This window comes from Nelumbo lutea, chromosome 1 (genome assembly GCF_056320005.1).
Source record: "Nelumbo lutea isolate HS-2025 chromosome 1, American lotus-T2T, whole genome shotgun sequence".
NCBI lineage: Eukaryota > Viridiplantae > Streptophyta > Magnoliopsida > Proteales > Nelumbonaceae > Nelumbo > Nelumbo lutea.
This window is the reverse complement of record NC_142684.1, coordinates 185,884,310-186,005,183: the sequence shown is the minus strand read 5'-3', so window position 1 is coordinate 186,005,183 and position 120,874 is coordinate 185,884,310. Positions and strand designations below refer to the sequence as shown.

Below are 120,874 nucleotides of genomic sequence, written 5' to 3'. Positions count from 1 at the left end.
TAAATCTTGCACTCTTCCACCCATTGTATTTTTCAAAAAGCAACGGTCACTTTCACGATTTTATACTGATCCCAAATGGAGCACTGTGTTTTGGGATTTGCCAATACAAATTTGTAAGACATGTTTTTTATATCAAAATGTCTTAGGTGGATGAATACAACTTGTTGCTTTCACCATAAATGTCAAATTAGACATTTCAACTCTAAACGTCAATGATTAATCTTGTACATTAATTTTTTTTTTTAAATGACTCCCTTATACGAAGTGATAATTTAAAATTTTCATCAATTTATATTGATCGATCCAATGTTTCAGGAATAAACAAAAATGGTACCAAACACAATCTTTAACTTAAGTCTAACATATAACGCCTCGTTGTCGTGGGGTGGGGGACATGCACACAAAACTTAATGTTTGCCTATGCTACAAATTTCATTTGCATGGGTGAAAATGTATGGCTTCGTGAGGTAAGTTGCTCCTATTTTGTCCCCACTCCTAGCGTCCCAACTCCAACATTCATTTTAAAGAAATCAAAAGAAGAAATGTGAGATAGATTGCTTGAAAATTAATTCTAGGGATAGTGGTGATAGTGGAAGTCTTGTGAGGGATGGTAATGGACTTCTTCGTTTTGCTTTCTTTAATTACCAATGTTTTAAAAATCGATACAACTGGATCCGCTTTGGCCACTGATTTTGGGCTAATGGTTTAACCATTCAATTCAAACAAATGGCCAATTGCAAAATTTAGAAAATAAATAAATAAAAAATGGTCAGAAACAGTTGTTCAAATCAAATAGGTCTTTTTTTTTCAAAAAAACTGGTTAAGAGTCAAAGGGAACTGATTGCCGAGACGGTGGCAACCTTTTACACGTACAGAAAAGTTATGCAAATCCATAGTATTATGAATTTCACTGTTCTTCACTCTCTACGCCAAGGTACCCGTTGTTCTGACACTTCAGCCAATGATGGTATTGATAAGTGATAATAGAAGTCAGGGAATCTAAGCACCAGCGGAGGGGTTCTTGCTAAGGAGGGGTTGGAATTGCAATATTGATATTTGTTATATTGAAAAAGATAATGGATTTTTAATAAGAAACTTGCAATTATAAGTATTAAAGTCTTGAAAATCATATAAAAATTTAAAAGAAATCAGCATATGTTCATTTTTTAAATATTGTTCAGCAAAACATCTTATATAGAAGAATTAATATGATCATACAATGATAGTTCTGAGTTCTACTTCATAGATGTCCTTTGTTTCACATCAAGAACTCCTAGTTGACCTAGACAGTAGGACCTTTCGGCTTGAGAACCATCTAGGCAACTAGTTCCGTTTTATCCCAAACCCGGTCCCTGGCCAAAAATCGTTAAATCAATCAACGATCCATTGACCCGGATGGTCGACCCATTAAACGGTTTTTGGCCATTTTTATTTTTTAAATTTTTGTTATCAAAATGGGCCATCCATTCGAACCAGATGGTCGAACCGTCAACTGGAAACCGATGGCCAGAACAGTTCCACTTTTGGGCCATTTTTTCTAGATGTCAATAATTATACGAAATAACTTTGTAGTCATAGGCATGGGAAGGGTGGACATTGCAAGGGATTCTAAAACCTTGAAAGATAAATACAAAGTGACCTTAAACACAGAAAAAATTGGCGATAAATCTACCAAATTAGAAAACTCAAAGAAAAAATATTAGAAAAATCGGGTTCAAAGTTCCGCTTTGAAATGGATTTAAACATACATGCAATCAAAGAAAGAGACAAAGCAGATCATCTTGTAAGAAATAAAAAATAAAAAAAAAATTGCACAAGAAAACCCAAAGAAAAAACAAAAGGGAAGAAATAAGATGGTGGTAAACCCTAGACCATTTTGGAGGATCTTGATGAAGAAGAAGACCAAACACAAAAAAAAAGCAGAAAATGAAAAAAAAAAACAACATACCACACATGCTCGAATAAAGCCAACAGTAGAAGAAACCTTTGAATAGTGAAAATCCAATCCTAGTCCCTAGCCAAAAACCGTTGAATCAGTCAACGATCCATTGACTCGACTGGTAGAACTGTTGACCTGTTCAATGGTTTTTTATCATTTTTTATTTTTAAAATTTTTGTTGTCATAACGGGCCATCCGTTCGAACTGGATGGTCGAACTGTCAACCTAAAAACTAGTGGCCAGAATGGTTCTGTTTTCGGGTCGTATGAGTCACACGCTTGAATGACATAACACATACGATACTACTTAATGGACCCCACACACTCAATTTTTTTCCTGTAATTTTTGTTGTCAGAATGAGTTGTCTGTTGAATTGGACAGTCGAACCGTCATTTTTTTTTTTAATTGGGAACTGTCCAAGAAACCGGCTTTGTTTTACCCAATCCTGGTCCCTGGCCAAAAATCGTTGAATCAGTTAACAACCCATTGACCCGAGTGGTCGAACCATCGACCCGTTCAATGGTTTTTGGCCGTTTATTATTTTTTTAATTTTTTTTTGTCAAAACAGGCCATCCCATTCGAATCGGACGGTTGAACCATGGACCCAAAAATCGATGGCTAGAATGGTTCCATTTTAGGGTCCTATGAATCATGTACTCGAATGACATAACACGTGTGATACTACTTAATAGACCTCACACACTCAATTTTTTTTCCTATAAATTCTGTCGTCAAAATGGGTCATTCGTTCAAACTGGATGGTTGAACCATCGACCCAAAAATCAGTGGCCTGAAGGGTTCTGTATTTTTTGCTTGTAATTTTTGTTGTCAAAACGGGCCATTCATTTGAATCGGACGATCAAATCGTCAACCCAAAACCGGTGGAATATATATTAAATTCTTCATTGAGAATTTTCAATGTAGAATTATATATATATAGGGCTGCCATTTGGCGAAAGGGGAGACCACCCCTATTCCTTTAATAGATATACTAGCGGAGAGGGCCCTACATTGTAGGGGCTCACTCATAAACTATCAGGCTCGAGCTCGAGCTTGACTCAAGTCAAAAGCTCGGAAGTTCGAGCTCGGCTACCTTTGATTGCAAGTCTCCCAAGCAGCTAAGGTGTCGAGCCGAGGTCTCCCTCAATTGCCAAGGTGCCAAACCAAGGTCTCCCTCAATTGTTGAAGTGTCGAGTTGAGGTTTCCCTAGCAGGCAAGGTGTCGAGCTAAGGTCTCCCTTAGTTGACAAGGTGTCAAGCTGAGGTCTCCCTCAATTGTCGAGGTGCTAAGATGAGATCTCCCTCAGAGACAGAGGTGTCGAGCCAAGGTCTCCCTCAGTGGTCGAAGTGTCGTCTAGCTCGAGCTCGATTTGAATAAGAAACTTGAGCTTGAGCTCAAAAGTTCGAGCTTGGCTTGGCTCGAACTCGACCACCTTTGATTACAGGTCCCCTAGTAGCCAAGATGTCGAGCTGAGGTCTCCCTCAGTTGGAGAGAGAGTGGCATTCTTGTAATTAGGGGTGGATTCGAGCTTAGCCGAGCAGAATAATACCAGGCTCGAGCTCGACTCGAGACTAGTCTACAAGGCTCAAGCTCGGTTCGAGCCAGAACCATGAGCTCGAGTTCGGCTTGAGTCAAGAGTTCATAATCTCCAGCTTGGCTCGGCTCGACTCGGCTCATTTTATATTTTATAAAAATATTTTATAAAAATAAAAATTATATATACTTTTTTATTTTATAATTAACAAATTAAGAATTATAATATTTTTATTATATATATTATTTTCTATAATTTTATTATATATACTAAATATCAAATATATATATATATAAAAGCTCGGCTCATTTAATAATTGAGCCACTGAATTGAGCTCGAGCTTGGCTGAAACCAAGCCGAGCCGAGCTTTTCACGAACCAAGCTCGAGCAGCTCGTGAAAAGTTTGGCTCGTTGCCACCCCTACTTGTAATTTATAAGGAGAGAGAGAGAGAGAGAGAGAGAGAGAGAGAGAGAGAGAGTTTGTGGCAAATTTGAAAGAAAAAAAGCAAGAGAGAGAGAGATAGTTGGTAGGAGACAGTGGCATTCTTGTAATTTGAAAGAAAATAAAAGCAAAAGAGAGAGATTTGATAGAGAGTGACATTCTTGTAATTTCTATGAAAAAAGGCAAAAAATACTGTTAGATTCCATTTCCCTCATCCACAGGCCTTCTTACGTACACATTTCAGCTTAATATATTTATATTGATATAAGATTTTGCGTGAATTTCTCTATTTTCATTTATTCCCCTTTTGACAATGGTTAATATGCCACCCCTTAAGTTTGAGGTTGAGGATGAATAAATAATGTAAGTACAAATGAGTTGAGGGTAAATTATGCTTCGGATTTTGACTACCGTTGTTCCCCTTGTGGGAATCACAATAAGAAGTAAAATGTTGTGATCCAAAAAATGGTTGCTCACTTTGGGTGGGGATTCCAAGAAAACATCACTTGGTGATGAGTTCATATCTACACCCCACAAGGGGGCGCCCCACAATGTCCCACAGCACATCCCCGCCGTGTATTGGGAACATCTCCCGATGATAGTACCAAAAATGATGATGTTATCATTGGGAGATGTTCCCAATACATGGTGGGGATGTGCTGTGGAACGTTGTGGGGCGCCCCCTGTAGGGCACAGATCAACTCACTTGCGACCATAGAAAAATTCAGTGACTCTAGTGAAATGTAAAATGTCATTGTTTAAAATAAAAAATTAATAACTGATGTGATGCATTCAATTTATTAAAGTAAAGTTTGTTTGCATTTCACTAGGGGCATCGGGCACGGGTTTTTATGTGTCCACAATGTGAAATTCAAGGTTTTTAAAATTGATCCAAACAACGAATTGGTCAAGGGTCCAGTTACTAGGTCGAATGGTCCGACCATTTGAACCGAACAGATGGCCCATTCTGACAAAAAATAAAAAAATAAAAAAAAACCGGTTAAAACCATTGAACGGTGCAAATGTTCAACCACCCAGGTCAGCGTTTTGCTGACCAAATCAATGTTTTTTGGCAAAAATTGGTTTTGGGGCTTGACCGATTCCCAGTTTTCCAGTCAGACCATCCAGTCTAGTCCATTTTTGAAAACCATGGTGAAATTCTAGAATCCTGTGATTTGTTCCTCACAAAATACACCTCACACCAACCTCACAATGTTTTCATCCATGTATTGAGAAAGTCTTCCATACTTAATTTTATCATTCATAGAAGATGTTCCCAATGCACGTGAGGAGTGAATTCAATTTCAAAATTCCTACCCATTTTTCATTCTCATACAACATGTAACCTAACACACCACCTTTATCAATGGTCCAAGTCTATTAACTTTTTTCTTTTTTCTTTTTTTTATAAATAGGGAGGAGCTACAAAATGAGGGGGGTGTAAGGGTGTTAATGGATCGGTTTTGGATTGGACCCCATCCGATCCAAAATCAATTTGGATGGATTGGATAGACCAACAAGACATATTGGATTGGACCAATCCGGTCCAAAATATTTATTAGATTGGATTAGACCTGGTCCGTCCATAACAAATTTATATTGGATTGGGTTGGATTAAGCCAATATATGGTCCATTAATATAAGATAAGAATATATGTGTCAATGGACTGGGTTTGGATTGAAACCAATCTAAATCAAAATAAATTTGAACAGATTGGACAGTCCAGACATTGAATTGGATCGGTCCAAATTGGTCCAAAACATTTATTGGATTGGATTGGACCTGATCCATTTATAATAGACTCACATTGGACTGGATCGGATTGGACCAAATCTAGTCCAATTGACACCCCTAGGGGGTAGCACGTCCCCATAAATCACTAGTACATATATAAGCCAGCAACCTGAGAAAATCTTGATGGTTGAGATTTAGAAAACGTAGACTACATGAATGAGTTCCATAAGTAACCAATCAACAACTTGATTGGCCTTGTAGTACATGTCTATAAGTAATACCCTTCTCAAAATGGTTCCTTAGCTCCCAACAACCTTCAATGATGTTCTTTAGTCTCCATAGAGGATCCATAACTTTCTACAAACAATAGATGATGAGCTATAAATCACTTATAATGATAATGGAGTGGTCCCTGAAATTTAACTCCAAGTTGTGGGCTTCCCAAGCAGCCCAAGCTTCAGTCATGTTTGTTGTTGATTGCCCAAGATAGAAAGCTTTAACATCAATAACCTTTCCAAGGTCGCTCCTAGCAATTGCAACCACCAAACAATTACCATCAATAATGCAAGAAGCATCAACATTTATTTTAACAGCATCAATGTTATGACTTTTCTAGACAATTGATCTTCAAGAGTTTGGCTTCTCTAAGCTTTTAAAAATTGAACCGGATAACGAACCGGTAAGGGGTCTGATTCTCAGGTCGAACGGTCTGACCGTTCAAACCGAACGGATGGCCTGTTCTAACAAAAAAATTAAAAAAAAATTAAAAAAAATCCAAACCATTGGATGGTTCAAACGGTTTGACCACTCGGGTCAGCGGTTTGCTAACCAAATCAATGGTTTTTGGCAAACTAACGGTTCTAGGGTAAAACAGAACCGGTCACCTAACCGATTCCTGAATTTTTTGTTCTGACCATCCGGTCTGATCTAGTTTTGAAAACCATGGTCTTCTCTTCCATGGAGTCCTTGTTCAAAAATTTCCAAATAATCATTCTTAGCTTGCTCAAGGATTAAGGGGGAGGGATATCAGTATCCATGATAACTTTTTGGTTTCCACTATTCCATAGAAACCACAAAAAATACACAATGTCTTCTCCATTATATTATCACACCCGAAGACCTTATTTGTAGAAATTCTTTCCCACCACTCCTTTATCGATGGTCACGCTCATTAGGCTCCTCTATATCAGGCTTAATAGTCATCGGAATTTGTTTTGCATAGTTGCAATACTTAAAAATATGGATAGAATCTTATTCTTCACCATATCAATTGCAAGTTCACCAATATTTACTCCTCTATTCCTTAAAAATGTTTTTCATGGAAGTTTATTATTCAGTAGAAGAAAAATGAAGACTTTAAGCTTCAAAGGGCAAATAAGATTCCAAACTTTGGAATTCCACTTAAAATTCTCCATTGATCTTTGGATCAAACTTGCCTTAGCATAATACACCAATTTCATGGTGAATTGGATCAAACTTACCTTAGCATAATTCACATTAAGTCTCCATATCAACTTATCTTTTTTCTCCTTGGAGGGGATGAAGATGACCTTGATTGTATGTCGGGCATGGCTTGGAACCAAATTACAGATTTTATCATCTCTCCAAAATTTCCTTTCTTGATCAACAACTTCACTAATAAGAAGATCATTGTTCTCAATAGACTCAATTCTTTTTTGTTATTAACTTTATTTGCAAGAGGCACAACCCCAACCCATTTATCATGCCAAAAATTAATAGATTTTCCATCCTTCACCATCCAACCAGAACCAAACTTTAGCATCTCTCTAGTTAGTAAAATTCCCCTTGGCTACATGGGGCTACAAAACAGGGGTATCATCTCTTGACATGCATCCTAAAACCTAGAACAATTCAATAGCATCTATCTGAAGGTGACAATGTCCTTGTAGTTGCAATCCAAAATCAACTCCCTCAGTTTTTCGTATTCGGTCGGGGAGCTTTGGTTTTTCCATTGGCCACTGGTTACAGTAGTTAGAATGGAGAAATCATCATTTAGACTAAATTGAAAATAATAGATAAACATATTTACTTGTAAATGGTCGGTTTCAAACCAAATGATGAAAAGACATCACAATCAGGGAAATCATCAAGCACTCTACAAGTGAAACTCTTCATTGTGACATTATATTGCTTCCTACTTGTGATCAATATAGGGTTGCCTATGTCATTTAACGGTTGGTTAACAGTTGGTTAATGGTAGATACTGGATTGATACATTTTGAAAGTTTGGGTGCTTAATTGTCGCATTTTAAAGTTCGACCGGGGACCAAAGTGGCAGTAGGCCCAAAATACAGGGCACTAATTAGGAATTTTCCCTAAATAATATCAACCGTGTATTTGTGGGAATAGTGATATTGAGAAAATTAGAATTGGTGGATGAAAACATTTTGGATCAAATTATTGGAAATCTTTAGAAAATTGAAGTAAGGATTGATCTTAGCTATAATGCAATGGATTGAAACATAAAGATCCTTAAATAGTTTCTCATTTCGAGCAATCCAAATATAATAAAGAGATAAATCAATCTAGGATAAGACTTGAGAAATCAGTTCCTTTTTGGGTAAGGATTAAATAAGGTTGCAAATACATTGAAGCCAATTATCCTAAAACAAATATAGGAAATTTAAATTTTAGGGAGGAAACAAAGAGAATAATTGAAAAGAGAAAAGATGATTTAGTCTCATAATCTTGATTACAAAGGAAGGTAGTGTTGATCATTATCATTCATGTTTAACTTGTCTTTAGTTTGAATCAAGTCCTTGAGAACATTCCAAAAGAAAAGTTGAAACCTAGGGGGAAGTGGGAATTTTTAAATCCACCTAAAGCAACACTTTTGGTAATTAGATAAAACCCTGAAGAAAGGGTGTCAATAGTCAAGGTAGGCTTCCTTTGAAGAAAAGTGGTCGCTCCTTTTTTTTTGGAGAATGATTGATCAGTGCAAGTCAGAATTTTTTTTAGCCCCACCGTACACGGGGATGAATCCTGACCATGAATTGATGCCAAATTCATGGGCAGTATGTAGTTTATAGGGGGGCTACTAGTAGACTATGGGGTTTGTCATTCAGAATTCTGCATTGGGTTGCAGTACTTAACCCTTTTTTTTTCCAGGCAGATCCAAGAAGTGGAAGAATCTTTTGGAAAAAAAGTAGAGTTTGGATAATCATATTCATAAAGTTAGTTATCTTGGTTTGTTGAAGAGATCTTGGTAAGGCCCTGTTCACTTTTCGATAAGTTACTTACCCGGGTAAATGCAGTTATCTGGGTAATCTGGGTAAACCCGTGTAAGTGCATTTACCCATGTTTTTTTATTTCTCATGTAAATAAAGTAATGACCATTTTATCCATAACAATTCATTATTAAAATTGGCATTTTTTCTCATTCAAGGGTTGGCAACTTTCCCCTTAGGTGGGAAAGTTATTTACCCACCTAGGAGATGGGTACAACTTATTCGGGTAAATGGTACCCAGGAAAATAAACTTTCCTTGGTCCCCACATAAATCTGAAAAAAGAACATGGGATTATTGCTCAATGAGAATTAAAATCCCATTGACCAACTTTCCCCCTTCTCAAAATCCGAAAAAAAAGCGCCCCCTAAGAGTCAAGGGATCATAAAGAATTGGATATTAGAATGATTCCAAGGAACAAATAGAGATATTCTCAATGGTGGCGAGATTGGACTAAAAACCCAACTTCATGATGGAAGTCTCTAAGAATAAGAGCAATAGATTTCCAGAAAGAGAACATGATTGATGTTTTTATTCCAAGGGAAGTCTTTGCAGTGTAAATATTTTGATCTCCAAATTTTATGATATTAAGAAACCGCTAAGCTAATTTCTTGATAAGGGATTTGTTCTCAGTCTTGATAAGATGAAGGTCAAGGCCTCCATACCCAAGCACACCATCAGTATTTATGTCTATTGGTCAAGAATTCCATTGGAAACACCTAGGGGTGTTCTTTTTTTGAATTTTGAGAGGGGGGGAAGTTGGTCAATGGGATTTTGGTTCCCATTGACCAAGAATTCAATGTTCTTTTTTCATATTTATGTGGGGATCAAGGAAGTTTATTTTCCTGGGTATCACTTACCCGAGTAAGTGATACTCATCTCCTTGGTGGGTAAATAACTTTTCCACCTTAGGGGAAGTTGTCAACACTTGAATGGGACAAAAATGTCCTTTTCAATAATGAATTTTTATGGCTAAAATGGTCATTGCCTTATTAAATGAGAAATAAAAGCAGGTGGGTAAGTAATTTACCGAAAAGCGAGCGTGGCCCTAATGATTTTATCAATTTCATTAACAGTTTTTTTGTGGAACTGGATCAAATTCATACAATGAATAGGAGCTACCTGCCACACTGATTGAATGAGGGTCGGCTTACCAACTTGAATGGGACATGGGTAAATGCACTAACCCGGGTAAGTGTTTCCCAGGAAAAACTTACCTAGGCAATTGCATTTACTCGGGTAAGTAACTTACCAAAAAGCGAATGTAGCCCTAACGATTTTATCAATTTCATTAACAGTTTTTTGTGAAACTGAATCAAATTCATACAATGAATAGGAGCTACCTGCCACACTGATTAAATGAGGGCCGGCTTACCAACTTGACTAAGAGAAGATGCTTTCCATTGGGTTTAGCTTAGTTTATAGGTTGTTTATGATAAACTTTGAGGCAAGTTTATTTGTACCAAGAGAAAGGAATACCAATATATTTAGCATTTGGATCAAATTTCTATATCATTAACACCTTTTTCTAACTGTCGGTACCAATGGGCTCACTTGGTAAGCTCTATGGCTGGTTATACCGGAGATTTGGGATTAAATCCTATTATTACTAGGGTTGGGTTGAGAGTCAATCTAGGCCCAATTCAAGGGTGCAAATCCTGTATTTGGGCTTAGATCCAAATCAACCAAGGCCTAAGTTGAGCTTAATTTAATACAGTTGAGATCAAACTTGGGCTCGGGTTGGGTTGGGTTGGATTGGACCTGGTTGGTATGGTCAGGTTGGTGAAATTTAAAAGAATTTATTAATACATTTTTGTATAATGATCGATTAAAAATATATACAAGTGTGCATATTAGATATACATATATTTGTTTTGAGTTGGGTTGGACCTGAGTACTTCGATGGATTTGGAGTACTCAATGCATCAATCCAAGCCCAACCAAGCTTAGGTCAAACCTGATAATTTTAGCGCAAATTATTGATCCACTTAATAAAATTGTCACTATAATAGTGACGTGGGGGAATATGACACAATACAAGGTGAAGCATGTGTTTTATAAGTGAGGGTTTTGCAAAATGAATAAAATAAATAAATAAAAAATTATGTGATGGGTAAACTATAATTTTCACTTTATTTATTTTTGTGCCAAACCCAAACCCATGCAAAAAGAAAAGATAAAAAAAAAAAAAAAAACTCAGATTGATCGAGGCTTTGTGCAAATTGCATTGTGGCTCCATGCAAAGCAAGCATTGTGGCTCCATGTTCAACAACATATGCTGCCTATTGGGCTTTTCTAACGTGGCAGTCGTTATGCAAAATTCAGATGGTGTTTGGTTCCATTATTGTTTATCTGAAAAAACGAAGCTAATTAGTTAAATTGTTTATCAAATTCGTGTTTGGTTGCAGTGCAATTTTATTTGCACTAATACAAATGCATGGGAGTGCAAACAAAAAAAATCAAAATTTCTTTTAATTTTGTTTTGGGTTTTACTTTATTCTGATTCATGTCTTAGTTTAGTTCATTTGTAATGCAATCAAACAAAATAAGCTAAAATTTGAAATAAAAATAGGTTAGAATTTACACTGAAATTATTTGCACTGCCACAGTTTTGCACTAGTGCAAATTTATTTGCATCGTAACCAAACACAGCCTAAGTTTATGCGGTGCCTAGCTTGGAAAAAATATATAAAAAAAGTTTTTCAACCACTTTTTTTGATTTTCAAAATAAAATCCATATAAATGTTTATTAAATAAACACCAAACGAAACTAAACAATCCCTCAATGCGGTGCTGAAGGCATGGTTTATGGATTAACGTGTTAAAATAGAGAGCCTCGTCGTAGGCTGTGAACATAAGACAGGCATGGTTTTTGGCACGTTAGCCCCTGTGCAAGTGCAAGATTCAGTAACAGTGCAGCGTAGGGTGTCCATCAACCGGTATTGGTTTGTATCCAATCCGATCCAAATCATATCAAATCGGATTTAAACAGTACATTATAATTATTGAATTGGGCCAATTCAAAATAAATTGGTCTATATTCTTATCGGTTTAAATTAGACTTGGCCTCGTTTGATAACACTTTTTAGAGGTCTGGTGTCTAAAAAGCTTGCTTTTCAGACACCAGACTCGTTTGGTGTTGTGTCTGAAAATCGATCTGAAATTTTAAGTCAATAGCCTGGCACTTATGTGTTCAGACGTAATTGAGAGGTGCGTAAAAGGCATAAATACCCTAAAAAAATTTAATATTACATATTTTTGTCCTTCATGTAAATCAAATTGAACCCTCACTATGAACTAACGAAGCTCCACCGCCGCCATCGCCGCTCTCTCTCTCTCTCTCTCTCTCTTCTATATTCCCATCACTGTGGTTCTTCTCTCTCGCTCTCGCTTTCTCTCTCCGCAACGGCGATTCTCTCTCTTTCTCGATCTCTCGATCTCTCTCCCTGTCTTCTCTCTCTCACTCTCTCTCTATCTCCTCCCTCCCTCCCTCTCCATGCTTTCCACCACAAATTTTTACTAATTATTAATTATTTATTATTAAATTTATTTATGTTATTTATTATTTATTAATTATTTTTATTAACTAGTAATTTTTAATTATTTCATTAATTTTTAAAAATTATTTTAAATTTTATTTGTGTAAATTATTAACTAGTAATTATTAATTATTTTAATATTTTTATAGTCATTAATTTTTTTTAATTTTAATAATTTAATTTATTAATTAATAATTAATGATATATTATTTTTTATTTATATTATTTCAATATTATTTTGAGGTTGAAAATTATTTTTTATGAGATAATGTAAATTGAATTCAACATTTCCAAATAGTATGTTTTAGGGGTAAAATAATAAAATCAATAAATTTCAGATGGTAAAGGGTCCATCCAACACAAACAAACTTATGGATTCAAATCCTCTAAAAAGTAGAAAAGCAACTATGTCTTTTTTCAGATTTCAGACACTTTTAATATCTTTTTAACTTTTCAAATTTGAATTTTCAGGTTTATCGAATGCCACCTTAAACCAAATTTCCAATAATCCAGTCATGAGGCCAAACCCTTGTCCAATTTGAAATCAATCAAAACTGAAAACAACACAAAATCACTTTTATGAAAGTACTTTTACGAAAACATTTTTATAAAAATACCTTTATGAAAAGTATTTTTACGAAAGCACTTTTGTAAAAATGCTTTTACAAAAGTACTTTTATGAAAGCACTTTTACAGAAGTAGTTTTATAAAATCATTTTTACAAAATCACTTTAACAAAAGCACTTTTACAAAAGTATTTTTACACGAAATCACTTTTACAAAAAACTTTTATGGAATTTATTTCATGAAAGTACTTTTATAGAATCACTTTTACGGAAGCACTTTTAGAAAATCACTTTTATGAAAGCACTTTTACGAAAAGTATTTTGTGAAAGTACTTTTATACAAAAATACTTTTATAAAAGTACTTTTTAGAAAAGCACTTCTATAAAAATACTTTTATAAGTCTATGAAGTACTTTTCAAAAAGTGCTTTTACAAAAGTACTTTTATAAAAGCACTTTTTTGAAGTACCTTTATAAAAACGCTTCTACAAAAGTGCTTTGATGAAAACACTTCTACGAAAGTACTTTTATAAAAGTACTTTTACGAAAGCACTTTTTTGGAAGTACTTTTACAAAAGCATTTCTACAAAAGTACTTTTATAAAAGTCTATGGAAGTACTTTTTGAAAAGTGTTTTTACAAAAGCACTTTTGTGAAAATATTTTTATCAAAATACTTTTACAAAAGTGCTTTTTCAATGCTAAAAGTATTTTTATATAATCATTGATATTTCATTCGGTTTGGATTGGATTCAATCCAATCCATTTACATTTTTAATGGATTAGGTTGGATTTGGATTGGATTGGGTCCAATGCATTTATAAGTAGACTCACATTGGACCGGGTCGGGTTAGACCAAATTCGTCTAATTGACACCTCTAGTGCGGTGCTAAAGGTAGGGGTGCAAGAGCGGGTCCAACCCTTACATGGGTTGGGCTTAAATTTTTGTTCCTCGAATTGGACCTAAGACCAAAACTTTGGACTTTTAAAAATTTTAAGTTTGACATAGGTCTACTTAGTATCTCGGCCTGATTATACAAGCGTATATGTGCATATATGAACATATATATATGGGTTCGACTATGATATGGAAAAGATATGATATCTAAAAAACTTCTAACCAATCAACTGAAATCATAAATGGGATAGCCAATTAGATGTTATTTATCAAAATTCATAGATGGGTTTTGATTGGTTAAAACTCTTTCCATACCATATGTTTTCCGCATCATGCATATTTTTTAAATCAACCCGAACTTGAATTGAATTGACTTCGAGTCCAACCCGAATGCATCAAATTTTATTATGAACTAGGCTGACTAAATAGTTTGGGCTCGATCCAATTATTAGGGTTGGATAGCTTTATGTAAAATCCGGCCCAGCCCGCCCGACTTAAATCACTGTTATTATGGATTAACGTGTTAAACAATAAACATTAAACAGAGAGCCTCGTCGACAGCATAAGCTGTCGAACGTAAGACAGCCAAAGTTCGTCGTCGGGAAAAAGTTTCACGTTTCACTATTTAAACTCAAGCTGCTGGCTCTTCGATCGCCCAAAGGGCTAACTCGAAGGTCCAACAAAAAAAAATAATCAAAGAAACGCGATCAAGGTCAGGAAAACTGCGCATTTCGATGCCTTCAGGTTCAGGTCCTACTTCATTCACAAACATCCACTATATATGTATAACCAGAGTTTCAGACGATAGCATCAACAGAGCTTCAACCATCTTCGTTTTCTTTTCCATTCTTTAAATCCTAATTTATCGTTTCGCACTTACAGTTCGAAGATCAATTGCAACCATGGCGAATTCTTTGAGCTTGAAGCACGGCCTCTCTCTTTGGTGTCCTCAACCTGCTTCACTGAATCGAATTCCTCAACCGTCTTCAATCGCCTTCAGTAGCTCTCCTAGGACCTACGTCGTTGCATCATCGACTTTCGCTAACCAGAACCGAGAGTAGGCCTCTGAGTTTATATCACCATTGTCATTATGCTCGAATATTCACTTAATTGCGAGTGTTTGTAATGTGGACCCGGATTTTGCAGGTTTGTTATTGTCGGGGGTGGAAATTCAGCCGGTTACGCAGCTCGGACATTTGTCGAACATGGAATGGCCAATGGACGGCTTTGCATTGTGTCTAAGGAGGTACGATGATCGGTCTTCTAGTCAGTGTAAAAATTTGATGTTTGATAGTGAAAGTTCGTATGCAACCTTGAAGTTATAATTTGAGATTTCATTTTGGTGCTTTATACAGGCATTTGCGCCTTATGAGCGCCCCGCTTTGACTAAAGGTTATTTGTTCCCTCTGGATAAAAAGCCGGCACGACTACCTGTAAGATGAGCACGATCTCAATTTTGATTAGTAACCGAGGAGACACCGGTGTTAGTATTTCATGCTTAACAATAAACAGAGGGCTGGAATTTGAAACCAATATTTGCCTGGCGTTGGAACACGGATGTTAATATCATGAAGTTCTACCTTGCACGTATTTGCTATAATAAAACATGGGTTTAGGAGATCATATTTTGCAATCTATCTAATATGGGCATTTCTCGTCTTTATAAGAATTTTAGGACAGAGCTTTGATTGGCTTTACAATGGTTTCTTTCTTCCCTTTTCTTTCTCAATAGAGGTCAATTATGAATATTGTCGACACTTTTTTTTTTTTTAGTTCAAAGAAATAAAAAGTTATAAAACTGTGAATCATAAGAAATTTTCAAAAAGCAAGGCTCGCTAGTTGTTCCGTTTGTTTTTGATAACTTTGTCCAACCATGATATGCCAGGGATTTCACACCTGCGTTGGATCTGGTGGCGAAAGGCAAACTCCTGAATGGTATAAAGAGAAGGGCATAGAGGTAGACTTAGTTATTTTGTGATTCTTCTGTTTTATGTTTCTAATACGTTGCTTCCAGTTTTACATGATAATATTGCATATTTTGTCAAATACTGTCTATAACATAGCTTCTCGTTTTTGTGAAGATGTTGTATGAAGATCCAGTAACAGGTCTTGATATAGAAAAACAGACCCTTACTACATCCTCGGGCAAACTTCTCAAGTATGGATCCCTTATAATTGCCACTGGATGCACAGCCGTGAGGTACCATAACTACTTTGACCAATTGTTGTGGAAATGCCTACCTATCTTAAAGAGCAGTCTTATAATGTACAAATCCTCTCAACTTCAAGTGATGTCTACCTTTATGCTACTCTTAACCAAAACGATTTCTTTTAGAATACAGCACTACCATATACAATAACCTAGATGCTATTTCAACCCACTTGCTTTCTTTATTTAGATTTGCATTTATGAGAACTAGAATTGTTTAGAATACTCAATATTGAATAATCTGCATTATCTAATTGATAGCCCATCTATTGGTTGGTCAAAGGCCTAAATATCATAAGCCTAAAAAGTCAAAACATTTGGATTGTCTTGTCACACAATTTGTATATTTTCATTCCTGGAAATTGCCCTATCTTTAGTAGCTAGACAAGTTTAATCTCTGAATGGCGTTGCATTGGATGATTAAATTTTATTTGTAGGCTCTTGGTTCTGAAAGCGAACCATCAAAATGGTGTTTTAGCTAGGTATGCATTTATATGCCATTTGTGTATGGTAAAAGTTGTTTTGCATGTAAACCCAAGCCACCAGAGCATAGAGTGGAACAAGTGCAGGTGTAGGTTCTGGAGCATCAATTTTGATATGCTTCATATGTTTTGCAGTAAAGCTTAAAGGTTCCCACTTTAGTTGTCATCCCCAATGTGTTAAGGCATATATTCTTCTAGATGTGCCTATTGGATGAGACTTATTCATGGGCTAAAGCATTGAGTGAAAGTGAAGTTGCTAGAAAGAATACCAATTTGATTCATTGTAAACCTAAGATGACCATGGAGTATTTGACTATTTTTAATTTTTAATTAATCCATACCTGTAGAGGCTCCAAGATCAGCTTCCAAATCTGAATTCTTTGATTGAAAAATCAATAAACCATGCCAATACAACTGGTCAAATCAATTTCACCAATGGAAGTCATGCCCGCAGCTTTTTACCACTTAGTTCTAGATTAACTGGGCACCAGATTAGGGCAAATCAAACTCTCCTTTAGGGCTGGTTGAATTCTACTATCTAAATTCTCAAAATATCTTATATTACGAGAAGCAAGGTTCCAGGGGGATGTAAGATCCTATTAGGGTCAAGGATTAAAGTATCGGTATTGGGTATTGTATCAAACTACTTGGATAAGGATGCACTTTGGAAATGCATGGATACAAACGAAAAATATGGAAACACTTGGATACGTTGAGAAATGCATATAACTTCCATAAATATATCAATAACATTATATTTAATGTCAAAATAACCATAATTATTAATGTATAAATGCATAAAAAAAAGTATACAGAGTATTGTTCTTTCCTTTTGATCCTTTGAAATTTATTGGAAATTAGATGATTGACAAATAAAGTTGTGGCATCCTCATTTTTTTTTTTTCAGATTTCCAGATAAAATTGGAGGAAACTTGCCTGGTGTTCACTATATCCGTGATGTTGCTGATGCTGATTCTCTAATATCATCATTGGTAAATTCCATTCTGATTATTACTTTTACTTTGATTAGCTACAATTGCCGTATCCTGTTGCAACTGATCTTTTGACCTATATTGAATGAATCTATAATATAGAAATGGTATAAGACATTTGATGGAACTTCGGGAGTGCTTTCTTGTATCTGCAAAGCTGTTGAGAATTCAATTTGATTCCAAATGTTATTGTCTCCTAACACCTTCCATTAATATATGGATCTGCACCCATTTGCAAATTATGAAAAAGATATCATTATATACATTGAACCAGAATTTAACCTGAATCTCTGCAATTAGTATTGTGGTTCTGAAACTCATATGGGATCTATGAGTTTTCTATTTCCATGTCTGTGTCCATATCCATATCCATATCTGGGCATCATAAGTATTTAGCTCTTTTATCATTCTCAGCAACCTGTAGTGGTAACTATAGAATCTTCATGATGTTTCACTATTTGAGCCTCCTATAGCATTTTCTTTTTGGTAGTAATGGTTGAACTTCCTAGAGAGATTCAGATAGTCTGCATAAACCTTGAAATGAATCCCCCCCTCACAAACAAAAAAAAAGGGCAAAAGAAGGCTTTAAGAAGTATAAAATGGAAACTCAACCTTTAATATTGATAAATAAACTGTTAAATAAGTGCTCCTTTCCTAGTATATGGTTGAAAGTCTAGAGGCCATAATTTATGGGATGTTTCTATCCAGTGAGGATGGCTTCTTACTTTCCATTACTTGCTTTGAGTACTGTCTTATTTATTTCTTGTTATAAAAAAATGTTTATTTTCTTTTAGGAGAAAGCACAGAAAGTGGTCATTGTTGGTGGTGGCTATATTGGAATGGAGGTTGCTGCTGCTGCTGCTGGTTGGAAGCTTGATACAACGGTATGATTACAATTGAATTTGTACCTCGGGAATATGATTTTGATTGACAGAGTAATAATTACTTTCTGAAATTGGTAATGCAATTTATTGCACATGCACCAAGCTGCTATGGATTTCCATCATTGCATATTAAATCAAGCATCATTACATTGGCATCATTCTGACATTGTAACATACACTTTATCACAGCTAAATCCATGATATGAAGTGTAAATCATTTTGAATGTGCAATACTTATTGAGTCATTACCTTCAATTTCTATATCTTTCTCCCTTTTTTATGCTTTTCCTAACATTTCCATGCCTCAATTGTAAATGATTTGTACAGTTTTTCCTAGAATCTTGAGATTCCAGAATGTAGACCAAATTACATCTCCTAGCTTGGTGGTAATAGCTCTGTAATGAGCTCTCTACTCATTCTGAATTTGTGATAGTGACATCATTGTTGAATAAATTATCTCTTCCCACAGTATGAATTTCTAGATAGCCTTTCTATGATAACCTTAATGGAGTTGGGTGAATCATGTTTGCTCAATTGTTTATCTGAGAGGACTCTTTTTCCACATGGCTCTAACATCCCTTGTTATCTTTCTTTCTTTTCTTTTCTTTAACTGGACAAAATAATGTTTCTCTTGCTAGAAAGTTGGATATATGTCCCCACATCCCATAAGGTAGTTACAGATTTACTTAAATCTTCTAACTTATGGACTTTCTTATAGGTTATTTTTCCAGAGAACCATCTAATGCAAAGACTATTTACTCCTTCACTTGCTCAGAGATATGAAGATCTCTATCAACAAAATGAGGTCAAGTTCTTGAAGGTAATTTTCTAATTTGTATTTTAGTTTGATGAATATAATTGGTGTACTTATTTTAATATTAAAAGGGGTGCATTTATAATGCTTTCTGAATCTGCTCAATCTTTTGATTAGGGTGCCCGTATAAAAAACTTGGAGGCTGGTTCTGATGGACGTGTGGCTGCTATTAACCTTGAAGACGGATTTACCATAGAAGCAGACGTGGTACTTGATTCTCATTGGCATATTGGTCTCAAATAAAATGCCATATGTATATTGTATTATTTGTTCCTGTTTTGTTTTTTCCCCTAAAAGCTTAAGTATGATGCACTTGCAGGGTTTTAGAATAAGATCACTATACCATTAGATGCATCCTATTTCATTCGAAAGAATCCATATTAAACAGGATATACATCTTTTATGGAACTACATACAAATAAGATCACTTTTACCTGCAACCTGGAAAATGGAGAAATGGTGAAAATGGCTTTGAGCAATGGTTCTTCAAATGCAGGTTATTGTTGGTATTGGAGCAAAGCCCACTGTCAGCCCCTTTGAAGCAGTGGGCTTGAATAGCAACGTTGGTGGAATACAGGTCAGTAGAACTGATTTACATGCAATCTGTTGTTCCTCTTAGATAGTCTCCCGATATTATACATTTATACTTTGATTTCTATTTTAAGTATTTTTGGTTCTCAGACTTCATGCTTGAATATGATCAAGTTATTTTAATCCTCTTTTGTATATAACTATTAGTACAGTTGAACTTACTGTGTGTAAATTTCGGTAACAGACTCCCACTCATTTCTCTTAATACAAATAGAATTAACCTTATCCAAAAAAAAATACAGGGCTGACAATGAATCCCTTTTCTCAGGTTGATGGTCAGTTCCGAACAAAAGTACCTGGTATTTTCGCAATTGGAGATGTTGCAGCATTCCCTTTGAAAGTATGCCTTTTTGAAATTCTCCATTTCCATCTTTACTGAAAAATCAAATTAAAAATCAACTTGATAGTCCATCTAATCCTCTCCAATCAGATATATGACCGGACTGCTCGATTTGAACATGTTGATCATGCTCGTCGCTCAGCACAACACTGTGTCAGAGCATTACAAAGTGCACAGACCAGCCTGTATGTAGAATCAGCCTCAACTGTTACTTTGTTTGTTCTTGTATGTGCTGCACTTGAAGATTTTACCTAACCATTTTCCAAATTAATGATGTACCTTGCATCCAGATATGACTATCTCCCATACTTCTACTCTAGAGTTTTTGAGTATGAAGGGAGCAGAAGGAAAGTGTGGTGGCAGTTCTATGGAGATAATGGTAATAATTTGTAAATATGCACTGCAGTTACATACCCTACAAACCAATCATGTTATCTGGCTTGTGCTTCCATTCACTTGTATTTAGTACTCATTAATCTTTTCTTTTTTTTTTTTTCCCTCTGTCTCTTCTTTTTGGTCCTAACTGAGCAGTTGGTGAGACAATTGAAATTGGAAACTTCAATCCTAAAATTGCTACTTTTTGGCTAGATTCTGGTAAATAATATATATTTTTTCTGATTCTTCCTTTTTACTCAAATCTTTATTCATTTGTAAGAAAATTGTTATTCTTTTCTGTTGTGACAGGTAAATTGAAAGGAGTTCTCCTAGAAAGTGGAAGCCCTGAGGTATTGCTTTTTAATCTTAATCAAGTTTCAGCTCATTCTTGCATTAGGGTTGCTTGCTTGGACTAGGAACATTGACTCCAATAATTAAGAATGAGTACCCAGTGGTTGAAGTTGCATGTCTTCAGTTGAACTTGTCTCAAATAGGATTCTAAGCAGCACTTGTCTCCAAAATTAATAAGAACCGATGAGTAATCAGCCACAACCTAATGAAAAATATACAAAAGATTGAAGGAAAAAGAAAAAAGGTTCAGTAGTTGGCTCAAGTAGTGACTTTCCAGACAACCTGTCATTATTTCTGCCACTTGGAGGGATTATGTGGCCAATCAGAACCATCCACTAAGGGATCCTCTGGTTTGACCACCTGTTCAACCCTCCCATCCACATCAGCCATGTTTCTCATATTCTTCCCGTGTGTTTGACAAGTAATATCGACCATTGAAAGTTTCAATATTTTATTATTAAACTTGCTTAAAAAAAAAAACAGAATTTATCCAGACCACATGGCAAGGGTTTGGGAGCTAAATTTGCCATATTGATAGAACCTGTCTAGCCTTTTTGTGATTCAAACCAGTTTGCCACATGGAAGATTCCTTGATTGTTCAGCCTTATTCATTGAACCACTTCTAAGATCACGTGTGACATGTCTACTTACGAATAGGAACAACATTGTGTATTTCACGCTTAGAACACCGTATAATCTTAGGGTATCGTAGACATGAATTATGAGTAATGTTAAAAACTTCCATTACCTTTAAACAGTTTTGACCATCGAGCATGCAATAAGAGATATACTTCTACATGATGGGATTTCAGTTTGTGCATATTGCTTACCAAACTGGAAAATTGACGTTGATCTGAATATTATTTCAGGAATTTGAACTCCTTCCTAAACTTGCAAGGAACCGGCCACTCGTTGATAAACAAAAGCTTCAGAGTGCATCTTCTGTTGAAGAGGCTCTAGAAATTGCTCGAAGCTCCATGCAAGTAGAAACAGCAGCCTAGGGCACAGTAGTCAGATTTTGATAAGCCAAGTTTCTAACTTTTCCTTGTCATCCGCAATATTTTCCAACTTGAGAATCATCACTGTTATTGGAGTGCAACCTCATGGAAATTTTGTGTAGAATAACAATTTTGAATAAACAATCATCGAGTATATTATCTTCCTATTATCCATCTTAGTATTCCAAATATGCGTTTGAAAAACCACTTCAATGTAATTTTATTCATATGTTGGGATTAAACTACTACTGATGGAGGGTGATTTAGTCCGATCTCATAATAAGGGGACACATGGACATGACTCGACATAGGTAACAACTCGGCATAGCTAGTTCGCTACAAAGTGATACTCCACTACCCCGAACTAAGGGTTCTTTGAGCTGAAATCATCCCGAGCTAAGGGCATCTCGGTACCAGGTCGTGGCACTAGTACATAATTCAGTTCGAGGTGTACGAGCCTTAGCTCGAGAATATCAGTTTGAGGTAGAAACCAGCTCGGGTATACCGATCTACCCTCAATATAACCTCGAATGTCACTCCAACGGTTCCCAAATTTTGTGAGATCGTGCCTCGTAACAACTAAGTATTATTTTCCCGTCCGATTCAGGCGGAAGTGATTAACCTTATCAACTGATAATGTTATCTCCAATTAACGCAAAAACAGATTCTATCATAGCAATGATCTTGGAATTACTCCGCGAAGCCCACGAGGACTCCATTATATAAAGGCTTCCCTCCAGGGGCCCAAGGTATACACAATTACTACTCACTAGCTTTCTTATTTCCTAAATCACTCTCAGCTTGCAAGTTAAGGCTCGGTTTGGAAAGAGTATAAATACAAATATGTACAATATAAATAATATAAAATGCAAGATTTTACATTGTACATTGTACAATGTAAATACATACAAAATATAAGGTTTTGAACTCTACATATTTGTATTTATACTCCTTCCAAACTGAACCTAAGGATCTTAACCCCAAACAAACTACGAAACCTCACAAGTTTAAAGTGAATTCCATCACAAATACACCCATTCATTCATCAATAGCAGAAAATCTAGGCAAAGACAATGACGACATAACCCTTATTGTAAGTCGGTTTTTTTTTTTTCTTTTAAGAAAATGCCTTTGGGCAAATTCATTCATCACCTGAAAACTGGAAAGTACAAGATTTGAATAGATTTCCTTAACCTTTTCTTCCTTTTTTCTACCTTTAACACACTTTCGCTCGTAACGAGCAGCCTGGATTCGTTCTAACGTGGATGATTCGACAAGACGAAAACATCTGTGGTCAATTGGCAGGGAGGTTAAAGCAAGACATCCACAGTCCACGGAGCAAAATTCGGATGGTTTTACAATAACAACGATGTCACTATTATATTCAGTGGTCGACCGCGTTGAGATCATGCTGTAATAATTCAAAGACTGGATTACGACATCGATGAATATCGTCTTACACATGATCTTAGAATCTGCAAGATTTATTCCTTCAAGCGACTACTCTTTAGCCAATAAAATGAAAAGCAGTGTTGTAGCAACAAGAAAAGAAAATATCAAAATATGAAAAACACGTCAAATTTCAGAGCTTATCACAATTTACCTAGAATCGTTTCCGTTCAATCTCGTTGTTGTTGGCATAACTAACACCATACAAATTAAAAATAAAAAAAATAAAAAACAGTGAAGAGATCGGCAGTGACAGAAGAAAAAGTACAAGGCAAACGTATCTACCCAGAGATCATCAACTATCTTCGTCCCTTAGATTTCGAGTCAAAGTGATGTGCCTTCAACTTCTTCTTGCGCATCACCGTCGTCGGACCTCCTCCCTCTCTAAATGGCATTCCCATCAGAGAGAGTAGCCTCTGAGCTTCCTTGTCTGTTTTAGCTGTGGTGGTTATGCAGACATCCATTCCCTTTGGCTTACCAAGGCCATCAAACCTGATTTCCGGGAACACACTCTGATCACGAATCCCAATGCTATAATTTCCATGCCCATCAAAGCTGTTGGGATTTACTCCTTGAAAATCCCTTGTCCTAGGAAGCCCCAAGTTTATAAGCCGATCCAGAAACGAATACATAATCTGTCATGTTCAAGTAAACATGAGCAGACTGCTAGAGATCTGATTGATCTATGTTTTGTGCATGGAAAACATATATCATGAATGCAAAGATGAGGAAATGAAATGCCCTCGAGCAGGTTCAGACCCATCATTCAAGGGATTCCAATGTTGTAATTTTCAGTCACAATGAAAATTAACAAAAACCCAATAATAAATTTGTAATCATTCCACTCCCATCCATTGACTACCCTTTAAAAGGAACAGGGTTGTTTTTTGTAATCGTTCCTATTTTCACCCAACAAGCTCCATTAAGATGATGAATGCAGGGCCGAATCCCGGGTAACTGTCCCCTGTACTCAGATCTCCAGATTTACAAGAACAACACAAAACAGTGGAGAATAATAACTAACTTGACAGTTCACTGACATAGGGATCAATCCAATGCATTAACATAAGTACATAACAAAAGAAGGCGCATAATAAGAAATGGCAATATGAATCTTTGAAATGTAAGTTTCAACACTACCAGTATCCAACATTTTGTATCTGGCGTTGTGAATGTCAATCATTTCAAGTTCAAGCGTTATCGCTGTCCAACATCTTTTGATTCTCAGTTCAATCATTAAGGCTATGTTTGTAAAGGTTTCCTTACCTTTCCCTTCCTTTCCCTACTTTTTCCTTCAAACCAAACACAACCTAATAGCAAAGAATGCAATGAAATTATGAATCTTCTAATTTCAGGTTCTAGCAAAGAATGCAATGAAATTATGAATCTTCTAATTTCAGGTTCTAGCATTAGAAAATATTGAACTCCAAGCTGTAGGAAGTGCAAGATTGAATGTAAAAGCAAGCTTAGAGAAACTGAAGTTAATTAAACAAACTCACATTTCCTCTCAGTGTGACGGCAATACCAATTGGTTGGCCTTCCCTGAGTTTGAAGGTCGCAATAGAATTCCTTGCTCGTGTCTTTACAGGTCTCTGACCGGTAATGACCGCCAAATCCTTCAATGCTGCTTCCAAACCCTTCGAATTTTGTGCAGCATCTCCAATACCGCAATTCACCACAACCTTCTCAATCTTGGGAATCTACCAAAATTCAACATTTCAAGATTAAAAAGTGAAATCCAAGGGGATAATTAAGAATATATAACCCTAAAATGGCAAGTCCAAATGGTTCCTTGCCGTGCACGTTGAAACACGAAATGGAGAGAAAATATGCAAAATAAACTGAAATTGGAGTTGTCTAGCCCTAGAATTAGAACAAAAGGGACAACACCTCGTGGATGTTCTTGTAAGAGAACTCGTCCTTCAGCAAAGGAGCGATTTTCTCCAAATAATTCGTCTTCAGACGATGAACCGTCTCTGCTTCAGATTTATCCACCAAAACGATACCTGTACTAGCTTTCACTGTCAACCGACATCCATTTGCAGATCTTCCCGACAGAATTCTAGTAGCATTAGAGACAGAAACGACTGGAAATCGGCCATGAAACGAAGAAGATGAAGATTGTAGAAACGCAGTGGACGCCATGAGGATAGCTTTGTTCTTCCTCCCCTATCTATCCAGTCTCGAACTACGATGATACAATCCCGTGACAAGGCTTTGAGGCATTCAACCGAGAAACAAAAATACCCCTGTCCTTTGATATAAGCACCAAAATACCACGGCTGTGCCTAGAGGTCTGGAAGTGGGTTCAGCTGCCGTGTACTGTTATAGATAATGGAACCAGAAGGAGCAGTCTGGTCTGGTGCACTAGGCCGGTGTTGTAAATAGTGGAACTATTAGGGGCAGCTTAGTCTTCAAGGCTGGTGCTGTTTGAGTTCGGATATGCTCCTCAATGAGCGCATCTCACACCGTACTTACACCATGTACTGCCCGCACACCGAGAACATCTCTCATACTTATATTTATAATTCATGGGTAGATATTCCAAATAGAGGGTGGCATGTGGCTTTAAGATTGTTTACTGCTCTGTTGCTCGTGTTGTGTGGTGGATAAGGAGTATAGGTTCTCCTTTGCGATATTAGAACGGACCGGGCGAATTGACCCGAGGAATACACCAGGCCCAGCCCGAATTAACTGAAAGCTTTACTTGTGTAAGCAATGATAATGCCTCAGTGCACCAGTGACTCCATGCCCACACCGTTCCAATTGCGTTTTGACAATCTTGTATTGGGAATATCTCTCCATTTCTCCGTGAAATAAAGTACGCAAGTATTGTAAGTATTGAGTTATTGTTAATGTAAGATTATAAGGCTCGTTTGGTTTGTGGAGAAATTTGGGTGAGATGGAAAAAGATGAGATGGGATGGAAAATATATAAGTTTAACTTTTTATTATTTGGTTTTATATGAGAAAATAGTAGGAAAATTATTATCACAAAACAGAGTTCTACTTTCTTCTCTGTTTTGGTGTGATCATAAATGAAAAGATGGTGGAGAGTGAAGGGAACTATCGTAACCATAACTATCCTTGTTCTTCTGTTTCTTCTTCTTCTTCCTTTGATGGTATAGCGAGGCCAATGTAGTTGCTATGTCTTTCGCTCCACTGCTCCCCCTCTTTTTTCTTTTGCTACTTTTCTGTTCGGATTGTTTCGATTCCCATTGCGGTGGGGTGGAGGAGGAGGAGGCGACGACGGCAGTTAGAGCATGTGGTTGTGGTGAATGGATTTTCGTGACTTCTGGTACACTATCATTGATCTCTATCATCGCTCTCGGAAACCCATGAGGATTCTAGCCTAAGATCCGGGTAGGAGATGCTATTCCTCCTCAAGTGTCCGACCCTAGTGAAATCGGTGGAGAATGTCATGGGATTGTAGAAGCTGTGGTCGTGATACTCGAACCAGGGATGTGGGGTTGAGGATGGATGTGATTTGTCGGCCACCTGGGAGGTGCTGCTGCTGGCAACATTGGTATACTCATCATCAGTGCTGTTGGAGGACTCGTAGTTCCTCCTACTGAGAATCCCATAGAAGGGATGGAATGACAGAGCAAGAGAAAGAAAGCGGCGAAAGGCAATACGACGATTAGAACGACAGAGTTAAGAAATAAAGGAGAAGAAGAATGACGATGGCTACAACTGATGGTGGAACTAGTTTGTAGCCAAAAGGGTGGTGTGTTTGCATCTCCTTCCATGATTTGGGGTTGTTTTTTTCTCTTTTTTTCTTGCTTTTGGTTTTGCTTTGGATGAGAGAGAGAGAAGAGAGACAGACAGATAGAAGCAGAGACGTACAGAGAGACAGAATAGAGAAGAAATGAGAGATAGAAAGAGGAGTCGGGGTTGCAGCAACAACGACAAAGCAGAGGATGAAGATGAAGAAACTCGAGTTTTCTCAAGTTTTTCCACTGAGGTCGCATTGTTTTGGTGAGATCCCAATTGCACAATTTTGGAATCTCACATCCCACGTTTTTCTCATCCCGTCCCCTTATTTCTCTTGAAACAAATGAGAGAAAAAAGAATATTAATGAAATATTTCCTTTTTCTCATCTCCATCCCACAAACCAAACGGAGGCTAAAGGTTGCTTAAATGGACTTTGCACTGATTGAAGTCAAACTCCAAAATATATAGGTCCCATACGAGAAGTTAAATGTATTTTATGCTTGGTGAGGTGTGTGGTGTGTAGTATTATTATTGGTTCATAGCCTTATGAACAACTATTGGTTCAGTTAACCATATCTCGTGTTGTTTTGTCTGGGTTTATATTGCATTGCAAAATGCAAATATGAATAAGATACAAATTTTGCATTTATTTATTTGTAATTATGATTTACACTTTGCATTTAAAAAATTAATGCAAAATTTGCATCACTTCATCAAACCATAATTTTCTCATGAAAACTATATCGATTTTCATCTTACCTTACTACCCCCAAATAACTTTTCTCCCACCTCATTTATCTTTCGTATAATTTGTAAACAACGTCAATTAAATTCTTATAAACAAACAAAACTAAGAACAACGTCAATTAAATTCTTATTAACTTGCCCATCCATGATAGCATTGTGTATCAGCCAATCAGCAGCTTGATTCACCTCTCTAAAGGTATGATGAAAAGCCAAATGCGAGCTAACATGTCTACGGTCTTCCATGATGTTCAATAACAATAGCAACAAATCTCTTCAGATAATTGATGACCAACATTAAATCCCCTTCAATTATGATCGAGGGCTCTCTAATATTGAAAGTCATATTGTAAGTTTCCTAGGCTATCCAAGCTTCAGCAATGTTGATAGTAGTAAGCCAATCCTGTGTGCTTTAAGATTATGAATGGCTCCAAGGTGATCCTCAGCAATACATATAATAGCACACCAATCATCAGCATTACGAGACACATAATGAACCCCAAAATTTCCCTTCATCTTGATACAATTCACAACCTCTATGAAGCAATTCAAAGCTCTCAATCAAGATAGGAGGGATGGTTTTATTATTAAATGTATCTCTTTTTTATTTTTCCATATGAACCATAATATAATAACCCAACAATATTAAGCTCAACCACCATCCAAATCTGCTTCTCATATGAGCATTTCTTAAAGATATGATTAATATCTTCAAACTCTCCACAAAAGCCACAAGCTCCTTCAATATTACAACCTTTGTGAATAATCAGACTTTTAGGCAATTTGTAACTTATGATAAGGAAAAGAAAAATCTTCGATTTAGGAGGGCCCCAAATTTTTCAATCAAAACCAATCCAATTATTAACTGGACAAAACTATGGAACCAAAATCGTTATAATCGGCTCAGTCTATTCAGATCCGTTAAGTAAACCTGATCCATTGACAATTCTCGATTATTGGTACGTGGGATACATTAGTCCAATTTGCAATTGATGCATTTATTTATTGAGAAGGAAATTACATCTACTGTGCAAGCATAGTAGCTCGACTCCCTTGCGATCCCAATGAAAAAAAAATATACCAACAATTGAAATAATTTGGAACATAATAGAAATTGATTTCTTATTCCAATTGCTAGTCCATAAGAGATGTGCTTAACACAAAAATTGAAGAAAAGTGTTGGTTTGGATATCAATTAAAGTTTTCATGGCAGTTTTCCGATCAACATATATGGCCGTGGTTTTGTAGACTTAGGTCGGCACTTAGGCTATGTTTGGTGATTAAGTGATGGACAAGTGCTTATTCTAAGTACTTATTTTAACCACTACTTAATTTTGTTTGGTGACCCATTTTTCAAATCACTTATTGAGCTTTTTAAGCACTTATTGGGGTTGGGATATTTGATGAACTGCATTCCCTACAAGTGCTTATTTTAGCATAAATGACATATTTAACCCCCATTTCATCCACACATATAAACAATATTTTTCACATAATAATAATAATAATAATAGTAACAACAACAACAACAACATCATCATCATCATCATCATCATCATCATCAACAACAACAACAACACAATAATATGCAATAAGAATCACCAAAATGAAATTTCAGGATATCATTATTCATATAAAAAATCAATAAAACATATTTTAGCATATTATTATTCAAATATTTTAGTGTAATATTATTTACATATTTCAACATATTATGGTTCATATATTTCAGCATATACAATGTGCAATAATTTTTTTTTAATTATAGTATCACAAAAAATCATATTAATAAAAAAACAATCAACATTCGGATTAAGGAAAAATTAAATTTGGAAAACATCACCAATTATTCATAACTTGGAATAAAAACACAAAAGTGCAATAATATTTAACATAAGAGAATTAACACAATGGAACTAATTAACACAAATTCCCATCACCCATTATTCGGATTATGCAAAATAATCAACATAAAATAATTAACACAACCACATACACTTCAAAAAATCACAACATTATCGTTTTTATCTCTAAAAATTAAAAAAAAAAAAACAGTTTTGAGCAAAATGTTACACTAAAAATAATTATAAAGCAAAGGAGGAGGATGACCAACCTGATGTCGACAACAATTGTATGGTGATAATGGAGTGAAATCCCTCCAAAAAAACCAGATCTGGCAATGAACAATGCCAAAAGGGTTCCAAATATTAAATACCTCAAAAAACCAAAAATGTTCATGAAAACATGGACAAAATCACTCCAAAAATGATCTGATCCTTGGTGAGTTTTTAGGTTGTTTGATGGTCATCGAATGCTCCCATTACAGGTGCCGTCGTTGGTATACTCGAGTTTGTTTGAATGAGGAAGAAGAGGGTTTCTCTAACACATGGGGGTATTTTGGGGATTTTAAAAAATTAACCAAGGATTGAGCCGTCCCAAAAATTTTGAACATGCACTTATTTAATAAGTGCTTAAAAAAACCACTCTCAAGTTGTTTTTTCAATAAGCACTTTTTCCTTATTTTTTTACTAAAGAGGCACAAGTGCTTATTTTCTACTTAATCTGTGGTCCCAACACTTATGTAAAGTACTTATAAAAAGTACTTAATAAAAGTGAAATCAAATATGGCCTTATGTCCATTGACATAGAGTTTCCTTAAATAATAGAAATTAGCAAGATCGGGTATGATTATTTTTCATGTTGCATGTTACCTCAATTTCTATGCTAGAGGCTAATTTTTCACATAAAAAGAATGAGGCCTATGGCAAGAATTTTGCAACCAAACGCTATAATGTTATTCACTCTTATCCATTCTTGCCTAGAAGGGAACCTATTTATTTATTGACTGTGACTGTCGGAGGACCAATTTGAAATGGTGCAATGAACATTTGTTTGTTTGTAGTGAGAATTTCATTTCAAATTCATGGGAGTAGGGGAGACAAATTTTCACCCAATCCGCTGAACCCACCTAGCATCTAATCCACCCAACCGCCCATCTAATTGGCATGTTGGAAATGGGTTTGATCAACCATTGGGTCAATTTAAATGGGTTGGGTTGGGTTATGAATAACCATTGGGTTAACCATTAAAGATATAAGTATTAATTTGTTAGCCATTTTTTTAATTTTCTTCATTTAAATGAAATAATTTATAATTAATGCATTAATTTTATATTAATTATTGACTAAAATTAGTTTTTCTCAAATCAACACACTTCACCCAAATCGACACAAATCCAAATCAACTTGGCTCGAGTTCGAACTAGCTCAACTTGGTCTAAATATGAACAGACGCGATCGCCTCGATTCAATTCGTTTGGGCCGGTCAGCCCAGGCAGAACCCGGCCCGACCAAGAGCATGTTGATCTTGGTTTGCCCAAACCCAAAACGGGGTGGGTGGGATGGTGTCTGGACCCTAAATCTTCCCCACTTGTTTTTCCTGATTTGGATCGTCTGGCCCGAGTCGTATTTGTACAACCTGACCTGAATCCTGACATGTTCGATATACTTCTCCTGACCCGCTTTGGGCCAATCAGTTCAGTCCCAAACCCATGCACAAACCTGATATGGGCTGGTCCAAGTTAATCCATCATTGATTGAACCGACCCAGTTCAGTCCAACCGTACTGATCCGGATCTAAACGGTTCAACCACTCTTGATGTGATTAGCTCAAAGACAATCTAATTAGATAGCTCAAGTTGGTCTAACTAGTTTTAATCTAAGTAGTTTAGTCAAATCCGAAACCCGAACATAGTCAAATGGCTTCGCCGCTTGTGTGAAAATAAAATGCATGTAATGTGATTTAAACCTGCACCACTTGTGCAAATAGCAACTACTATTACCACCAAGCTATTACCAACTTATTTGTCAAGAGAGAGTTAGTTTTTTGTTTTAAGTACATAAATATAAGATTAATGGGTTTGGGCGGGTTGGATTGGGTTGAACCCAACCCATTTAATTTTATATAATTGGGTCATTAATGAGTTGGCAAGTTAAATGGGTTGGGTTGAAGCTCAACCCAAACCCAACCCAACCCACCCAATTGCCACCACTACATGGGAGTGCAAGTAGACTAAAAGCGTAAAATTTTGATTCAAATTTACTTTATACTTGATTTTGTCTTGTAGGAAGTAAATTAATGGGAATGCATATATTCTGAGCTGGTTGCGTTTGAGAGTGCTTCTCAAATGGGTATTCACTATTTTTGTACCATTTGCTTTGGAAAATCCAAAGGTGGGTCAAAACCATTTGGGTGAAAAGTAGGGGTGATCATGGGCCAGGCTGGGCCAGGCTTTGCACTTATGATAAGGGCTATAGCTTAGGGCCAAGGGTTCCAGGCCTAAAACATAAGCCCTAGCCTAGGTCTATACGGGCCCGGGTTAGGCCTGATTCTAGGCCAATGTCACTCATATATAAAGCATTATATATCTATATATTAAATGACATAACATGCATATAAACTTACTTTATACATTATATAATATAAAATATTACATATAATATAAATTATACATGTCATGTTATAATATTTATATATAAAATATATAATATAATATGAAATAACGTGTATACATATGTATACATTACACACAAAATGTGTAAGTTTAAATATATGAGGGCTGAGTTGGGCTTGAAGTATTAAGCCCAAGCCCGGCCCTAAAATTTATAGGCCTGATGTGGGCCTGGCTGAAATGATCACCCCTAGTGAAAAAGGGTTAAAATACAAAAACCTCCCCCCCAACAATCATAAAAACCTCCCTTATAGTTTTATTCTATCAAAAACCTCTCCTGCATTTTTAAAGAAATTGACAAAAACATCCCTTCTCTCAATGACCAAGACGGAAAACATTAAATTCATGAATCACATTTTTAAAATACTTATTTTACCCATTTGCAAATTAATTTACATCTATTTTTAACGATACTGCCACATTGCTCGCCCTACACCTGTACAACTTCCCACCCCTACCACACAAGTCCCTGGACACAAACTGATGTCTAGGACTCCTCCACTTGGCCCCACTGCCACGTGGCAACATCAAAAGCCTTTGCACTCCTCTTGAGCCATTCTTGCATCTTCATGGAATACCCACCTATGACAAGGAACCTGCCAGCATGGAAGATCCCCTTGCACTCATCCTGTTGCTTGTCCATGTCACATAGTAGGGTCTACTCATCCTTCACCATGCCATACAACATTGTGGACTTAAGTGCTGATGCACAAGCAAAGAACGATTGCGAGGTTCTCGATATGTCTAGCCCATGATGTTATCCATTGAACGTGCACTGTGTGGGTGCTTTTCACACGTGCACTGCGTCGAGATGGGCCGGGGCATGAGTGTGGGCGTGGGTGCGTGTATGTGTACGCACGCGCTACATCGGACGTTTTTTTACCGATTTAACCATTTGACTTTAAAATTCAAATTTATTTTTTTGAACAGTTTTCTTTTCCTATTCGTGTTTCTTCCTTTCTGTGTCTCTTCAATAGGTGCATTGTTCTAAAGAGGCACTTGTCTAAATGGACACCTCTAGTCCATTTGGGTCTGAGAACACTCTATAAAAGGAGTGTTGGTCAACCCAATCTACACACCGACATTTTCAATAGTCTTCTCTTCTTTGTCTTCTCCGTCAATCTGAACATCACTTCATTGTGGTTCGTAGAGGTCTGGTAAGCGAGTGCACCCCTACCAGTGGCTTGTGGGTTGTTTTATCTTGGCGACCAATTTGCGATCACCTGGCTGCATCATAGGGGGCAAATGTGGTTTTAAGGAGAGTGAATAAGTGGCATGACTTTGCCCTACTTCTCTCGGCAATTTCTTAGTTTTTGCAATTTTGCAACATCACACTCTTGCAAGTTCCAGTTTGGAAAGCGATTACCGATAAGTTCCATTCTGCCATTATTTTCCAACAATTTTAAAACCACATTTATCGAACCTATCTCTGTTAACCCTTTCATGAGAAACCAGATACTGTCAACAGTTCCTGATTTCTCTAAGATTGAACCTTTCAATGGAACCAATTACAAGCGTTGGAGACAACATTGTTTGCCTTAGAGCAGTTAGGGATAGCCTTTGCTTTGACTGAACCAAACCCATTAAACATGGAGGAACCAACACCGTTCTATTGTTGTAGAACACTTGACTATGACCGAGCACCTCTACACCAACCATATCCTCAACCGTCTATCCAATGAACTGTACAATGTCTACTCTTCCTATAACTTTTCCTATGAAATTTGTAATACATTGGACAATAAGTATGCTTTGGAAAATGTTGGAAATAAAAAATATGTAATTGTCAACTTCTTACATTTCACCATGAAAGAAGACATGAACATGTCTGCCCAAATAGATGAGTCTTAGGTGCTTGTGGGGGAACTAGAAAAAGAAGGCATGGCACTACTAGATGAATTCATTGCTAGTTCTCTCATAGAGAAATTGCCATATATATGGAATGATTTCAAGACTAGTATGAACTGTCAAAGGAAGGACACTACATTGGACCAAGTAGCGGTTTGAATTAAAATATAAGAAAAGAATAGAAAGACAAATGATGACTAGTTTTCTGAAACCAATTTGATTGAGGAAAAGACTACAAAATTCAAAAGGAATTTGAATGTGAAAAATGATCCGAAATTTAAGAAGCAACAAAAGAAATGAAATTGCTATGTATGTGGCAAACCTAGACATTACAAGAAGGATTGTCGGTACCGAAAGGACTAAGAAACCAAAAGTCAATTTGATTGGGGGTGTTATTGCAACAATGGTAATTGAGGCAAACTTAGTGGATAAGTTGAAGGAGTGAGTACTAGACATTGGTGCTACCAAGCACATATGTGGGGACCACAACTTCTTCTTTGAGTATACAACTCAATCTGAGGGAGAGCAAGTCTTCATGGAAAACTTACAAACTTCGAAGGTCATTGGCAAAGGAAAAGTGCTCCTAAAACTAACTTCAGAAAAAATTCTAATACTGAACGATGTGCTGCATGTGACAGAGATATGACGAAACTTGGTATTGGGAGCGCTCCTTAACAAAGTATGGCAAAAGCTCACATTTAAAGCAGATAAGTCTGTTTTAACTAAAAATAATGTTTTTATTGGAAAATGGTATAGTGCTAGTGAACTGTTTGTACTGAATATTTCTTATATTGTTATGAATAAAAATGCTTATTCTTCTGCTTATATTGTTAAATTTTTTGATATTTGGCATGCTAGACTAGGGCAGCATAGTGCTCATTGTTTAAAACGGTTATGTAAATTAAGAATTTGAATGTTTCTATTAATTTTACAAATGAAAAATGACAAGTATGTGTAGAAGCAAAATTCACTAAAAAACCTCATAAAAGTATACAACGAGAAACTAAATTATTACAACTTATACATAGTGATATAGGATACTTTAAATAACATTTACAAATGACTTGTCTAGATATGCAAAAGTAGTTCTACTTAAATAAAAAGATGAGGTTGATTAAGCTTTTATAAACTATAAAACTAAAGTAGAAAATCGGTTAGGAAAGAAAATAAAAAGACTTAGAAAATTCTTTGAAGAAAATGAAATCATACATGAAACCATACCCCCTTATCAACCTGAATCTAATGGAGTTGCAGAAAGACTTAACAGAACACTAAAATAAATAATGAATGCAATGCTAATTAGTTCAGGTGCACTTTTAAACTTGTGGGGGAAAACAATTGTAACGACTTATCACTTATATAATAAAATACCACCCAAGAAGAAATGACAAATTCCTTTTGAATTGTGACATAACAGAAAACCTAGTTTGAACTACCTAAAAGTTTAGGGTTGCCTAGCAAAATGTTAGAATACCTGAATCTAAAAGAAATAAATTAGGACCGAAAACATGTGACTATGTGTTCATTGGATATGCATAAAACAATGCAACTTATTGATTCCTTGTAATTAAAATAATTAATAATGTTGTAGAAAGCAACTCAATAATAGTCCTGAGATGCAGAATTCTTTGAGCACATTTTTCTATGGAGAAAAGAAACAATAAATAGGAAACCCTCCCAAATCCAAAATAGAAACCAAGAACAATTGACTGTCCAAGGAATTAGTACTTCTCTTAGTCAAGACAACACCGATTCTAGGAATCAAGAACCAGACTTAAGGAAAAGTAAAAAACAAAGGAAAGAAACAAACTCGGGTGACGAAATGTTCACATTTCTGGTGGACAAGGACCCAGTAACCTATCAAGAAGCTATTACCTCACCTGATGCAGTATTTTGGAAAGAAGCCATAAAAAGTGAAATAGACTCCTTATTCACTAATCACACTTAGAAACTTGTAGATCTTCCTCCTGGAACTAAGGCTTTGGATTGTATGTGGATTTTTAATAAAAAATTAAATCCATATGGTGCAATAGATAAATTCAATGCCAAATTAGTTGCTAAAGAGTTCAAACAAAAGAAAGATGTAGAGTTCTTTGACACCTACTCCCTAGTTGCAAAGTTAACTACAATTAGAGTCTTATTTGCCATAGTATCCAATTATAAAATAGTAGTTCATCAAATTGATGTAAAAATAACTTTCTTAATTGGGGAATTAGGGGAAGAAATATATATATTAAGCATCTTGAAAGTTTCATAATTCCAAGACAAGAAAATTAAGTATATAAATTAATTAAGTCTCTGTATACCTTAAAATAAGCTCCCAAACAATGGCATGAAAATTTTGATAATGTGTTAGTAACTAATGGATATAATATAAATAGTTCTAATAGATGCATATATAGAAAATTTGTAGATGATAAAAGAGTCATTATTTGTTTATATGTTGATGATATGCTAATAATGGGAACAAGTCTAGAGGTAGTAAAAGAAACAAAACAATTTCTAATGTCCAAATTGTATACCAAGGACTTGGGTGGGGCTAATGTAATCTTGGGAATTAAAATTTATAAATAATAAGGAAACTTTATTTTCTCCCAACCTCACTATGTAGAGAGTATTCTTAGAAAATTTGGACACTGACCGTAAAACTGTTAAAACACCTATTGACTATGGTATTCACTTAAGGAGACATATAGGAGAATGTGTTTCACAAAAGGACTATGCAAGTATAATTGGATCAGTATTTTAATGAACTGCATAAGACTAGACATAGCTATAACTATGGGAAAATTAAGTCAGCATACTCATAATCTTGGAAATGAACATTGGGAAGCTCTAAGAAGATTATTAAAATATTTAAAAGGAACTATGATTTTTGGTTTATTTTACTCAAGTTTTCTCTTGTGTTAGAAGATTTATTGATGCGAATTGGACTGTAGATTCAAATGATAATACTTTCACCAATGGATATGTGTTTATCCTAGGTGGAGGAGCAATATTGTGGAAATTGGTAAAGTAGTCATGTAATATAAATTCAATAATGGAGGCTGAATTTATTGCACTAGAATTGGCGGGGTCTAAGGCAGAGTGGCTAAGAAACTTATTATCAGATATACCACTTTGGCCACGACTGGTTCCGTCAATATCTCTCCATTGTAATAGCTAAACAACAATAACCAAAGCCAATAACCAAACTTACAATGGTAAAAGAAGGCACATCTACTTAAGGCATAATCTAGTAAGACAACACCTTAGTGAAGGTACGATCCCTTTGGATTTTGCAAGGTTTGAAAAGAAACTTACAGATTCGTTAACCAAACCACATATTTTTAAGGTGGTTTATGAGACATCGGTAGGAATGGGGTTGAAGCTTATTACATAAGTCATTAGTGATAGACACCCAACCTATGAAAGGAGATCTCTAGAATTAGCTTGAATGCGTAAAAACAAGTCACTAGATGATTTGGAAAAGCACTATCATTTTGTGTCCTATTTCAGATGCCGATGTAAAATACTGAAGTGTGGTCGCTTATAAATGAATAGGTGCATTGTTCTGAATGGTTTGATCGTTTGACTTTAAAATTCAAATTTATATTTTTGAACGGTTTTCTTTTTCTGTTCGTGTCTCTTCCTTTTTGTGTCTCTTAGAATAGGTGTAGTGTTCTGAAGAGGCACTTGTTTGAACGGACACCTCTATGTCCATTCGATTCTGAGAACACTCTATAAAAGGAGTGTTGGTCGACCTAGTCTACAAACCAACATTTTCAACAGTCTTCTCTTCTTTGTCTTCTCCGTCAATTTGAGCATCACTTATATGTGGTTCATGGAGGTCTGGTAAGTGAGTGCACGCCTACCAATGGCCTATGGGTTTTTTATCTTGGTGACCGATTTGCGATCACCCGACTGCACCATAGGGGGCAAATGCGGTTTTAAGGAGAGTGACCAAGTGGCACGACTCAACCCTCCTTTTTGCAATTTCTCAGTTTCGCAATTCTGCAATGTCATACTCCTGCAAGTTCTGCTTTAGAAAGTGATTACTGATAAGTTCCATTCTACCTTATTCATTATTTTCCAACACCATCAAAATCAACGTCCCCTTCACCGGCCACCCACCCTCTTGCACCTTCAAAACCACCCCAAAGGAACTCATTTTTTTTTTCAAAGACATGGTCGTCATGCGTCGTATTGAGATTGCTACGGACTTGCTCTACAAGGCTAAGCTAATCCGCGATTTCTGTCATTTCTACAGTGGCCAAGAAACCATCTCCGTGGGCATGGAATTGTTGGTGCACAGGTGCCACTCGGCTGTGGTCTTGCATTCGTGCAGAAGTACTTCAAAGGTAATATTGTCACATTCGCTATGTATGGTAAAATAGGTATTTTGTTAAAGGGTAAAATAGGTATTTTGAAACTTTGATTTATCAGTTTAACATTTTCCGTCTTTGTTATTGACGAAAGGGAGGTTTTTGTTGAATTTTTTAAAAATCTAGGAGAGGTTTTTGCTAAAGTGAAACTTTAGGAGAGATTTTTATGATTGCCAAAAACTTCAAGGGAGGTTTTTGTGCAAATTAGGCTTTCAGAAAACCCATTTGAAAAAGCATTAAAAAAACTCCATTTCAGTGTTTTCGAACCTTTGTTGACTCGGATAGCCAGATCACTCAGACCAAGAACCATCCAAAAAACCGATTCCATTTTACTCTAAGCTCGTTCCTTGGCCAAAACTGTTGAATTGGTTAGTGACCCGCTAACCCGAGTATATAATCTGTTCAACCCGTTCAATGGTTTTGGCCATTTTTATTTTAACAATTTTTTTTTTAAATTGGAACGGCCATCCATTTGAACTGGATGGTCAAACCATTAACTTGGAAACCGATGGCCAGAATGATTCCGGTTCCGAGTCGGTTTTAAAACCTTGCTCCATTTAGCATTTTGCATTTACAATAAGTTATTTTCAACAAAAAAATGGTAATTAGGTAGACAAACACTGAAAAAGTTTTTTTTTTCTCTAAAAAAAACCCATTTCAAAAGTAGCTTTTTCAAAAGCCCATTTAGAACAAAAAACACTCCCCAAAATGGTGTTATTTACACTTTTTTACTCCACATTTGACTTTGGCGATAGGATACTCTACAAACAAAAACTCTGCACACATCATGGAAGCATTGGAGTCCTCCGGTACACTAGGAACATCTCTCCATGAATTAAACGCAAATGTATTAGAATTTAGAAATACTTTCAATATGTGGCTTGGATGGTATGTGAGCAGAATTATGACTTGTCCTCTCTTTCTTATCGGGAATAGTCGAACTTGTTTAGCATTGCTCTAATTTCAAATACCACCTACAAGCTACAAGGCTACAACCTACATACCTTTGCCTCTAGATTACGGTGAACACCCCTACGTTATTTGAAGTTCCAATTTGACTAACCTGTGCCATTTTGTTATGGTGCAAATTTCATTTTATAAGAATGCAAGTCCTAATTTTACATTTGTTTCGGGTTTTAATTTTTTATGTATATTTGGGAGGAGTAAATTTTGAAATAAAATGACATAGTACAAAAAACTAAAGTATAAAGACGGTTATCTATTTGAGTGTAATATGGGAAGTGATGTGATTTCCACTTAACTTTGGAGGAAGGTGTTTTAAGTACAAATGAGACAAAGCATTAATTGGATTCAATGCAAACCAAAACACATATACAAATCTAAAATGAAAAGTTGTATTTGATTTGTATTGCAATGCAAAAAGATGAGCCTTTTGGGAATCTGTTAGGAAGAGGTCACATGGTCCTTTGATGTTTTTTCACATGCCTCGTGATACTTTGTTATCAGTTCTGCTAATAATTAAACTTTTGTATGTCTTTATTTGGTTTGATTAAAATACAATTAAGTTCGATTCAGTTTGGTTTAAAATCATGAAAATGAATGTATTTTTATATTTATTATGTATGTATATATTAATCTAGCTATGTTTGTGAACTTTGACTCTAATCGATCTCGAGTTTGAATAATTAATCAAGCTTACATCGATTTGAGCTCGAACCAAGCCTAATCAAATTTTAGCTAGAAGTATTATTCCATTAGAACTCGATTTGATTGCAGCCTTACCAGTAGATTTGGAGCTTCTCAAAGGGATTTTTATGTATTGGTCTTGGTGGCCTCTATTCACAAGACAAATATAAGCCCCAAAGAACTTGTCAAATGCACGTACCCATAATAAACCTTTCGGGCGACATTTATATATAAACTAAAAGCTTAAAATAAGACGAACTGAAATCAACAATACTAGGTTTGTTTTAAAGTAGTTGTTTTCAGTTAGTACATGATTGGATCAGGTCAATCAAGAGGGTTCCACATGTGGTATTGTTTGGATCTGCCATATCATAATACCAAATGATTGAAAATAAAGTTGGTCATATAAGGAAGCTATTTACTTGACCCCGATTATGTTTTTCTATCTTCTTTAATATAATTCAAATCAATCTACATTATGGGTATTTATGGTCTGCTTTGGTCTGGTTTGAAGTAAATACCATACTAGACCATTTTGGCACAAATATCAAACAAGATTATGTATGTGTTTGGTGGAGCTTCCATTTATTAATTAAAGATTTGTATTTGATTTGTTTTCAAAACTGAAAAAAGTAATAATGTCAACTGTTTATGACAAGTAGGTGCCACTAGGTGTCGTTAGGTGTTACATCAGCATAATAGTGAATAAACGTATAACCGTTGAGGGAAGCGTTAAAATGAAGTTTCTCCCAACAGTAGGTGTACACATAAATCAATGTCAGCTTTTGTGAGTATCTATGCGTAATGATCACCATGATGTGCTAAAATACTGATTTGGCGATGACATGGCGCCATTTTGATAAACACATATCACGAAACGCCCATGAAACAAAACACATGTTAAACCATTTTATCTTAGTTTGGTCCAGTTTCTAATATATTTTGGGTATCAAACCAAAGTGGAAGTTTACAATTTGATCAGTTTTTTTAGAAACCAAACCATAAATTGAATTTTAATTTTTTTCCCAAACTGAATCAAGTTGTTGTCAAGTCCATACCAGGACAAACCACCAATTTCAACTTGGTTTAATCTAGTTTAGGAAGCTAAACCATATAGCATCTGTTTGGCATCATTGTTGTTGCTCCAGAAAACGGTGCCACATCAGCACCATGCTGGAAAAAATGGTGCTCTAGGAAATAGGCATTTGTTTGGAACTATTTTTTTTTTCATAAAAAAATGGTGCTCCAAGCCACGCCTTGGAAATCGGGAAGGCATGGCTTGGAGCAACGTCGAATTTGGCATTTCCTGGAGCTGCGGCTCGTTGCTATCAACATGGATGTGAGGTAATAGTGATGTGGCACTAGATAATGGGTACCAATGTTGAAAACATTTCCTTGAGCATTGGTACCAAATAGAAAACATTGTTGTTGCTCCAGGAAACATCCTACCTGGAAGCAACATTAGCAAAAAGAAAAGGCTCTTTCTCATTATATCACCTATTAGAGTTATTTTTAATGTCATATCACTTATTGGAGTTACTCTTAAGGCCTTTTCGTTTTTTGAATTTTGAGAGAAGGAAAACTTGGTCAATGGGATTGTGGTTATCATTGACCAAAATACCAATGCTCTTTTTTAAGATTACGTATACTTCACAAAAAAATTATTTTAACATTTGGATGGAACAAAAGTGTCTCTTTTAATAATGAATTTTAATGACTAAAACGATCATTATTTTATTTACATGAAAATAAAAGAACACGAATAAATGAACTTATCCAGGTATGTGCTTCATAGAAAATATTTACCTTTCCTAAAAGAAGAACGGCCCCTTGCTTTCCTATGAATAACTTCATACCTAATACTACTTACTTTTTCTACTAGCCCATTTTTATCACCTATAATGAACACCCTATCTATAAACACCCTTTAATAACAAATCAAACATAATTTAATTGATCACCATAATTATCATTAGCTTTTGTCTCAAGTATATATGGATTGAATAGAAGAAAATGTTTCATCATTTCTTTCAAACCAGATGAAGGAAGATTTGGCCCGACCTCGTGATCACGCAACACGTGGCAAAGGCAACAGCTTTGCACAACAGCATGCCTAAGGCGCGAGCACTAAAGGGAGGAACCAGCGGTCCGAACTCCCTATCAGCAGCCCGAACTCACTACTGAGAGCCCGAACTCTCCCTTGGGCCCCAAGTCAAACCCAAACTGGCCTGCCCTATGACAGTTCGGAACACACCTCACCGAACTAGCTTGCCTTATAGCAGTTCGGGACACCTCACCGAACTAGCCCGCCTTAGAATAGTTCGGGACACCTCACCGAACTGGCCTGCCTTGTAGCAGTTCGGGGCTCACCTCACCGAACTGGCCCGCCTTAGAACAGTTCGGGACACCTCACCGAACTGGCCTGCCTTATAGCAGTTCAGGACACACCTCACCGAACTAGCCTGCCTTATAGCAGTTCAAGACTCACCTCACCGAACTGGCCTACACTATGGCAATACAAAACATACCTCCGAACTCAAGACTTCACCTCGCTCACCACTCCAGCACTTCGCCTCTAGGACGCCAAACTGAACAAATCGTACCATGCCTAACACCGAGGAAGCTCATACCTAGGGGTGGCGCACCTAACTGACTCGGGATCTGACGCTTGACGGCCGCACTTCAAACGGCCACCTGCCACCGCCACCTGACACCACCATCTCCAGTTACAGAGATGGCTCCAACAAAGAGCAGTGGCAGTTCTGTCCCAGTAGAAATGATGACACCCGAACTGGCAGAAATAGAGATAATCATACCCGACCTGACAGAGGCCTCGGAATGAGTGCGCGAAGTGGTTATAAAAGGCCCCTTACCCCCAACAATAAAGTATGTGAACTTTGCGTCATCTGGTCTTTACTTTGCCTTTGAGAGAATACTAACTTGAGCTTTGGAGTTATTTCACCGAGTTCCCCCAGAGTTCCCTCATCTTCTCCGCTTCAAGCTCTCCGTTGCTCCAGTCAGAGGCAAAATCGTTGACAGCTAAGGCCGGTCGGATTGCGCTCCATCAATTGGCACCGTCTGTGGGAAAGCTTCCAAAAGCCTCCCTCTAAATCTCTCTTACCTCTCTTACCTATTCTTCTTCCAAAAAACTCCAACACCCATGGCTTCTTCCAACAATGCCAGACGTGGCACAGAAATGAACACCACCGGGGAACAACCCCAAGTTCCCGTGGTGTGCATCGGACAATTCACCATCCCTCTTTAAGTGGATGGGATCCCCAGCCTGAATGCACCACAAGTAGTGGCGCCCCTGAACCTTCCTGCCTTGAACACCCCTCTTCCACTCTCTATTGAAACAAACTTCGCTGAACCAACTGCTGTCCCACTGGTGACCCGCCAGAACCAGCTGGACGACCTAATGCAATGCATGCGGGCAATGCAAGCCCAAATGCAACAATTCCAGCAGCACCAACTCCAGCAACACCAGGTACTACACCACCTCTCCCAACACCATTATCAGTAGTAGTTCCCTCAGCTACCCCTAAACCAGTCACTGCTTCTCTCCTGACACCCTATTTTGAAGCCGGTTAAGGCCTCCCCTCAAGGTGGGTGCCCTCACCGAGGAGAAGCTTCCTAACTCCCAAACCCTCCTAATAGCCAGGCCCCATCCCCAAGCTGAAAGCAAAGAAAAATTACCCCCTGCCTCGCAGCTCGTAGGTGGGTCAGGAACCTCGCCCACAAAGTCACTTCGGCGTTCCAAGCCCGAGTTCCCACTCACGGAGAACCGGTTCAGCACCCTAGCAGTAGACCAACATTCCGGGCCCATCGAGCTCAGCAACATAGAGGCCAGCAGCACCAGCACCAAGCCCGCTCAAAGAAGGCACTGGCGAAGTCGCTGAACTGCTACCCGTGTCCTACCCGAGATCAGAGGCAAGAAAGAGACGAGCTCGGATGAGGTAAAAACCGTCACAATTGTCTTAGTTCCTTCCCCCCTTTCATCAGAACTTCTAGTAGTCCCCATGCCTAGAGACTTCAAACTTCCATCTCTGGACAAGTATGATGGGTCCTTTGACCCCAATGACCACGTCGACGCATTCCAGTCACAAATGCACATCGCTAGGGCCAGTGAGTCATGCATGTGCGTAACCTTCACCACCACCTCCAAGGGGGTGGCCTGCACCTGATACCGGAACCTAGCTCCCGGGTTAATAAGAAGCTGGGCCCAGTTCATGCAGATCTTCACCGCATACTTTGTTACCAACAAGCGGTGCCCCAAAACCAAGGAAAGTATCTTCGAGGTAATCCAGAGGGAAGGAGAATCCATCTGGAGCTATATCAAGCGGTTCAATGAAGCATGCTTGTAGATACCGCGATTAGACCCCGCGGTAGAGCTCGCGACGACCAAAAGAGGGGTAACACACAAAGAGTTCAAATGGCACATGGTGGCCAGCCAGCCAGCAACCGTGGCCGATTTCCTGAAGCTCGCGGACAAGTTCATGAGAATAGAGGAAGAAATCAACCAAAGAACCGAAGGCAGGGTCGAGAAAAGAAAAAGAGAAGGCGAGCCCTCCAACTCGGACGACAGAAGAAGCCAGGCCCGAGAGGCGAAGCCAAGCCAGCCGTCCCAAACTCACTTAGCAGTTCGGACGGATTACACGCCGTTGAATACAAGGCGGAGTGAGATCTTGATGACGATCAAGGACACCCCCTACATAAAGTGGCCACCTTGCCTAAAGAGTAATCCAAATGAGAGAAATAAAAATCTATACTGTAGTTTTCATAAAGATCACAGTCATAGTACCGAACAATGTAACAATCTCCAGGACGAGATAGAGGGACTCATCCGTCGCGGATACTTGAGAAATTTTGTACATAATGACAATAATAATAAAGTAGGTCGGCAAGGGGAGCACGGAAAGGATGCCCCCGTGTCCAACAGCAAACTGACCGAAGCCTTGTAGCGACCTCCTCTAGAAGAGAGGCCAGTTTGGGGAACCATCCACGTGATAGTGGGTGGTTCGGTGGTAGCAGGTTGCACTTCGGCAGCAGCACGAACGTCAGTTCACGAGGCGGCGTGAGAAGAGCAGAACCCTCCAAAGAGGCCAAAGATGGAAGAACCGATCTTTTTCAAAGAAGATGATGCGCGAGGTGTTCACTATCCCCATGATGACGCACTCGTCATAAAACTAAGGATCATTGACTTCGAAGTCCGGCGCATACTTGTGGACTCAGGCAGTTCGGCGGACATCCTCTTCAAATCGGCGTTCGACCAACTACAGTTGCAGAGAAGCGAGTTGAAGCCCGCGCACACTCCTCTGGTGGGCTTCAGTGGAGAGGAAGTCAGGCCCCTGGGGAAGATAACAGTACCTGTGGAAATCGGCACATGGCCTTGTGCGATAAGACTCAACCATGATTTCCTGGTGGTCGCGACCCCCTCTGCATACAATGCCATAATAGGGAGGCCAATTACGCATATTCTGTGGGCAGTGGTCTCCACCTACTATCTGGCAATGAAGTTCCCCACGAACTTCAGTGTGGGGGTAGCGCGGGGCGACTAGCTTGAGTCCCGCAAATGTTATGTCGCCGCCCTAAAGGGAAAAACCAAGGCAGCCGACGACCTCAAATTGGAGCGGCCTACGGAGTCGGGCGAGGAACGAGCTTCGCCCATTGAGGAAACGATCGCGATCCCGACCTCGGCTACAGATCCAACACGAACGCTACAGATCGGTGCTTCCATCAAGGAGCCTCTACGAACTAAACTGGTGAGTTTCTTACTTCAAAATTTAGATATTTTTGCATGGTCCGCGGCGGATATGCCCGGTATTGACACTAGCCTTACAAACTTAACACTGACCCTGTAGTCAGACCCATTAGACAGAAGAAACGCAACTTAGCCCCGGAGCGCTGGAGGGCGGTCGACGAAGAAGTCGAAAAGCTCCTCGCAGCAGACTTCATAAGGGAAGTTCATTACCCGAGCTGGGTAGCCAACCCAATGCTGGTGAAAAAAGCAAACGGCAAGTGGTGCTGTGCGTCGACTACACCGACCTGAACTGAGCTTGCCCAAAAGACTGCTTCCCCCTGCCCGGAATTGACCGCCTAGTGGACGTGACCTTGGGACATGAGCTGCTAAGCTTCCTGGATGCCTACTCAGGCTACAACCAAATCAAGATGAACCAGTCCGACGAGGAAAAAACCAGCTTCATAACCGAGTCCGGGCTGTACTATTACAAGGTCATGCCCTTCAGACTAAAGAATGCTGGGGCGACCTTCCAAAGACTTGTAAATAAGATTTTTCGGCCCTTAATTGGCACGAAATTAGAATGTTATGTAGATGACATGGTCGTCAAAACATTATTCTCACATGAATTAATAAAAGACTTAGATTCTGTCTTCCAAATTCTGTGCCAATATAGAATGAGACTGAACCCAAACAAGTGTGTCTTCGGTGTCACCTCGGGTAAGTTTCTAGGGTACATTGTCAACCGGCGCAGTATTTAGGCCAACCCAGACAAGATAAAGGACATCCTAGATATGAGACCACCCCGAAAAGTAAAAGAGGTTCAGAGGCTAAACGGCCGCATAGCCGCTTTGAGCCGCTTCATGTCCAAATCGGCAGACCGTTGTCTGCCTTTCTTTAAGGCAATCAAAGGCAAAGGGTTTGAATGAACCCGAGATTGCCAGCTCGCGTTCGACGAGCTAAAGACCTACCTCGCCACTATGCCAACCTTAGCCAGACCTGAGTAGGGCGAGGCCTTAGAACTATACCTCTCGGCGAGCGACGAGGTGGTCAGTTCGGTACTAATAAAGGAAATAGATCGGGTCCAACGGCCTGTCTATTATGTTAGTAAAATTCTGTAGGGAGCAGAGACGAGATACCCGCAGATAGAAAAACTAGCGTACGCATTGGTGATTTCAGCTCAAAAACTCCGCCTGTATTTCCAGGCTCACACCGTCGTCGTCTTGACTGACAAACCTCTGAGACAAGTCTTGCTCAAGCCTGAGGTTTCCGGTCGGCTGACGAAGTGGGCCATCAAGCTCAGCGAGTATGACCTCCAGTACAAACCACGGACTACCATTAAGGCCCAAGCCTTAGCAGATTTTATCGCCGAGTGCACATTCAGCCTCGAAGCCCCTGAGCAGTTTGAGCCCGAGATCCCCAGTTCGGGTGAACTCGGAGCTCCCAAGCCCATGGAGTCTGAACCCCGTGAAGTAGCAACCAGTGTGGCATCTCTCTTGGTTAGGCTGAGCGCGAACAGGGATGAGCAGCCCTGGATCCTTCATGTAGATGGCTCCTCGAACCAGCAGGGCAGTGGGGCTAGAATAGTCTTATGCGGCCCGGGTGGCACAAAATTGAAATATGCACTACGCTTTAAGTTTGCGGCTTCCAACAACGAGACAGAGTACGTGGCACTGATAGCCGGGCTGAACCTAGCTCAAAAGGTAAGAGCAAAGCACATAGTCATCTGCAGCGATTCCCAGTTCGTGGTCAACCAGATTACGGGTGAGTACGAAGCACGCAAGCTCTCCATGATCGCATACTTAGCAAAAGTAAAAGAGGCCCTATTCAACTTCTGGTCACACTTCATCAGGCAAATCCCGAGGTCAGAGAACACTGAGGCTGACGCTCTGTCCCGGTTAGCCAGCACGAGTCACAACACCATGAGAACCATGTACATAGAGGATTTACCTCGGCCTAGCATTCCCGGTGGGGTAGAGGAGGTCGCTCCTGTCCTTAAAGGAGAGACGAGCTGGATTGACCCACTCGCGAGCTTCTTGCTAGATGGAACCCTCCCTGCTGACCGCAATACAGCCAAGAGGGTGCAGCGTCAGGCAGCCAAATACGTCATAATAGATGAACGGTTATACTAACAGTCCTACGCGCTCCCCTACTTGCATTGCCTGCGACCTATCGAAGCCGAGCTTGTACTCCGCGACACTCATGAAGGTCTATGTGACGGACACCTGGGGGGGCAGAGCACTCGCCCAAAAGGCACTTCGACAAGGATACTACTGACCAACGATGAAGGCAGAAGCCATCGAGCTCGACAGAAAATGCGACAAGTGTCAGAAGCACCCCAATATCCACCATCAGCCGGCTTCCGACCTCAAATACCTCACCAGCCCATGGCCCTTTACGCAATGGGGCATCAACCTCCTGGGGCCATTCCCACCAGCAACAAGTGGGAGAAAGTTCTTAGTAGTGGTAGTAGATTACTTCACAAAGTGGATAGAAGTTGAACCTTTGGCAACAGTTACAGCCTGAAACATATAGAACTTCTTTTGGAAGAATATAGTATGTCACTTCGAGCTACCCCGGGTACTGATCTCCGACAACGACAAGCAGTTTGAGGATATCAAGTTCCAAGAATGGTGCCAGAATATGGGAATTCGTCAGAACTTCACATCAGTCGCGCACCCGCAGGCAAACGGTCAGACAGAAGTAATGAACAGAGCCATCCTGCGTAGACTGAAAGCACGTCTAGACCGAGCTAAAGGGTTATGGGCGGACGAGCTACCAAGTGTTTTATGGACTCACCGAACTACAGAAAAAACAACCATGGGAGAGACCCCCTTCAACCTCACCTACGGCACTGAAGCGGTAATCCCAGCGGAAATCGAAGTACCTACACTGCAACTAGAAACATATGACGATCAGATAAACTGAGACGAATTACGTACCAACCTCGACCTTCTGGACGAGGTAAGAGACCTCGCGCACATCCGAACAGCGGCCTATCAGTAGCAGGTAGCTCGATACTACAACGCTAGAGTAAAGAAGCGAAGCTTCCGAGCTGGCGACCTGGTTCTTCGTAAGATTATGGTGCCCAAACCCGGCGTAGGCAAACTTTGACCAAATTGGGAAGGGCCCTATAGAGTAAAGAGAGCGCTCGGGGGGCATACGAGCTCGAAACCTTAGAAGGCAAACAAGTACCCCGAGCGTGGAACACTGTTAACTTAAGGCGATACTACCTATAGACCGCCAAATGAAATGGACGAAATCACTACAAGAGCCTAAGGGCTAGGATGCCAAGCTAATAAGAGAAACCTCGGCATAGGCAAGCAAAGAAAAGTCGGGCATATTATCAGTTTGGCAAAATATCAGTTAAAAGACTAAAGCGAAGCAGAGACAGTATTAAACACTGAAATAGGTCGCGTGAGTGCAATAACCCGGGCAAGAAACAGATCGGGCATATTATCAGTTCGACAAAACATCAGTTCGGGAAAAAGAACAACACTTGACCAAAAAGATTGTCTATTCCATTGCAAGAAAAGGAAGAGTACATCTATAAAAAAAATTACAAGCCCGGAGCTACTTCTTCCTCATCAAAAGGCACTTCAACGACACCCGAAGGTCTTGCCTTGCCCTCGGAATCCGGCTCGCCATCAACAGCGTTGGCCATCTCCTAAGTTATATGCGAAGTGGATATAGCACTAATATCGAGATCGGGGTACGTGTTCCGGATCATCCACCAACTCAGTTTGTATTCCCTTCTATAAGAATCTACCATCAGGTCGTCAAAGCGCGGCGAGGCGATATAGTCATCAACAGCCTTCTTCTTAGCATCTTCGATGCTTTGGGAAAAGATTTGCGTTTTCTCCCTTATGTCCTCCTGAATGTATTCGACCTGATGCTGTAGGTCCAACCTCAGGTCTGCCATATGCTTCACGACCACCCCCATGGCCTCGGAATCCCTCTGAGACCTCGCCTGCCTGGCCATAGTAACGTGAGCAGCCTCTTCGACAGCATGAGCGGCCGCCACAGCAGCTCGTGTATTCGCCTCGGTGGCACGAAAAACCTCTTCGGTGGCTCGCACTTGCCTCGAGCTCCTCTCCACCTGGGCCGCTAAGGCGTGAATAGAAGAATTCACCTACCAAAAGGAACAAGTGATGAACAACAGAAAGAAGTATAAAAACAAAGAGGACCGACAAGAAATTTGACTCACCACCATAGCATGAGTTACGGCACGACAGGCGATCTGGTTCAAGGGAAAATCGGTCCACGCCGCGATCTCCTCGGGGAAAGTGGCCTCCCTACTCTTCTGAAGAGCATAGTTCGGCAACAACACGCTCCTAAACTCCCCTTGAGCTCCCGAGCCCGAGGGCCCAGCTCGCGTATGAGCGGACCCAGAGTAAGCAAGAGCACTAGAGTAGGTGGGAGCACCCGTGTGAGTGGTCTCGGCATAATGGGCCCCTACCGCTTCCTGCATTGAAGGAGCCACCTCGAGCTCCCTGGGCGGATCCTCCGACGTTTGGTTTGGAACTTGAGGCTCCTCATCCTAGGGCAGCTCGGTACAAGTTCGCTTGGCGACCCGTTTCCTCCTCTTCATGCCTTGGAACAGGCGCCCCCCAAGAGTCCTCTCTGAGTCCATCACACCTGCAAAAAAAAAAAAAAAAAGCTCAGCATCAGAAAAAATGAAATAAACGAAGCAAAACAAGAAACCTCTAAGCAAGGAACCTACCCGAACTCAGGCCGGCTACAATAATCTCGGCCTCCGTTAGGTACTGATGACATTTCAGCCGTAGCCATGCCCATTGTCAAATGCCCTTCACCGTCTCTTTATTGAGAGTGACACCAGAATCAGGTGCGGCCTCCCCCCACCCAGTCTGAAAAGGCCACCCTTGTGCACTTCGCACCCCAAAGTAGTCCTACTTCCACGCTGGGACCTTGTTGGGAAGTTCTTGCAAGAGCTTAAAACCTGGGCGAGGATATAGGTAATACGCAAGCCTACCCCCAGGAAGAGAATCCGCTTGTTTCTTGAGCATTAAAATGGAGGAGAATATCTCCAAGTCTAAAGGGAAGCCCTGTTCGCAAAAAAGGGAGACTGTCCCCACCAAGTTCTGAATAGAGTTCGGATGAAGCTGGCCAATGGTAACACCGAAGTGGTTTATGACCTCGACGAGAAAGGGGTGGAAAGGCAATCGTAGCCCCATAGTGAGGTGCTCCCGAAAAATCACGATCTCATCATGACCGTGTTCCCAAGGAAAGCTACCCACGGAATGAAATAGGCGTACCCCCCAGGCAAATTGTAAGAGATAACAAGAGTTGGAGCCCCTCAGGCGTCATGGTCGAAGGACGAAACCTATCTAGCATCCGACCTCGATGAGAGGTAGACGCCAAATTGCCTGAAACGGCTTGGCCTATGGGTTCAAAGTCGTCCTCAAGTTCCACCTCAAGATCACTAAGGCCATCGGGGGATGCGACTCGGTTCGTAGAACTTACATCAGACCTACTTTAAGAATCGTCTAAGCTATCCAAGCTAGACATCGAGGAGAAAATGTGGATTCAGGAAAGTACTCACCGGAAGAAAGTTTTGAAGGCTTCAGAAACTGGAACAAGCAAAAACCTTGAAGGCGAAATAACAAGCCTAGACGCGAACTAAAAGGCCTAGACGCGAGCTGAAAAGTTGGATGCAAGCTTAAGAAGCAAAATGCAGAAGTGACAAATCGACTGGGGTCCCCTACTATTTATACCCACAGTAACAGAGAATCAACAGTGCAGATCAGAGCCAATCTGACGGCCCGCATTCGTGCTGACCACACGTCCCCTGAGACTGAGACGTGATTGGCGCATGTCTTTCTGAAACCGATGATGCGCCAGTGCACATCTTTCTAAAACTAACGATGCACCGTGCACGTCTTTCTGTAACTGACAACTGCCAGCGCACGTCTCCTCGTCTTTCAAGCAGCGGCGACGTGCTTTTTCAAAATCAAAAGACTCATTGTCACATCTCCCAGTGGCACGCTTTTTTGAAATTTGAAACAAGCGCGCGCTGCCACGTCTGTCAGCATTTATAAGCAGGTAGGCGCGCCTCCCGCCTTTTGGGACACTCGAGAAAACCGAAGAACCCTGAAAACGCACCTTGTGCTATCAAGATCCAAAGTTCGGGACAAATCCACCTACCACCTCGTGAAACTCCCCACACCAGGGCAGGACCCTTAGCATGAGGAGTGGGGGGCAATTGATGAAGGAAGATTTTGCCCGACCTCGTGATCACGCAACATGTGGCAAAGGCAACAGCTCGGCACAACAGCACGCCTAAGGCGTGAGCACTAAAGGGAGGAACCAACGGTCTGAACTCCCTACTAGCAGCCTGAACTCACTACCGGGAACCCGAACTCTCCCTTGGGCCCCAAGTCAAACCCGAACTGGTTTGCCCTATGACAGTTCGGAACACACCTCGCCGAACTAGCCTGCCTTATCGGAGTTCCCTCACCTTCTTCGTTTCAGGCTCTCCGTTACTCCAATCAGAGGTAAAATCATTGACAGCTAAGACCGGCCGAATTGCGCTCCATCAAAACCAATTATAATTTAGGTATGTAACTCAAATAAAAGAAAAACACCCGATTATACTAGTATTGGTCTCGTTGTCTCAATGTCTCATTTTACTATATTAGGCGAATTATTTAATTACAAAATAGACCTAATCTGGTTTTATAAATCAAATAAAACAACTCAGCTGAAATGGTTCGAACTTCAAAGCTTACCACTTCAATAGTTGGCTTGGAATAAAATAAGTATTCATGTAGTAGATATGGGCCATTAGCTAATTTATTATTGAAATCTTCACAACTACAAACCTTCCTTTTTTTTCATGATAAATTTACAAACTAATTTCATCAACTGAAATACTTAAAACTGATTCATATAAAAATTAAAATTGAGAGAAAATATTGTATGATGAAATTGCATTATAGTTGCAGCCTAAGGACATGGAGATAAAATAGTTTCTTTGTCTTCTGTTAAAAAGGGAAAGAGTAGAGAAGATTAATGAATAAATAAATACAAATAAAAAAAAAAGCAGAAAGCGGAAAGCTGACAAAGATTAATCGGACGATCTGGATTTACTCTATCAGCGTCCACGTGGTGGAAACCCTACACTAATACCATGATAGTTGGAGTTGGGGGCTTTTGGGTTGGAGTTCGCCCCACGGCACCTCTCACCATTGTATTGGGCCCCGACAAGTACGAGAGATGCTCCCAAGTCCCAGTGCACGCTGAGATGTGCATCTGGGGCTCTTGTGGGGCGCGAATCTGATATCTTTGGGTCATTTGTCCAAAAGGACCAAAAATTCCAACTCCACACCAGGGGTTCGCATCTGCCCCCCAAATACGTTCCTCACAATCGGAACACGACGCGTGTCATGAAACACGTGCACTAGGTGAGACGTGTGCGAAGTCAAGTTGACGCCGTTTCCAGCATCCCCGTTAATGAAACATGCGCCCAAAAGGTTTCTTCTCCCTTTCTTCTCCATTCACTTCGAACCGAAACCCTGAAACCCTTGGCGCCCCCATTCTACTCCATCCACCCACCGGTCGAGTTCCGCCGGCCGACGACCATACCGGCAGGAGGTAAGTAGTCTGTAATGTAAGTTTTTCTCATTCTTTTTTTTATTTGTTTTTTTCTCATTCGTTTTCTAATATTCACAGATCTGAACCTACCGGAGTGGGAGCCCCCTGACGCCGCTTTACCCCCCCTTCGGTGACCCACCGGTCGACGCCGACGACCATACCGGCAGGAGGTAAGTTTTCTCATTTCCGATCTTTTCTTTTTTCTCAGATCTGAAATCCGAGACTGTATAACATTCTCATTTTGATATTAATGTGATTTTTGAATTGAATATGACGATTTAAACGAAGCATGTGGTTTTTGTTTCATTTTCTAACATTCTCAATTTGATATTGATGGAACGCGATCCGGCCGGTCTTAGCTGTTCGCGGCCCTGCTTCTGAACGGGGTAACAGGGAACCTGAAATGGAGGAGATGGGGAAGCTCCGGGGGGGAACCCGGTGTAGAGGCTCCGAAGCTCAAGTTAGAATCCTTCAGAAGCAAGGTAATACCAGATAGCGCAAAGTTTGCATACCTCGTTTGTCGGGGGGCAGGGGGCTCTTATAATCATTTCGTGCACTCGTCCCGAGGCCCTTGTCAGGTTGGGTATGATTACCCTTGTGTTTGTCAATTCGGCCGTCGTCCTTTCTGCTGAGACAGAACCGTCACTGCCTAACCGTCTTTCTAACTGGAGATGGTGGTGTCAGTGGCGGTGGCAGGTGGCCGTTTAGAGTGCTGCCGCCAAACGTCAGATCCCAAGTCAGTCAGGCGCGGCGTCCTCGGGCATGGACTTCCTTAGTGTTAGGCATAGTACGATTTGTTTGGTTTTGGTGCCCAGAAGGTGATGCGAAGTGCTGAGCGAGGCGAAGTCTTGAGCTCGGAGGTATCTATAGGGCAGGTCAGTTCGGCGAGGTGTATCCCGAACTGTTATAAGGTGGGTCAGTTCGGCGATGTGTATGCCGAACTGTTACAAGGTGGGTCAGTTCGACGAAGTGTATCCCGAGCTGTTACAAGGTCAGTTCGGCGAAGTGTATCCCGAGCTGTTACAAAGTCAGTTCGGCGAAGTGTATCCCGAGCTGTTACAAAATTGGCCAGTTCGGCGAGTGTATCCCGAGATGTTACAAAGTGGGTCAGTTCGGCGAGGTATATCCCGAGCTGTTACAAAGGGTGAGTTCGGGCCCCCGGTAGGGAGTTCAGTCCGCTCGTGTCCCCTTGTTCCCGCCTAGGCTTGGCCCCTTTTGCCGAGCTGTTGTTTATGCCACGTGTCACGTAATAGAGAGGTCGGGCCAAATCTTCCTTCATCAATTGCCCCCCACTCCTTGCGCCGGGGGTCTTGCCATGGTGCGGGGAGTTTCGTGAGGTAGCAGGTGGATTTGTCCCGTCCTTCGAATGTTCACTGCGCGAGTTGCTTTTGCTAGGGTTCTTTCGGTTTTCGAGAAGGCTGGAAACGTGCTTAAGAATGCTGGTGGTTGTGACAGCGCACGTTTTAAATTTCAAACAAATTCGCGCCGCTGAGATGTGACGGCGGGTCATTTCAAAAAGGTGCGCCACTGCTGTACGTGCGCAGGCGACTGTCAGGGAGACATGCGGCGCATCAGTTTCGAAAAGACGCGTGTCGAAGCGACGTCGGTTTCGAAAAGATGTGCGCTGACGTTTCATTTTTTTCGGAAGACGTGCGCCAATCACGTCTCAACCTTAAGGGTCGTGCGGTTAGTATGAACGTAGGCCGTCGGATCGTCTTCGATCTGCACGGTCGATTCTTGGTTACTGTAGCTATAAATATTGGGGGACCCCAGTCGGTTTGTCACTTCTGCGGTTTGTCTACTGAGCTCGCGTCCAACCTTTCAGCTCGCGTCCAAGTCTTTTCCAGCTCGCGTCAAGGCTGGTTATATAGCCTTCACGGTTCTTTGGCTTGTTCTTCAAACTTTCCGGTGAGTACTTTCCTGAATCCATTTTTTTCCCCAATGTCTAGCTTTGATAGCTCAGATGATTCTTCGAGTAGGGCCGACGTAGGTTCCACCAACCGAGCCGTGTCCCCCAACTGCCTCAGTAATCCTAAGGTGGAGCTTGAGGACTATGAACCAATAGGCCGAGTTGCTTCGGGCAGTTTGGCGTCTACCTCCCGCTGAGGTCGGATGCTAGATGGTCCTTCGACCATGACGCCTGAGGGGCTTCAATCCATACTTATGTCTTACAACCTTCTTGGGGGGTATACATATTTTATTCCTTCGGGTAGCTTTCCTTGGGAACACGATCCTGACGAGTTCGTGATTTTTCGGGAGCTGCTCGCTGCGGGGTTGCGACTTCCTTTCCATCCTCTTCTCGTCGAAGTCATAAACCACTTCGGTGTCACCATTGGCCAACTTCATCCGAACTCTATTCGAAACCTGGTGGGGACGGTTTCTCTTTTTTGCGAGCAGAACTTCCCCTTAGACTTAGAGATATTCTCCTCCATCTTGATGCTCAAGAGATAGGCGGGTTCTCTTCCTGGGGGGAGACGGGCATATTACCTTTCTCCTCGCCAGGGTTTTAAGCTTCTGCACGATCTTCCTAATAAGGTCCCGACGTGGAATAGAGACTACTTCGGCGTGCGAAGTGCACAAGGATGGCCCTTTCAGACCGGGTGGGGTGAGACCGCTCCCGATTTAGGCGTGACTCTCGATAAAGAGACAGTGAAGGGCCTCCGGCAATGGGCACTGCAAGGTTTAAAGTGCCACCACTACTTAACGGAGGCCAAGCTTATTGCAGCTGGCCTGAGTTCAGGTAGGTTTCTAGCTATGCGGTTTTCTTGCTTGCTCTGTTCTTTTCGTTTTTTCTGATGTCGAACTCGTTTCTGCAGGTGTAATGGACGCAGAGAGAACTCGTGGGGGGCGTTTGTTCCAAGGTATGAAGAGAAGGAAGCGTGTCGCCAAGCGAACTCGTACCGAGCTGTCCCTGGATGAGGAGCCCCAAGTTCCAGACCATACGCCGGAGGATCTGCCCAGGGAGCCCGAAGTGACTCCACCGATGCACGAAACTGCCGGGGTGCCTTACGCTGAGACCACTCATACGGGCGCTCTTGCATACTCAAGTGCTCATGCTCACTCCGGGTCCGCTCATACGCGGACTGGGCCCTCGGGCTCGGGAGCTCAAGGGGAGTTTAGGAGCGTGTTGACGTTGAACTATGATCTTCAGAAGAGTAGGGACGCTACTTTCCCTGAGGAGGTCGCGGCGTGGACCGATCTTCCCTTGAATCAGGTTGCTTGCCACGCCGTAACACATGCCATGGTGGTAAGTTAGATTCCGTCTTCATTTTTTATTCTGTTGCTTCTTCTGTTATTTGCTCACTTGTTTCTTTTGGTAGGTGAATTCTTCAATTCATGCCTTGGCGACCCAAGTGGAGAGGAGCTCGCGACAGGCGCGAGCTACTGAGGCTGCCGCTCATGCTGCTGAAGAAGCTGCTCACGTCGCGATGGCCAGGCAGGCGAGGTCTTAGCGTGACGCCGAGGCCATGGGGGTAGTTGTCAAGCATATGGCGGACTTGAAGTTGGATTTGCAGCATCAAGTCGAATATCTTCAGGAGGACATCAGGGAGAGAACACAGATTTTTTCCCAAGGCATTGAGGACGCCAAGAAGAAGGCAGTTGAGGACTACATTGCCTCTTTGCGTTTTGACGATCTGATGGTGGATTCTTACAGGAGGGGGTTCAAGTTAAGCCGGTGGATGATCCGGAATACGTACCCCGACCTCGACGTAAGTGCCATATCCACTTCGCGTATAACTCAGGAGATGGCCAATGCTGCCGATGGCGAGCCGGACTCTAAAGGAGAGGCAGGGCCTTCGGGTGTTGTTGAAGTGCCTTCTGATGGCGAAGAAGTGGCTCCGGGCATGTAATATATATATATATATATATATATATATATATATATTTTGTAAGTCCTTTCTGATGGCCAATGTACTGTTTCTTGCAATGGAATATATGTCTTTTTTTCCAAGTGTTCTTCTTCCCCGAACTGATTCTTTGTCTATGCCACTTTGTCTGGGTTATTATACTTCCGCGGTCTGTTTTGCTTCGAACTGGTTTTTTGCCGAGCTGATAATATGCTCGACTTCTTTGCTTGTTTACGCCGAGGTTCCTCTTTGCTTGCATCGTGGCACATAGGACCTGATTTCGTTCACTTCGCTTGGTGGTTTATAGGTAATATTGCCTTAAGTTCACGATGTTCCACGCTCGAGGTACTCGTTTGCCTTCTAAGGTTTCGAGTTCGTATGCCCCCTCGAGCACTCTTTTTACTTTATAGGGCCCTTCTCAGTTAGGTCCAATCTTGCCCACGCCGGGTTCGGGCACCATAATCTTACGAAGGATCAGGTCGCCGACTCGGAAGCTTCGTTGCTTTACTCTGCTATTGTAGTAGTGAGCTACCTGCTGCTGGTACGCCGCTGTTCGGATGTGCGCGAGGTCCCTTACCTCGTCCAGTAGGTCAAGGTTGGTACGTAACTCGTCTCCGTTCGTCCGATCGTCGTATGTTTTAATCGCAATGTTGGTATTTCGATTTCCGCTGGGATCATGCTTCAGTGCCGTAGGTGAGGTTGAAGGGGGTTTCTCCCGCGGCGGTTTTTTCGGTAGTTCGGTGAGCCCATAAGACACTTGGTAGCTCTTCGGCCCACAATCCCTTAGCTCGATCTAGACGTGCTTTCAGTCCGCGCAGGATGGCTCTATTCATTACTTTCGTCTGACCGTTTGCCTGCGGGTGCGCGACTGACGTGAAGTTTTGCCGAATCCCTATGTTCTGGCACCACTCTTGGAACTTGATATCCTCGAACTGTTGCCGTTGTCGGAGATTAGTACTCGATGTAACCCGAACCGACATACTATGTTCTTCCAAAAGAAGTTCTGTATGTTTCGAGCCGTAACAGTTGCCAGAGGTTCGGCTTCTATCCACTTAGTAAAGTAATCTACTACAACAACTAGGAATTTTGTTCCACCTGTTGCTAGTGGGAATGGCCCTAGGAGGTCGATGCCCCATTGTGCAAAGGGCCACGGGCTGGCGAGGTATTTGAGATCGGAGGCAGGTTGATGGTGGATATTGGCGTGCTTCTGACACTTATCGCATTTTCTGACGAGCTCGACAGCTTCTGCCTTCATCGTTGGCCAGTAGTATCCTTGTCGAAGTGCTTTTTGGGCGAGTGCTTTGCCCCCCAAGTGTCCGCCGCACAGGCCTTCATGAGTGTCACGGAATACGAACTCGGCTTCGGCAGGTCGCAGGCAACGCAAGTAGGGGAGCGTGTAGGACCGTCGGTATAACCGTTCGTCTATTATGATGTATTTGGCTGCCTGGTGCTGCACCCTCTTGGCCGCATTGCGTTCTGCAGGGAGGGTTCCATCTATCAAGAAGCTCGCGAGTGGGTCGATCCAGCTCGACTCTGCCTCCAAGACGGGAGCGACCTCCTCTGTCCCCCCAAGAATATTAGGCCGAGGTAAGTCCTCTATGTACACAGTTCTAATGTTGTTGTGACTTGTACTGGCTAACCGGGACAGGGCGTCGGCCTCAGTGTTCTCTGACATCGGGATTTGCCTGATGAAGTGAGACTGGAAGTTGAGCAGGGCTTCTTTTACTTTGGCTAAGTATGCGATCATGGAGAGCTCGCGTGCTTCGTACTCGCCTGTAACTTGGTTGACCATGAGCTGAGAATCGCTGCAGATGACCAAGTGTTTTGCCTTTACCTTTCACGCTAGGTCCAACCCGACGATCAGTGCTTCGTACTCTGCCTCGTTGTTGGATGCCGCGAACTCAAAGCGTAGTGCGTATTCTAATTTTGTGCTGCCCGGGCCGCACAAGACTATTCCAGCTCCGCTGCCTTGCCGGTTCGAGGAACCATCCACGTGAAGGATCCAGGGCTCCTCATCCCAGTTAGCGCTTCGCCTAACCAGGAGAGATGCCACACTGGCTGCTACTTCATGGGGTTCGGACTCTATGGGCTCAGGATCTCCGGGTTCACCCGAATTGGGGACCTCGGGCTCGACCTGTGGGGCTTCATGGCTGAAAGTGCACTCGTCGATAAAATCTGCCAAAGCTTGGGCCTTAATAGCGGTTCTTGGTTTGTACTGGAGGTCGTACTCGCTGAGTTCGATGGCCCATTTCGTCAGTCGACCGGAAACCCCGGGTTTGAGTAAAACTTGTCTCAGAGGTTTGTTAGTTAGGACGACGACGGTGTGAGCCTGGAAGTAAGGGCGGAGTTTCCGAGCTGCTGTCACTAGGGCGTATGCTAGTTTTTCTATTTGCGGGTACCTTGCCTCTGCTCCCTGCAAAATTTTACTAACATAATAGATGGGTCGCTGGACTCGGTCTGTTTCTTTTATTAGTACCGAACTGACCACCTCGTCGCTTGCCGAGAGGTACAGTTCTAAGACCTCGCCCACCTCGGGCCGGGCTAAGGTTGGCACGCTAGCGAGGTAACCTTTTAGCTCGTCGAACGCGAGCTGGCAGTCCTGGGTCCAATCGAACCCTTTGCCTTTGACTGCTTTGAAGAAAGGTAGGCAGCGGTCTGCTGACTTGGACATAAAGCGGCTTAGAGCGGCAATGCGGCCGTTTAGCCTCTGAACTTCTTTTACTTTCCGAGGTGGTCTCATATCTAGAATGGCTTTTATTTTGTCTGGGTTGGCCTCAATACCATGCCAATTGACAATGTATCCTAGGAACTTGCCCGAGGTGACGCCGAAGACACATTTGTTGGGGTTCAATTTCATGCTAAACTGACACAGGATTTGGAAGACAGAGTCTAAGTCTTGTATTAATTCTTGTGAAAACTGAGTCTTGACGACCATGTCGTCTACATAGCACTCTATCTTCGTGCCAATTAGGGGCTGAAATAGCCTATTTACAAGTCTTTGGAAAGTCACCCCGGCATTTTTTAGTCCGAAGGGCATGACCTTGTAGCAATACAGGCCGAACTCGGTTATGAAGCTGGTTTTTTCCTCATCGGATGGGTCCATCCTAACTTGGTTGTAGCCCGAGTAGGCGTCCGGGAAGCTTAGCAACTCGTTTCCCGAGGTCGCATCCATTAGGCGGTCAATTCTGGGGAGGGGGAAGCAATCTTTCGGGCAAGCTCGGTTCAGGTCGGTGTAGTCGACGCACATGCGCCACTTGCCGCTTGCCTTTTTTACCAACACTGGGTTGGCCACCCAGCTCGGGTAATGGACTTCCCTTATGAAGTTTGCTGCGAGGAGCTTCTCGACCTCCTCGTCGACCGCCCTCCAGCGTTCTGGGGCTAAGTTGAGTTTCTTCTGTCTAACGGGTCTGACTACAGGGTCAGTATTAAGTTTGTGAGTTATTAGGCCGGGGCTAATGCCGGACATGTCAGCCGCGGACCAGGCAAAAATATCTAAATTTTGTAGTTAAAAACTCACCAGTTCGGTTCGTAGGGGATCCTCGATGGAAGCTCCGATCTGAAGTGTGCGAGCTGGGTCCGTAGCCGAAGTCGGGATTGCGACCGTTTCCTCCGTGGGCGAAGCTCGTTCCTCGCCTTGCTCCGCAGGCCGCTCCAGTTTGAGGTCGTCGACCGCCTTGGTTTTTCCCTTCAGGGCGGCGACATAACACTTGTGGGACTCAAGCTGGTCGCCCCGCGCTACCCCTACATCGAAGTCCGTAGGGAACTTCATGGCCAAATAATAGGTGGAGACCGCCACCCGTAGGATATGCGTGATCGGCCGCCCTATTATGGCATTGTATGGGGAGGGGGTCGCGACTATCAAGAAATCATGGATGAGTTTGACTGCACAAGGTCATGTGCCGACTTCCACAAGGACGATTATTTTTCCGAGGGGCCTGACTTCCTCTCTTCTGAAACCCACCAGGGGAGTGTTCGCGGGCTTTAGCTCGCTCTTCTGTAACTGCAGTTGGTCAAATGCTGATTTGAAGAGGATGTCCGCTGAGCTGCCCGAATCTACGAGTACGCGCCTGACCTCGAAGTCGCTGATCCTTAGTTTAATGACAAGCACGTCATCATGGGGGTAGTGGACCCCTCGCGCGTCGTCCTCCGTGAAGAAGATTGGCTCTTTGATCTTTGGTCTCTTTGGGGGGTTTCGTTCTTCGAGGGCCGCTTCGCGAACTGAAGTCCGGGCTGCTGCCGAGGTACACCCCGCTACCACCGAACCTCCCACTATTACATGGATGGTTCCCCGAACCGGCCTCTCTTCTGGAGGCTGTTTCTGCAACGGTTCGACAGGTCTGTTGCTAGACTCGGGGGCATCCTTTTCGTGCTCCCCTTGCCGAACTGCCTTATTGTTATTATTGTTGTGCTGTACAAAGTTTCTCAAGTATCCGCAACGGATGAGCCCCTCTATCTCGTCCCGGAGGTTATTACACTGCTCGGTACTATGACCATGGTCTCTATGGAAACTACAATACAAATTCTTATTTCTCTCGTTCAGATTTCCCTTTAGGCGAGGTGGCCACTTCACGTACGGGGTGTCTTTGATCGTCATTAAGATCTTTGTCCGCCTTGTGTTTAACGGCGTGTAGTCCGTCCGAACTGCTAGGGAAGCTCGGAACGACTGGTTCGGCTTCGGCTCCCGGGTCAGGTTTTTTCTGTCCACCGGTTTGGAGAGCTCGCCTTCTCTCTTTCTTTTCTCGTTCCCGCCTTCGGTCCGTTGGTTGATTTCTTCCTCTGTCCTCATGAACTTATCCGCGAGCTTAAGGAACTCGACCACGGTTGCGGGCTGGTTTGCCACCATGTGCCATTTGAATTCTTTGTGCGTCACCCCTCTTTTGGCCGCCGCGAGCTGCACTGCGGGGTCCAACCGCGGTATCTGCAAGCATGCTTCGTTGAATCGCTTGATGTAGCCCCGGATGGATTCTCCTTCTCTTTGGACTACTCCGAAGATGTTTTCCTCTGTTCTGGGGCACCGTTGGCTGGTGACAAAGTGTGCGGTGAAGACCTGCACGAACTGGGCCCAACACTTTATCGACCCAGGGGCCAGGTTCCTGTACCAAGTGCGGGCTACCCCCCTAAGGGTGGTGGTAAAGGCCACGCACATGCACGATTCGCTGGCCCTGGCGAGGTGCATTTGGGACTGAAAGGCGTCAACGTGGTCGTTGGGGTCGAAGGACCCGTTGTACTTGTCCAGAGGTGGGAGCTTGAAGTCTCTGGGTAAGGGGACCGCCAGGAGTTCTGATGCAAGGGGGGAAGGAACCGAGAGGATCGGGGCAGCCCCTACCTCGTCCGAGCTCGTGTCTTTGCCGCTGAATTCCGACAAGGCACGGGTGGCGGTTCGGCGACTTCGCCGGCGACTTCGCTGCTGAGCGGGCCTTGTATTGGCGTTGCTGGCCTCCGTGTTACCGAGCTCGATGGGCCCGGTTTTGGTTGGCTGCCAGGGGGACGACAGTCGATTCAGTGAAGGTTGTCTCAATGGGGAGAGGAAAGGAGATGCTTGCGGTAGGAGGGTTTACGGGTGCCACTGCTTGTGGCGCGTTCAAGCTGGGGATCCCATCCTCCGAAAGGGGGATGGTGAACTGTCCAACGCACACCACGGGGACTTGAAGCTGTTCCCCGGTGGCGTTTGTCTCCGTGCCATGTCCAGTGTTGCTGGAGGAGGCCATGAGTGTTGGGTTTTTTGAAGAAAAGGGGTTATGGAAGTTTGGAGGGAGGCTTTTTGAAGCTTTCCCACAGACGGCGCCAATTGTTGGAGCGCGATCCGGCCGGTCTTAGCTGTCCGCGGCCTTGCTTCTGAACGGGGTAGCAGGGAACCTGAAATGGAAGAGATGGGGAAGCTCCGGGGGGAACTCGGTGTAGAGGCTCCGAAGCTCAAGTTAGAATCCTTCAAAAGCAAGGTAATACCAGATAGCGCAAAGTTTGCATACCTCGTTTGTCGGGGGGCAGGGGGCTCTTATAATCATTTCGTGCACTCGTCCCGAGGCCCTTGTCAGGTCGGGTATGATTACCCTTGTGCTTGTCAATTCGGCCGTCGTCCTTTCTGCTGAGACAGAACCGTCACTGCCTAACCGTCTTTCTAACTGGAGATTGTGGTGTCAGTGGCGGTGGCAGGTGGCCGTTTAGAGTGCTGCCGCCAAACGTCAGATCCCAAATCAGTCAGGCGCGGCGCCCTCGGGCACGAACTTCCTTAGTGTCAGGCATGGTACGATTTGTTTGGTTTTGGTGCCCAGAAGGTGATGCGAAGTGCTGAGCGAGGCGAAGTCTTGAGCTCGGAGGTATCTATAGGGCAGGTCAGTTCGGCGAGGTGTATCCCGAACTGTTACAAGGTGGGTCAGTTCGGCGATGTGTATGCCAAACTGTTACAAGATGGGTCAGTTCGGCGAAGTGTATCCCGAGCTGTTACAAGGTCAGTTCGGCGAAGTGTATCCCGAGTTGTTACAAGGTCAGTTCGGCGAAGTGTATCCCGAGCTGTTACAAAATTGGCCAGTTCGGCGAGTGTATCCCGAGCTGTTACAAAGTGGGTCAGTTCAGCGAGGTATATCCCGAGCTGTTACAAAGGGTGAGTTCAGGCCCCCGGTAAGGAGTTCAGTCCGCTCGTGTCCCCTTGTTCCCGCCTAGGCTTGACCCCTTTTGCCGAACTGTTGTTTCTGCCACGTATCACGTAATAGAGAGGTCGGGCCAAATCTTCCTTCATTAGATATTAATGTGATTTTTTAATTGAATATGACGATTTATACAAAGCATGTGGTTTGATTATGGAAAAGAGCCAGAGCATATTCACGCCACCCATTTTCTAACATTCTCATTTCCATTGGACGCATTTTCTAACATTTATTTTTGTTTCATTTTCTAACGGTATCTAGCATTCTCAGTTTGAACCAGAAGGCAGATGGCAGAAAGAGATTAGATTTCAAACCAAGAAATTCTTATTCAGAGAGATGAAGATAAAAGGGCAAGAAGCTGTTGAAGGGAAGAGAAGACGGTGATGATTTACCTGATGGGAGAAGTGACAACATGGTTCAAAGGATTTCTAGACGTGGCGACAGATCAGTGAAGACCAGACTTACAGCATAGGGTTGATCGTAGTGTGTATCACCATAAGCACTCTAATGACCCTGATATAATACATATCGGCCGATATGCCTTTTTTATGATTATTTATTTTTCTGTATATTCATCGCATCAATTTTGCTTGCACTATAAAGTCCATGGATAATAAACCATCATCAAAGTTCCAAAATATAATTCTCAAATCAGATGGACGAAAATTATCTCAAGTCTTAACCTTTTGATTTTCTTAGCATCTCAGTTTCAGAGATGGAACACTTTTGACCCTTTAACAATAGAATAGCTCCATGGACATGTCGCATCATGTAAGCCCAGTTTGATGTGCCAGAAACATGGTTCTCAATTACCCATATTCAATTCTATGCAACTTACTAACACCAAATGATTTTGATCAATGCTTTTATCAAAATAAATGATCGTATGATTTAGGTGGTGTGTATCACCATGTACCCAATTCATAATAAATCAACAGAATTTGCGGTTACCATATACCCAACTAATCTAGAACGAAAAGTAACATGGTCTAAAGGTGAGGCTCATTCTCTATATCTTCATGGAGATTGGTGCTATGCTAGTTCAACATGATCATTCTGAAAATACAGCCTTGGTTTTCTCACAGCCTTAGTCGATGATCAAAGTTTCATTCATGCATAGTATACTGGTTTAGGAATCTTCATTATGAACTTGTAAGGTGCATCGAACCCATGATACCAAAAGTGGTAGGTACCCAGTTGGCACTTTGACCATTCAATCTGCAACATATTCAATCTTACCCCTACAGAGGAATATTACACAGTTCAAAATATTGCAAGAACCTGTACCTAAATACTAAGGACACCTAAATACTAGTTCTTATACATGTACAAGACAAATATAAACACAATTTCAAAACTTATTGTCAAAATCTGCATAGCCTTTAATCCTTCGGTAAATAAGTGCTGAGAAGCCTTCAAAGCATCCAACCCTTCAACAACTAATTTCTCTAGCTTTTCAATACGACTTTCCAGATGCACTACATTGTTCTTGTTGACGTGGCTTCATCTAAAGTATTTATAGGAACTGCCCATTCAAAAAAATTGCAAGACTTCATATTGGAGTTCCGAGTTTCCTCATTGGTATCATTTACCTACATACATTTAGACACAAGTCAATACATCTAATATAACTAGACCCGTCATCTTTCACGCAATGAAATCAAAATACTGCTTACCAATTTTCTAGGGCAAGTGTAAAACAATCTTTTAGGATTAGCAGGTGTATCTGACACTCGAATTATGCATTTTCTTCCACACTTGCAGTATCTGGCATTATATTTCAGGTACTTATAAAACCTAATTTCGGATGTGGATTGAGAATTCATTCCTACATTTATATACACAAGAGTCAAGTTTTAAAATAAAATTCACTTTTAAAAATATAAATTCTCAAAATATTCCAAAACATTTGGCATGCATGTGGATTGAGAACTCTCTCTTTGCACCTGCTTCAAACATTTGGCATGCATGTGGAGTAGTCTGGCAGAGAAGCGCCATTAGCTCAGAGATGATCTCTTTGCTAAACAGGTGGCAACTGAATCTTGATCTTCTCTATAGAAGCAGAGAGGATCAAGATCTTACAGTTTGACGGATCCCATTAGGGAAATACCAATTCCAAAAATACTTTCTAAGGAAATGCCAGTTGAACCTTTATTCAGACTCAAGAGTGTTGACATCAGAGTTCAACCATCTAAATGCATGTGTTTGTACTTGCCAGCCAAATTAGCTAATGGTAAGACCATGGTGGTCTAGGCTACCTCACAGGACAATTAACCCTAGACCCAAGTTCATGCTGCAACCAATTGGTAGAATTGTGCACACCTGTTACTGTTAGTGTTCTCTCAGGCCAGGCGCAAAGGAGCAGCAAGGGGCTTGAGCCTTGAGGGAAGAAAGGAGGAACCTTTTGTAGATATTGAAACTTGTGCCTTTTAAGAATAAACAAGTAAATAAAGAAAAAGTTTTAGAGGAATGGGTCTTCATGGGTGGCATGAATATGCTCTGGCTCTTTTCCATAATCAAACCAGATGCTTCGTTTAAATCGTCATATTCATTTCAAAAATCACATTAATATCAAACTGAGAATGTTAGAAAATGAAACAAAAACCACATGCTTCGTTTAAATTGTCATATTCAATTCAAAAATCACAATAATATCAAACTGAGAATGTTATACAGTCTCGGATTTCACATCTGAGGAAAAAAAAAAGATAAGAAATGAGAAAACTTACCCCCTGCCGGTATGGTCGTTGGCGTCGACCGGTGGGTCACCGAAGGTGGTGTAAAGCGGCATCAGGGGGCTCCCACTCCGGTAGGTTCAGATCTGTGAATATTAGAAAACGAATGAGAAAAAAACAAAAAAAAAAAAAGAAATGAGAAAAACTTACATTACAGACTACTTACCTCCTGCCGGTATGGTCGTCGGCCGGCGGAACTCGACCGGTGGGTGGATAGACAAGAATGGGGGCGACAAGGGTTTCAGGGTTTCGGTTCGAAGTGAACGGAGAAGAAAGGGAGAAGAAACCCTTTAGGCGCATGTTTCATTAACGGGGATGCTGGAAACGGCGTCACCTTGACTTCGCACGCGTCTCACCTAGTGCGCGTGTTTCATGAAACGCGTCGTGTTCCGATTGTGTGGGACGTATTTTGGGGGCAAATATGTGGGGGGCAGATGCGAACCCCATTAGAAGATAGTAGATGGCTATTATAGTCTATTTCCCTATTCGTTTGTATCATCGATTCATCGTTCAGACTTTAGAATTCCAAAGATATTATTTGTGTAATTGTGTTCCTCTCTGTCGTTTTTCACCTTTCTGTTTTTTTTTTTTGACATATTTTCAATTTTAAATAACGTAATACGTAAGGTTGCACCGAAAAGAAGGTAAATGGAAAAATAAAAAAGAATATAAACCATTTTTGGAAAAAAATATCCATATTTTATTTACGAGTTTCATACAATTCTACGTTTTTACTCTCTATTCACTAATATTTGTCTCACTGATGCGAAGGTGCAGAACGTCGTTTCCTCGTTTTGTGTCTGCAATCTCTGCGACGGGGGAAGGCCTTTTAGCAGTCTCTCTCCCTCTATTTCCCTCACCTTTATGCTGTTAGCGACCGATCGAAAGGTTTATATAAAAAGAAGATCGAAACCCTAGTTTCCACTTATCGGACACTTTTGAATGATTTGCTTTACGTATCTCTCTATCTTTTTATTTGATTCAGGTAGTTGGTGATCATCTCCTCCCTGATTTTTGATTAATGTTCTTCCATGGTTTAAGGGTTTAAGGAATCAGAGCGGAAGCAATAGAAATTGTGCAATTTGATGCTTATTTTGGAGTGGCTTATATTGGGACTTCTTGCAATTTTATATGATATTCTTTCTTTCTGCGCGGTGGAGAATGTGAGATTCGCACTGGATTTCTCTTCTTTTGACGGTTGGTAACAAACCAGTGATTCTATATTTGCTTCCCAGCTTTAGATTTAGTTTTAAGGACCGGCTTCTGGGGAATTTGGTACGCGGTATATTGCTCGATTATGAGTTCTCCTTTAACCTTGTATCAACTGTAGATGCTTCTACAATAGTGGGAGAAACAGCTTCATATTAGTTTCTAAAGCCAAGGGCGTAGTTATTTCCCCTTCTAATATATTTTAGTGGCGGTTCTTATGTGCCGCATCTTGAGCGGGCCGGTGGTCAATGAAAAGATACCTAGATAGGCGCAGTATACTGGTAAACGCAAGCTAGCAATCCATTCCTCCAAATTGGGTACATTTAGCTGAGCATTTTGGTTAGGTTGCTGAGCCAGAGCCATTTAAGAGAGCACAATGGTTGAAGCTTTTCTGTATTTGGGCTAGAGGGTTTGAGTCTCTGACTATGCTGCGTTGGTTGAAATAATGAAGACATTCACAATTGAGTTTCAAGACATTGCTTAATGAACATGGGCTTGCATTACTGAAATTTTCCAAAGACAAATTCTGTTCTATTTTTGGAAACGTAGGCTGATATTTTTTCGTCTAAATAGGAAATTTGCAAGTTTTCTAGAATGAGCTCTGAGGGGGAACATCAATCCTTACCACCACAGCCAATTCAAATTGAAAAGAAATCTCAGTAAGTATAGGAAATTTCCTCCTGTCTTTTTCTTTTTTTTTTTTGTGACCCTTTTTTTCTTGCCTATCTTTTGGTTCATCCATGCATTAACTTGTTTCTTTTAATAATGGGGTTCAGGATGTCAAAAATTTCGTATACAAGAGATTTTTTGTTATCTTTAAGTGAGTTGGATATTTGCAAAAAGTTACCCAGTGGTTTTGACTCATCTATTTTAAGGTATGTGGTGCTATACTTCACCTCACACAAAATTGCTTCCCCCCCATGGTGGTTAGTTGTTAAGCTCTTAAGCTCGAGTCTTATTTTCCAGTTCATGCTGTTCGTACTTGGCATCATTGTTCTTCAGTATTTTGGAATGTGTTGCTCTTAATCTGGTGTTTCTTCCGAAACAGCGAATTTGAGGATGCACCTCATAGTGTACTGGAGCGACAAAGAATTCCTGGAAGCTTTCCTTTGCAAAGTTTCAGGCGTGGTGAATATGGGTCCTCCCCACCTTCCAGAGGGGATTCTACTAGTTATTCTCGAGGAAGCCATGGAAGATGGGACACCCGTTCTTCAGGGTCAAATGATAAAGATGGTGATTCACAATCAGATAGGGATTCAGGTATTAGTTGCCTATTTGATTCTTTTCTCTACTTTATCATCTCTGGTCATTACTTGTCAGGGAAAAGGAAGTTGTATGGATATTTCTGTGGTGATATATGCATGATACCATGGATGCAATTCTGTGTAAGAGAGGTGTCAATTAGATAACAGTTTTAACTATATCTACTCTAGATCTTGACATCTTTAACCTTGGACCAACTTACACAGTGTAGAAGCCGTTTCTAAGACATAGTTGTTGAGTTTTTTTTTTTTTTTTTTTTTTTTTTTTTAATTTGTTGCGAATCATCTATAATGTAATTAATGTAGTATCATTTCTCTTATTTATTACATCTTTCCAAATCCCTGTAGAATTTGCACTCCTACCCTTGCTTCACATTCTGTTGGTGGTTAACTCTAATGTAGAAGACATTTTCAATGAAATATCTTTTTTTAGCAGAATTGAAAAAAAAGACAAAGGGAGAGCATAACTATGAATAAAATAGGTTATAAAGCACTCCATGAGCAAGCATGTAGAATTCACTAGTAAATAATTACAAATGATTTCATTGATAGGAAACTAGATTGAAATCAATAGGTAGTGAGATGAGGAAAGTTTACTAAAAATGATTATGTCGCATATTGAAGCATTATCAAAAAGCCAAGTCTTTGAGAGCTGAAATTCTTATACTTCTTCAAGAACAGGACAGATATCCCTATGATCCAGAAAATTCAAATGGCTGTCACAGGACATGTTAATCCGAGTGAAATGGGTGAGGACTGAGGAAGACTGCTAATAGCTTGGCTTGGCGGATAGCTTAGCCAAGCAAGGGGTACATAAGAACACATATGTTTTGGACTCAAATGTAGTACTGATTTGGGAAAGCTTCTATTGCTGGTTCCTTTCACAACTTCTTGTTGTAATCATGTTTCTCTCATAATTAATGAATTTTTTTTTTCTTTGTTGCTGATAAAAAAAAGATATCCCTATGATCCAAAAAAAGAAGAAAAAAAGGTTAGATGGCTCTTGGGTACTCCACCATTTAATAAGGGGTAAAATATAAAAACCTTCCCTGAGGTTTCACTTTCACAAAAACCTCCCTTCTAATATTAAAAAAACCTACAGTTACCTCCCTTTTGTTATTGTCTTGGATGAAAAACATTGGCCTAATGCGTTATTTTTTCAAAAGTACCCTTTGTACTCTTATATCAATAAATTCAGATGGAAGTTTAAAATATCCCAAAAGAACTTTTCACTTTTAATTAAAAAAATTCCCCAAGTCAGATTGATAAGAATAAAGTAATTTCACTATATAAAAATGTTAGGTCTAGTGAAGTCTAGAAGGGCAAATCTGGCATTTTGAATTATATTGGAAGACGCCCTAATAAGTTGTAAGGGTTAACTTTGAAGTCTCCATTACTCAGACAAAGATGAAAGGAAGGTAACTGCAGGTTTTTGCGAAACTATAGCGAAGGTTTTTCATTTTTTGTTGAAGTGAAACCTCAGGAGAGGTTATTATGATTGTCAGAAAGGGGAGGTTTTTAATTTTTTATATTTACCCTTTAATAAGAGAAGCTTAAATTTTAGTGTCCATGCTGAACTGTCCATTCAAATGGATATCCGGAACCACTGATGTGGTAGCGCACACACTTGCAAGGGATGAAGGGAGATTCTACAATTGGGGGGGGGGGTGGGGGACCAGGTCTGGGAATCAATATTCTCTGAAACGAGGGTGAATTCTAATGATGCTTGCCCTTGGGCTGATTGTATGTGTTCCTTCTATCCCATTAGGATAAAGGGGGTTTCTTCCTTTCTTGAGTTTTTGATGCAGGAGCTTAAGAGTCAAAATGGGAATTTTCTGAAAATTTATATAGTTCTTTATTTTTGGATATTAGGGGTATTTTTGTCATTTTATCTCTATTTGGAGGGGGGGATAATGATAAGGTCTTACTTGTCTAGTTATAGTTTGTTTATCTATTTACTAGAATCAACAGCCATCATTTTTTTAATCAAAAGACTGGAATTGAGCTAGTCCTATGCCAATTTGGTATCAAAGTTAATGGTTATTTACAATGTTCTCACAAAGTGATGGATTCTATAGGCCTAGGGTATATTGTAACCAACCTTACTGGTATAGAATCAATGATACTTGGGTTTTTGAACTATATGAAGGGTCTTTGGTCAACTTATTTGAGAAGATGGTGGAAGAAAACAGATCTAATAATGTTGACTATAGTGAGTAAGGTTTTCAAGAATGTTAGAAGAGAAAGGAAATATCAGTTTTCAAAGGAGATGATGATCTACAAGTATTCTTTGATTGGGTTGCTGAACTAGAAGAATAGTTTGATTGGCATAATATGTCTGGAAAAATGGATTAGATTTACACACATGATGTTCATGGTCATACTAAAGTATGGTGGAAAACTCTAGAGCAATGACTAGAAAACAGAGGTGATGATTTGTTGCTACATGGGAAGAGATGAAAAGGTGTTTGCAAGAAAAAGTACATTCCACTAGAGTACTAGATTTCCTTGATGATCTATATATTATGGAGTTAACTATTCTCTAGTAAGGTATGCTCTCTGTAGATCAATGTATGCATAAATTTGATGAGTTATCTACTAGATTTGACACTACTAGGATTGCAACTTGGATGGGCCCAACCTGAGCCATGACTGGCCTAGCCCCCAATTTTACATGGGTTGGGCTTGGGCCTCGCCCTTAGGTAGCCTGAACTTGACTCGAACCTAGTCTAACCTTAACCCAATCTGAGCCTGACTTGAATGTATATATGCATATTCATGCATACATGGATATAGGTATACTTTTTTTGGTAAACCATACATATATGCATTAGGTAGCCTGAACTTGACTCGAACCTAGTCTAACCTTATTAACCCAATCTGAGCCTGACTTGAATGTATATATGCATATTCATGCATACATGGATATAGGTATACTTTTTTTGGTAAACCATACATATATGCATACATGGATGCATATACACAACATACATTTATATCATTTTTTTTTATCAATCATTTATATCATTTTTTAGTATATGAGCCTATTGACCATCCCGAGCCTAGCTTGAACCCAACCCGACTAAATCAAATTTCAGTCTACATGGGGCTTGGGTTGGACAGTTTGGGCTTGGTTCGAGCTTGGCCTTAGGCCTAATTCTTAGGGTTGGGCCTGGGTTGAGCTTAAACCCAACCCACCCTGCCTAATTTGCACCCCTAGATACTATAGAAAATGAAAGACACACAAGTGATTTAAAAGGCGTGCCTGGTATGCATCTTGCATAGGTCCTAGGCGCACCCCTTTTAAAAGGTGTATGCCTGGTGTGTGCGCATTGTGCCTCGGCCTAGGCATGCACCTTCTTAAAATTTTGTGCTTTTTGCTTTTTTTTTTTTAGTCTAACGGTTGGGCCGGGGGCTTTGCCCCTGGACCCTTGACCACACCCCTCGAGGCAAGCCCGAACAAGTCTATGTTAGGGTCTGAAATTCTTATTTTTCACATAAAAAATAATGATTTTATAACTTTCATTGCCTTTTAAGAGGATATTTTATTGCAATGAGTGAATGAACAACATTAGCAAATATTTAATGAACAACATTAAATATCTTCTTAAAGGTAATGAAAGTTATAAAATCTTTATTTTTTATGTGAGAAATAATAATTTCAGACCCTAACATAAACTTGTTCAGGCTTGCCTCGAGGGGCGTGGTACAAAGGTGACTCATAGAATCAAGAATGCAATATGTTTTACATCACATTAGCTACCTGAAGCAATGTAATTAAGGGAAAAAAAGAGATTGTGGGTTTTACATGCTTGAAAATGCTTTATATGTTTGCTTTTGTTTTTAAATTTTCATTTGAATACGCTTTACATGTTATGTTTATGCATTTTAATTTTAGATAATAGGTTTTTTAAAGCATTTATTTTAAAATTTAAGTTTATATTTTTTATTAACATTATGTTTAATAATTTTTTAATTTATTTGCGTTTTTTATTTTTTTTTATTTTTCTGGCTTTTTTTTTATTTTTTTGTAAATTTGCGCCTTGCTTAAAAAGGCACACGCCTTGCCTTGCGCCTCGTGCCTCAGGTGCAAATTGGCCCTTGCGCTTTTAAAACACTGAGGCACACATTAGCTTGTTTTAAGAATGGACTAAGGGCTGATATTAAGAAGGGAAGTGTCTACAGTTCAAATTTATTAATTAGATCATGCTTTTGAATCAATTCTCAACTAAGAATTTGAGGCCAATAGGAAGAAGATTGAAAATTGAAGATAAAGCAGATGATCTTGCATTTTGATGCCTATCATAGCGCTAAAGTTGAGAATGAAGCTAAAGAACTAGAACTTCAACCTATAGAAGTTGTAGACATTGAAGATCAAGAGGATGCGGGTCGAGAATATAGTTGTAGGAGTTCCCAACACACGTAATCAGCTTGCGAGGTTAATGATCAAGAAGAGATGGAGGTGGAACAAATTGAAATTCAGGTGCAAGATACAAATGTGTTGGTTGCAGTAGATCTTTGGAAGTATTAACTATTAACTTTACCTTACAAGTTCAACTGGAATGAATTTAAGAATTAGAAACCGACATATCACGTTCCACTAACATCAATAATGGAATAAGCCCTGGAGTTTGCTGAAGAACCAAGGGTAGCTGAGCATATAGAGATGCTGGTTCCTAAACTAGAGATTGAAGGAAAAGTTCCAAATGTTGCATTTGAGATTTTGGATTTGAAAGTTTGTAGTGATAAGCAAGGAGGAGATTCACCACAAGATAGGCAGATTAATGATTTAAGTGTTCAAGAGGCTAATATTATTGATGATTTAAAGGAGTAGATTATGGAGGCAGTGTTTCAGATATAAATTGCTTTGAAGATCCATTTCTAGTTATGTGTATGACATCTACTCTACAGTCCAAGTGTGTTGAAGTAGCTATGGGAGCTCCTACTCTTTCTGTCATAGGGGCATATCAACTTTTCATCCTCAAGTTCTTCAAAACTTGAGGATGAGGTTTTTTTTTTTTGAACCGGAGGAGAATAGTGTAGGAGCTTAAGAGTCAAAATAGGTTTTTTTTTCTGAAAATTTATGTATTTTTATATTTTTGGATAGTAGGGGTATTTTTGTCATTTATAGTTTTGCAGGGTCCAATGATAGGATCTGGTTTGTCTAGTTATAGGTTGTTTATATTTAATGTTTAAGTCATTGAATAAATAGTATGAGTTATTGAGTCTTCTTTGAATTGAAATAGGATAATGGCAATTCAGTTGACTGCTACTAGGATTCTTATGAGTCTAACAGTTTGCTCCTAGGATTCTTATGAGTCTCGAGTTTAAAATTATGCATGGATGTTTTACAAAAGTTCAATGAAGTTTATTGAGTTTTCTTGAGTTTATGCAAATTATGGTGAGTAATTCCCATACTCTAGACTAGAGTGATTCTAGGTTCCCTGTGAATGATTCTGGATATTCTCTTTCTTCTTTCTCTTTCTTTTTTTCTTTCTTATTCCTTCAAGAAACCATTACAGTCATCAACAGCCATAATTTTTTTTCCCAAAACACTGGAACTGAACTGGTCCTACATCAGTTTTAATACAGTTATCCATGGTTAATGATAAAAAAGACAAGGATTTTGAATTGTAAGTGTTTAAAATAGAAATCTATTATATACATACCTTTCTGTCATGCCATGTGTTAGAACATCTTTGGAAATAGAGAAGAAGGCAATAAGGAGAGCCATGCAATTGGTAGGGAGGGGTCAGTTAAGGATTGAGGCCTTGACAGCAGGCGGGTAGGAAGAAAGGACTTCTGAAAGAAATTGACCATTTTCTTGATTGTGAATAGAGTAGAATTGTTTGAGAGTTAAAAATAGGGATTTTTGGGGTGAAAGGGGAGGGTTTAAATCTTTTGGACTTACCTTAATAGTACATAGGGATGGAAAACTAGGTTTTTGGAGGGGATTTTGGGGTGCATATAGCAATTGCACTTTAGAGAAGAGGAGTGGGGGTGGTCAGCTATTGTCAAATGGAAGTAAATGTAGCCACAGGATGTTTGTGATATACTAGAAAATAAATACAATATGCAAAGGTAATAATCCAGAGTATAACCCAGATATAAAAGATCTAAGAACATGGCAGAAATGGATGCAAAATTTTGATAGTAGACATGGGTGAGAATATGTTTGAATCACTGGGCTGGGCCAATTCCACTGGTTTCAAATCTCACTAATTGGATCCAATTTCATAATAGAGCAGAATTTGGGGAAAAGGGATGTTAGACTCATGATTGATGGTCTTCTCTCCATATTGATGCACAAAGGCTTCTGGGTTGACATTTCCGTTCTTACATATATATCATGATTTTTGTGCATTTAGTCTTTCTATAATGGGCTTAGCTGATGGAATGTGTATTCTATCTACTGGTTCTGTTTCAAGATGTTATTAATTTAAATACATGTCAATATCTTTGTTGTTATTTGAAGACATGGGTCTATTAACTCTTTATGCTATTATGATTAATGATTTCATATCTATTTGTACTTGGATTATCTTGTGTAGTTAGTAGATATATTGGATTCTGTGGCCTTCTGAACACTTCCATTTGCTGTGCAGATTCTGGAAGACGTTATGTGACCCAGTCTCGACGTTCTTGGCAAAATAATGAGCATGATGGGCTTCTGGGGAGTGGTGCATTTCCAAGACCATCTGGATATACTTCTGGACCTTCGGGTCCAAAGGTTCGAGGAAATGCTCATTACCAACTTAACAAGAGTAGCGAACCATATCATCCCCCACGTCCTTATAAGGTTGTCACCTTATACATTTATTTATTTTATTTATTTGTGAATTTAAAGCAGCAACAGTTAGATGTCTTTTGAGTCCTCCTACATGTTGATCAATTCTTATCTATGCATTTAATGATTCAGAAAACATAATAATCAATTTCCTGTGTAAATGACTAAAATTGCTATTTACTAACCTCTAATTCTATATTCTTTCCTATATTTCTCCTTCAGGCAGTGCCACATTCACGAAAGGACATAACTGACTCATTTAATGATGAAACATTTGGTTCTACTGAATGTTCAAGTCAGGATAGAGCAGAAGAAGAAAGGAGAAGAAGAGGTATTGTTTTGTACTGTCCCTGAATAGGTTTTTGTGCTTGTTGGCAAGTCTTCTTTCTTCTTGTTTGTGTTCCTAGTCTTAGAATTGACATGAATAGCATTTGATGATTCAGCTTCCTTTGAGTTGATGAGGAAGGAACAACAAAAAGCACTTCAAGAGAAGCAGAAACAGGTCACCGACAGGCATAAAGAAAATCTTGATCCTGATATTGCTGCACTCTTGGAGGATTCTGAAGATAATAAAGGGGTATGGAACAAAAAAAATGGATCAGAAGAGTTGGTTATACTGCCAGCTTCTGAAAGTGATTCTGTCCGGTCTTCTTTTGCTACACAAACTCCAGCAAGCAGACCTCTTGTACCCCCAGGTTTTACGAGCACAATCCTTGAGAAGAATCTTGGAACAAAGTTGATCACTCCCCCTACACCAGAGGTAATTATCTGTGTATTTCTGGGATTTCCCTAGAAATCTTGATGGTCTGAAGTGCTTGCTTAGTGTAGCCTCTTTGTCTAGTTGGTAGACAAATCCTTGGACCTGCATTGGAGGTTTGAATGGGTATGTACTGAAAAGCAGTTGCATACAGGTTTCTTGGCATCACTCAGGTCTTACAAGTGCCATGCAATAAAAATACAGTGTGGACCTGAGGAATAAAATTTGGGCATCTGTTGGTCCACATTGGCCACTATGATATTGGGTTTGCCTCTATATGTTCAATACCTAGACAAAAACAACCTTCAAAAAATTACAACAGCACCTTATCCCTAGAAAGCGACCCACTTATCCCATCTATACTGAATGATCAGGATAAGGAATTGGTAGATCTAGGAACCCGAGAGTATGATATCTTGCTCCTTCTAGAAGTGACCATCCCACCCTATAACAATACTTGTTGCCTCTAACATTCAATTTGCTTTGAGTTAGATGGTTGAATGCCTTAACAAAAGGGTGGATTGGGGTTGTCTGGTTGGGTTTGAAAGGGGGGGGGGGCAAATGTTTCGAAAATGATTGTATTCTTATGGGACCTTTCTCCTTAGGGAAAAGTTGTTCAATAAGTACAGTAGACTGATTAATCAGTCATGATTAGTGTTTGATAAAATCATGCATATATGCCTGCTGTTTAGCTAGTATTGAAATACCCCAAACAAAATGTCATTGAAGTTTCTATGTGAAGCTTCTTACATGTTCACTGCATCTTGCCCTTAATTTGTAGTTAATGTTTTGGACCATGAAGCAATTTTCTGTTTCTTTCCTTTTGTTTACTGTTAAATATAGATATTTTTGAAAATTTACATGGAGACTGAAGATGGGGCCATGGAAGTTTGTATTTTTCATGATTTAGAATGCTGAAGTGTTGTCTCTGATTACTTGTTAATAATCTACTATTCTGTTACTTCTGCAGGTTGAGAATGTTGCATTTGAGGGTAACATTATTCACAGCAGTAATCTCCTGGAAAATGGGGATTCTGAAAAACTAAAGAAGAAAAAATCATTGAAGCATATGGATTCAAGTGAGCAGGAGCCTGAGAGTAAAACTATTCAAGTTCCTTTTATGGAGGAGAGTGAAGAAATTGTGATCCCTTTGTCATCTCAAGAAGTTTCTGGCAGTTCATTTGGAGCTACTACCCCATCATATAAAACTTCTAATCTATCAGAAGTGTGTGAAGGGAAGATGGATGGTGAAGTTGCAGATGTTGATGCTGAGAAAGTTACGGGGCCTGATGTTTTAGGCACAACTGGTCAAGATAATTCAACATCTATCCTAGATAAGCTGTTCGGCAGTGCTCTGACTGTAAATAGTGGTGTCTCCTCAAGCTTGATTGAGGTAATCATGATCATTTCGGGTTAACCTTATTTTTTGATTCATAACTGTGTATAACTCGTCATATTTTTATGAAAGAATGGAATAGACAGACTGATGTGCCAGGTTTGACCTTGCCCCCACAAATGTTCAAAATTTTGACACTATACACCCTGTATCAGGCATAAGTATCGTATCAGTGAGTGCTCAAAACATCAAATACAGGCCTTTTGGCCTTTTGACCTATTTCTAGGGGTAGACAAGCCTAAGACCTACCCCCTGATCTATTTTTGAAAAAAAACTAAAAAAAGACATGCGTTAGCCGTTAGGTACAAAGTACCGATACACCCCTTCTAGCATATTGGGGTGTATCAATACTTGGAACCTTGGCCCCCAGTTGCCTCATTATCCTTCTGGTTTCCATCACAAATGCTCCCTTGGGAAATCAAACCCCAGTACAACTGATTCCTAATTGCTCCTTGTCATGTTAGCCCACCAGCCTAATTGTTGGCAGACCTCCAATTATAGCTTCTTCTTAGATCCTTTTCCAGTTTAATCTCCCTTATGATGCATCTGCATGCTCAAGAGCCTGTATTACTCTTTTTAACCATCCTACCACTGTTTGGTGTCTCCTTCCACCATCCAATCACTATAACTGTGTGACTTTAGCTAGTATTATTCCTTGCTACACTGCCAATAGTTCCGCTCATGTTGAGTACTTGAGTTACCATAGCCAATGGGTCCTGAAAATAAATCTAGTATGTCTCCACCACAACTTCTAAAAACCCCCTTTGTGCTGAACGAACTTGAGATCCTTTCATGGCAACAGACATATTTTTTCATGCCTTTTCTACCTGTCTATTTCTTTATATGTTTCTTATGATCTGTGACATTACAAATGAACTGTAGTCATAACATACATTCTTCTTGAATACTAAACAGTTTTTGTAGGATAAGCTTTTTCTCTTTCAATGTTCCTCCTGTTGTAGGAAATATTGATGGAGTCCTCACTGTATTTTAAAAGGTGTGTCTAGACACACAGGCAAGGTGCATTTTAAGCTATGCACCTTACCTAAACCCAGGTCAAGCTCCTTTGAAAAGGCATGAGCTTGGTACTCCTTGCACCTCAGCCTAGGCATGTGTTTTTTTTTTTTTTTTTTTAAATAGTTTTTGTGTGTTTTACACTCTCGAAATGTCTTATCAATTTCTAAGTTACCTTTTTATTGATGTTCGTACAGTAGTGATGCTCTAATAACTTTTATTATATACCTTAAGCATTAGTTCTTGCAATTAGAAACTCAAATAGCAAAATTTCCACTAAAAGAAGTAGCAGCAAGACAACTAATATCTGATCCCTAATCTTAACATAGAATGAAAGCCAACCTCTTCATATATTTGGACAAGAGGTTGGCTTTCATTGATGTTTGTACACTCTTGAAATGTCTTATCAATTTCTAAGTTACCTTTTATTGATGTTTGTACACTAGTGATGCTCTAATAACTTTTATTATATACCTTAAGCATTAGTTCTTGCAATTAGAATCTCAAATAGCAAAATTTCCACTAAAAGACAACTAATATCTGATCCCTAATCTTAACATAGAATGAAAGCCAACCTCTTCATATATTTGGGCAAGAAATTTAGGTTGGGGGCCACACTACTGCAAGTCCCTACATGGACTTGTTCAGGCTTTTGTCTCCAAGGGGCCTTAACAAAAGTGGATGATAAATCTCCTAGGATTAGGAATACAAGATGTTTAACATCACACTAGCTACTTGAAGTAATGCAACTAAGAAATAAGCAAACATTTATTATTACTTTTTTTTTTCAGAATTTGTTTCTTTCTTTGAAAAGGCATGCACCTCGTCTTGGCGCTTTTAAAACACGGAGTCCTCTTCACAAGACTGAGATTTGAAGGTTTATAGTTTTTCTCTTAATTTTCTAATTGATGAATAAGGATACATTTAAAAAAAATATTCTGATTTTTTTTTAATGTTGAAAATTATTTGGTATTAGGGATGTCAATGAGTTGGGTTAAATGGTAATCCGGCTTGTCTTGATCCTCTAGGGTTAGATTTGGTTTAGGGTAAGGTTTACCCCACCAAGGTAAGTGTGAAGGCAATCACGTACTGAACCTGGCCTGTCTGATAGGTATCTAGGGTTCCCCCCCCCCCTCCCCAAGGTAAGGTATAATTTGTATTGTTATAAGAAGACATATCATACTTATATCTGTGGCTAATTATGAGGGGCTGTACATAAGTAACATAACTATAAAACTGAAATGTCAATAGTGGTCAGGATTAATTGTGGTCTCTGGAATGCAATATAGTGCTTCTTCAGTCTTTGCTATAATGCTGCCTTAATCACTCTTTTGTTCCTCTTTGGTGGTGCTATATGCTCTGAATTAACATTTTGATTCCTATGATTTCTTTTGCTTCATCAGCAAAATGATATGAAAGCGGATGACACATGGAACCCAATATCCTTCCAATCTTCGAAATTTGCTCATTGGTTTCTTGAAGAACGTAAGCTCAAGTCAATGTTTTTTAAACTGCTTCCTCTATACCTTGGACTGCTCTTCTGTTAACTTTCGATCTTTAAAATTTGTTGATTGCTGCTTCTATCTTACTGCAGAAAAGAAACCAGTAGATGATCTTTCATCTGGCAAACCTAGAGACCTACTTTCATTGATTGTTAACAGTGAGAAAGATGGACAAAAGCTGTCTGAAGTGTCTGATGAGAAAGCCACCGAACATGCCTTCCCACTCTTCCCTGTTGAAAGCAATGAACTGACCCATGGGTTTATTACATCTACTGCAACTTCTGCCACAGTTGGAACCTCTGAAGCACACCATTATAATAAACCAGCTGCCACTCCAGGAGTACTTACATGTGAGGACCTTGAACAGTCTATCCTATCAGAGATTAATGAAACCAGTCCAAGTCTGCAACATCCAGCTCAATCCTGGAATGTTTTGGATGAAAAAGCTGAACAGTCAAGAGCTGATGTGGATGACCGTGCATCTCAGCACCTTCTTTCTTTGTTACAAAAGGGGGCGGCAAGTCAGAAAGATCCAGCGCCATCCCCTAATCTAGATATAGGATTATTTGACAAACCCAGTGCATATGGAAGTGTAAACCCTCTAATTAACAGTTCAAGCGAGGGCAATGTTGACAAAATGCAGAGCTCTGAAAAGACATTGACTCTTGAGACACTATTTGGCACTGCCTTCATGAAGGAGCTGCACTCAGTGGAAGCACCAGTCTCTGTGCAAAGAGGCTCACTTGGTGGAGCCACAAGAAGTGATTTTCAAGAATCTCAAGCACTGCCATTTCCGGTTACTGATGATGGTTTCTTTTCTTCCAAAGTTGATGAATATGGATCCAAGAAGACTGCTTACGAAGGTAATGTTTTGGCATCAAACCATATACTGCCAACCAAGTCTGACAAGATTGGGGGGCATTGGTTACGCTCTGATGATCATCAAATGCAAGTGAGGTCAAAAATCAATGCAGTTGGTGGATTTGAAGATAAAGCTGATGGTGTGATGGATATTAAGTTGCCTGAAGAAGAGAGCTTGATTACAGTTGGTGATCCAATTAACCCCTCAAACTCCACTTTTGTTCCTGCTTTCCAATCCACTAAACCTGAGTTGCTCTCATCCTCAAGTACACCATTTGACATTGCTGAGAAACTTGCAGCTCTAAATACTGTTGCCAAAGATGAAAGGTCAATGGTTCCGGGTTTGGAAGGCCCATCTTTTCTTCGTGGTCCTTATGAACCGGTGGAATCTGATATTCCATATCCAAATTTGCATGGCCAGCCATCTTCTCCACAGTTTAATCCTCAGATGACTCATGGAAGACCTTTATTCCATTCATTAGAGTCTCATGGTCACATGAATCCTCAAGTCAAGTTCATGGGTCCAGAGAGCATCATTCATCACGAACCCCCATCTCATCATTTCCCCACAAATATATTTCATGCACCACCTTTTCAACATGCTCCTGGGCCAACAAGGCTTGATCCTTCTACTCATCATGCAATGTTGCAACAGATGCACATGCCAGGAAATTTTCCACCCCCTCACCTATTGCATGGACTACCAAGAGGTGCACCAATGCCTCAACACATCAATCAAATGGCTGGTTACATGCCAGAGTTGAATCCAATGCAGGGTTATCCATCGAGTCATCGGCAACACTATGGTGGCATTGGAATGCCAATTCCAGGTAAAGCAGCTCACTGCTATTTGGTATTTTCTCTTGTTTTCTCTGGGCAAAACATGAAGTGAAAACAACACTGTTTCTAACCTTTTTATCTGTGGAAGACAAAATCTACATTTCACCTTCTAAAAATAAAATAAAAGGAAAAGAAAAAGAAAATAAAATGCCAAAAAAAGAAGGGAAAAACTTATAGAAGACCGAGCTAGTTTTCTGCACTGTTCTTAATCTTGGCGAAGTTTCATGGTAGAATTCCTTTTCTTTAAGAGACTCTTTTAATGAAATGCGGTGCTTGATTGCCCTAGGGTTATTTAGCAATTAGCACCCCGGGGTTGGATTCTTGACATGCATGTGCTCATCAACCATGTGTGATAATGTTCACTGTATTTTTATTGCACATGGGACGTGAGTTGCTTCAAGGGGACAATAAAGGCTACAAGATCAGTGTACTTGCCTTCGGTCTATTTGCAAGACCATTGGAAGGTAGGCAATCTGGGGCATGTGCAACAGAGGTAAGCTCCAATTGAGTGCACCAGATCAATGTGCAAGGATGCTGATGTCCAGTTGAATGGTGATTTCATCAATGTAAAATGATGATTTCAGGAACGTTTATATCTTCCCTTAGATAAACGTCTACAGTTTTAGATCAATCCTCTCCCAAAAAGTGATAACATATTACATGGATCAGGACAAGTACCTAAAGTTTGGTTGACCTGTATTAAACTTTATAAATCAGGTTTGTACGTGCATAAACGGCCAAAGTTTTAGATTCCCAAAAAGTGAAAACATAATTACATGGATCAATACAAGTACCTAAAGTTTGGCTGACCTGTATTAAACTTTATAAATCAGGATTGTATGTGCATCTGAATCATGATATGGCAGATTGACTTTTATGGTTGCGTGGCAGAAGATAGAAGAATACACTAGAAGTGCCTTACCTTCCTGGCTTCCTTTGAATCCATGGTCCATTTTCTCCTGTTTTCTTCCTCCCCCTGACCCCATACGGTGTGGGGTGGGGCTTGAATATCTGACTTGGTGAAATTAATTTCTTTGTTTTTTGGTAAATAAATTAATTTCTTTGAGATCATAACCGTTTTAACAATCTCATGTATTTTTTGGTGATTTCAGCTTCTGGTGGAGTTGGTGAAGGAAATCATCCAGAGGCATTTGAAAGGTTGATTGAGATGGAATTGAGGGCAAACGCAAAACAGATGAATCCCATATCTACTGCAGGCCATAATCTGGGGATGTACAATCATGAGCTTGACATGGGCTTCCGTTTTCGGTAGTAGATCAAGATGGTGGTGTAGTGCTTCTGATATATCCCTTGTATGGACTTCATTTTATTGCAGTGACGGGGGTCATTATTTGCTTGTTGCTGGGAAAGGATTTTGTAAGGTGGTGTATTATAAGAATTTCATTTGTCATTGGCATGTGGTTGAGATTTTGGGTATGCTCTTAGTGTTGGATAAAAAAGCAACATACAAACACGCGCACACAGACGCTTAGAGTAGAAATGATTGCTCGGACTGTTCACGGTTATATTGCACACCAGTATTTCTATGGATCGATTGGCCAAATTCTTTATCCAGTGCCACATTGTTGAACAAAGCTCGGGAGGTACTGGGGAGGCCAATCCAGGTGCCATTTTATTAGATGGCGGCATCATCGATGGCCTAGTCCCATGTTGGAAGTTTCAAAAGATGGATGATGAAAAAATTATGGCTGCATTTTAAAATAGACAGAAATGAGCAATTGGGTGGTTTTGGGGATTATCCTTCCAAACCTGCAATTACAAAGTTTGCGACATTTTTTCTAGGGGGTTCAACTGTGTAAGCTGTTACAGGCAAGGTTTAAAATATCAATATGCCCGATATGCCGATAGGGGTGTATTGGGTGAATCAATACCTTATTTTTATTTATTTTTAAATCAGTTCGGGGGGCCGGTTTAGAGTTCCTCCACCCCCTGAACCGGTCAGACCCTCTGATACACCCACTGTAGGGGTGTATCAGAGGGGTCCCGGAATGATACGTATCAGTTGATATAAGCCGATATGTGCCGATACTTTGAATCTTGATTTTAGACGTGATGTGACCCCATAGATTATCCTTCCAAACAGCCAGTTTTTCTGGCCGCGATGGACCACGTGCAAGTGTGCAACTTGCTATAGGCCAAGTTTGGGAGTGCTATAAAGTGCTTTATCGTTTGCTGAAAAATCACTTATTTCCAACCAGGCGGGCTAAGAAAGGCCAGAAAAGAAGTAAGCACTTAAAAATAAGTCCAATTCCTTATTCTTAGGAATAATCACTTGGTGTGGCTTAGGACAAAGTAAACACTTCTTTTTAAGCATTTCCAAACTTAGCTTTAATAGTATTTCTTTTTTTTCTGACCAATTTTCCTACAGATCCAGGAAACAAAAACACGCTTTGCATAGATTTTTCTAATATTTGAATTTTAGCTCGATGTCTGATGGCTCAAAGTGGTCAGATTTGGACACCAAGGTTGGTTCCTGGTGAGGATATGGGAAAAGTACAAATACAAATATGTATTGTGCACATCAATGGTTTAGAAATAACGTAAGATTTTACATCGAACATATTTATAAGTGCACTTTCCCAGGCTCAGTTTAGGAAGGGTGCAAATACAAGGTTTACAAGGGTTGGCATTGAATACATTTGTATTTGCATTCTTCCTAAGCTTAGTCAGGGATGCCGTCAGTTATGCTCAATTTGGGAAGTGTAAATAGGAATATGTACGGTGCAAATAGAAGGTTTAGAAATTCCATATAAAAGGTTTTGCACTTGACATATTTATATTTGCATTTTTACCAAACTGAGCCTAGTTTTTATGCTAATGATCAAGGTTCAAGTTTTGCAATTCACATTTTATGCACAATATATGTATACATCACAAATGGTAACAAGACAACATATAATTGAAAAGTTATGAATTTGATTCTTTTAATTGGCATTTCTAAGGTTTTCATAGATTTAGGAGATGTTGGTTGTTAGACTCTTTATTCCCTTAGCTCTAATAAGAATGTACATAAACATTTATTTGTAATTGAATAAAGTACATTGTTGTTTCATGTTGATATTAGTATAATTTTGTGTATTACCTTTTAAATTAGACACTTAATAGACCCGTGTTAATTTAAAATGCTCTTTAGTCATTGGATAGATTTGGGGAGTTTATCTTTGACAAGACCGACATTAATGTGATGCCAAGGAGTTGGAGCATCTTGTCTCGGCTACTAAGTTTAGACCCCAACTATAGCTAATGAGTGTTTATTAGAAGCATTGAACCAGAACCAATTTCAAATTACACCTCGGACCTTGGAGATAGATGGGCAAAACTGAAAAGTTATATACAACCCTAGACTTGATTATGGTAATACACTAAGTATTCGACTAGGCTATCTTTGATATACCAACTAGTGAGATCCATTAAGGGTCAAATACTTGGATATGTTGGGGCAATCTAAGAATTCACTTGGGTGGGTGATCATAGTAATATGATCGGCCCCTTTGTCAAACAAAGTGAATGTTAGGCTTTATACTCTCTATGATGGAAACCTAAATTGTCGGCAGTGGATTTCACCTGTGTTTGAAATCTGGTTTTGCAAAATGTATTTATATGTTATATACTACTAATTTATGAAAAATGTTTGCAAAATGTTTTAATCTCAAGATCCATCTGAGTAGAGAATGTGGCATTGCACCTTGCAGTCAGGGAGAGAGGCCATTTCCTATCGAGTAGTGTTGTAATCATTATGGGCCGAGAGCTTAAGTGTAAGAGACCATTACAGGGCTGATTACTTGATGGGCTTTGTCTTATATGAGTCCATTATCTTTGGGTCTTCATAGGGTAACTGAATCCAATGATCATTTAGGTGTAAATGTTGGGCCCAAATTGGACCAATGTTGATTGGGTCAAGGGCTCAGTGCCTTGAGTGGTGAATTTGGCCTAGCCTCTTTCAAATGTTGGGTCAAACCCATGTGGGTTTATGTGAGATCATTGTGGGGTCCCACACCATACATTATCGGGCCTAAAGTGGCTATGCAACACCTTGAGTCATGGGCCTTTGAAGTAGATGGGCCTAAAGCCCATAATTAAAGGCACCAACCCCACTACTTCAGTATATAAAGGCACCCCGGATATCCCGGAGTGCTTTCGTGAGCTCCACGGCTACTTTAGTATATAAAGGCACCAACCCCAATGGCTCAAGGTGCACACGATTTTTCTACTCTCTAAGCTTTCTAAGCTCTCAATTCAGCTCGCATCAGATTACTGACTTAAGCATCGGAGCGACCTCGACGGGTTAGCCACCTCGGGTTTTCTAATCCTGTCTTGCAGATTCACTTAGCTCACCATCCGACTAGAAGCCAGATCATCCTCCAGCAGGGAGTAGTCAGATTGCGCAACATCAATTGGCATTGTCTATGGAAAGACGATAAAAAAGCCTTCTTCACAATCAACAACTCTCCACTGAAATCAATGGCATCTTCCAATCACGCTGGATAGAGCAGTGAGATGAATGTCTCTCGGGGGCAACCTCAACTTCCTTCAGTGTGCATTGGCCAGTTCACCATACCGCTTACTGCGGTTGGGGTCCCGACACAAACCATGCTACAGAACACCACACAGGTGAATGCCCCACTCCCTCCAGTGGTAGGCGCAACATCAATTGGCGCCATATGTGGGAACCGGTTCGGGGTTCTGGGTGAGAACTCAAGGCAAGGCCCCTTCATCCACGATAATTAGCCCCAGAATTCCACAAGGAACCAGGAGCTACCTTGTGGCAGAACAGTACCAGAGCATACCAAGGTTAGCAGCACCAATGCAGAGCCGATAAAGCAGCAGCAACGGAGGCGTCGCAAGGCACGCCAAACTTCGGTACAGAACAGCCAGTTCACGAGACCGAACCAACAAGAACAAGTGAAAGGTAAAGAGGAGGCGAGCTCGGTAGCTACAAAGACCGCTCCTCTACTCTCCAGATTGTCCCCTATGTCTTCCGAGCTCTTGGCGACCCCGATGTCCAAGGACTTCAAGATGCCTCCCTTGGATAAGTATGATGAATCTTTTGATCCTAATGATCATGTGGATTTCTTCCAGTCCCAGATGCACCTAGCTGGGACTGACAAGTCCTGCATGTGCATAGCTTTCTCCACCACCTTCAAGGGAGTAGCTCAAACTTGGAACCGGAACCTCGCACCAGGATCAATCAAGAGTTGGGCGCAGTTCATGGAATTATTTACCTCGCACTTCATCACCAGCAAGAAGTGCCCGAGGTTGCAGGAGAGTTTGCTTAACGTAGTTAAAAGAGAAGGGGAGTCCATCAGAAGCTACATCAAGCACTTCAATGACACCTGCTTGCAGATCCTCGACCTAGACCTAGCCATGAGACTCACGGTAGCCAAAAAAGGCATAACTCACAAAAAGTTCAAATGGCATGTGGTGGCCAACAGACCTAAAGACATCACAGAAATCCTCAAGCTCACCAACCAGTTCATAGGAACGGAGGAAGAGATGAATCAAAAGACAGACTACCCAGCGGAAAAAAGAAAAAGAGATAGTGACAACACAGGTAACGACGGACACAAGAGAAGAAAGAGCAAGTCCCCGAGCAGGGGAGGAAACAAGTCTAGGAGTCGATCTCTTTCGCGATTTCGCAAGTCAGGTCGGCACTCTAGGACCCGACCTATTGAAAGGACAAACTACATTGTTAGACAGTCTTTGTATGCCCTTAGCTTCAATCAGAATGATGTACTTTTGACGTTTATTGTAAATGAATAAAGTGTATATTTGATTCATGTTCTTGTGATTTGTTTCTGTGTTATACCCTTAAACTGGACACTTAATGAGACTCGTGTTAGTTTAGAATGTTCACAACCGGTGGGTCGGTTTGGGGAGACCTATCTTGATAAGGCTGACACTAATGTGCTACCAAGTCGGTTGGGGTGGCCTGTCTCAGCCGCCAGGGTGAGACCCAAGGCACATGTAGTGTAGGATTAATTAAATCTTTGAACCAGACTAGATTTCCAATATTGCTCTGGACCTTGGAGATTAATGGGCAAAACTGAAAAGTTACACCTGACCCCTAGACTCGATTATGATACTGCACTAGGTGTCGGATTGGGATGTCTTTGATATGCCAATCAGTGAGATCCTTAGCGGGGGTCAAAACCTGGGTATGTTGGGACAGTCTGAGAATTCATCTGAGTGGGTAATCATAGTGACAGGATCAACCCCTTTGTCGGACAAAGGTAATGATTGGGGATGCACTCTCTCTTATGGAAACCAAGACTACCGGTAGCCGATTTCAATCGTTGAGATTTGTTTTGCAAAATATATTTTATATGAGATATAAAAGTATATATATATATTACGATTTCTAAAATGTTTGCAAAGGGTTTTAATTCCCGGGATCCATATAAGCAGAGTGCAACACTGTTCCTTGTAGCTGAGGGAGAGGTCATCTCTTGTCGGGCAGTGTTTGATCATTATGTGTAAGGCCCTTGGTTTTTATAAGGTGGTTTGACCTAGGGACCACTTAATGTAAGTGTTGGGCCCAATAGAAACCCATGTGATGGATTTCAGGGGGTGCACTGTCCACAACAGTGTATTTGGCTAGGCCTTGTAACAAAGGCTGGGCCGAACCCATGTGGCTGATGTGTAGATCAATGCTTTGGTCCCACGCCATACAAAGAAGCCCAACTGGACAGTAGTTTGGAAGCAATTTTGAGCACATAGACTTATTGGGCCTGAAGCCCATTTTGAACTTGCCTAATTTGATTAGTTAAATAGATGGGGCAGATCTGGGATTAAATCAGCAGATAGGATAGAGTCCTACCCTATCCACTCAGAGAGACTAGATCTGAATACAAATCTGGAAACCTCCTGATAAGATCAGGAGAAGGCTGATCTAATCTGCAGATAAGGGTCTTATCCTTATCACTTAATAGAGTCCAAATTCAGATAATGATCTGAATTAGGAAACTCCTGATAGGGTCAGGAGCAAATCTTTTTAAGCTTGTAAAATAGGAAGGGGGAAAACCATCCAGATCGTCCTAGAAATTCCAGAGATACCAGATCTTGAATTATAGAGAGAAGGATACACAGTGTGACTGCGCCTTCTCCTTGTGATCCCTTCCTGCCGCCACCATACTGCCAGTTCGTTCTCCAACGTTGTAGGAGTGATCAAGATTGGATCTTGACATCAGTCTTTGCTGAAAGGCTGATAGAAAGTTGTGCTCACTGCCTCCGTTGGATTCTTACTGAAGAATTCGGTTCGTAGGACGGACCCTGCTGATTTTGCTCCTCCATCCACTGTGTCATCTTCAGTGAGAGCAGTCTTTGGTGATCTTCTTTGGGCGTGAACACCTCCATTGAGAAAGTATTTCTCTGTATCAGATATATCCCTCTCCTACTGTTTCGTTTCAAATCTGGTTCGATTCATGGTTCAAGATTGATCCTTGAAAAATATGATTTTTCTAAAATAGGGAATGCGATTCCTAGTTGAAGGGAGAGATTTTTGAAATTCGCCCACCCTATTCCACACGTTTTGGGTGTCCATGTGATGGATCTCACATCCCTTCAGCTACACACCTCTCAACGCTAAGTACAGAGAAATCCTAATGGCCATCAAAGACTCCTCCTTTGTCAAGTGGCCTCCTAGGTTGAGAGGAGACCCCGCAACAAGAAAACATGAACGTTTACTATCACTTCCACAGAGACCACGAGTACAGTACGGAGAACTGCAGAAACCTCCACAACCGCGGGTACCTAAAAAGCTTTGTACAGAGAGAAGAAAGAAATCGGGCAAATCGGCCAGCAGATCGGCAGGGGGACCAGAGAAGGAATGCTCCCGAGTCCAGTAACAAGCAGAACGAGCAGCTGCCACGACAGTTGCCCGAAGAGAGACTGATTCGCGGGGTAATCAATATGATTACTGGCGGGTCCATCATCGCGGGATGTACTTCGGCAGTAGGACGAACCTCAACCTGCGAACTAGAAAGCGAGCAGCAGAACCTACCGAAATGACCCCGACTTGAAGACCCTATTTATTTCACGAAGGATGATGCGCACGTGATCCAGTATCCTCATGACGATGCCCTTGTGATAAAGTTGAGGCTAAACGACTTCGAAGTCAAGCGCATTCTGGTGGACTCGGGTAGCTCGGTAGACATATTATTCAAGGATACATTCGACAAGTTGCAGCTCCAAGAAAGGGACCTAAAGCCGATAGATACTCCCTTGGTAGGCTTCAACGGCGAAGAGGTCAGACCTCTAGGGCGAGTTTCAATACCTGTAGAGGTCGACATGTGGCCAAATATCGTGAGGTTCGAGCACGCGTTTCTAGTGGTCGCAACTCCCTCTCCTTACAATGCCATAGTAGGTCGGCCCATTACGCACGCCCTACGTGCGGTAGTATTCACCTACTACCTGGCAATGAAGTTTCCTATGGACTATGGAGTAGGGGTTGTGCGAGGTGACCAGCTCAAATTTCGCAAGTGCTATGTAGCGGCTGACATCGAGCTCGAGTGACCAATGGAGTATGCCAATGAGCGAGCTACACCAACAGAAGAGATGGTTCACATCCCGGTCTCGATCGATGACCTAAATAAGACCCTCCATATCGATGCTTCGATCGATGAGCCACTTCGCTCTCAACTAGTAAGCTTTTTACTTCAAAATTTAGATGTATTTTCTTGGTCCGCTGCAAAAATGCCCGCAATAGACTCTAAGATTTTAACTCACAAGTTAAATACCGACCCCTTAGTTAGGCCAGTTAGACAGAAAAAGCACAACCTCGCCCCAGAACGCTGGAGGATAGTCGATGAAGAGGTCGGGAAGCTCTTAGCAGTAGACTTCATCAGGGAAGTCCATTACCCGAGCTAGGTAACTAACCCAGTTATGGTAAAAAAGGCCAACGGCAAATGGCACATATGTGTCGATTATACCGACCTGAATAGAGCCTGCCCAAAAGACTGTTTCCCATTACCCAAGATCGACCGCCTAATGGGTGCGACCTCAGGGCATGAGTTGCTGAGCTTCCTGGATGTCTAGTCTGGTTACAACCAGATTAGGATGGACCCCACTGATGAAGAAAAGATGACCTTTATAACTGAGCTCGGGTTGTATTGCTACAAGGTTATGCCCTTTGGATTAAAAAGTGTCGGAGCAACCTTTCAAAGACTTGTAAACAAAATTTTTGAGCCGTTAATCGACAATAAAGTTGAATGCTATATAGATGACATGGTCGTGAAGACCCAATTTTCAAAATTTTTGTTAGACGATTTGCAAAGTGTTTTAAAAATTTTACGAAAGTATAATGTGAAATTGAATCCCAACAAGTGTGTCTTCGAGGTCACCTCGGGTAAATTTTTGGGCTACATAGTCAATCAACGTGGCATCGAAACCATCCCGGAAAAAATAAAGGCCATCTTAGATACATGACCACCCCACGAACTAAAATAGGTTCAGAGGTTGAATGGCCAGATAGCCTCTCTGAGTCGTTTTATATCCAAATCGGCAGACCGCTGCCTACCTTTCTTTAAAGCTATAAAAAAGAGTAAAGACTTCAAGTGGATTGTAGAGTATCAGCTCGCCTTCGACAAGCTAAAAAGATACTTAGCTAGTACCTCGGTTCTGACCTGACCTGGGGAAGGGGATATTTTAAAGTTGTACCTCTCTGCGAATGAATAGGTGGTCAGCTCAGTACTGATCAAAGAGGTAGATCAGGTCCAACGACCCATCTACTATGTTACCAAAGTTTTACAAGATGCTGAAACGAGATACTTGGAGATCGAGAAACTGGCGTACGTGCTAGTCATAGCAGCTCGCAAGCTTCGTCCGTACTTCCAAGCCCACACCATCGTCATCCTCACCAACAAGCCTCTGAGACAGATCTTGCTCAAGCTCGAGGTGTCTAGCAGATTGACGAAGTGGGCTATCGAACTAAGCGAGTACGACATCTGGTATGAACCTCAGACGGCAATTAAAGTCCAAGCCTTGGCCGATTTTGTGGCAGAATGTACGTTCAGTACTGCAACTCCCGAGCTGGTCGGGCTCGAGCACACGGTGGAAGCTTCATCTAGTACGGCACCAATCCTGGTTAGCGCTGGTCCAACCTAGGACGAGGAGCCCAGGATCCTCCACATTGGTGGATTGTCCAACCAACAAGGAAGCGGTGCGGGAATAATTCTATATGGTTCAAGTGGGGTGAAGCTAGAATACGCACTCTGGTTGGGGTTCTCAGCATCGAACAACGAAGCAGAGTACGAAGCATTGGTTGTTGGGCTCACTCTAGCAAAGTAAGTGAAAGCTAAACACCTCGTCATATGCAACGACTCTCAACTCATGGTCAACCAAGTCAACGGCAAGAATGAAGCCCGCAACCCCACCATTGCTGCTTATTTGGCCAAAGTCATGGAGGTCTTGCGCGGCTTCATCTCTTACTTCATCAGACAGATCCCGAGATCCGAGAACGCTGAGGCCGGTGCCTTATCCCGATTATCCAGCACAAGTAGCAACACCATGCGGACCGTGTACATAGAGGACTTAACTCGGCCTAGCATTCTCGGGGGGGGGGGGCAGGAGAGGTCACTCCTGTAGCACAAGCAGAGCCGAATTGGATTAATCCACTCGTAAGTTATCTGCTTCACGGGACCCTCCCTGTAGAATGCAATGCGGCCCGAAGGGTAGAGCGCCAGTCGGCTAAGTACGTCATTATAGAAGGACAGTTGTACAGGAGATCCTTCACGCTCCCCTACTTGCGTTGTTTGCAACCCTCAGAGGTCGGGTTCGTTTCTCCGCGACACCCATGAAGGCTTGTGCGGTGGACACTTGGGGGGCAGGGCTATTACTAGTCCACGATGAAGGCAGACGCACTTGAGCTCGTCAAGAAGTGTGATAAGTGTTAGAGGCACGCTAACATCCATCACCGACCTGCTGCCGATCTGAAATACCTCACTAGCCCATGGCCCTTCGCACAGGGGGGAATCAACATACTTGGCCCATTCCCGCCAACAACAGGACAGAGGAAGTTTCTGGCCGTGGCAGTAGACTATTTCACAAAGTGGGTGGAAGTTGAACATCTAGCAACAATCACAACACACAACGTACAAAACTTCTTTTGAAAGAACATAGTGTGTCGCTTCGGGCTACCTCGGGTACTCACCTCTGATAATAGGAAGCAGTTCGAGGATATAAAATTTCAGAATTGGTGTGCTGAAATGGGAATTCAACAAAATTTAACATCGGTGGCACACCCCTAGGCAAATGGGAAAGCAGAAGTCACCAACAGAGCAATACTCCGCGGACTGAAGGCTCGCTTAGCTCGAGCCAAAGGATTGTGGGTAGACGAACTGTCAGTGTACTCTAGGCGTACCGAACCACCATCAAGACTGCCACATGTGAGACTCCTTTTAACCTTACTTACGGCACGGAAGCGGTGATTTCGGCAAAGATCGAGGTGCCTACACTACGCTTGGAAGCCTATGACGAAGAGACGAATGATGATGAGCACCGTATTAACCCAGACCTGGTGGAAGAAGTACAAGACCTAGAATACATCCGAACTGCAGCTTACCAAAAGAGAGTAGCTCGGTACTATAACGCCCAGGTCAAGAAGAGACACTTTTGCGTCGGCGACCTGGTTCTTCGAAAGGTTATGGTACCTGAGCCCGGTGTCGGTAAGCTCGGACCAAATTGGGAAGGTCCGTACCGAGTAAGACAGGTATATGGGGAAGGTACATACGAGCTCGAGACTCTGGAAGGGAAGCAAATACCTCAAGCGTGGAACATCATCAACTGGAGAGAGGACTGCGAGTCACTTCCAGAAGCCTAAGGGTCATGATGTCGAGCTGATATAAGACCTCAGCGCTACGATAAGTCTCAGTCGCCTCTTCAGCATGGGTAGAGAAGTCCTAGTCGCCTCTTCGGCATGGGTGGATAAGTCCTAGTCGCCTCTTCGGCATAGGTAAACAAGTCCTAGTCACCTCTTCAGCATAGGCAGACAAGTCCTAGTTGCCTCTCCGGCATAGGCAAATCAGTTCTCATGCCTAAGGCATAGACAGTTCGGGTACAAACCCTACAACGTCTAGCCCACATCAGCACATAAATACAGGTTGATCCCATTTAAGGTCGTGCCCGACGACTCGACACTAAGGGATAACCAACACCTAAGTGAGTAGCCCGCGTGCAGACAAGTCAGGTATATACCCTACAATGTCCGCCCACCTCGGTGTACAATATGTGAAGTTACCCCTACACGTAGTCCAGCTCATTAGCTCGAAAGTTCGGGGTAATCTACACTTGGGGAAATTTTACTTCGGTTATCCCTACTCGTAGTCTAGCTCACTAGCTTGACAGTTCGGGGTAATCTACACATTTTTACTCCTATTTGGTTTAGTTCGTCAGTTCGGGAGTTGTTTACACTTAAAAAGTTTTGCACTGAGAGTCAAAATGCTTATATTTCATTGATGTAAAGTTTGAGTACAAAAAAAAAAGATAAACTTCCATTATGAATCGAGCTCGGAGGCTCAGGGTATACAGTATAAAGGATCAGGAGGCTTCTAGTTATCTCGGGGCTCCTCACCCTTGTCTGAGGCTTCGGCAGGAGGGTCCATCTTCATGTAGCTCTCACCAACACCGGTCTCATTGAGCAGGTCATTGTCGCTTTCTGCTTTGGAGTTCGGATCTTCAGTAGCTTCGGTGGCCATTTCCTTTGTGATCCTCGAGGTAGTTATGGCTCTAAGATCAAGCTGAGGGAACTCACGTCGGGTCAGCACCTACTAAGCTTGAAGCCCTTTTGACAGCTCAACGTCCCCACCTCGACCATCTCCCTCTGGTACTCCGCCAAAATCTTGTATTCCTTGATGGTCTTAACCTTGGCCTCCTCAACTGCTTGAAGGAGTATCTCAGTCTACTCCTTTACAAGAGCCTCGAGGTTCTCCACCTCCCTCTTCAGCACTACCTCTCACTCCGCAAGCTCCTTCTTCTCGGACATCAGCAGCGTGATCAGCTCTTTCTTAGCCCGTGCATCCTTCTTTAGTTGGTTGTTTTCGCTACGAGCTAAGTTAAGCTCGGTGTGAGCCTCGTGGGAAGACTCCTTTCCTCATTTGGGAGGGCCCGCTTCAAATTCACCTCGGACTGATAAGTAAAGGGGTGGATAGCGGAGTTCACTTGCCAAGAGAAGAGAACAAGCGTTAGTACATGAGAAACTAAGTACAAGATCGAAGAAGATAATTCGAAAAACTTATCACCATGCAGTGGGTAGCCGCTCGGGCTCCGAGATGAGCAACCGGTAGTTCGGCCCAGCCAGCAACCTCCTCGACATACACTGCTTTTGCTCTTGAGGAGGCCGTATTTCAGAGTTAGAATGCTCTGAGTTGCGTCATCGCTGCCTGAAGAAGCGGCAGCTGCAGGGTCGGGCTCTGAAGACATTGCCTCCTCGGGTGCGTAGGGCGGGGAGAGCTTCCCAAATTCCTCCTCAACCAAGTCAATCAAAGGAGGTTGCTCGGCGACAGATGGATGCTCAGGTTCTGGAACGACAGCCGGCGGAGACTCAACGCGAGCTCTTTTTGAAGCCCGCTTCTTCTTTCCCTTCTTCATACTCCCAAAGAGTTCAGTCATGGGGATGTCCATGATAGCTGCAACAAAAATGAACTATCAGAAATAGTATCGTAATAAAACAAAGGAAATGCAACAAATGGTGACCTACTAGGACTCAGACCGGCCTGCACGAGCTTCTCCTCGGTCACATAGTCCATAAACTTCAAGCCGAGCTCCTCCCAAGATTGAAGTGCTTCCCTTGTTTTCAGGTCCAACTTGACACCGGGGTCTTGGATGGCCGCCCTCCAATGGGTCGGGAAAGGCCACCCCTCAATGTTGCGGACCACAAAGTAACGCCTTTTCCAGGCCAAGACCTTGTTCGAGAGCTCGTGCAAGAGTTTGCAGCCCAGACGTGGTGACAGGTAGTAAGTTCGCCTGTGTTCGGGCAGAACACAGGACGAGTTCTTTTTAATAGAAAGAATGGAGGAGAAGATGTTGAGGTCGAGAGGAAGGTTGAAGTCGTGGAAAAGGGAGATTGTTCCTACTACATTACGGATGGAGTTCAGGTGCAACTGGTCTATGGCTATGTTGAACAACTTGATGACCTCGACTATCAAGGGGTGAAGTGGAAGATGAAGACCAGCTACGAGTTGTTCCTCGAAGATCACGATTTTGTCATGACCGTGCTCCCAAGGGAAGTTACCTAGGGGGATACTGTAAACTAAGTTGTTTGGAAGCTTATACCGGGCTACTAGGGGCAGGAGCCTGTTCGCCGTCATCATCGATGGGACAAAGTTATATGGCACCCGACCTCGATGTGAGGTGGAATCCAAGTCACCAAAGGCCTCTCGTTCCCCCCAGGGTGAGTCCACCTCGGGAGGACCGTGGACCGCATCCTGACCCGAAGTAACCTCCTCGACAGGGACGAAGACCGACCTGAGTCGAGATACCCACATCGGCTTCAGCGGATTCACCGCTTCCATCTAAAAGGCTATCGAAACTAAAGCTAGACATGGAAAGACACGGAATCAAAAAGGAGAACTAGGGAAGACTCACCAAAGATAAACTGAACTGAAGAAGGGAAGACGACCTCAGGAAGACACCTAGCTGAAGGGCTCGAACATGACCTCAGAATGCGAATTATCAGACTTATGGCGAAGAAAATAAGTCCCTTGCCCCCTATTTATAGCCGTTGTATCCGAGAATCAACGGTCGAGATCGTAGTGATCCAACGACTCCTAGGAAAACTGGTTGCGCCACCCCCGAGGTTGAAAGTGGTTTAGCACGTGTTTTGACATCCGCACATAAACTAGATGCGACCTGGGTTATTCCTGGTTGAGTAGGGTGGCCGAACAGGTCCGACCAATGACTCGCCCAACAAGCTGCATGTACCTCGTGCCAAATCCACCCGGACTTGTCATGAACTCCCCACACCGGGTCGAGACCCCTGGCTCTGGGAGGGGGCAATTGATAAAGGGTGATTTGGCCCGACCTAGCGAAAAGGGAACACGTGGACACAACCTGACCAAGAGATGACAACTCAGCCTGACATGCCTAGTTCGCAACATTTGAGATCGAGTATTCAATCACGTTGGTGCAGGGCCACCTCGACATAAGGCTCACCTCGGCATCGAACCACTTCGACATTCAATCCAATTCAGAACTAAGGAGCCGAAGTACCAGTTCATGACCAACAACTCGAATCGCCACATAATTGATTCCCGCGTAACCAACTCCAGAGGGCACATACCGATGAGTTAATAGATCCTAGCTTTTTCGAGATTACAATGAGGGCACATACCGATTCCACCGGAGTTGGAAGTGGAACGATAAGCCTTATCTAATGCTCCTTCGGAAGCGGAATGAACTCTATCTCCACACCCTAGATATCCCAGAGCTCTTTCGTGAGCTCCACGACTACTTCAGTATATAAGGCACCAACCCCAATGGCTCAAGGTACGCGTGATTTTTCTACTCTCTAGCTCTCTAAACTTTCTAAGCCCTCAATTCAACTCGCATCAGATTACTAACTTAAGCATTGGAGCAACCTCGCCAGGTTAGCTACCCCAGGTTCTCTGATCCTGTCTTGTAGATTCACTTAGCTCACCGTTCGACTAGAAGTCAGATCATCCTCTAGCAGGATATAGTCAAATCGCGCAACATCAATAATAATGAAATAATTATTTTAGTAATTAAAATTTATGAATTTTCATATGATATGCATGAAAGGGATGGTAGAATCCATCGTATGGACGCCAAAACAGATGCGGAATGGGTGGGCGAATTTCAAAAATTTTCTGCCTACCTTTCAATTGGGAATCGCATTCCCTAATTTTAGAATCAAGATTCAAGGATCCTACTTGAACCAGAACCGAACCAGATCTAAACCAAAAAGAAAATTGAGTAATTATACCTGATCCAGAGAAATAATATCTCCCAAAATTGGTGCTCACGCACAAAGAAGGAACCAAGATCTACTCCTGCTTAAGATGACACAGCAACTATGGAACATAACCAGTAGGGTGCGTCCTACACACTGAATCCTTCACAAGAATCCTTTGGATGACAATGAGAACCAAACCAAATCAGCCTTTCAACCAAGACTGATATCAAGAACTTTTCTTGCTCTTTCTCTAACAGAGAAAACGAATTGTGACTGATGGTGGCAACTACAACATGAGGGAAAAACTAGAAAAGGTGGCGAACTGCTTTTCTTCTCTAGGGTTTCTGAGATCCTATCACACAAAATTGCAAGGTGTGTGTTCTCTGTCCCCAGGGTTTGAATTCTTGTAATTCGATTACGGTTTCCTCTAATTGCTTAATGATTAAGAAAGGATTTCCTGATCATATCAGGAGTTGCCCCTTATCCAAATCTGTATTTGGATTATGACTCTTCTCAATCCTATTTACAGATTAGATAAGCTTTTGGGCTCATCCTAATCTCATATCCGCTCCTTAATAATGACTGATCAAATCAGCCCAGTTCGAAACGGGCTTTAGGCCCAATAAGGTTATGTGCTCAAAAGTCTTCCAATCTGTTGCCCAATTGGGTTTGTTTGTATGGCATGGGACCCAAGCATTGATCTACACACCAGCCACATGGGTTCGGCCCAACCTTTGTTACAAAGCCTGGCCGAATTCACTAGAAAGCCTAGTGAACCCCCTGAGCCCATCACATGGACCCTATGGGCCCAACACTTACACTAAGTGGTCTCTGGGCCAAGCCATCTTATAAAAGCCCAGGGACTGTGGGCAGGTGCAAAATTAGCCCATCAGGTGTTATCCCAAATGGCCTTACACTTAACTTCTCAGCTCATAATGATCAAACACTGCCCGACAAGAGAGGACCTCTCCCTCGGCTACAAGGAACAGTGTTGCACTCTCTACTTACATGGATCCCAGGAATTAAAACCATTTGCAAACATTTTAAAACCATAATTATATATATATATATATAAATTTTGCAAAACAAAATTCCAACGATTGAAATCAACTGCCGATAGTTTGATTTTCATTAGAGAGAGTGCATCCCCGGTCATTACCTTTTTCTGGCAAAGGAGTTGACCACATCACTATGATCACCCACTCAGATGAATTCTCAGACTGTCCCAACATACCCAAGTTTTGACCCCCACTAAGTATCTCACTGATTGGCATATCAAAGACAGTCCAATCCGACACATAGTGTAATACCATAATCGGGTCTAGGGGTCAGGTGTAACTTTTCAGTTTTGCTCATCAATCTCCGAGGTCCAGGGCAATACTGAAAATCCAATATAGTTCAAGGGTTCAATTAATCCTACACTACATGTGCCTTGACTCTCACCCTGGCGGCTGAGACAAGCCACCCCAATAGTTGGTAGCACACCAGTGTCAGCCTTGGCAGGATAAATCTAATGGCTGTGAACATTTAAAACCAACACAAATCTCATTAAGTGTCCAGTTTTAGGGTCTGACACATAGAAGTATACCATAGAACATGAATCAAACATGTACTTCATTTATTTACATTAAATATCAAAAGTATATCAAAACTGATTGAAGCTAAGGGCATACAAAAACTGTCCAACAATGCATCTTCAAAATTTTAATAGAATTGATAATAAGATTAGATATTTTTATAAATTATTAATTGATATTTTCGTTTACATTTTCTATAAACATATTTATTGTTTACAAAAATGAAAGTATTATTTATTGAACATTTGCAAATTAATTTTTAGTTTATTTTTTGGTTGGTGTTAAAAATTGAAAATAGTAAAATAAAAATAATTGATATAATAATTCAAATATAATGGTAGCATAAATTTTGTGCCTTGGTTTTAATAAAAATAAAAATTGATGCATTATCAATAAAATTGTATAATACACGTGCACCCCATTTTATCAATATTAATATATTTCTTCAGATATACCATTAAAATATACAATTCCTATGTATTTATACATTATTTATATTTGTTTTGACATTAAACTTGAAGTTATGATATAATTTTTGAAATTATGTGTATTTTCTTAGCGTATCCAAGCATTTCCATATTTTTTATTCGTATCCATGCACTTCCCAAGCGTATCTGTATATGCATCCGTATCCAAGTTGTCCGATACGATATCCGATACCGATACTTTAATCCTTGGTTTCAAATTCCCACTTTGTAGAAAATGTGATTTGAACTACTATTCACCTCAATCAATTCTCTCATTAAGCACGGTATTCAATGTATCAATTCTCATTTTCTCTCATTAAATCTACATTTAATATGTTCTTGACCAATAAATTCTATTGATTATATCTATATCCAATATTTTTAACAACATAAAATTCATGTTAGAAAACTAACCCAAAATGAAATTATTCATCTGTCATGTAAGCAATTAAACCATTTATTACATGGGCCAACTTATGATGTTATAGTTAAACAATAAATGTTTTAAAACAAGAATAAGCCCATTAAAAAATTAGAAGCACTTATAGAAAATTTTTGGGCACACTATTAATCATATTAAAGAAAAATAAATGTAATAAACAAATATTGATTTATTGATGATGGGAGATACAAAATTTAAAGCCAACCAAAAAATGAAATTGCATTACTGTTTGATGAAGAGCCAAAAAGTTCAACCATTTGGGTTATATTTGTTACCCCTTAATGTTATAATTAAATAGTAGTAGTTATTATTATTATTTTTATTATTATTATTATTGCTAGAAAAATTACAACACAAATATATGAAAAACTACTGAAATTTGTAAAAAAACATTTGAATACATATTTAATATCATATATTCATCATATTAAAAATATGATTGGGAACATCCTAACTGTGTATTGGGAACATCTCCGTACTTGCCACTGTGGGGTGTTCCCCATACATGGTCGGGATGTGCTGTGGGGCGCAGATGAGAATTCTAATATATCTATTTTCTGTTTTTTTAATAATTTTTTCTGAGAAAAGTTACACATGAATTTACATAAGTTTTAAGAGCGTTGAGTAATTTCTAGGCCAACATTATAAAGCTACTGTAAGCATATCTCATCACATAAAAGAGAATCACTTCGTTTTCAGATTTTGGCGTTTCATATGAATTAGTAATTGAAGTAATTTCTACACCTTCAGTGATTTCCGGCTGTTCAACGGTGATTTCTTTACTCCAAAATTGGAGTAATTTCAGGCTGTTTCAAAGAATACAATCTGCACAGAGAAAAAAGAAAGAAATAGAGAACATTCTAAAAGAAATAGAAAGAGTCGGAGAACCCTCTACTCGTTGTATCCATGCTTTTCAAAACCAGACCAGACGGTTGGACTGAAAAAAAGGGAACCAGTACCATTTTACCCCAAAATCATTTTTTGGACAAAAACCATTAATTTGGTAAAAAAACCGCTGTCTCAGCAGACTCAGCAGTCCCATTTCACCCTAAAACTGCTTTTTGAACAAAAACCATTGATTTGGTCAGAAACCACTGACCCAGTGGTCCCATTTCACCCTAAACCTGCTTTTTGGACAAAATCCATTGATTTGATGAGAAACCACTGAACCAAGTGGTCAAACCATTGAACCGTCAACCCAAATAACTTTTTTTGTTATTATTATTTATTTGTTTTTTATTTTTTAGTCAGAATGGGGGATCTATTCAAACCAGACGGACCATTTGACCCGGAAACCAGTCCCCATAACACTTTTAAAAACCTTGATTGTATCAGGGGTGCAACTTGGGTGAATCCAACCTGAGCCCAAATCTGCCCAGCCTGAAATTTTACATCCCAGCCTGAAATTTTACATGGGCTGGGCTTGGATTTTTGGTCCTTAAACTAGACTCAGGCACAAGATGTCAGGCTTTTTATTTTTCAGGCAGGGCTCAGGCCTAGCCCTTAGGTAGCTCAAGCCCGGCCCAACTATACATATTCATACAAACATGTGTATAAATACATTTGTGTACATATTTTGCATATATACATAAATATATGTATAAATATTTGCATAAATACATATTATACGTATAATTTTAAAGTGGGTTCATTGACCAACCCAAACCTGACCAGGGCCCGAGCCCAATCCAAGTGCATCAAATTGGGTTGGGAATATCGGGCCTGACCTCAGGCTCAGTCCAGGCTTGGGCCTTAAGCCCAAATTTTAGAGTCAGGCCCAGTTGACCATAAACCCGACCCAACCAACCCAATTTGCACCCCTACTCCCGAGCCCACGTCCAAATTGCCAATACGTATCATAGAAACAGAATATTACACCAAATGAATTTTACTGTACAGCTCTAGTAGAAGATATCAATTTAGCGGATAAGGGCAGTTCTCTAAACTGTACAGACAGACAATCCGTCCCAGGCGTTTCAGTTGACATGTTCAAGTAAATGTTTCTAAACCATTGTTTCGTAAGTTCAACTTCCACACATTTTACAATTGCACAAATAACTTTTAACATGCAAAAACTGTACAAGTTAGGCTACAGGTACCTACAAGATGAATGAAGAGCTCTGCTGCAAGATTTCTGAATGGCAACCATAACCATTTTGACCACGTACATACATGAAAATGCTGTTTACCATTGACAATTTGTGCAGATAACCAACCCTCACCTTCAAAGATGGATGCATTTAAATACAGTGGAAAATCTTCGTTTTATTGAAAATAAGTTGCAATAGGAACTCACTGATCATTTTCCCTTTGTCCTGTCATTTTATCAACTTGACGTCAGCAAAGGGTTGTACACAGTTGAAATAAAGGTGGAAGGGCAATTATATCAAGCAGATTACTAAATGTATTTGCTTTCCCTAATGTTTCTCTTCCTACCTTAATGGGGAAGTATTCTCTGGCTCATCACCTGGGAGGATGTTATTTGTACTACCAGATTTAGCTTTATCAGACTCGACATCATAGGATGATAGCAACCTTCTCTGCATCAATTTCAAATAATTAGTTTCAAGCCTAGGATATATATATATAGACCTAATTGCTGTGTTGTAAACAATAAACCCAAAGCTCATCTCAGTTTACAGAAAATAAAATTCAATTCACCATATTTCATTTGTAGCATCTAGTAGTTTGTGTCTAAAAAAAACATCTTACTAATAATTTACAAGTGCACATAAAATGCAGGTGTTAACAATAAAACCAAAGGTCATCTCAGTTTACCCAAAATAAAAATCAATTCACCATATTTCATCTGTAGCATCTAGTTTGTGTCGAAAAAAACATCTTACTACGTATAATTTACAGGAACACATAAAATGAAGGTGCTCTTTACATACAGTTGCAGGCTTTAGTTCCAGCCTACCCGCAAAAGGAAAGAGCTAGCTGCTAGCAACAAATTCCATGACTTGTTACTGTATTCAAGCTGCACTTATAAAAAGGGAAAGCACATTTGATAGTATGTGGGTTCCAATGTCAAACATTCTGCAATCCTCATGTTAAACATGTTTGTGTTCCTAGTGGCAGCCACTCAAGTACAAATGGTTATGTGATGCAAACAATGAAAACCCGGGAAAGAATTTAATATTGCATGTCATTAGCCACCAAACTGGGCCTAAGAAAAAAATACAGCAGTGAAGCAACTAGAGTTAAGTATTTAGGATAAATGTTGATTTAAGTCAATACTAGGAGAGACCCATGCAATGCATGGACTGGTGTTCAAAGATTCCCATGTTCTACAAGAGTGATTAAATTCAGTTTCCTAAGAAAAAAGGAAACTGAATTCGCTGTGGCTGAGTTTAAGTAGCCCTATGTTTGATTTTTTTTTTTAATCTAAAAAAACACTATTTTGAAATGCACATAAATAGAAGATAGAAACACTTACATGATCCTCAAAATCAGGGCTTGACAAATTGACAGAAAGATTTCTCATCAAGAGTAACACCTGTAAAGGAAATAGATAAGATGCATATATTACACTGGCTGCTCACAAAACAAATTCTGATCCGTACAAAATACATAATGGTTAACAGTAACGGATATATATCCAAGCATGAAGCATGGACATATTTTCCATAGAGAGTTGGAAAAGAGCCAGATTGATTCTAACAAGCATGAAGCATTGATGTAAGACTGGCTCAACAAGTGACTTCATAAGCTATGAAAGGCATCAATTTCAGATTGATCATAGAATAAAATGTTCTACCAAGTAAAGGAAGTCTCATTGATAAAAAAGGAGAAAAAAAGTGAAGGAACTTACTCTAATGAAAGAACTTAACACCAAGACCATAAATGCTCATGGAGATAAACCTCATATTACCCATTTATATTCCTAGTATCAAATAACTAAAACTAATCCTAAAGCAATTTGTAATTCAAACTACCTAGAATAACCAAATAAAAAGGTAAAAACCTAATTAAACCAAGGCAAAATCCTTCTTAAATCCCCATTAATTTGCAAACATGCTTAGAAAAACATATAGGCCTCATTTGAAATGGATGTACAAGGCATAGTTGAGTTGAGAAAAGCAACTTGCAGGGTCTACTTAAACCTACTACACTACTAAATTCAACAAATGAGATGATAGAATGTAGAAAACTATTAAAGATGAAATCTCTTAGGATCAACGCTAGGCTATGGCGTTATCCATGCCCATTTAACCATTCATAAACCTTCACCAAGAAAATTGTGTGATCCAAGTTATTGCTACACGACCATGCATTCACATGATAGGAAAATTAGGAAGTGACCCAATTGGCTTAAACTTACTACTCAGATGCAGGTAAGTTCATGCAGTTAAGCAGCAAGCCAGAATATGTACATGACATCCTATGATTTAATATTTATATGCATAATCTACAAAAGGGAATTACCACAAAAAGGTAAACGAAAAACCAATAAACCCACAACTCAATATATGAACATTAGAAAAACTAAAGAAAGAAATAATGCCAATATTTATTGGTAGTAAGAGCTTGATAGAGAAGTGAAAATGCTGAGTTATTTAAACTAACTGAAAATCTAAGTAGAGCCCAGAAAGGACAAAGACCAGAGCACTATGGAAAGTCCTAAGATCTTCAATAGGATAGAATAATTAAACAGGATTTATGCTTCTTCCTTTGGCCATTATTAAACCTTAAGATGATTGTATATGATCCCTTTCTTGTTCTTTTGATCTAAAGGAAATTCAGTTAGAAGAATAAGATGAACAAGCATGTTATTCTGGGGTATCAGATCCCTCAACCTTACAGACTGATTATAAATTCCCTACCACTTCTACAACCAAAAGGCAAAATTAGCCTTTATTTTTTCGAAAGATTAACCATGAAATTAGCACATGAATTGTATTCTTTAGGATATGAAACAACCTGAGCATTCTTTTATGTCTTTCCAATGCATCCCCTCCGTTTTAATAGGTAATTAATTAAGCACTTAAAATAATGATGTCTGGAGAACAAACTAGGCATTTCTATAGCCTAAAAACTCACTAGGTATCCTAGTTTGAAGTAGCATTTATTTTCTACTTTAAGCAGACCCTGTATAATTCTAACTGGAACAAATCTTATCCAAAGTATGTCTATAAAGTTCAAACCTTAACCTATTTTGGAAAACAAGCTTGTTTTATTCTAGCCAGAGATAGATGTAAAGTTTTCATATAAGTTTTTTTTTTTTCGAAAAATATCCCAACAGATGGATGTCTTGGTTGAATGTTGCAGATTTTTTAGAATTAAAGAATTATTTAAAAACCAGTGAATGTTCAGACCTTTTTCAAAAAAAAAAAAGTTCAGAATTTGTAGCCTTACAAACCAAATTACATCCTAGCTGCATAAGTTCCTGAGTGTAGTTTTAACAAGTTAACACCTATCAGCGTATTGTGTTGTATGTGACGTTTTAAAAAGTGAATAGTGATCAAGGTATAGTGTAGAGTTCTGATAGAAAACATACAGTTTCAACATCAATTGGATCCATCTCCTTTAGTTTCTGCAAATGCCCACTTGTGTTTGGGTCAAATACACTGCCAATGAAGCTATATACTTGAGCAAAATCTGGCACTACTGCACCTAGCAGAAAGAAATATAATTAATACATCAGTACAAGTATAAGAAGAGAGTGCAATATATGAAAATTACGGTAAGAAGCAAAAGGAAGAAACTGCATGGCCATGGATTATACTATGCAAAGGAACTTCAGCTCAAGTACAAGAAAACAGGCTACACATAAGAACATGAGACCATGACCAACAGTAATCCAATGTAGCATTAGTGCATTACCCCATTTGTGCCTCAAAAGGTGTTGAATCTACCAATCACCTTATGGTGTATTATTCAATAACTAGACAGTTTTGGCACTTCTTTTTAAAGCATGGTGGGGCTGGTGTGGTATCCAGGAAATTGTTTGAGAAATTATTGTTATTAAAAAATTAGCTTCAAAGGTAAGAGTTTATAAGACAGACATACACCTCCATGCTGGAGGCATATGTCTCCAATGTGTGCCTACTGGCATAAACCTACAGTGCCTTTTAAACACTTTCAAGGTTTGTGGTTGAGATTACGGGTGCAACTGAGTTAAGTTGAGTTGGAAATTCATTAACTTCTCGATTTGTGCATGTCATCCTTGTGCAGGGGCCCTGCTAATCTTCAATGTGTGCCTACTAGCATAAACCTACAGGCTTTTTAAACATTTTCAAGGTTTGTGGTTGAGATTACGGGTGCAACTGAGTTAAGTTGAGTTGAAAATTCATTAATTTCTCGATTTGTGTGTGTCATCCTTGTGCAGGGGCCCTGCTAATCTTCTATGTATTGTTCCAATAAACTAAACCCTAACCTGGGCCTGATGTAGTTGAAATCCTTTAAATGAAGCAATCTGATTTGCAGCCCTAGTTGAGATGTTTCAATCTGTGTCTCTAAAAGGGAAGTCTATCCAAAGGCTGTCATCTATGCAGGCAAGTGGGGAGTGTTGGAAGAAAGAAACAAAAGAGGTATTTTTCCTGATTAACTCTTGGGTCTTGAATACTAAAAGAGGTATTTAGTGAATTGCAAATGAATTTGGAGGACATCATCATGTCAGCACCTTCTAGAGGCAATCCGCTTCCCTAGAGGGTAGGAGTTTATGTTGAGAGATATATTGTATTGGGTTGTATTTGGGTTTTTGGAGGTTACAGGTGTATATTTGTAATGCTACTAAATTTTGGGGACTTGTATGTATTTTTGGGAGAAAGAGGGACTTGTGCAAAATTCTGGTATAATTTGGCTTTTTGCTTATTTAAGCCATTGGGGTTGTGTGAGATTAGGGTTGAGTGAGAGTGGATATTTGGTTGAGTCTATAGAGAGGTCAGCCATGTATCCCTTGTTCTCATGGTGGATATTTTTCCCTCTCTTCCTGTGGATATAGGCTACCAAGCCGAACCACGTTAAACCGTTGTGTTTTCTCTATTTCTTCTTCTTATTTTCTTCTTGGTTTGTTATTCTATTAATATTAGTTGACATGGTAACAGAGCAGGTTTAGTGTGGGAATTAGTTTGGTGAACTAAGGAAGACTAGCAATCGAGTTAATGTTCACGATTACTATTCACGTTACTGTTCAGTGTTCACGGCTATTGTTCACGTGAGGTCTGTGGTGCTTGAATCTATGAAGCAATCTGTTGGGGAATTTTACCATTCAATGAAGAATTTTTGCAAGTATTTTTCATCATTTTTCTAGAATTTTACTAGACTCCGAAAGGGGTGATATTGCTTCTTTCGAAAACTAGGAAAAAGTAACATCAGATTTGGATTATCTTTTGGTTCTCTCATACCTGATGGAATCTAGGCTTAAGCTTTTATAGTTCAGGCTGTTTTTATATGAGAAAGAAGATCAAAGGATCATTTGGGCAAGGTAATCTGATCTGGTTGGTATAGGAGGGCATCTTCTTGTCATTATCTTTAACGCTATTATTTTTTTTTTGGATTTAATCTTTTGCTGGCTCTTTGGAAGGACTCCCTCTATAGAAGGATTTATATTTTCCCTCTTTTTCTTGTGGGTTATGCTCCCTAGCATCTGAACTAGTTCATATCTCCAAGCAAATTCTGGTTTTTATGTTGCATATCAGCTGTTTGATTTATTGTCTAAAAGGTCGGTTGTTGGTCATTTAGCCAAGTTTCGTGTTTTCCTTGGGAGTTCTAATTTTTTTGAAAAGTATTATAGAAGCTCCGCAACTTCTCTGGTCTATTTATGGTTATTAATATCAGCATGTGATACTAGATCTCAAGGTGATTATTTGGTGTTTGAGAAAAATGCCTCAATGGTGCAAAATTTCTACAATGGTTCTCCATTGTTATGAATAGTTCTAATCCGATTTTTGTTTTGTGGCTTGGTTTGATATTTGGACTATTTTGGTGAATCATGGATCTATTATCATTGGTCAATATCTGGTGTGTTTACCTCATACATGTCTTGCATGAAAGATGTTTGACAAAATGTTTCAGCAATGATCCTTTATTATGGTCATCAGTTCTGAGTTATTGTTGAAGAAATCCTTGGAGTTTTGATCTCCTTTGGTGACATGGGATTTGATTCACTTCATCTAGTTGGCTTTCTGATTGGCCAACTCTAATTCCTCAATTTGGTTTATGGAGTTCATAATTGGTTTCCGTTGATCAACTCTGAGTATTTGCTCTGGTTTATAGATTTCAGCATAGATGGTTTTCCACTAGCCAACTCTGTTTTGGTAATTTTGTTGGCACTTCTGATAATCTAGTTATTGGTTCTTCAGTTTGGAGATTGTGATTGGCCTTTTGATGGCTAAATTTGATTCTTTGGCATGATATGTGTAGGCTTTCCGTTGGTCAACTTCAGTTTGGTGATTACTAGATCATGACTTGGCTCTACTCTAGCTCTACGACACAAGCTCATTCAGCTTTCTAACATTCAACTTTGGTTTCTAAGAGGCCCATTCAACATCTCAAGTTTCATGGTTGTTGCTTCAACATCCTTCTTGCAAACTCAAGCTAGTTTCCCCTCTTGAGTTCGAGGGAGGGTGTGGAGAGATATACCGTATTTGGTTGTATTTGGGTTTTTGGAGGTTACAGGTGTTTTTTTTTTGGGTTTTTGGAGGTTACAAGTGTATATTTGTAATGCTAATAAATTTTGGGGACTTGTATGTATTTTTGGGAGGAAGAGGGGCCTGTGCAAAATTCAAGTATAATTTGGCCTTTTGCTTATTTAAGCTATTGGTTGTGTGAGATTAGGGTTGAGTGAGAGTGGATATTTTGTTGTGAATCCGTAGAGAGGTCAGCCATGTATCTCTTGTTCTCATAGTGGATATTTTTCCCTCTCTTCCCATAGATGTAAGCTACGGAGCCGAACCACATTAAATCTTGGTGTTTTCTCTATTTCTTTTTCTAATTTTCTTCTTGGCTTGTTGTTCTATTTTATGTTAGTTGACAGTCTAGACTTTCCAGTGTTGGTGGGATTCTTACTAGGAATGGTGGGGGGCCTCTTGTGGGTCTTCAGTGTCTTAGTTGGGTATGACACCTTCAACAAAGCAGAAGTGATTGCCCTCCTCGTTGTTGTCTGTACTACAAAGAGGTTCAAGCCTTTTTCTATAGCCACTGAAGGGGATTTGACCAATATTATTGGACAGAGTGGTGGCTATGGATAAGATACTTGGGAGCTGGCTCACTACCTTAATGAAATTAGAGACATTTTGGCAACTTGTTTATCTAGATAAGGTGGATTTGTATAGAGAGATAAATGCAAAAGTTGATAGGCTTTCTAAATTGGAGGCAAGCAGGGGTTTCCCAGTTAGTAATAGCACTATGCCTTCCAGATTTTTATTGTTGAGGGATGGGATTGGAAAATAAGGAAGAGGAATAAATCTGAAGCTTTGTGGACGAAGAAAGATTTCATGGAGTTGGAAGGTGAGAGTGGGAGAAGAGGAATAAATCTACAATTTTTATCCTTGGAAGGTAAAGAGTTTGTAAGAAATATTTCATGGAATTGGAAAATAAGGAAGTTGTGGACAAAGAAAAATGACCAATGGATGTGGGAGAAGAATAAATCTAAAGCTTCTGGAAGTTGGAGGTAGGGTTTTCTTGTAGGTGATGTTTTGATATGCATTCGGAAGGGGGCATTTTTGTTGGTTAGGTTGGAGCGTCAGTTATGTTTTGTAAACAATGGGGTTAAGTGTTTAGGTTGGATCTAATTGGACCATTGGGGGTATACAATTTAGGGGGTGGAAGGATGGATTTTTATCTCAGGTGACTTCTTAAAACCTTATTCTGTATTTTCTTCTCTATTTTACATTTTGATGAACTTTTGTTTTGTTATCAAAGATAATGTTGCATGAAGTCTGACAATGTGAGCCTGTTTTACACTTCTGGTCCCAAGCCCAAATAAAGGAGGAAGGTTGTGTCAGGTTGGAAGCCAGCACTAAAACTTTTGCCAAACTCTCATGGTCATGGAGCCTGATTTATCTTTTCATGTTCATGCTAGGACATTCAGCAGAACAGAATGGCAAAACATGATAAATGTAGCTGATCCCATATAGTTGGGACAAGGCTTAGATGACGACGACGATGATGATAAAAAAGGGGCATGGTGTAAAAAAAATGACAATGTACTTTCCATAGCCAAGGAGTCATAAGATCAAGATTGAACGTGGGATTCATAAGTCCATATAAACAACTACAAAATTCAATTGACAAAAAATACCAGTAAAGTGTTGTGGTTTATGCCTGTTTCTAATCAATGGGCTTTACCTATCATATTTGTGCCCTTGTATTGCAGGGACACAACAAATGGGTGTCAGCGATATAAAAATGATGATTTTGAATTTATGTATTAAGACCTGAAACTAGATCATTCATGACATAATCAGACCCAGGCTAATGAATTCTGTGGAAAAATGGATGTTGGACTGTCACAAACTACTAATGTGTTCACTTAGTGAAACACAATGAAAATAGACAGAACTTTGGATACACCCTACTTGTGATTTCCATTGTAGGTGATGGGAATTGAACAGAAAAAGAAATAAAAGAAAGAAAATAAGTTAAATGCAAATCCATCCTTAGTCTCAAAGCTTCATGCAGTTATGAGTTTTTCTCTGCATAGTGAGCTTAGCATAAGTTGAAGAGCTTACCCCTCAGTGGTGGACCTTGATTTCCTTGATCAGTTACTTCACCGCACGGCCATCTCTTTGGAGTACTTTCAGTGCTACTGCAACAATTATTTGCCACTGCAGGTACAGCAGATATCATTTCATCTGAAAACAACACACTAACACAGTTAAGATGTTATTTTTGTACAAGGAGCCATGATAATTGAAGAGAAGAAACAAGGTTAAGTTGGTCATCATGGTTCAGGTCAGAAATACTACAACCTTTTGCCATATGTGTCATGTTGATTGGTGGTACAGAATCATTAGCCCAGGATGACATGGCTACACCCCTAATAGGATTCCCAAACACTGATGATGAATCTGGCCTCAGGGTACATCCTGGTTCAAGCAGGGAAGATGAAGATCGAAATGCTCCTGTAACTTGTGACAGAACTGGTGCTGCAGGGTTCAAAGAATGTGGAGAATTTTAGTTAAGTTTCTAAAATATGAAAATTAAGCTGACTAATATTTAATTATACTAACCATTTTTAGAGGCTTTCTGTGGGTATGGATGAGCTGCTTTCCGCTTAGGCCGAGGGGGAGGTACATGTTCACTTGTTCCATTCTTCTGGACCTTCAGAAAGTACTTCTGTGCATGGCTGCGTATCTGCAATTATGACACTTCAATATCAAGAACATGGACTATACACAGAAGTCAAAATATTAACAGAATTTATCTTCCTGAAGTGGAATAAGTTGCTACTGATGTTGAAACAAATAATTCACTCTTAGAGATGACAAATTGAGGAGACACAAGCTCATGTTAGCAGGGAAAAAAGTAGCAATGATACTCCAACTTGAGTAGGTTCTCTCAGGCTAAGCAATAAATATAAATGTAGCCCATAGGGAAAATGCATAGTCAGAACATAATCCATACATTTTTCCTCGAAATAAAACAGTGAACTATCAACAAGTATCTTGTCTGGCATGGTTGTCAGGCAACTTGTCCCATGGAGGGCTGCCTATTTTGTAGACACTATAAAATATTTTCATATCCTTTTATTTTTTTACATTATAATAATAAAATAAACATTATAACACTAAATTACTTATTTCATGGATTTGCATGCTAGTTTCCTTTTATTATTTTCTTATTTGTTAGGATTCAATCAACAGACATGTTTTGTGCTATCTTGAACCCTTGAAGACTTAAAACCTGAACTGAAGCAAGGACACTTTTAATGGGTGTTAGCATTGACAACTTAATGTAGTACTTATCATATGATGGATAATGCAACAAGTTAATCTCAGTACAGCTATACTAGACCTCAGTCCAGCTTCTAGACCTGCGAAGAAAAGGCCCCTCTAGTAGTCATCTTTCCTACTCACTTCAGTCTAGCATCAGCAGTCCATGGTCGACCAGCTTAGGTCCTCCTTGGTCTGAAAACTCCAAGGAGAAACCCTAGAGTGAAGAAATTCTAGTAAGCTTCGACCAGAGCTAAAGTTTCAAGAAACAAAAGAAAAGGAAGACTAAGGTTGCATTTGGCAGTGCACAGGTTCTAGGGCAGATTTGGTGCTCTGATACCATGTAGATTCTCAGCCCTAGGTTAGAAAGGAAAAAGAAAGAAGAAAGATGAGAAGAATGGGGTGGCAGCCTCTTCTGTCCAGCCCAGTGATGTTATTATATGTGAACATAATAAAGTTACATAGAGTAACAAAACTGCCCCTGATTAGGTGGCAGAGAAAGAAAAGCATAAAAGGAACAATATGAGCCCAAGCCCATTACACCCAACAAGGAAATAAAACATAACAAAAATATAAAAAGGCCCAAGCCCACACTGTTAAGTCCCACACCAATACTTCGGTCAAGAGAGACATCATTAATAGAGAATGAGTATTGATGAGGCTAAGAAAAATAACAAATCAGTGAAGTTTCATTTTGGCATCTTATTTTAAATATATTTGTCAAATTTCTTTAACCCCCTAAATTCCTTTCTTATCAATAACAGTGAATATCAAGTGGCTTACTCAAGATATGAAGGTGAAGGTTTGTTGAGTTAAAAGAACTGCTAATGCTTTTGCTGATGTTCTAGAAAAACAAGGGTGGGAAGGAATCAAATGTTTTGGGCACAATTGTAAACTGTAATTGTTTTTAGGCGATGAGAATTAAGAAAGGTTTCTTTCCTCTCTTGTATAATTTTAATTTTTTTAGTTGCCTCTCTTGTATAATTTTATTATTAATCAATTAATGAAATTCTGTTATTGATAAAAAAAATAACAGTGAATATCATTCATGATATAAGGTTCAAAATTAAACCCCCCTTTCTTTTTGATAATCATAGATTTAATATCAATACTGACTTTCCTCAAACCCCAACTGTATACCTAATTACCAAACCACGGATTCAAAAATGACTAGTGTCATTTCTTTACACCTCATATACAAACTGATGAGGGGGGAATTTGGCCCTCCAGGGACATCACGCCATGTGGCACTTTGACACTTCCGAACCGTTGCTTAACACCTCGATGCCACGTAGGCAATAACTTGCATTTGCCTAGATCAAACTCCACCTCAGAAGCACCTTAGACACCTCACGCACACTGTAAGAGAGTAACTACACCACCTTGAAGGGCTGATCTGTAGGTAGTTTAGCATAAGGGGCGACCTCCTTACAAGACCCTATCGACTTGATCGAGGTCTAGATGGCGACTTGTCTGGCATGATGACCAACCTCTTCTACATGTGCCTTATCGTCTCCAAACCGTCTGGGATCACGTCGCCTTTCCAATGGAGCTGGCTCCCACGTCCCCCCGCTTTGGAGGCAGTTGGATAAGCTTATTGCTTTATGTGGAAACCGTTTTTGAGAATGAAACCACCTCCGAGTGTGGCAGGCAGATAAGCCACGTCTCCCCGAAGATCTCGAATGCGCTACGTGAAGCTTACGACTACCTGCGCCTATATAAAGGCACCCCATTGATTGGAGAACACATCCTCAATAAGCTCTCTAAATTCTCTAGCTATCTTGCATTCTAGCATTCTTAACACTCTTCGCTAACTTAAGCATCAGAGTGCCCACCCCAGGTAAAGCATCCTGGGTACTCTGATTAGTGTTTCCTTGCAGCTCGGCCAACCGACCTCACCACCTCGGCATTCGAGCTGTCCTCCAGCAGGGAGCACCAGATCGCACTCCATCACAAACCATAGACTCAAAACAGCTTAAATGACTGATTCTAAAATGCATTCTTTAAAAAATTTACAAGTTGCAAGCTATCTTTAGCATCTTTAAGCATAGAACCAAAAATCCATAACATAAGCAAACAATGATGATTTGCTGAAATTTAGCCAGATTCCCGTGTCAACTTTGTCAAAAACAGAATAAAGTATACCCTGATTTTTCATCAACTTGCAATGACAAGTCACATCCAATAATATTGAGAATCAAATAATCAAATGGTCCTTTTGTGTTCTCTTTTCTTTCTATAACTCTATAAACAATAAGATCTGTTTTTCTTTGCTTGATTGAGAAGAGCTTGTGGCTCTACAATGGGGATCTCAACTCAATTTGGCCTTGGGGTTGGATAGGGTGAAGATCAGAAGAGATTCATAAGTGATCATTAGTTGGTGTGCTCATCCTTTGAAGGTCCTTCGCATTCACAGCACTCCATTAGGGAAACTAGATCTTTAACATCAACGATGGTCAACTCATTAAAACGGATTCCAAGTTAATCAAATTCTTTTATTTACAAATTTTATAGAGGAGGGGAATCACTCATTGCATTGGGGTACCACTTTAGAGGGTTATCTTCTATAGTTTCTGGTATATTAGTGATGCTTGGCTGATATCTATTTTCCACATTGTCTTTGGAACTCAGTGGCCATATTTTGACCTTTACATCATCTAATAAATTCTTTTGATTGTTGTTACTTAACAAATAAACAAGCCAAAGAAACAATTCAACCTTAAAATGAAAGATAATATATTAATAATTAAATAAATGAAAAAAAAAACTCATTTCTTGATAATACACCCAAGGCAGGCTAAATAAGGTTAACAAGGGGTAGCTATGCATTTGAAAATTACCTGAATAACAGTCTTTGACCCAACAAATGCTTCAATCTTCTTCCAGTCACGATCAAAGCTGAAAAGACAAAAGGAACACAAATTATTTCAGAACAGTAATCATTTGCAGTAGGAGGAAAAATAAAAGCATGGAGATCCCTATGTCCATGGATATCTAATGATTTCAACCTAAAAGGAAGCTCTCTAACATAATCCTGCCTGCTTAGTATCTCTGCTAGTCAAATGAACACTCCAAAGTTTAGAAAGTTAAAACGGTGATGGAAGAATTTGCTCTGGTCAAGAGAAAAGTGACCAAGCCAAGTTCAAGGTGTCACAGAAGCAAAACTTTTATGTTTATAATGCCCTTTAAACCAAGGTTAATTACTCAAAGCATTCTAGTTTCATAATTAAAATCATGCTTCTTACATTATTAATCAGCTCTCTTCATTCTATACGACTCCATGTGGTCTAGCATACAAGACAACAAAGAACAAATATCCAAGGAAAAAGAACACCAGTTTTGAGAAATGAACAAAGAGTTCTAAGCATTAGTGTTATTGTCCATGTTTCCAGAGATTTTAAAAACAAGAGGGTTTCATGGTTGTCAAGGCCACGCCTGGGCAACAAGGCACCAATGAAGAGTCACCTTGCTTCAACATACATGAAAATGGATATGAATTTGATGGTTGAAAAGAAGTTAAATTGGAGGGAAAGGATTTTTTTTTTCTTTTTAGGGGGGATGAAGTGTTTGCCAAAAAAGCCTTTTTTTTGGAATTTGAAGGAAGGGAGAATTCTTAACTATCCTGATAGAAATATTTGGGAGTAGGTGTATGCAGTGGCTGCCATTAGAAGATTTGATAATTTTTTAGGTCGAGGGGATCAGGGGATAGGTTTGGATTCAGTTTTGCGTGTCTTGGCAAGCAATGTAATTTCCTACTTGTAATGGTTGATTATATGTGAATTTTATTTTATTTTGAGGTGACAGTTTTGTAGTACTAAGTGCTGCTTGTTATCCTAGGAAGCAACCATGGTGGTTTGTGTAATTTGGGTTGCTGAGATCTGTACTTGGGGGATGTACCTATGGGCGTTAGTTTATAGAATAGGGCATGGAGAGCATTTTTGTTTTTTGTCCTTGGTGATTTCTTCACCTGCCTAAGTGCTTTGCATCTTCCACCTTTCTTTTAACGAATCTTATAATTTTAATTTTAATTTTGCCATCAAGAACAGAGAAAATCAATGAGTTCAAAAAGGGAAGGAGAAAATAACATTTCCAACTCCTAAAATTTCTACTTGCTTTATGCCCATTGTAGCAGGAATTATATAAGTCACATCTATAAAGTTCTGAAAATGTATGACAATGCCAAAACGTTATTAGGTCAGGAAAAGAAATCATAAAACAGAGGTCCTCTGAATCCCCCGGGTTTTTTCAAACGGATTACAATCTCTAGTTCTTTCTTCCTTGATTTTAGCAAGTATATGATTCACCGGAATGAACAGAATTAATTCACTGCTTTCTGTAGCTAGCATAGAGCCAATACTGAAAAAAGAAAACTAGAATAGAGCCAAGGATACAATTCATTTGTCCTTTTAATAGAAAAAAATGTAAAAATAAAATGATACTTCCTGCATTAACTGAAATATTCAAGCATATATCTTTAATTAGTTATCAGCTTTTCCGTGACGGGAGCTGACATGGTACGGCTCCAGATATTTACAGTATATATAATCAAAACAAGTAGCTTCGAATGGTTTGGAAGATCTGCTTACCAAAAAAACCAGGTTTAAGATGTAACAATTAACATATTAACTAGTGAATAAGAGTTCATCGAATTTGTGGCAAGTACAACGTGAGCAAAAAAAAAAAACTAAATACATCAAAACCCAAACAATCAACAGCCATACCACTGTGCCCAGAAAAAGCCATTTCTCTGGAACGTTTTTCCCGCTTTCCATTCTTGATGCAGCCAAATTCATGCTACCCTTGGCAGTATCAATTCTCAAAAAACCCTAAGGGCATCGGGCTAGAATCCACGATTATTTCTCAATTCTTCACAATACAAACATCGAAGTAATGACCCCAAACACAAATACACAATCGACACTTAAAAAATATTACGCAATTCACGCAAACAGTGATTAAAGAGAGGTAAGTAGCCAAGTTTTACGACCAAAAATAAGATAGTTAATAATCCCATAAAAGCTCCAACGAATTGAAGAAAACAGAGGGAAACACAAGAAAAATAAAACAAAAAGAAAAGAGGAGTTAAGTTAGTTAAATTAGAAGCGCACAGTTGGAGAGCTTCCAGGAATTTGTCGTGCTCTTGCTCAGTCCAGCTCTCTCGGGATTTCGTGATGGTGTAGGGTTTACGAATCTTCTTAGTGGGATCGTCCGGTGAAGCAGTGGTGGCTCCTGCTAAAGAGCCGAGACCGGGAAGAGCCATTTCCATGGGATCCAAATAGAAAACTTCAGCTGGATTTGGGATTGGATTAACGGACACCATATGCCGGACAGGCCACCTCTCTGTCTCTCTCTCTCTTTCTCTCTATTCCTCTGCGTCGCTATCTGCTGCTAATTGCTGCTGCTTCTTTCTTCAACACCGAGAGAAGGTCATGGTGCGGTTTAAGCCGACTTTCTATTTCTTATTTATATAAACGATGACCTGAGAGGAAAAAACACGCACGAGCGGAGGTAAGATGTGGTGTAACCGTCCTCATCAATATCCACCGTACACATAACTGATGATCAGGATATTTTAGCATCTCGATGAAGATTCTAAGAAGAGTGTGGTGATGGAACTACCAAAGGCCAAAGCCAATGTAGAGCAAGTTTTTAACATAGAATGTTGATTAGATTGATGGAAGTATCTGGTAACTAAAAGAAGACATCACGCAACCTTTTTGCTTTTGTATGCGAGGAAGAGTTGGGACCCACCTTGAATAAGAATTGAAGAAAGGAGTGTGGTTGGGGCCGGTAAGTCCTGCCACTCAGCCAGAGCCAGTCAGCCTAAAAATTGGATGCGGAAGATCTGAACCGCACGTCCTATCAAGTATCAACTGATGGATTTTGGCATCGAGACACTTCTAGCGCTTCAGCTGTTCAGCATCATCAATTCCCGACCAAACCAACGGCAGGTGCAGCATAATCCATCCATTACAGATTTTATTCTAAACCACCCTCATATGCGCCGAAAAATACCTACTCTCGTTTTTCCGGTTTGTGAGGACGGATGGATATGCTGGACGAGGGGATAGGTGAAAAGTGGCAAATTTCGGGACCTATTTAATTTAGGTACGTTACATACATAATTTTCTGGAAGCACGCATGTGTCACATGCCAGACAACGGCACCTACAACATATCTTATAACTAAACACAGCAGGGGCATGTGTCATATGCCAGACAACGGCGCCTACAAAATATCTCATAACTAACCACAGCAGGTGGCCCCTTTTTGTTTGTGAAAAAAGAAGGGGGACGGAAGCTCTGGCAGTGTTGGTTCATTGCCACCATATCCAGAACCTTGCATTATAGTTCAATCAGTGTACTACTTTTTTTTGCCTTTAATATTTGGTTGAATTTTTTTTTTACTTTTTTTTGTTAGCTAATAAATGGTGAACACGTAAATTATATTTGATGGAAAATTTTCAGGCACGAATTTAGACCGGCCAAGCACGTCCCGGCAAGATGGTTTGTGGGCCGTAGGGCTGTTCAGAAGACCTAATCCGACCAAACTGACTAATTCGGATCGATCAACCCAAGTTGGTCGGGTTTTCTTAAATATCGGTCGGTTTCGGGTTATAAAAAATTATAAACCAATCCGAACCGAACCAACTTAGTAATTAGTAGGTAGTTCTCATTTAGTAGTTACAACCTACTTAATTCCTACTTAATTAAGTTGTATCTATCCTACTTACAATCTAACTTAATTTCTAGCCTTTTAGTTAGAAATGACATTAATGGCAAGTATTGTAAGACAATTAGACAAGGAATTTTTTTTGAAAAGTTTAAAGAAAAGAATCAAATGATCCTAGTTTCTATGGTCTTTTACACTAAATAGGCAACCAATTACAATTATAATTAGGTGTCATTTTTTACTTAGATAAAAAGATTTCTTGAAATGTACAAATTTCAGTCTTCTTTCTCTAATACAGTTTGACTTTCTATTTTCTTAATAACTTCTATTCTAACTTGGTCTGCTCCCCTTAGCTCATCAACTCAGGCACAATCTCTAATATAATTTGACTCTCAAGCAAGGTTGAACTTAGAGCCGAAATCGACCCAAACCGACTCAAACCGACTAGGTTGGTTTTACTTAACACAGGGTCGATTTCGGTTTCAATTTTAGGTAGCCCGACCAGGTCGGGTCGATTGGAAAAATCTCAATAAACCGACCCGTGAACAACCCTAGTGGCCCGTGCCAGGCCTGGGCTTTAGGTCCACGGGTCAGGCCGGGTTTATCTGACACAACTTATATATATTATTTATATAAATTATTAGTATATAATAATATATAGTATATAATATATTAGTAAAATAAATATTTTTTTAATTTTATTATACTAATTTATTTAATTATTGTATGTATATATAAGCAATTGTACACATCAAAATTCATATAAAATTAGAATTTTAAGTTTTTTTGTTAATTTTTTAAATAAATATCTTTAGCCCGATGCATGGCCTGACTTGGACCAAGGCTCAAGCCATGGGCTAGCCCAGCCCATGGCATGGGATGGGCCCGCACGGGCCTGAGCCATGGGCCAGGCCAGGCTGACCCCTACGTTATCCCAGTGGAGGGCAACATGACTTGCACTTTGCACGGGTCGTGTCGTGCTAGCCCAACACAACCTGTTTTACACCTCTAGCCATACTGATCCTAAACTTTAAAATGCGATAACTTAGTATTCAAACTTTCAAAACGTACCAATCTAGTATCTACTATTAAGCCATCAGTTATTGACTAACAAAGCAACCTAGCTAAGAGTGTTCAGTTATTTTATTCATATCTAATTTTAATGTTTTATTTCTAATGAAAGAGGAAATGCATGGGTTTTGTTAAGCAAATCTGAAATAGGAGACTGATGACATTCTTAAGCTTTTTAGGTTCAATAATAATAATAATAACCCTTCTAGCCACGACGAGTGTAATGCATGGGCTTTGCTGCTAATTGTGAATTGAATCTAGTGCGTCCAAGTCCAACTCAAATATTATTTTTCGGATTGTTATTTTTTTTATTTTTATTAATTTTTGTTAGGTAGATTTTTTTAATTTATACTAATTTTTATTTTTGTTATTTTGAAATGGAATAATACTATATTAGTAACAATTAATTTCAAAAGTAATTATAACA

At 40.2% G+C, this 120,874-nt stretch overlaps 6 protein-coding genes, 1 non-coding gene and 1 pseudogene across 20 annotated transcripts; 3 read left to right on the top strand and 5 right to left on the bottom strand.

Annotated features, from left to right (window-relative positions):
• The first annotated feature begins 14,452 nt into the window (after positions 1 to 14,452).
• On the top strand, positions 14,453 to 22,102 carry MDAR6 (monodehydroascorbate reductase 6). Of its 2 annotated transcripts, none has more exons than XM_088961517.1 (17): positions 14,453 to 14,646; positions 14,779 to 14,953; positions 15,043 to 15,142; positions 15,252 to 15,329; positions 15,782 to 15,853; positions 15,978 to 16,096; positions 17,495 to 17,579; positions 18,374 to 18,463; positions 19,182 to 19,283; positions 19,395 to 19,484; positions 19,774 to 19,854; positions 20,137 to 20,208; positions 20,299 to 20,393; positions 20,499 to 20,587; positions 20,740 to 20,802; positions 20,893 to 20,933; positions 21,804 to 22,102. In XM_088961517.1, exons 1-17 carry the CDS (start codon positions 14,631 to 14,633, stop codon positions 21,933 to 21,935), a joined length of 1,500 nt encoding a protein of 499 aa, XP_088817643.1. In that variant the 5' UTR covers positions 14,453 to 14,630; the 3' UTR covers positions 21,936 to 22,102. The 2 variants fall into 2 exon arrangements, with proteins under 2 accessions (XP_088817643.1, XP_088817644.1); XM_088961518.1 differs by having other exon boundaries at positions 14,520 to 14,640.
• A 1,384-nt stretch (positions 22,103 to 23,486) lies between these two features.
• LOC148879811 (Ribosomal L5P family protein) lies at positions 23,487 to 25,852 on the bottom strand. The gene is made up of 3 exons (XM_088961519.1): positions 25,272 to 25,852; positions 24,881 to 25,081; positions 23,487 to 24,016 (listed from the first exon to the last, which is right to left on the bottom strand). The coding sequence occupies exons 1-3, from the start codon at positions 25,524 to 25,526 to the stop codon at positions 23,681 to 23,683; spliced, it is 792 nt and encodes a 263-aa protein (XP_088817645.1). The 5' UTR covers positions 25,527 to 25,852; the 3' UTR covers positions 23,487 to 23,680.
• A 27,267-nt stretch (positions 25,853 to 53,119) lies between these two features.
• Positions 53,120 to 64,620, top strand: LOC148879810 (uncharacterized). 5 transcript variants are annotated; one of them, XM_088961515.1, is made up of 5 exons: positions 53,121 to 53,559; positions 53,638 to 53,729; positions 53,919 to 54,041; positions 56,376 to 56,806; positions 56,880 to 57,506. In XM_088961515.1, exons 3-5 carry the CDS (start codon positions 53,963 to 53,965, stop codon positions 57,009 to 57,011), a joined length of 642 nt encoding a protein of 213 aa, XP_088817641.1. In that variant the 5' UTR covers positions 53,121 to 53,559; positions 53,638 to 53,729; positions 53,919 to 53,962; the 3' UTR covers positions 57,012 to 57,506. The 5 variants fall into 5 exon arrangements, 1 of the variants encoding a protein (XP_088817641.1); XR_016104338.1 differs by lacking the exons at positions 56,376 to 56,806; positions 56,880 to 57,506 and adding an exon at positions 64,322 to 64,620; XR_016104339.1 differs by lacking the exons at positions 56,376 to 56,806; positions 56,880 to 57,506 and adding an exon at positions 64,313 to 64,620.
• A 605-nt stretch (positions 64,621 to 65,225) lies between these two features.
• LOC148879809 (uncharacterized) lies at positions 65,226 to 67,231 on the bottom strand. 2 transcript variants are annotated; one of them, XM_088961516.1, is made up of 5 exons: positions 66,953 to 67,094; positions 66,781 to 66,872; positions 66,374 to 66,477; positions 65,728 to 65,879; positions 65,226 to 65,643 (listed from the first exon to the last, which is right to left on the bottom strand). In XM_088961516.1, exons 2-5 carry the CDS (start codon positions 66,840 to 66,842, stop codon positions 65,530 to 65,532), a joined length of 432 nt encoding a protein of 143 aa, XP_088817642.1. In that variant the 5' UTR covers positions 66,843 to 66,872; positions 66,953 to 67,094; the 3' UTR covers positions 65,226 to 65,529. The 2 variants fall into 2 exon arrangements, 1 of the variants encoding a protein (XP_088817642.1); XR_016104342.1 differs by lacking the exon at positions 66,374 to 66,477 and having other exon boundaries at positions 66,953 to 67,231.
• Positions 67,232 to 67,318: 87 nt separating this feature from the next.
• LOC148879808 (chorismate synthase) lies at positions 67,319 to 83,851 on the top strand. Of its 5 annotated transcripts, none has more exons than XM_088961513.1 (13): positions 67,319 to 67,430; positions 67,558 to 67,674; positions 67,772 to 67,983; positions 68,569 to 68,654; positions 68,772 to 68,870; positions 69,044 to 69,255; positions 75,863 to 76,056; positions 76,267 to 76,375; positions 76,488 to 76,804; positions 77,772 to 78,194; positions 80,615 to 80,696; positions 80,806 to 82,404; positions 83,527 to 83,851. In XM_088961513.1, the coding sequence occupies exons 4-13, from the start codon at positions 68,590 to 68,592 to the stop codon at positions 83,685 to 83,687; spliced, it is 3,261 nt and encodes a 1,086-aa protein (XP_088817639.1). In that variant the 5' UTR covers positions 67,319 to 67,430; positions 67,558 to 67,674; positions 67,772 to 67,983; positions 68,569 to 68,589; the 3' UTR covers positions 83,688 to 83,851. The 5 variants fall into 5 exon arrangements, with proteins under 5 accessions (XP_088817639.1, XP_088817640.1, XP_088817636.1 ...); XM_088961514.1 differs by having other exon boundaries at positions 67,371 to 67,430; positions 67,828 to 67,983; XM_088961511.1 differs by lacking the exon at positions 67,319 to 67,430 and having other exon boundaries at positions 67,514 to 67,674.
• An 18,860-nt stretch (positions 83,852 to 102,711) lies between these two features.
• Positions 102,712 to 118,645, bottom strand: LOC148879805 (protein REVEILLE 6-like). 4 transcript variants are annotated; one of them, XR_016104336.1, is made up of 10 exons: positions 118,456 to 118,645; positions 117,813 to 118,183; positions 115,545 to 115,602; positions 112,003 to 112,126; positions 111,742 to 111,918; positions 111,502 to 111,624; positions 106,326 to 106,441; positions 104,265 to 104,324; positions 103,262 to 103,360; positions 102,712 to 103,140 (listed from the first exon to the last, which is right to left on the bottom strand). XR_016104336.1 is itself a non-coding variant. In XM_088961506.1 (10 exons), the coding sequence occupies exons 2-10, from the start codon at positions 118,022 to 118,024 to the stop codon at positions 103,125 to 103,127; spliced, it is 990 nt and encodes a 329-aa protein (XP_088817632.1). In that variant the 5' UTR covers positions 118,025 to 118,183; positions 118,456 to 118,645; the 3' UTR covers positions 102,712 to 103,124. The 4 variants fall into 4 exon arrangements, 2 of the variants coding, with proteins under 2 accessions (XP_088817632.1, XP_088817633.1); XR_016104337.1 differs by having other exon boundaries at positions 106,326 to 106,435; XM_088961506.1 differs by having other exon boundaries at positions 103,262 to 103,365.
• On the bottom strand, positions 106,957 to 107,050 carry LOC148879807 (U6 spliceosomal RNA; annotated as a pseudogene).
• LOC148879806 (U6 spliceosomal RNA) lies at positions 107,111 to 107,212 on the bottom strand. Its single transcript, XR_016106304.1, has one exon. It is a non-coding gene; the product is annotated as a U6 spliceosomal RNA (small nuclear RNA).
• Positions 118,646 to 120,874: the final 2,229 nt, after the last annotated feature.

Bases quoted from the DNA above. Each gene is read 5' to 3' on its own strand.
- LOC148879810 (XM_088961515.1), top strand. From the start codon at position 53,963: ATGGAGGAGATGGGGAAGCTCCGGGGGGGAACCCGGTGTAGAGGCTCC. The intron at 54,042-56,375 runs GTAATACCAGAT...TCGTTTCTGCAG, and splicing joins TAGAATCCTTCAGAAGCAAG to GTGTAATGGACGCAGAGAGA. The intron at 56,807-56,879 runs GTAAGTTAGATT...TTCTTTTGGTAG, and splicing joins CCGTAACACATGCCATGGTG to GTGAATTCTTCAATTCATGC.
- LOC148879809 (XM_088961516.1), bottom strand. From the start codon at position 66,842: ATGCCGCTTTACACCACCTTCGGTGACCCACCGGTCGACGCCAACGAC. The intron at 66,478-66,780 runs GTAAGTTTTCTC...TATTCTTAAAAG, and splicing joins AACGACCATACCGGCAGGGG to GCACAAGTTTCAATATCTAC. The intron at 65,644-65,727 runs GTAAGCAGTATT...AAATGTATGTAG, and splicing joins ACACTTGCCCTAGAAAATTG to GTAAATGATACCAATGAGGA.
- LOC148879805 (XM_088961506.1), bottom strand. From the start codon at position 118,024: ATGGTGTCCGTTAATCCAATCCCAAATCCAGCTGAAGTTTTCTATTTG. The intron at 115,603-117,812 runs GTGCGCTTCTAA...TTGTCTTTTCAG, and splicing joins TTCCTGGAAGCTCTCCAACT to CTTTGATCGTGACTGGAAGA. The intron at 112,127-115,544 runs GTAATTTTCAAA...TCATAATTGCAG, and splicing joins GGTCAAAGACTGTTATTCAG to ATACGCAGCCATGCACAGAA.
- LOC148879811 (XM_088961519.1), bottom strand. From the start codon at position 25,526: ATGGCGTCCACTGCGTTTCTACAATCTTCATCTTCTTCGTTTCATGGC. The intron at 25,082-25,271 runs GTGTTGTCCCTT...GAATTTTGGTAG, and splicing joins CTTACAAGAACATCCACGAG to ATTCCCAAGATTGAGAAGGT. The intron at 24,017-24,880 runs GTGAGTTTGTTT...TGAACATGACAG, and splicing joins CCGTCACACTGAGAGGAAAT to ATTATGTATTCGTTTCTGGA.
- LOC148879808 (XM_088961513.1), top strand. From the start codon at position 68,590: ATGAGCTCTGAGGGGGAACATCAATCCTTACCACCACAGCCAATTCAA. The intron at 68,655-68,771 runs GTAAGTATAGGA...AATGGGGTTCAG, and splicing joins CAAATTGAAAAGAAATCTCA to GATGTCAAAAATTTCGTATA. The intron at 78,195-80,614 runs GTAATCATGATC...TTGCTTCATCAG, and splicing joins TCTCCTCAAGCTTGATTGAG to CAAAATGATATGAAAGCGGA.
- MDAR6 (XM_088961517.1), top strand. The intron at 15,330-15,781 runs GTAAGATGAGCA...ATGATATGCCAG, and splicing joins AAAAGCCGGCACGACTACCT to GGATTTCACACCTGCGTTGG. The intron at 19,485-19,773 runs GTACTTGATTCT...CTTCAAATGCAG, and splicing joins TTACCATAGAAGCAGACGTG to GTTATTGTTGGTATTGGAGC.